The following is a 113,654-nucleotide window of genomic DNA, read 5'->3' as shown; positions in this document are numbered from 1 at the left end:
GATGATGAAAGAATATTATCATGATTTGTTATACCAACTCCTGCAAATGCGATCATATTATGCTGTGCATATGTTTATATATCATGACATGCATATTTTCAACTAAGTAATTTATTTCCCGTTTCAAATCACCGTCAACAGAAGCGAATGGTCAAAATGATATGTCCCTCGAATAAATACATGAAAGACCAATAAAGACTTTAAAAATATCCATCGCTGTATGAGCTGCATATTAAACAACGCAATATCGCCCGGGTACAATAAAGCCTTTGAAATCAAACAACAGGCCAATATAGCGCACAATTACCTGCGTCTCGCATATTTATCTTTTTCCCTGATATAAATGCTTTGTGGGGGAACAATGGGGAGGGAAGCTTTATAATTTTTTAATTAATGCCGCTGAAAATATCAAAGTCATCGGCCGTGCCACCTGCTAGTGGAGAATGCTGTTGATATTTGATATAGACTTTTTATAAAGCGTACCACTCTTTGAGGGACACGGTATATTTACTAGTACCTACAAATTATTTTCAGATGAATTCGAAAGTGCACTTTTGAATTGCATTCTTACTTTACCCTTGCGATCTTTGAACTAAAAACTACTTTGAAAAAAAAAACGCTGAAATGAAAAACTTAATAAAAAAACTGACGCACAATGTAGATGACAGTTTGTGTGTTTATATACCAGGAAGAATGGGGTCGACAACGTCGTCGACAACATCGACGTTGGTCTGTAAGCGCCCTTAATAAAATTGGTAAGTAATTAAAAAATATCTCACATAGTTTTACATATTTCCCGTTAAATCATTAAATTAAGTAAGTAATTTTAACAATATCGTTCCAGTAAGCATGCTTGACGAAAAATTTCAGCGATTTAATTCTCATTCAGATTCAGTGAATCCATTGACGTTTCCGTTTAATAATTCCATTTGCTATAAATATTTTCGATATACAAATTATCGCCTCTCTTTTGTAACGATCGGCACTTAGGGTTATTCTGTAAATTTATGTCAGTTCACAGGGGTGACTCGATGATCGGTGCGAAAGTCACTCATTAGGAAAACCCAAAGGAAAACGCGTAAAAGGATTTCTAACTAAACCTTGTTAATTGTTAAACACATTACACGATTGAGCAGCTTTTAAGGGATTGTTTGTTGTCGCTGTAATGATAATCTGACGTGACGTTTTAGATGATTTACTTTGTTCTGAGTTATTGTTCACTTTTCCTAATGAGGATCATCTTAAAGTAAAACGAACCTACTGCTTCACAGACTGCCTAGGTGCCTACTCTACTGTAACAAGAAAAATGATTTGTAATTTTGTAGACACAATTTTAAAAAAACAATCTTATGCCTCGTCAATGCCTTCGGTCAAGTCTGCGGCCGAGAGCAAACCCATCAGAAGTAAAGAAAAACCCTAGGTAAATAAGTAATTTAGGTAAATAAGTAAATAGGTAAATAAGCACGAGTATGTGCTGTAAAAACGTAAAATTCTTTAAAGAAATTCGGTTTTATGTGGTATTTTATTAAATGACTTACACTAAATCCATTAGCACTTACATTGTTTCCAAAAGGTAATACATACAGTAAGCAAAATAGAATATAATAAAAAAAAAACAAACCAAAATATGAGTATGATTAATGACTGTACTTAAAATTCGTTTACCACAATTCAAATTCCATTTTCATTGGTGAAACCCCTCGACGTCACGCCGAACAATCGAACCCACTCATTCAACATAAAAGAAGGGCATTAAATCAATTGCCTATAATGAATTTACACGAAGGTCTAATAACCCTAATTTCATCGACCATTGTCCATGTAATAAAATTTTATCAAACGATGTCCGCGGCCATTTCCCCTTCGGTTGTATAAGCTACGCAAATGAATCTGTTCGTCCGTTCATTGTCAATGGGGTTGAAGGTTCGTTTAAAGTTCAATAGTAAGTAATGCGACTATTTAATAGTTATATATGTTACGGCTAATACCCGAAGTGCGACTACATCTAGTTTTAGCCGGTTAGAACTAGATGTAGCCACTTACTCTTGGTTAAACCTTGTACTAGGTCTAACCTTCATCATAAAAAATAAAATAAAAAATAATCTTTATTTCACAAATTTTAGTTACATCGTGGCCGAGACCTCCCATTAAGTAATCCTAGGATACTTGTGGCGGGAATGTCTCGCAATTCCCAAGGGGTAGGTACAGTTTGTGAGTTAAGATAAGTAATAACAAATATGACTTCTATAAATCATGCCGGCTGTTGGATAAAACTAGGTCTATCCGATATCATTCCGGCTAGAACTAGGTCCAGACAATCCCTGTTGGATAAAACTTAGATGCGTGTCCCGCCAAGCCTTTCGCCTCGCGTCACACTCTTGATTCACAGCATCTGCAGCAACGGCTCGGGGTGGAGGGCATAGCAAGGCACGCGCCTCTGCAGGTTGTGAGCACCAAGTGCTGCTGATCTACTGCAGGTCTACTAGCGAGTGTGGCTCACAGCGTCTATAGGTAGTATATAGGCTGTTAGTGACATCGCAACGAAAACTTTAAGGGGTGATTCAGACCATAATTCTGAGTTGATATAAAGTGGAATTTTCCATCGCAAAAGTCTGGACCTGAAAATAAGATTAAAATACACTAAAATTTTCATGAATTATTATTTTCCTACAGAAGAATATAATTGAAAATCATTTAAAAAAACACAAGAAAATACTTGAATTTTGCGACAGAAAATTCCACGTGATATTAAGTCAGAATCGTGATCTGAATCGTCCAGTATTCTTTACGATATCACGAACACCTTGTATAGTGCCTAGTCACTATAATGAAATAGTGCTTATTGGTCACTATAATGAAATAGTGCTTATGGAACTCCGTGGATTTATTATCCATTTTGAGTTATTTTTTTAAAGTTTCGCATTTTGTGGAGCATTTTATGGGTGACCAATTTAACTCGTAGCTTATGTTTGAAACTCAAAACACCGATAGCAAAGATTTTTGCTCACCACCTATCACGTTAGTCTAACAGAAAACTCGGCGAAGCGTGTGTACTTAGCTCATCTTGCGATGGATGTGCCTCTGACTAGCCCAATTAGGAATACAGTCGTCAGCTTATGTTATATGTGCTCAGAATCTTGCTGTAATCCATACCTTTATAATTGTGTTATGCCTCGATCAACTGATAAGTGAAATTCAGTACCTACCTATTATTTTATATTTAAATTAATAGTTAAGGAAAACGCAAGAAATGTTGTTATAATTTGTATTAACTCTTTAAAACTGGCGACAGGGCAATCAGAAGCGTAATTTCCGGTCAGCTCATGAAATTCCCAGGGTTGCAAGTCACCGGGTAATTACCCACCTTGATAATTGCTGAACCGACACCGGTCGAGTTCGCCCACGAAAACTTAATAGTGCTTATAAAGGTACTACTACATAGCACATTTTAAGGTACTTCATACCACAAATTATGGTTACAAGGGGGGTTAAAATGCCCACACGTAGCAATTCATCTAAGAAAACAATATTACAGTTTGACATTTGCGCATATAAAAGTAAGTGCGCAATGCAAACAAATGTCAAATAGCAATACTTACTGCTTTCTTAGATGAATTGCTTCGATGTGGTCATTTTAACCCCCCCAGATTTCCACTCCTCGCGATCTTTTGCAGCCTCTGTAGCTTGCTCCCATGAAAAAAATAAGGTAAAAGGTAAGGTCTAAAAGGTACAATGATTAAAATTTCATTACAATTTGACGACCTCCGTAGGCCAGTGGTTGAGCGTTGGGCTCACGATCCGGAGGTCCCGGGGTCGATTCCCGGTGGGGACATATCACAAAAAAAATACTTTCGAGTCCCTAGTTTGGTTAAGACATTACAGGCTGATCATCTGATTGTCCGAAAGTAAGATGATCCGTGCTTCGGAAGACACGTTAAGCCGTTGGTCCCGGTTACTACTAACTGATGTAAGTAAGTAGTCGTTACATGAGCCATGTCAGGGGCCTTTGGCGGTAACCCTGACACCAGGGCTGGTGAGGTTGGTACTTCAACTCACAGCCCACATGATAGAAGAAGAATTCAAATTTCATAACATACTTTTATGTTTGTAAAATGCGGCGTCGATGATGTGAGCCTTATTCCGGCAAAATATACTTAATACCATGAGGATAGCCTTCGAGGAGAAAAGATAACATAAAAAAGAAAATTGTTGAAGGTAGGTATGTATGTCATTCCTCTGCTGCTCGCCGTTATTTGAATTAAGAATTGTACTACAAATACTGTGTGTTGTTACCTTAATGTAATTGTAAAATAACACGCAAGTTAAGCAGTAAAACCCTTCCGTTTTAAAGTTAAAACAACATTTAAGCAATTACATATTTCTGTTAGGACTTACTAGGAAGTATGTGAACGTTTCCACTAAGTATTTACTACTTAAGTATTGGCAAGTGTAGGAAATTGTATTTGAATTGTTTTTTCCTTCTTCTACCGTGTGGGTTGTGAAGTGGATTACTAACCTCAGCAACCCTGGTGTCAGGGTTATTAAAGACCCCTGACATAACTCATGTAACGACTACGTACTTACATCAGTAAGTAGTAACCGTGACCAACTGCTTAACGTGCCTTCGGAAGCACGGTTCATCTTACTTTTGAATAAGGTGATCAGTCTGTACCAAACTAGGGATCACAAAGTGATTTTTGTGATATGTCCCCACCAGGATTCGAACCCGGGGCCTCCGGATCGTGAGCACAACGCTCATCTACTGGACCGCGGAGGCCGTTTTTTTTTCCTTAAAAATATTAGACTTACCAACTCGTAATTACAATGTCTGTTGTGAAATATTGAACTTGAGAATTAAACTCATAAAATAAAACCCACTAATACTACAATAATCTTCACAGATGGCTCAAGATCCGCATTAATTATATCGAGGGATTTGACCACTTGACTCAGCGGGTGCTATCTACATGGATAAGCGTCTTGTACGACTATTGGTCGAACTCTCGATATAATTCGTGCCGCGGGCGCTGTGGGTTATATTACCAATTACCAGGTGATAGCAGAGAGCCATACAGTAGGCCATTCAGTAAGTACCATGGTACCTAATATGTCATAAATAAAATACATACTAAATGCATCATAACATGTTATACAGCCTATATACGACCCACTGCTTAGTCGTGCAGTGGGTCTGTGCGTGGTCAAATAGCTCCATACCCCCTCCAGTTGATTGGAGGGATACAGAATGCAGTCAAATTAAAAACCTTCCCTTTCCCTTCCTTGAAGTTGGTTAAAAACAGAATCACTTCTCTGCTTCATGTTATAAAGATATCTTGTATAATCTTAATCTCGTAAAACCGCAATAAGAAGCGAGTTTCCTCGGATATTCACAAAAGGAAGGCGTTACTCTTATCTGTACCCTTTAATTGTAGGCAGGAGTGCCATCGTCTGTGATTGCGACCATAAAATGTTATTGCTCTTTTGTTTCCACTCAGCGCGCGGTTGTGACGCCACTTTCTTGTTTATAATGCTCAACGGATTTACATGCTTGTGGCGAATTAGGTACATAATTTTGGAGGAATGGAGACTTGAGGAGTACGAACGGGAAAAGAAACGCTGAAGAACGTCGCAGATGAACCGATGACGTAGTCAAAGTTGCTGAAGAAACTAAACGCGGGATCCTTAAGAATTAAAAGTTACGTGTTAAATTGAAAAACAAAGGTGTGGTTCAAGCGTTTTACTCGTTTTGTCAGGTTTTATTTTATTAATGATAAATACCCAGATCCCCACAGGCCCCACATCGGTCGGTCGACGTCGAGGTAGACCACGACGACGGTGGAGGGACGAGCTGGACGCCTTCCGGCACACCTGGCGGAACGATGCCCGGGACAGGGAGGGTTGGAAAGAGAAGGGGGAGGCCTTTGCCCAGCAGTGGGACATTGATTAGGCTACAGAAAAAAAAAATACACAGATCAATAAAATAAACAGTTGAATAAATATGTTACGCTCTTTTACCTAATCAAGAAACAGTATGGTACCCACTCTAGGTACCTACAGTTTTTAAAATTGTATACTTACTTCTAACAAAACTATGTACTCTTCAACCCTCTTATTACGTACCTTCCCTGACAATTCAACGCGTATCTTCGAACAAATCGTATCATAAACACGTGCTGTGGCATTTGAATAATTTAGTTTGGTAGGAATTTTCACGCATTTCCTTATACGGGCCAAATCCCAGTACTGCGTGTAAACTTTGATATGTGATTGAAACGTGACTCTACCATTAAGTAGTCTTTTGTTGTAAAAAGTCCTTATGATGGAAAATAATATGATTATTATTTAGGTACTTACATAAACACACGCCTATTTCCGTCATACACACGCCTATTATAGTAAGCATAGACTATGGAATTCCGTTTGCGTCGTTCCTGACACACTTCTCTAGCTTCCTCCACATTCATCAATCGTTTCATACACGCACGCCAATTCAGAGTAGATCGTATTGAACCTTTTCTAAGGATATCTCCAATTTGGTCAATCAATATACGTCCTTCTAGGTCTTCCTCTGCCAGCCCTACCACCAACCTTCGCTCACTATTACTATTTACAAATAACTACTACTATTACTATTAGATACTTACTATTTACTAATAATGATAATCATACCAGCTTAGACGAATGCTCGAATGAAAATCCTGTAAAAAATATAAAAGATTGATGAACATGTTTGAATAATGTGTGTGGGACATTTTGAATTGCTTACCTACCTACTTAACTTACACGCCTGAAGTTCCTATCTTCCTACCAAAAGCGAAGTCATTTTAAATTACAAATTCGATATTAAAATTTTATTTAGAAATAATCTTTAGACTGTACCACCTAAACCTGGCCTAGGCGATACGGCTCACCACCTATCACGTCGATGTAACAGAAAGTTCAATGAGGCGTGGGTACTTAGTTCATCATGTGATGGAACCTAACCTAACCTAGCTACCCTAATTGGAATAGGTACAGTCGTGACTTTATGTTATGTATAGGTATCATTGTGAGGGCCCTAACGAATAAAAATCCAGCAGAGATTCCACCCTATACCATTTTTATTGCAGTTTACAACATAAAATGCATTTGAAAATAGATAGACGTGAAAAATCTCGTATGGGTGTCGATTTGATAGGGCTTTGTGAAAAAATCTCTCGCTCTATATGCGAAACGCACCGCGCGCATATCACGCGTGCCTCCCGGTGGCTGCGCGCTAGGGGTGAGACCTTATCGATAGTACCTATAATATTCAATATTAGACCATTACGTATAATTACGTATAATACAAATACAAGCTAAAACCACTTAAAATAAGCCTATTGGCGACATGTCCCTTTACGATGTCACGGTTAATTATGTATGCTGATATAAACAGTAGGTACCTACTTACTTATAATACATACATACTTACATACAAAAACAGCCTATATACGTCCCACTGCTGGGCACAGGCCTCCCCTCAATCAGCCGGAGGTGGTATGGAGCATACTCCACCACGCTGCTCCAATGCGGATTGGTGGAGGATGTTTTTACGGGGCCAACGGCTTAACGTGCCCTCCAAAGCACGGAATCGTCTTACTTTTTCGGACAATCAGGTGATTCAAGCCTGAAAAGTCCTTACCAAACGAAGGACAGTCTCACAAAGTGATTTCGACTTACTTATAATATTAATTAAAAATAAAATACGTGAATACGTAAATATGTGAATCCGTGATAGGCGGAAATATTCGGAAAACGCGTGACTTACATCGCAGGGTCACGGGTTCAAATCCCGGGTTGAGCTCGAAACTACTTTATGAGTTTGAAGTCATGTTTGTATTATAGATAATTGATATCACGTGGTTTCGATGAATTGTTCCCGGTTAATGGCAATAGGCTCGCTCCCTATCACATGGGACTTACAACATAACTGATGAGGAGGTGTTTATACTATACACCTGCCCCTCAGACCTGCCCCTTCGGGACTAGAGCGTGATGCTAGTTTTGTTAGTTTTAAAGCTCGCCATCATCGTCCTGCAGTATATATCCCGTTTTATACTAAATTCCAACTCGAAGCAAAAATCAGCTAGTTTAAAAGTCATCGACAATAATTCCCAACTCTGGCGCAGTATAAAATCCGACAATAGTGGTATTGGTATTTGTGGCAAACACGTCGCCTCTGTACGAGTAGGCCTGGCGCCGCGCCGGGGCCCCGTCAACGTCGTGCATTTCGCAGTTTTGTACAAAACTGATACCAGAGTCAACATTGTTAACAGGGGGGTTAAAATGGCCACATCGCAGCAATTCATCTAAGAAAGCAATAAGTATTTTAGGTTGCTCAAAATTATACAGCAATCGTACGGTACGATTGTACGTTAGGGCTAGAAAGCGGTTAAGGTACTTATGTATACCTTTATTACACTACCTATTTTTTTATCATAAGCTCACTTCTAAATGTAATACTATACCCCAATTGGAGTAGCCACAAGATGAACTAAGTACCCACAAGTTACCGAGGTTTTCGTACCAACGTGATGTTGAGTCGTAATTTCATTCCGGTATGATAACGGTCTATCCTCCGTGGTCTAGTGGTTAGAGCGTTAGGCTCACGATCTGGAGGTCCGGGTTCGATTCCCGATGGGGACATTGTCGAAATCACTTTGTGAGACTGTCGTTTCTTTGGTAAGGACATTAAATCGCCTGATTGTCCGAAAAAGTAAGATGATTCCGTACTTTGGAGGGCATGTTAAGCCGTTGGTCCCGGTTATTAGCCGTAAAAACACCTCCACCAACCCGCATTGGAGCAGCGTGGTGGAGTATGCTCCATACCCTCTTCCGGTTGATTGAGGGGGGGCCTGTGCCTGTGGGACGTAGGTATATCGACTGTTTATGTGTGTATGTATGTATGATAACGGTAGCGTAACCTTAACTGCCAGAATCGTACCTATGTTATAATATAGTCTTAAGATACCTATAAATACAATAGAAAATAGCATTCAAACATATCCAAGATACGGCAGAGGGGTAAATACAAGGAGTAGTTACCTATATAATCAGTTCCACCTGCTCTAAGTACGAGCAATTACATCGCACATTAGTCTCGGGCCACAAAAACATCCACATTTCAACAAAAACAAACGTGAGGATTGCCTCTGAGCGCTGATAATTTGTCAGGTGCTCGAGTACAAAGATTAAGCCGTCGCCGAAATAGATAGGCAGTTAGAAACTAGAAAACATAAGGGTTCTTACCATTTTGGCGCGAAACGTTAAAAAACATAAGCTCACGACTATACTCGTATTCTCAAGCTTGAATAGCCTGAGGTACATTCATCATGATGAACTAAGTAGGTAGGTAAGTACCCACATTTGACCGAGCTTTTTGTTAGACCGACGTGGTAGGTAGTCGTATGGTCGAGCCAACTGTATTAGTGATTGCACTAACACACAAAAACACATGTTTATTTATAAGACTGCATAAACTTCTAATAATACCAATAAACTATAAAGTATACTTAAATGTAAATAAGTAAGTTAAAAAATAAGAACAAACTGGGTGACATTTTAATACCACGTAAGAAACAAAACCGTAGGACACTGTGTTCTTGCTCTAGCTTAATAAAACCCAAAACGTAATTCAAAAGTGTGTTTTACTATCAAGTACGAGTACCGACATCGTACTAAACATTTCATGCGTCTGTTACGCCACCAAAACATGATAATAAGTTGAGCAAGCTCTATGTACGTAGCTGCTGCCTTCTGCTTGCTGTTTGGTAGAAAGTATTTGCACCCTAAGCTTTTTTTCTTTGGCAACTGGCGTGGGAACAACCCACATCGCCGTCGGTACCGTTACGCTCCCGCTAACGTCTTCTTCAGGGGGATGAAATATCTAAACGCAAGTCTCTTAATGACACTCATTTATTTCGCCCCCGAATCTCGCACTGAGCACCCCTAATTATTGCGTTTCCAGTTAGGTTATTAAGTTTTGCTTCGGTTAAAATGAGAAATGGACGCATTTATTCGATGTTCAACTTGATATCTCGGGAAGGGTTGGAAATTTAATTTCAGTTGACGGTATTATGATATCATTAATTTAATTATGGTGCTCAGTTACGTGTATTCTTTGAATTTTACCAATGGTTCATAAATACCTACGACGACAATAGAATTAAAGTTATTAAATTATCCATATATTAACGTCACATGGTTTCCAGGATTTGTACCCGAATAATCTCTGCAGGTGGGGATACCTGGTTGATGGTTGCGATGATTGCGAGTGTGGAGTATCACCACAAACTATGGCTCACCTTTTGTGCTGTCCTAAGTGCCCTAACACCTGCACTATTAAAGACCTGTACGAAGCCACTGACAATGCCGTAAGCGTGGCCAATTATTGGTCAGCAAAAATTTAGCTTCGATCGCCATCGACTCGCAAAGAAGAAGATGGCAAAAGCTCGCCGCCTATTGCGTGGGTCTTTAACATAGCTGGTGAGATGTTTATAAGAGTAGGTGAACTACACACCTCTGCCCTATCCCTAGGGGTACAGGAACCTATGTTATGTAGATTATCCATATTACATAACATAACAAAAAATGGCCTATATACGCCCCACTGCTGGGCACAGGCCTCTTCTCAATCAACCGGAGAGGGTATGGAGCATACTCCGCCACGCTGCTCCACTGCGGGTTGGTGGAGGTGTTTTTACGACTAATAGCCGGGACCAACGGCTTAATGTGCCCTCCGAAGCACGGAATCAACTTACTTTTTCGGACATTCAGGTGATTCAGTCCTGAAAAGTCCTTACCAAACAAAGGACAGTCTCACAAAGTGATTTCGACAATGTTCCCATCAGGAATCGAACCCGGATCTCCAGATCGTGAGCCTAACGCTCTTATCAGCCTCCGTGGTCTAGTGGATTTTATATTAAGCATGCTAAAAAGTTCAGAGGCGGAGGACAGGAGTGGCTATGTAATAGACTACTCTGGGCGCCATCCCACTTGCGTCGGACAGAGTACTGTGGGGCGGAAAGCAAAAGAAACCACTGCCCTATTTTTCCCTAAAAAAGTAGCATGGAAAATGCTGCACCGACAAGAGCGTGGCTCCTAAATTGATGATGATGAAAAAGTTATAAGAAGGTATTTTCATCATTCTTTGTGATTTACATAAAACTAAGTTAATTCGTCTTGCCAACACGATTATATCCTACTTGAGAAGGACAAACGCATCAAGATAAGCTACCCAATCAATTATTAGGCACAAAGTAGCCGAACAGATTAGATCAGACAAATGGCGCATCTAATTGCCCGCCTAATCCTTACCGATTGCGATCTGTCTATCAGTTCTCTTACTTTTACGTACCATCGATTTCCCTTCGAACAAACTTTGCTATTTGTTGTTAGTAAGGAGAGAATAATAAATGAGGGTATAATGCATTTACTTATCCCTCCTCTTTTATTAATAGGTACTATTGATTGATAAACTAAGTAAGAAAAGTATCTTTCTATTACTAGGCTCTGCCGTGAGTTTATGTAAGTAGTTTTAAAAATGAAATAAAAAATGGAATAAGTAGGTAAAAAAGTCTTTATCTACGAAAATAAAAGTAAACAGTAATGTTTACTTAATTTGCAATATATTATAAATACAGGGTGCTATTTATAATATATTGCAAATTAATCCCCGTGCCCCAGCAGTGGGGACGTTAATGGGCTGATGATGATGACAGGGTGCTATTGACATCGGTGGGGCGGAAGGCAAGAGGGAAACCACTTATTTCCCTAAAAAAGTAGCATGGAGACTGCTACACCGACAAGAGCGTGGCTCTTAAATTAGTGATGATGAGTGCCATCGTAACGAAAACTTTGAAGGATGACTTAACATCCCTGTCCATTCCACTGACTTTTATTCTTATTCTTTCACGCTGCGGGCTGTCCGGTTGTGGAACTCTCTGCCTGAGTCTGTCAGGAGGGCTCCTTCTCTGGACTGTTTCAGGGCGAGAGTGAAGGCGCTTTTCCTGCAGGCATAACTTGGAAGTGGTTTTCTTTTTCTCCTTATATGTATTATATTGTATAGGCTATTTGTATATATGTTTATGTATGCGTGTATATATGTGTGTATGTTTATATATATGTTTATATATATATTGTATTTTTTATATTATTTCTTTAGATAAGTATATATTATTTATATATTTTTTTTTTGTTATGTATCATTATGCCCACCCCATTAGGGATTACGGGCGTGAGTTTATGTATGTATGTATGTATGTATCATTATATGTTTATTGCACCAGCCCGTGCTCCAATGAATAATCTTCTTTCACCCTAAGGTTGCCTGGCAGAAATTGCTGTTTAGCAATAAGGCCGCCTATTGTGCTTATGTTTTATTCGTATGTTTATGTCCTTTATATATGTTGTTGTGCAATAAAGTATTATTGATTGATTGATTGATTGAAGGATGATCAACTCAGAATCATGGTCTGAATCATCCCCCTTAATATTCGTTACGGTGTCACTAACACCAATACCTACTTACGTGGCTGGCTACCGTATGTACTTTTACGGGGTATCAAATGGAACTTCCTGTCGGTTTTTTTTTATTATTTTCAGTTCCATACTTTTGCGACGGAAAATTCCACTTGATATCAACTCAGAATCATGGTTTGAATCATTCCCTGAGTATTCGTTACGATTCCACTAACACCCTGTATATTATAGAGCACTTGCCAAAATATTCCAACCTTGCGATAATCACGTCAGTATCTCATTGTCACGATACAGGCGTGAGAGGGGCTCATATTTTCCAAGCCGGAGGCGTTTGCAAATTCCGAACTTTGTTAAGATAACGCTCGGCTTAAGCCGGAGAGCTTCCGAGGTTGCATGTGTACAGTAAGAACGTCATTTGTTGTGGTGCTAAGAACTCCTTAAGCCAGATTTATCGTTTTAAGTTTGAATGTTGGGCGAGGACTGAAGAGTATTAGTATGTGTGTCGTTATTACAACTCTAGTAATACTTCTCTAGTGTGGGTTATGAGATGACGGACCTCATCAACCCTTGTGTCAGGGCTACTATTGAGCCGCTGTAGGCCCCTGACGTGGCTTATGTATCGACTACACATTTCTACTTAAGTACTTAGGTAAATAGTAGCAGGCACCGATTACTTATCGTGTCCTCCGAAGCTCGTAATTAGGGGTTCTTAGGGGTTCAGTTGGGATAAAAAGTAGATACCTTAATTATAACTCATACCTTAAAAACCTAGAAGGATGTACGAGTAGGTTGACCAAATTGGATATGTCCTTAGAAAAGGTTCAGTACGATCTACTCTGAACCTGCGTGCGTATATGAAACGATTGATGAATGTGGAGGAAGCAAGAGAAGTAGTAGTATGTCAGGATCGAAGCACATGGAATTCCATAGTCTCCGCATACCCCGGTGGCAAATAGGCGTGAGGTATAAGTATCTTAAAAAAAAAACATTTCATACAGAAACCGCTTTGGATGGAACACAGAAACGGACTTTTGTAAGGTCATGGTACTTTTGGGAATGTACCAAAAAGCAGGTACTTTTCTGTGACACACTTAGGGCTATTTCTTACTACGACACTAGGCATTGTCACGCCACTAACAAAATGTAGCGTTTTTAAAACTACATACTTACATTTTATATTTTGCAGCCACTGTTGCGCGATAGGGGTCTTAGAATACTTTCTGTGACGTAACCGAAGTCTGACTAACCATAATATACCTATCTAAATATAAACACAATATTATCAAGGTATGCGATGTGTATGCCAGGCAGCCGACACGTAGCGATGTCCGTTCACGTCTTCATAGCGTGAGGAAATCTGTTCCTGATTTTCTCTTGAATGTTGCTCTACTAACATTTTGATGTCCATGTACGTAGACGGCTTTTATTCTATGATTTTTTTCAATTAATAATAAACTCGCGATTGACTACAATTTCACCTGGTGAAAATGCGCGATGAATATTATCCTGGAATAATATTTATCACGCATTCCCAAGCTCTAAGACACTGTACTGTAAGTTTATAGACCTTTTTGTATAGAAATTTATTAGAAACATCTTAGAAGGGAAGCTATAAGGAAAGAAAGGGAGACGAAGACCAAGAACAGCTAACATGGAACAGATTAAAGAGAATATGAACATCGTGTCTTATAAGGAAGTGAAAGAATTGGCCTTTGATAGACAAGACTGGAGAATGCTTCACCGACAAGAGGATTCAATTCAAGAAACCTCTTAAATTAAACTTTGATAGGTACTAATCTAAATGAGGAGCTCGGTGGCGCAGCGGTTAACGCGCTCGGTCTGCGATTGTTGAAGTAAAGCAACTTTCGCAAAGGCCGGTCATAGGATGGGTAACCACAAAAAAAAAGTTTTCATCTCGAGCTCCTCCGTGCTTCGGAAGGCACGTTAAGCCGTTGGTTCCGGCTGCATTAGCAGTTGTTAATAACCATCAATCCGCACTGGGCCCGCGTGATGGTTTAAGGCCCGATCTCCCTATCCATCCATACGGAAGGCCCGTGCCCCAGCAGTGGGGACGTTAATGGGCTGATGGTAGTACTAATCTTATTTTGTTAGTGTTATTATTGAAGAATTCCATCTGCTTCGATCTTGACACACTTCTCTTCTCTTGATTCTATAGTCTCTGCTTACACCGGTGGGAAACAGGCGTGAGTTAATGTATGTATGTATGTTATTATTGACGGTTTTGTTCTTAGTTTTAGGTTTACTTTGTGTGTGCTCCTCGTCTTGTTTCTTAATTTTTTACTTATAACGTAATATTTACCCTGAATGCTTAAGGTCCTATTTGATGCCCTTGCATAAGCTGACGAATATATTCCAAATTGCGCTAGTTAGAGGTAGGTACATCTATAGCAAGATGAGTACATACGCTTCACCGAGTTTTTGTTTGGTCTAATAAGACCAACGCGATACTTATCGCCATTATTTTAAAGTGGAGCATATTTCAAGTCGCGCGTTGCGGTCTAAACTCCAAATGCCTCGAGACCGCCTCGGGGCACGAATGCCAAGACAAACCGAAATCTTATCAAACGTCCGCCATGTTGGTCTCGTTAATAAGCAAAACTGCACACAGGGGCCCCTAACTTACCTGAAGCCTGAAGGCTGTTTGTAGAACATATTGCGCCGCGCCATATGCAAACACGCTGTATACAAAGCTCCAATAACTTATGAGCGGTTTGGACGTTTACGGCTTTGAGTAGGTATGGATATGATAAACGTTCGCCCAACTGTTTGCTCAAGCCTGTATGGAACTGTAAATCAACGTCCGATTAACTAATATCCAAGAAACGCTATTGGTGTCAATAACAAGTAAGTCAATTAATATTTAGTCCATAAGCAAGCCCGTTTTATTTTACTTTATTGCACAGAACTTAATTTTAAAATCAGACATAACCCATGAACAGTCATGAGCAATATAATGTACCCACTTTAGGACTCTGTCGCACTAACATGTTTGACATTTAGTGAGACTTACAGTTCAATTTGTCAAAAAAGTTAATGTGACATGGTACCATGGTACCGAACACAGTACCACTTTATATTACTCAATACTCATGTTCAAAAAATATTTTTCACTCATTTTTATGCCAGTAATAACGGCGTAATATTATTTATTCTATGGATGTGTGGTAGGTAAGTATAAGTAGTATAAATAAACTAAATTTCAATTAATGAATACATACTAATCTTTACCATTCTTTCTAATTTTATAAATGCTAAAGGAACTCTGTATAGGGACGGATTTATAATGCGCGACCTAAGTAAATACCCTACTTACTTGAAACTTTCTTTTATAAAAAAAAATAACGTTTTTTTAAAAAGAAGTGAAGCCTCAAGAATGTCTTCTCACAATTAGGTAGGTACTGGCAGCTTTGTTTCCTCAGGGTGTGCTTTCAAAAGAGTTGAAATATTTCCTTAAGGAAGACCTTCAACATGTCGCCCCTTGACGACATTTTTCTTAAACAAAATTGAATTACTCATGTATAATTTCAATACAAATACACTTTATTGCACCAAAATAAAAAGAAATAATTACAAAAAGATTTTTAAAAGAAAAAAAAATACATCATTAAATCCACTACAGGCTCATGTATTAAGTAATTACTTTCTTTTAAAATGTTATATCTACTAGTTTCTAAACTGTTAATTATTTGCATTACGGTCTTGAATAAGTACCTAGAAGATATTTTAGATACTTACTGGTGTGCTATCAGAAATTAAATTCCGGATTCGAATTATCTATTAGGCAACCTGTTAATTATCTATTTGTTAAGCTATCAAGTCCAGCAGAGCGGAGTTGGGCGGAACGCAAGAGGAAAACCACTGCCCTATGTTCCCTAAAAGTAGCATGGAGAATCCTACACCGACAAGAGCGTAGCTCTTAAATTAGTGATGTGATCAAGTCCAGAATATTAGGGATGTCCAAAATCAATAAAGCGCAATGCCACCGGCAGTATTCCGGGGTTTTATTTGTAATTTTCCAACCAACTCAAGCTCGCAACGTTCACGGCGGCGCCACCTCTGTACTGACAAGCTTACAAGGCTGTTTTAAGATTGGGATACAAAATGTCGCATTTTAATTGGACAATTAGAATTGTGACAGTTCCGTCAGGAGACAATTTCGAAACAAAATCGGATAAATCCCGCAGGGGCGGTTAATTTCATAGCAATTAGTTGGTACAGGCCGATTCGTCACGACTCAACGAATACCCCTTTCGGAGATTGTTTGTTTCATGGAACGGGGACGATGCGATACTTAGACGTTGTATTATGTGCTTCTTACAAATGTAATTTTATTTAAATTGCAACTATTTTGTGAATTCCCATATTTTGGATCTGCTTCGAACGGCAATCATTAAGAATTTAGTCAAAGTTGAAGAAGTAATTCGCCGTGTAGACGTAAGTACTAGAGAAATATTACACTACTATTACAAACTTTGTTCATGTACCTAGGTATTGCATCAAGATTTAAAATTTCAAACTATACTTGCATTCTTCGAAACAAACGAAAATTTTGGCACGAGCAGTCCTAAAGAAAAATTTAAGCCTTGAAGCACAATATCGAAGCGACAAATTATGATACCATAATATCGCCTAGGTACTCCGCTTGCTCTTGACAAATTAATAAAACAATATCGTACGTTATAAAGCAACCTACAGTAACGACAAACTTGTTCATCTCCTATGAGTTGGGGAATCAGCAACAAACAGCCACCGAGCCAACTCTGACAATAACGGAGATAACAGTCGAGACTACATTGTGGAACAGGCGCTGCTTAGAAAACAAGCTTTCCATCATATGCCTCGATATATATTAGAATAGCTGGTATTGATAGGGGATTTAAGAAAGAGAGAGCTGATAACTTCTTGTTTCGGTCGTTTTTGGAACACACAACAAAAACAAATGGTATATATTTTGTTAGCTAACGGCCTCTGTGGTCTAGTGGTTGAGCGTTGGAGGCCCCGGGTTCGAATTCCGGTGGGGACATATCACAAAAATCTCTTGTGTGATCCCCAGTTTGGTTAGGACATTAAAGTAAGAAAGATGATCCGTGCTTCGGAATGCCCGTTAAGCCATTGGTCCCGGTTACTACTTACTGATGTAAGTACGTAGTCGTTACATGAGCCATGTCAGGGGCCTTTGACGGCTCAATAATAACCTGATACCAGGGTTGATGAGGTTAGTCATCCACCTCATAACCCACACGATAGAAGAAGAAGAACGATGGCTAAAGCCGAATACAAACATTACGAGGCATGTTCTCCGCATGGCATGCACCGCTTGCCTCGTAATGAGTTTACCTCCATATTCATGGCGAAGCATATGCTACGCACGTGTTTCACGTATCATGGCGTGCGGGGCACATGCCTCCCCATATAAGCCTTCATAGGCCTTAAGACACGTTCTCGTCTTAGGACTACCTAACAAAACTTTGCAAGTACAAATCCCATCAGATCAAACCAAATCCAACTAGAAAATTCCGAACCCCATCCGACACGGGCCATCGAAAGTTCGTTAAAGTAATGTCACTCTATCTTGCCCATCCCCTCTGGAGACACAAGAGACAGCACTACTTTTACCCCAAAGAGAAATAAAGACGGAAAACCTAAGATAATGCCGTATAATCACAGTTTTGTTTTCCAATCGCAGCTAACGATTATTGGCGTGTTATTCGGGTGCCATTTTGAAATTGCTTTAGTGCCCTAAGACAAGTCGTTAGTAAGTACAATAAAAGTAGACGGCGAGGTGATTAGCTCTCTAGGTGATTATCTGCTACCGAGAATTTTATTCTCCTCGTTCTCCCAACTTTTTTACTCTGATTGCCGTTCTAATGGCTAAAGCGAAACTTCGCTTGTAAACCTGGAAGCCACCATCAATTTTATTCTCTTTTTGATCAATTTATTCTTAAAAACAATACAACACAAGTAAGTAGATATAATTTAAATTTCATAACTCCGCACGTATCAAAGCACTTGTCTTGGAATATTTTATGTAAACTACTCCTCATTGATTGTTTGAACCCTTCATAACACGGTAGACTATTCATTGACCACAAAGGGAAGTAAACGCTGAGTATTTTTAAAATTGCAGATTGGCTGGTAATATGCATATCCTTCTCAAAACTTTTGTCTGACTTAACTCGTGCATATTCATGAACAGCAGTTACATTTTTGTGTACAAAAAAGTCTTCGACTTTTATTATACTAAGCTTTACAAAAACAGTAAGTGCTAACATTTTTATTTGAAATGAGAAAAACCCTCAAAACAACGGGTTTTTAAATGGACGTTAGCCTAATCCAATTTTAAAATGTTGCTCAGACCATACATATTATAAAACGAGACTGCGGGGAGCTTAACGTTTAAATTAGTTTATCCCCCTACGCGGAACCACAATGAAGGGGTTGCGAAATTTAAATTACAAATAAAAGTACTGAAAAATATCTACGAGTGGGTAGTGCCTAGTGCCTCAATAACGATGTCTTTTAATTAAAGCGGAGGGGGCAATAAAGCGAGTTAATTCAGAAACTTGGTTGGAATTATCGTCAAAGACACCCGAGTTTTGTGAATTTTGCAGGAGTTCACGCCGTGGTGAGCAAATTATGATGTCATCGGTGCGGCAAACTGGAGACTGATTTATTTAGGTATTAACACTGACATCTTATAAACAAATAGTCTCACATTCGCTAAGAAGCTTTTTAAAAGCGTCCGAACTGTGTTGTACAGTGATGAGCAATATGATGTACCCACTTTAGAACCTTGTCGCACTATCATATTTGACATTTAATGAGACTTACGGTTTAATTTGTCAAAAAACTTAATGTGACATGGTTTCAAAGTGTATACATATTAGTACTCATGACCGTACATACTTATACATTCATCACCTCCCTGGCATTATCCCGTTTTTCACAGGGTCCGCTTACCTAACCTAAGATTTGACAGTTTTTTTGGTAAATACGTATACAAATGAAATTATGTAAATAGTATAAATTCGTTCCCTCAAATTAAGTTGTTATAGCTATTCAAATAAAGTGCAATATCGGTTGTATAATGTCGTTACACGCCGTCCCTTGTGACAATATGTGCCGCGGACTTTTTTTACAGAGCTTGACTATTTGTTATACGAGCTCTACGGGTAAATAGAGTTTCAAATGTAACTTATTCTTTTTTTTACAGTTTTACATTCAGCCATTACTGTAAAAACCAATTCGACTGAAAGAAACATTATGTAAGACATAACAAATATTATTATTTAACTAGAACAATAGCGAAATGCCACATCTGTGAATTTGGCCACCGAACAGCTGTACAGATCAAGGTCCGGGTTGTCCTGGGCCAGGGCGTTAAGCATCCGCATCGCGCGAGTAACTGGCGAATAAATATATACTGGGGTTAATTTATTGTTGCCAAAAGCTTTCCATGTAAGCTTCCAACGCCGGACCAATGACACCGATTTTGTACGCTCCTAGCCCTTCACGGTCCAGAGCGCAAGTCGTTCGAGTGTGGCAGATGTACCATATTGAAACATGCCGCCCGACTGACCGTCACTCCGTCACGTAGCAACTCCTCGGGAATCTTCCCTTCAGAACACCTACCTACATTTATACACTGACTTGCAAAACTAAGTAGGTACTACTTACACTTATAAGATTTAATTTTTCTCTAAACTATAGAAGTTAGATATTTAAAAAAAACGTTATAATCATGTAATTTTATCAGATTGCTTTGTAACCACTAAACTACAGGACAGTAGCATTTTTAACTTAAAAAAAAAACAAACAACAAAAATATCCAGTTGTAGATTAGTGTCAAAAAAATCTCAATAGGGTATTTGACTGGATCAAGGATAAATTATAAAATGCTAATCTAGAAACAGAAGCCAGTCTAAGATGACAAAAAATCAATCTCATTTTACTTTATAACTGATTTAAGATTTTTATTCAGAATTAAGCAATAATGAGTACGACGTTTGATCGCTTTTATTGATGACGTCACAGGACAGTGTTTCCATACAATAACGAAAGAAAACTTTTGTTTAGACGTTTCATAAAAAGTATCTCATTTGATTAGGTTGTCAAGTAGCCTATTAACACACTGGTAAGTACGTTTTACAAGGTTATTTAATTTTTTTAAACTGATACGCCTTTTCGGTCTTCGGACCCCAGCAACAGTTTCTTCAAACCAGAACGAGCGAAGTACATTAGTTTATGAAGATAAAATTATCTATAAAATATCTCGGCACTTCCAGTTCGCACTAGATCCGTGTGCTTTGCTCGTTGAATGAGTAGTGCCTATAACGCTTCGCACAATAACACCTCATGCAAATTATTCGTCAACTACCTAAGTACCTCGTTTTATTTTTTATAGTAGAAAATAGAAATATTGTAATTCGTACGCTTGTCTCAAACATATATTACTTATATTAAAATATTTTTAAGTTTCTCATGTAAGTGAATTGTAAAATTCTTATGAGAATAAATTTTCTTAAACCTGATAAAATGCTATTTATTTTAAACCTCTAACTTTTATAGTTAAGAAAATAAGTATTTGTAAAGTGTAGTAATTAATTTTGCAGGTCAGTGTATTTGCCATCCTCACTTGACAGAATTTACGCAAATATGTAACATGGAACCCTCTACGAAAAGTCCACATAACTGGAATTTCATATGAAATATTAAACTGAGTATCGAATGATCGAAATAATATACAAAAAAATATTGTATGGGATATTATTTACAGTCACTTTCTGTAACACAAGTTTAGCATTACAATTAAACTATAATATCGTAGTAAACTTATTGTACCCGTCACCATTCCCAAAAGTCTTCGTTGATGACTTTTATAAAGCAGTTTTATACCAATGAGTATCTCTAGAAAGCATTGCTGATCCAACCGTTAATAAATATTTTACTATGCATCATTTATAAGTTTTTCACTGCCTTCGGTAATTGTACACTAACCTATTGATTTTGCTTGCTTCCATACCACTGGTTTCTCTAGTAGGAGCGTTGTAATAAGTATCGTCGTAGCTTGCATATCGATGACTGCTAGGTTTGTACTCCAATTCTAGATAGTCTCCTTCTTCCCTTCTCAATTTGCCTTTGTCTTTTCCGTCGTACCTCGGATCCTCATAGATGGTAATGGTTTGCTTTCTATGAGCTACTACCGGAGCGTTTTTCGGAATTTGCGCCACAGGAGCTGTCCTAGACTCACCCCAACCATATCCGTAGCCATGATTAGGACCATGTCCATAACCGCCGTCATGTCGCAATCCACGATCATCGTAGTAGCCTGGACCACCATAATCCCTGTCCCAGCCGCCATCCCTGTCCCATCCGGGTTGTTCCCAGCCTCGTCTACTATTTTCCCATTTCTGCCAATCCCATCCAGGGTTATGAACTGGCGGCGGCGGATTATGTACAGGAGGCGGTGGTGGCGGCGGAGCCGGTATGTGGTACTGATGCCGATCATGAACCTTGTTCCTGTCATAAATGTTGCGATCGTCATAATATTTATTATGGTGTAACTGGTCATCCAAATAGTAGTTCTTCCCATAATCTTGATGTCCCGCGTGCTTAACACCAGAATCGCCTTGTCGCTGGTAACCTCCACCTTGATAATTATCACGTTCGTACTCCTGGCCGTTTCTGTGGGCACCCTTGTAACTTCTTCCGCCTTGGTTGTCGTAGCTGTTCAGCCTGCTGTTGTACGCCGCCTGGTCCCCTTCATCATTGAAATCATCAAAGAATGTGCTTTTGTTGGATGACTCGTCTTTATGATAGGAATTCTGGAAGCCTTGTTTATGATGCCCCTTCTTATGTCCGCGCTTGTATCCGGTCGCCGCACTATCCTCAGCTTTATCTTGCTTTGCGTTGTGGCCCTCGTAGGCGTCGCTTTCTGAAGCTGATTTGAGGTCGTGGTCTTTTTTCACATATTTTCCTTCGTCAGAAGCTTTCGAGTATTGGGTTTTGTGGCTATCATTGATTTGGCTCTCGATCTGATGAACCTTTTCCCCCTTCGCCTTCTCCTGTTTAACTGACTCCGCTCCTTCGTTGTGTGCGGCATCCTTCAAGTGTTCTTCTAAGGCATCTTTCACAACCGACGCACCAACACCCGCGTTCAACAGAATCACACAGAACGTTAAACTAAAGTATACTTTATATCGAGGAATCATCTCATCACAATTGCTGCAACTAGTAGCACTAAGGTGTTGTTGCTGCGACGTTCTCACGGGTTGTAGGTGGGATTCTTATTGCATAAACAGTTTTATATCGTTGAGAATCGTGTTGGACTTCACGGCGATTAAAGGTACAATGACAGGAACAGCGGTTGTGGCGCGGACAATGCGCGGCCGAGGTGTCGGCTCGTCCATGACATGGCGTTATTGAAGTAGACGCGCGGACGTGCTGTAGGACAAACCGATCGAGGTCAATAAAACCACCCGGGGACGTTGACTAGGTACCCACTCGCTCGTTCCATGAATCGCTGAACTTTCTCGAAACTAATACCATTACTGGCGAAGACAATGAACACTCTTGGAGAGCTTTTAAAAAGTTAGTGTACTTACTCCACGGATTTTTGAAGGCGAAAAAGGTAGATTTCATTATAATGGAGTACCTACCTATCTAATGTATTGTAAATGTATCTAAAGATTGGAAACCAAGAGTGCATACATATTTATTTATCAGTTTACTGTACACAGAACAGGATAATATAAAGACAATTGGGTAGTTTCCTAGGTCAAAGTAAGTATGAAATTCTGATTACTGATTAAATAATAACAGATCTAAATGTGACAAAAATAATTAGCTAATTTTTTATTTAACTTATTTATGAATTGTAGGAAATGTGTTATAATAAGTGCGACATTTTTTCACGTTTTTCTGTGACATCACAGCCTGTGATTCATAGGTCGCTTTTTCATACAAATTCCTAGCAAATTCCATAGTAATTTCGTGTTTTGACATTTAGTAAAAAGTAACTGATTTGACTAGTTGGAAACTACCCTATTAGACTCCACACAAGACAGACAAACGATTCAGCTTATTTCTGACATAAATAGACATAGGTAAGTACCTTTATACCTCATGATTACCCTTTATCATAATTACTATGTTTCCTTAAATGGTGGTTTGTGGTATCCACGATTTGTACCGGGTTAATGGCAACAAATGTAATATGGGATATGAATATGTATTTCACGGGACTTAAACATAGCTGCTGTGTTGTGTATAAATGTGCCTAAAATACTTATAGAAATACTTCTTTCAAAATAGGTGGGTCCTTGCAGTGTAAAATAATACCCACTTTATACAGAGTGTTAGTGACATCGTAACGAAAACTTTGAGGAATGATTTACACCATGATTCTGAATTAATATCGCAAATGTATAGAATTCAAAATAAATAAAAAAAAAACACAATAGGAATCATTAATTTTGCAACGGAAAATTCCACTTGATATTAACTCAGAATCGTGCTCTGAATCATCACCCTCAGTATTCGTTACGATGTCACTAACACACTGTATATGACAACAAAAAAGATTACTTACTTACGAGTAAGTACTTATGATTATCTACGTCGTGTTTAACGGACTTATTCATTCGATCTTTGATAGGTACTCTTACTAGGTAAGTAATTGTTAAGGTGACAATAAACCATATACAGTTAGGCCTAATTCCGAAGTGGGACACTTCCTAACCGCCCTGTAAGGTCATGACATTGTCATTGTTTATTTTATGGAACACAAACTATCGGTAAATGGACATTATTGTGTTCAACACACTTCCTTCGTTTGTTTTGGATTGTTTGTTCTTCGATCAAGTCAAATATACTTACTTCTGTATTCCCGAATGCATATAAGCGAGCTCCATCTTAGGCCTCGTCTTTGCGCAAGTCTGGGGCCAAGAGAAATTATATTCCATACATAACATAAACAGCCTATATACGTCCCACAGCTGGGCACAGGCCTCCCCTCAATCAACCGGAGAGGGTTGAATTATATTCCATCAAAGGTAAAAAAAAACTTTATTGCACACAAACAAAACATACAAACATTTATTAACAGAACAAATGTTACAGTACATAATATTATTATTTACATATCGATCTGCTGAATTTGGAGATTAATTTAAGAATATAATCAAAGGTGTACGGTTGTCAACTGTGGTTGATACTTGATAGGGAAAAATCTTTAGATACCAATTTCTTTTTGTTCTATCCCCCTCGGCTGGATTGAAGAGAGACCTGTGCCATACCCCGGACACTCGCTACAAATGTACCGCCTAATGCGTAAGTGAGAGCGAGACACAGACCACGCTCTCACCCCCTTACTGTTTAGCGGCTTAGACAAGCTGTTTCAATCCAAGTAAAAAAAAAAATGCGGTCTCAATTTATACTGGGGGTGGTTTTTTTTAAGATTATGTGGTTTTCCGAGGACGAGGAAGATAATAAATGGTGCATTATCTGTATCCTATACAAACCTACCTACCTACCTTTACCCTTCATTTTTTTTCCTTTGTATCTTTGTGTTTGTTTGTTGTGTTACATGAGCCATGTCAGGGGCCTTTGGTGGCTCAATTATAACCCTGACACCAGGGTTGATGAGGTTGGTATTGTGAGGTAGAATACCAACCTCATCACCCACACGATAAGAAGAAGATTTGTATGCTATGCTAAGTGTCTAAGTCTTTGGAGCATAGTCTCTGGAGTTCATTCTCGAACATTATTATCACACTCACAATAATGTGCTGGATTCTTAATATTGTATTATAAAAGAGTAAAAAGACAATATTATGATGAAATTCGTTTATTTATAATGTCCACACATATACAGTTCAACCGTAAATAACGCTTCTGTGTTTATACTTTAAATAAAAATAAATTTACTGGATTTAGCAACTAAAAAAAGAAGTTTCGTAGGTCGTTCTAAAATAAATTACTACGCAAGAACAAAACTATAATTTAAAAACATTTCAAACGACCGTGAGCTAAACTTTTTTAACACTGAAAAGCAAAAAACGATATTTTGAAGTTGTATAAAGTAATTATTATAAAAAAGTTACAACGTAGCTTTAAAGTACGTTTTAACTTTTACATTCTTATCATAAATGCTTTGACATCGTAGGTATAATAATTAACACAGTTATCACAAAGATATTAAATACAAAATTAAATTAAAGTATCTAATACAGGTATTGTTATTTTATTATTTACCCACAAAAATGTATCAAATCATGGAAGTAGTGTCACAAATTTATTGATAGTACATAAGTAACAAAAGACAACTCATTCCTATAGTCTGCTAAGTATCGTACATCCTAGTGCGAAAAACACAAAACGGTTTCCGTGCCGCGACGCAAATCATATCGGTGCGTACGACCAATAACCGTACGCCGTTTATCTACCTAGATAAAATTCACTGCGTCTCTTGATCCAAATCCTCGACATAATTCCGAGGTAAGGGGGTTTAAAATGGCCACATCGAAGCAATTCATCTAAGAAAGCAATATTATCATTATTATTGCAATTTGACATTAGTATGAAGCGATTGATAAATGTGGAGGAAGCAAGAAAAGTGTGTCAGGATCGAAGTAAATGGAATTCTATAGTCTCTGCTTACCCCGGTGGGAAATAGGCGTGAGTTTATGTATGTACGTACATTTGCGCATATAAAAGCGCGCAATACAAACAAATGTCAAATAGTAATATTGCTTTCTTAGATGAATTGCTTCGATGCAGCCATTTTAACCCTCCTGGTCTGAAAGATGTATTCTCCTGACAGCAGTCAAATTATCATGGTGTTTATTGAACTATTCTAATATGAGATTAATTTTACTTATTATCATATACGTCACAAGCCAAAGTAAATTGAAAAAGAAAAACAATATTTTGTCTATGCCGCTTAACCCTTTCCTCACTTGTCAAACGTTATTTTGGCGACATTGCGATTTGTAGGTATTGGACATTTTGTGGAGTCATCATTATACTTAGGCCTTTACATCTTGATCAGATGATTTATACAGCGTTTCTGTGGCAAGGTCATGTATGACTGAAAAGTCCAATACGGGAGCGGCAATAGCGTCCGCACGACTGGCATTTGTTGGACATTTTGTGGAGTGGTAAATTAGATACTTTGTACATTGTGTGTCGGTAAAATACGCCACTAAGGAACTGCTATACAATACTGTAAATTTGATTGTTGTCGAAAACAAAATAGGATTGTTTATGGCTTTTACGAAACACTAACGGGATTCGGGAGTTCAGCCCTTCCAACATGCACAACGTGATAAAATGATCGATCTAGTCGATAAGTTTTGTCAAAATCGATAAGTTTGTCATTTTCCCTAACATGTGTGTCACCCTCGATAAAATTACCGTCACGGTAAACGTTTATCATGTCGAGAAAACAATGTAGCCATTTTGTAAAAAAAATATTTTGCATTTGGCAGCAAGCATACTTTTCGTTTTGAATTATTTACCTTTTTTCCCATTAAAACATAAAAAGTGACAGTATGGACATATTACGTAGACGTGGCAAAAGTCCACAGAATCTGATAAAAATATGGTGCCATGTTAGGCTTCGTCGACAATTTATCACGTTATCGTATTTTGACAGAACGACGTGACTTTTTCGGTTTGCCATGTTAGCACCTATCGACAAAACGACATATATCGTCAGAGTCAATAATGTGACCGTGACAAAATTTTATCACATTGCGCATGTGCGCTCTGCAGGAGACATAGTACCGGAGAGGTTAACACTTCCAACTCAAAATTATCGCCTTTCTAATCCCACAATCACATCCCTGTATAATCCTATTTGATCTTCAACATACCAAACTATTCACGAGCCGTTCATTTGGACGTGGATGGCGGCTATTCTGTTCCTTAGTTCCTCAACCAGCTTGTCCCTTGGTACCTCGTCCTCTTGTCTGGCGCTGATGTTCCTCACCTTGACGACTCCTCGTTTTAGTTCTGACTCGCCAAGGACCACGGCGAGGGGGATGCCGCTCTCTTCGCAGTGTTGAAGTTGTGTCAGCATTTTTGGATTCTTCTTGTAGGATTGCTCCGTCTGCAAATGGGCAGATGGAAGGTTATTGAGTGATACGAAACACACACCCTCTCTTCTCTCACACACATCACACAAACAAAAACCGAGGGGTTTTTGACACACAGAAAGACACCCACCTCACTCACACATTACACGTTAAACTTACTTTTATTTTTTTATTGTTAACTTAGAATATGATCCACCAACCCGCAGTTGAGCAGCGTGGAGTATGCTCCATACCCCCTCCAGTTGATTGAGGGGAGGCCTGTGCCCAGCCGTGGGACGTGTAAAGGCTGTTTATGTTTTTTTATATGTATAATATAATGTTGGCAGAAGGCAAGAAGGACACCACTGCTCTATTTTTCCCTAAAAAGTAGCATGGAGAATGCTACACCGACAAGAGCGTGGCTCTTAAATTAGTGATGATGATAATACATATGATGTGTACTCCAGACTATTTGTTACCACTAAGTACTTATGGATATGGAAGAGCGTTAGCTTTTGACACAGGTGTTTCAACTTACAAGGAGGTCAGCCCGAGGGGCGAGACGGACAGTCCTTGGACTACCTTTTACTCCTTAGTGGCTGACGATCATTTAAGAGAAAGTGAGACCCAGAGGGGGTGAGGTAGGTGCCCTATAAGAATTGGTGTGAGTCAGAGAGATACCATTCTTTCTACACATAGTTTTTTATTCTATGATTCGAACCTCGGGTATAAAAATCACTTTGTGAGACTGTCCTGGGTTTGCTGCTTATGACACTCACCTAATCGACAAAATAGCAATACCAACCTTAATCCCAGCGTCCCAGAGCTCAGCGCAGATCTTCATGCGCTCTTCGAGGAAGTTCTTCTGCGCGGACGCAACGTACACGTCGACGTCGGTAGTACGCACACGCAACTCTCCCACGGCCAATTTCGCTTCTAGAACGCTGAATATACGCTCTACACCCATGCTTACTCCTACACAGGGAACCTGGCAAAAATATATTTTTTAGTTTAGATATGAAATTAGAACTCGCGTTAAGGGGGTTGCACCAGCGAGGTATTTAGTTGATTCGCAATAGGTATACACTAGAATAAAGCCTGTCTAGAAATATAAAACACTATCAAGAAGAATAGGGTGTATTCTTTCTAGTTTGGTTAGGACATTGCGGGCTGATCACCCGATTGTCCGAAAGTAAAATGATCCATGCTTCGGAAGGCCGTTACGCCGTTGGTCCTTGTAATTACTTACTAATGTAGTAAGTAGCCATTACATGAGCCATGCAGCGGCCTTAGGCGTTGGGGTTTTTTTTAACACCGAAGCTAATCTGGGTAACTTTTAACCTTGACGACAATAATATCGATAAGCTTCTTGAGCCTCTTCTTTCTTATGGGTTGTAAAATAAGGTCAACGACCGATCGCGCCAGCCGGCCTTAACCAAGTTGCAAAGGATTAAGAAAACAACAGTGTAATTGAATAAAATGTATAGGATTGACATAAGCACACCCCGGAGACCTCATACAAAAAACCTTGTTTTATACAAACACTACACATTGACAGTATCGTACACGCACATCTGTGTGTGTGTGTGTGACGTCTGATGCCATACGATTGAAGACTAAATAAGACCGGGGGGGGGGAGGCTTCTGGTGGGAAGCAGAGAGTTGCCGTACTATCTATACTAATATTATAAAGCTGAAGAGTTTGTTTGTTTGTTTGTTTGTTTGAACGCGCTAATCTCCGAAACTACTGGTGCGATTTGAATAATTCTTTTTTTGTTGGATAGTCCATTTATCGAGGAAGGCTATAGGCTAAATAACATTACGCTATGACCAATAGGAGCAAAGACAGAGCGGTAAATGTGTTTTTACACAACGGGGAAAATTATTCATTTTTGAAGGCTTTCTTTGCGTGCGCTGCGAAAACGGTTCAAGATACACAAAAAATATGTATGAAAGAATTATTCCTCTATACATGATCTAAAAAAAAGTCCGCGACGGCATATGTCTATCTTTTAAGGTTTAGTCACAATGACCGTTTTTATGGTACCAAATTTGGTCGAAATAATTTGTTTAAGTTGTATCAACATAATAATATTAATCTTTATTCAAATATAAATATAAATATGTTGTTGGTTAAGAGTACTTCATCTATACTTATAATAAATCTGTAGAGAGGTCAATTCTGTACATTAAATATTTTTTCAAAATAACTATCAGGGGGTGATAAGTGGTCGATACTGATGCCAAAAATGCAATCAGTAAAATTTTTGTCTGTCTGTCTGTCTGTCTGTCTGTCTGTCTGTATGTTCCTTATAGAAACAAAAACTACTGGACGGATTTTAATGAAACTTGGTACAATTATTCTTCACACTCCTGGACAGGTCATAGTATACTTTTCATCACGCTACAATCAATAGGAGCAGAGTAGTGAAGGGAAATCCTTTTGTATGAAAAATCTAAACCACTCAAGTTAGACGTTTGAAATTTGGCATGCAGATACCTTAGGTACCGTAGAGGTGCACTAAGAAAGGACTTCCCGAAATTCCCACGAGAACGGGAATTAGCGGGAAAATCCTTTTGTATGAAAAATCTAAACCACTCAAGTTAGACGTTTGAAATTTGGCATGCAGGTACCTTAGATACCGTAGAGGTACACTAAGAAAGGAATTCCCGAAATTCCCACGGGACTGGAATTAGCGGGAAAATCCTTTTGTATGAAAAATCTAAACCACTCAAGTTAGACGTTTGAAATTTGGCATGCAGATACCTTAGGTACCGTAGAGGTGCACTAAGAAAGGAATTCCCGAAATTCCCACGAGAACGGGAATTAGCGGGAAAATCCTTTTGTATGAAAAATCTAAACCACTCAAGTTAGACGTTTGAAATTTGTCATGCAGGTACCTTAGGTACCGTAGAGGTGCATTAAGAAAGGAATTCCCGAAATTCCCACGAGAACGGGAATTAGCGGGAAAATCCTTTTGTATGAAAAATCTAAACCATTCAAATTAGATATTTGAAATTTGTTATGCAGGTACCTTAGATACTGTAGAGGCGTACTAAGAAAGGAATTTCCGAAATTCCCACGGGAACGGGAATTAGCGGGAAAATCCTTTTGTATGAAAAATCTAAACCACTCAAGTTAGACGTTTGAAATTTGTCATGCAGGTACCCTAGGTACCGTGGAGGTGCACTAAGAAAGGAATTCCCGAAATTCCCACGGGAACGGGAATTAACGGGAAAATCCTTTTGTATGAAAAATCTAAACCACTCAAGTTAGACGTTTGAAATTTGGCATGCAGGTACCCTAGGTACCGTGGAGGTGCACTAAGAAAGGAATTCCCGAAATTCCCACGGGAACGGGAATTAACGGGAAAATCCTTTTGTATGAAAAATCTAAACCACTCAAGTTAGACGTTTGAAATTTGGCATGCAGGATGCAGGTACTTTAGTAAACTTAAAGCTTAGTTGCAACAGGATATTACAAAATTCCCACGGGAATGGTAGTTAGCGGGAAAAAACATTTGTATGAAAAAATCAAATCTAAATAAAAGGAGAAACTGACTGACTCAGTGACTGACATATCAATGCATAGCCTGAACGGCTAAACGTAGGCATTTGAAATTTTGAAGGGACATAGCTTAGGTACCGTAGAGGTGCACTAAGAAAGGAATTCCCGGAATTCCCACGGGAACGGAAATTAGCGGGAAAATCCTTTTGTGTGAAAAATCTAAACCGCTTAAGTTAGACGCTTGAAATTTGGCATGCAGGTACCTTAGTTAACTGAAAGCTTAGTTGCAACAGAATATTGCAAAATTCCCACGGAAACGGCAGTTTGCGGGAAAAAAACATTTGTATGAAAAAATCGAAACCGCGTAAGATAGATGTTTTCAATTCAATTCAATTAAATTATTTATTGCATTCCATGTAGTACAATGGGGTGTTACATAGGCATAGGAACTAAAACATGGACCCTGTAGGGCACAGCAACGTTGAAGGGAAGAGAGGAAGTGTGTATTAAAATTAAAACTCAATGAACAATCAATTTAAAAAAAAATCAATTCAATCAATTGATTCAATCTAGCATGCATGCATACCTTAGTACATATAAAGTTTATTTTTGGCTGTATTTTGAAAAATGGGAGTTATTGGGAAAAAAATTGTATGAAAAAATCTAAACTGCATAAGTATGCACTCCCACACACACAAAGATCTCTCTCTTATATAAGACGCCACGCGGACGAAGTCGCGGGCAAAAGCTAGTATGTAATATTATTCCTTATTCTATGACATAGATGAGCGTATGCTCGCCTCAATGATAAAAACCTGGCGACAGTGTAATTAAAGAAAAGTATGTATAATCACAAGGCGCCAAAAGCCATATCTATCTAACTTCTAAAATCTTTGAAGAGTCATAAACATTTCAAATATTCATACGATGCATAATATTTATAAGTACACACCCCCCTTTCGGATGCTATCGATTATCATATTGGCGGTAGTTTAACAGCTACTGAATTCTTAATTCGACAATACGCCCACATATTGCGCCGGTTCTAAATTACATTTTCCTGACATACACTTATAATACCTGGCAAAGTACTTAGAAATAACCATTTGTACTTAGAAGTGTAAATAGGTACAAACATAAAATGACACCTATTTTCCACCGGTTTTCTCTTGCTTCACGCCAAACAAATAATAATAATAGAAATACTTAGTAATAATTTCGTGTAGGTACAATGGTTTTTTTTTTTTTTTGGACAGTTTTGTTTTAATGACAAAATTTTAGATCCATTACGGGAATTCAGACTTTAAAATATTTTAATAATGGGTCCATTATTGGACCACAGTCCGGTCCAATTATGAACCTAAACCATACAAGGACCACTGTCAAAATTTTTCATCAAAATAAGTTGAACCATTTTGAGTTTTTGCTAGACTAATAAGCGCGTATTTATTTTTTAATATTAATCGCTCTCCACACCCTTAGTCTTCTCTCGTGAGGGTTGAGAAGTGGATTACCAGCCTCATCAACCCTGGTGTCGGGGTTGCTAATGAGGCGCTAAAGGCCCCTGACATGACTCATGTAACAACTACTTACTTACATCAGTAAGTAGGAAAAAGTAGAGTAGAGAGAGAGTAGTAGTAGAGTGGTAGGGGTAATTGGGGAAGTAAAGTGTTTTATTATTATTATTAGGAACCGGGACGGCTTAACGTGCCAATAAAAAGTAAGTGTGAAAGTGTGTTAAGTGTGCGTGCATATTAAAAGATATATTTATAAATAATAGTATATTACAGTACCTGTTTATTCTTCGCGTCAAACATGCCAACAAGGTTATCGTATCGACCGCCGCCGGCAATGGAACCCACAGTTTGCAGTTCATTACCGATCTTAATGGGCTCTGGAAGGAAGCAACCATTCTCATATTACGCTAGAGGCAGGTATTAATTACTATACTATACACGCAACAGTCGCTACTACGAAGGTTAAAGAAACTTCTAGTTAACAGTACTTATACAGAGTAGCGACATCGTAACGAAAACTTTGAGGGATGACAGACCATGATTCTGAGTTGATATCAAGTGGAATTTCCCGTCGCAAAAGTATGGAACTGAAAACAATTTAAAAAATAAAAAAAAACATGAAGAAGGAATTTTATCAACTCAGAAACATGGTCTGAATCATCCCCCTCAGTATTCGGTACGGTGTCACTAACACCTACACTGTCACTCCATATAAAAATCTCCTCCTTAAAGTATGACCCAGAGGGGGTGAAGGCGTCGCCCGATACGAATTGGTACGGGGCGGAGTTACCGTTCTATACATAGTAATAGGATACGATATTGGATATCAAGACATTTCAGGAGCGGTCCGTCATTGGGTGACTGTTTAGTAGCTTACATTAGTTTTCCATGCTTTGGAAGACACGTAAAATCGTCGTTCCCGGCTAATGACACATGTGAATAGCCATCAAGCCAAGTCGCAGGCGGTTACATGGTTTGGAAACCTGTGAATAAGGTAGGCTACTTACTATAGCTAATTACAAGTAAACCAAATATATGCATACTTACGTGTTAAAACAGCTTCGTATATGACTCCGGTGTAGTAATCCAATCCTCTAGCTAAGCTCAAGTCAAAGAGAATTTTATCTTTAATACCAAAGAGTTCACAGTACTGGAGCAACAGTTTGATGCCGTCTAGGCCTTCGACGGCGGCTTTCGTCTTTGACAGCTTTTCGTCTTTCAATAATTTGTCTACCAGCTCCGTGCCTCCGTTCAGACGTACATATTCACCAATTCTATCCGCTGCGTCTGGGGTTATTCCTTTTTCATTGATCATCTCTGTCCTCACTTCGTCCCATGGTGACTGGGAATTACAAATAATAATAGAAAATTAATCTTCTTCTATCGTGTGGGTTGTGAGGTGGAGTACCAACCTCATCAACCCTGGTGTCAGGGTTACTATTAAGCCGCCAAAGGCCCCTGACATGGCTCATATAACGACTACTTACTTACATCAGTAAGAAGTAACCGGGACCAACGGCTTAACGTGCCTTCCGAAGCAAGGATCATCTTACTTTTTAGACGATCAGGTGATCAGCCTGTAATGTCCTAACCAAACTAGGGATCACAAAGTGATTTTTGTGATATGTCCCCACCGGGATTCGAACCCGGGACCTCCGGATCGTGAGCACAATGCTCTACCACTGGACCACGGAGGCCGTAATAGAAAGTTAATGATGCATACATACATAACAATTGTAGAGAATAATCATGTAAACGCCGTTTTGAAAAATCACATTCTGTTGTAATTTTCTTTAACCATTTTTTTTTTGTTGAAGTGAAACTAGCGTATCGGCTGCGTCGTTTTGTTAACAAAATTTCGAATATGATTTTTCAAAAAGTCTCTTCTGAGGTTTTCACTATAAGACGAGCTAGAAATTCTTAATGGAGCCACAAATAATCAGAAGACAAGTTACAGCTACTTTTGAAACGCAATCCTAAAGGCTCTTTAGGCCGCCGATTGTACTTCTCTTGTCACATTTGTAATTGTTTTTAGTGACGTGTTTATATGTGAAATAAAGCGTTTTTGTATTGTATTGCTATTTTACACGATCTCTCGGACCCGATGCGTCGCAAAGGTACCTATACTTCTTCTTAGTACATCCGGGGACGGGCCCGAGAAATCGTAATGTAATAGATCCTTCAGATGGATATGATAAACCCTATCGCACAGGTGATCAGCCATCACCCTAAAACCCTATCGTGTTAAAATGGACGCCCTCTGTCGGATTTCGCAACAAGTCCGGGAAGAAAACATCCGAACGCGTCCCTACTTTTATTCAATTCCAGTTTCATAGAAATAATTACGCAAAGGTTGAATATAGCTGGTTTTTAAATGACCGGTTTTAGATAGCAACCGAACAAAGAGACGAAGGTCAACCGCATAGCCGAGACAGAAAGTTGTTAAGAAATTCCATATTCAATTATGTAATAAACGGTCTGGTAGGTGTGTCTGTTACAAATCGAGATATTAAGGGGCGTGACACGTTCTTTTATTATGCTATGTTGTTGATAAACTGCTTGAAGCTAGGTAGCAACAAAAGTTATCTACGTAATCACTTCTTTAAGGTGATTCGTTTTCCATACAAAAGTTGATGCAGTGCTACAGGAAAACGGATAGAGGAATATTGTTATAAAACCGATAAATAGTAATATTTTGGTGTATTATTTTCGCAAACTAACAAAAATTTAGGGTCCGAATACGAGAAGTACCATATTTCAGACCCTCAATTTTGATCAATTCTACATTTGTAGTGGTGCAGATTACAGTGTATTTGCTGAGCGTGTAGAGGTGTCAATGTTAGTTTGTGTGCGTGATAGTTTTTTTTTTTTTTTTTCTAAAGGCTTTGACTACTTGACAAGTGTAATAGAATGTCAGTGACAATTTATAAAGAGATTTTGTATGAAGAGAATAAATATAAATAAAAAACTAAAAATACTACAATCTGAGAAAAGGAATATTGGAAAAATATTTTTGTAATAACGTATCTTATTTAAACATTTTTAAATAATGGGTAAATACCGTGTTTTAAAAGAGGACATATATTATAATAAAAAATCAATACATAAAATGAAATGGCTGTATGGGCATAGTCCCCTTTGCCTTACCCTTCGGGGAAAACCAAATCAAAAAAGAAGTTGTTGCATTTGTCGGCCTAAATAGTAGTCATTTATAATTAATTGTTTTTCCATCCAACATACAGATTTATTTATATTCTCTTTGCCGCGGACTTTTTGGTGGGACCGGGAACGGGAAGGTTGCTTTCTTCATTGAATAATCTAAATAATCAATACGAAGTGGTGTTTTGTGGTTAATGATCACATTAGTCGGAAAACATTCCCGATAGTATTATTAAATCGGAATATTCAATAAACAAAGTGTACCTATCTCTTTTCGCTTTGCGCCAACAAGCCGCTTACTTCGTTTGGGGTTCGAAGTAGGAGTCTGCTCCGAGGGTGGGGGCTTAGGTTTTATCATTTCATTAATCATCATCAAGAAAAAAAAAACACAAGACATGGCTGTATGTTCATAGTTCCCTTTGCCTTGCCCTTTGGGAAAAAAAATAAGATAAATTTTGAAATTCTTATGTATAATAAACAAACATCACAGAGAAAAGCGCGGGAAACTTCCGAAATTGGCGGTCGTGTTTTTTAGTGAAAATTTAATTTAATTGATTTCGTGTGGGTTCAGTGGAGTATTTCTGTATTATTTTATCTGTTAATTCATATTTATATATATTCTTCTAAAATACTTGCTGCTGTGTAGTGGTAAGTGAGTTTTTCTTTTTACTATGGGGGTTGATCCCCCCGACGACCCCGGTGGCGGCCGGGATCGTCATCGTGTCCCTCATGTAGGGATGGAAGTTATTGTTGACGATACTTCGTCAATGGATACGGAGGACGGGTGCTCCTCTCAAGTCAGAAAACGTGTAAGACCCTTGAGAAAGATTTGCAAACATTGCAACAAAAAGCGCAAAAGTAAAAATAGTAAAAACGTTTCGGGTGTAGACAAGTGCAATTGCAATTCTGACGAAGACAATTCTCTTTTATCAACAATACCTGATCCTCCACCTCCACCACCAACAGTCACAGTAACTAATCAGCAAACCCAGCAGCAACAGCAAGTTGGTAGGAAATATGTTTCTTCCGACCTAGCACCCTATGTGGTGCACATTCAAAAGGAGCAGTCTACTCCTGACGATCCTGTTTCACTGCATCCCATTCAGTTTGGCAGCGTTCTAAAGAAAAATATGATTAAAAACATAGTGAACGGTAGCTTGAAACGGATCGGCAGAAATAGACTATCCATGGCCTTTTCCACATATTCTGATGCTAACGCTTTTATTGAAAATCCTTGCCTTGCCAGCCATAGTTTGAGAGCTTTCATTCCAACCTTTATTATCACACGGATGGGTGTTGTCAGGGGTGTCCCTGCTGACTGGCCTGAGGATGAGATTTTGGATAATGTGAGTGTCCCCATTGGATGTGGGAAAGTTCTTAAAGCTAGGAGAATTAAAAGTAAAAAAATTATAAATGGGTCTCCAGAATTTACTAACACTGAAACAGTTGTTTTAACTTTCGATGGACAAGTACTACCAAAACGTGTGTTTATGTGCTATACTCCATTGACTGTCGACTTGTACATTTATCCAACCATTCAATGTTACAGCTGCTGCCGTTTTGGTCATACAAAGGCTCAATGCCGCTCCAAGCCTCGCTGTTATAAATGTGGGCAAGGTCACACTGCCGAATCTTGTTCAGTAGAACAAGAGGATGGATCATGCTGTCTTTGTTCTGGTTATCATTTTGCCACTAGTAAGGCTTGTCCTGAATTTTCCCGACAAAAAAATATCAAAGTGTCAATGGCTCAAAACTGCATCTCATATTTAGAGGCTTCCAAATTACACCCCGTTGTCTCCAAATCTTTTGCTGACGTTCTTAGAACTTCGCAACATAAACAATCTCAAGATGAGGCTGCTAACCCAGCAGCTCGATTGTCCCCATCTTCCAGCTCATATAAAAAAACAGTTTTCCTTAAGCCTCGTGCTCCTCCTACGCCTTCGGCTGGGTATGACCGGGCTGCACATGCATCTCTAATAAAAGATTATGATATACCTCTATCTTCACCAAATGGTTCTGCTCTGAAAAATGATAACTCAGAAAATGATAAATCAAACCAACCCATAGCGAAATTAATTTTGTCTCTTATTGAGCTTTTGTTTAAATCCAGTTTAATTCCCACCAATTCTATACCGTCCCACGTTGCCCAACTAATTGAAAACACTGTGTCTATCAATCCCAATAATGGATCAGGTACTCCTACAGTGGAATTGTAGAAGTGCTGCTGATAAAAAACCTGAAATAATATTTTTAATTAATAAATATAATCCTTCAATAGTCTGTCTCTCAGAGACATGGCTTTTGCCTGAATATTCTTTTAGAATATCAGGTTTTAATATTCTTAGGAAGGACAGAGCTAGTGATGCGCATGGTGGTGTTGCCATCCTTATCAATAGTTCTGTTCCTTACAAACAAATATCTCTTCCTCCTGTAAATAATGGTGTTGAAGCCATTGCTATCTCTGTAAATAATGTGTGTATAGTTTCTGTATATATTGCTCATCCTACTTTAGCTTTGTATAGTGATCTCACTAATATATTTAAATGTATACCAAGCCCTTTTTTAGTACTAGGTGATTTTAATGGCCAGCACCCGGCATGGGGAGGTTCATCTAGACATATTTTTTATGGAGAAGAAATGTTGCGAATTTTAAATTCTCTCAATCTCTGTATTTTAAATGATGGTACTCCTACTCGGCGTACTGGCCCTGACGAGGGCCCTAGTGCTCCAGATCTCTCTATATGCACGCCTAATCTTGCTTCTATTCTTTCGTGGTCAGTTCACCCTTCTACTTGTGGAAGTGACCATCATCCCATAACTATTAAGTTTCCTTCGTTACATCCAATGATAGCTCCGAAACCTACTCCCCGTATGAAATATAGATTACCTAGTGATTGGTCTGCATTTAGTCAGCAAGTTGACAGTAAAGTTTCAAACCTCCCTTCTGTCTGTATGGGTAATGAGATGGCTTGCTCTGAGGCTCTTGTCAAAGTCATGATTGAGGTTGCAGATGCTTTATTCCCAATTAAAGTGGGCGGCTCCAGAAAAATCCCCTGTCCACCTTGGTGGGACAACGAGTGCACAGAGGCTATAAAAAGAAGGAGGGAAGCAGAAAGGGTTTATTCCTGTTTAATGACATCTGTGAACTATGAGCTTTACTGTCAAGTGGCACGGGACACTCGTAAATTTTTGAAAAAGAAGAAGTTTGAGGGATGGAGAAGATTCTGTAATAATATTTGTCCAGATGTTAATGTTTCTGTTGTTTGGCAAAGCGTTAGGAGATTCAGGATGGGTGTTAATCCATCATCTAGAGGCTCTCTATCTTCAGAGCTAGCTGAACAATTCCTAGATAATCTAGCTCCTTCTTCAGTTCCCGAGTTACAAATTCAGTGCTTGCCAACTTCAATTTCTAATAATTTATCAGGATTAAATTCACCTTTTTCCATGTCTGAAATTAAAGGCATTTTAACAAGTTTAATTGACACGTCACCCGGTCAAGACGGTATACCCTATTCCTTTTTCTGTAACAGCAGTGATAAAACTTTAAATTACTTCTTAAATATTATAAATTCTATTATGTTGTCTGGCAACATTCCTCTCTCATGGAGGTCCCAGTTAGTAATACCTATCTTAAAACCAAAGAAACCTCCTTCTGACGCTTCTTCTTACCGACCTGTTGTTTTATCTTCTGTACTGGCCAAATTGGCAGAACATTTAGTCAAAAATAGGCTAGAATGGTATTTAGAAAGCAATAGATTGCTCTCTGAAAGTCAGTTCGGCTTCAGAAAGGGCAGAAGTACTTCTGATAGTTTGAGTCTGTTTATGACTGACATTAGACTGGCATTTTCAAAAAATGAATCCATCCTCTCTGCTTTTTTAGACATTAAAGGTGCCTATGATAATGTTGTTATTTCTATTCTTCATAAGAAATTAAAATCATTAAATGTTCCGGAAATGCTCACTTCATTTATTATTAGAATGCTGTCAGAGAGATCTATAAGTGTTACACTAGATGGGTCCCAGATATCTAGAGTTGTTTGGCAGGGCTTACCTCAAGGCTCAGTGCTGAGCCCTTTACTATATAATGTATATACTTATGATTTAGAGGATTCCTTAAGTAACTCAGTTAATATTTTACAGTATGCAGATGATCTTTTATTGTATTGTTCAGGTAAATCTGTTTCTAATTTATGTAACACACTTACAACATCTCTTGGTATATTGAAGGGTTGGCTGAATGATAATGGCTTAGAATTATCCGTTTCCAAAAGCAATGTAGTGCTTTTTTCTCGTATGAGATCTCCCCCTGAAATTAATGTTTTTTATGATAATATCCCCATGCCTGTAAGTTTACAATGTAAATTTTTAGGAGTTATACTGGATTCCAAACTTACTGGTATCCCACATTGCAATTATATTGAGGCTAAATGTGAACGGAATCTTAATATTATTAAATGCCTCAGAGGTGTATGGTGGGGCGCTCATCCTACTTCTCTGAGAATCATTTATAATGCACTAATCAGGAGTGTGATTGATTATGGATCTTTTTTGCTGGAACCATGTAGTGCTGCTGCTTTAAATAAACTAGATAAAATACAATCGGTAGCTTTAAGGATTGTTCTGGGCGCAATGAAGACTAGCCCTATTAATGCAATGCAAGTCGAGTGTGTTGAACCCCCTTTACAACTGAGGCGGCAGTTTCTTTCAGATAGTTATTTATACCGTTGTTTACAACTAGGTGACCACCCACTTTTAACCAAGCTAAAAATCCTCTCTGAAGAAGTCAACTCCTCAAGTTACTGGACTCATAAATGCACTCCTTGTTTAATTAATAGTTATCAAAAATTACTGTCAATTGATACGCCAATTCATAACTCAATATGTTTCCCTCTTTACACCTCAAACTATGAAGCCCTTGTTTATAAACCTGATGTTCGTTTAAACTTGGGTATAACTAAACAAACTTTTGAGGCATCCAATGTTTTCAATTTCGTTCTAGACACGGAATTTGACAATAGCACTGACAGTTGGCATCATGTTTTTAGTGATGCGTCCAAACGATCCACAGATAATAAAGTAGGTGTTGGCATATATCACTCACAATACGATATAGTTCAAAAGATTAAATTACCTCCTGAGAGTTCTGTTTTTACTGGTGAAGTTTTTGGTCTGTATAAAGCGGTTGAGTATGTACTTTTAGCAAAACTTAGGAAAACTATAATCTTTTCAGACTCAATGAGCGCTCTACAATCTCTATCTAAATTTTTATTTAAAACAAAACTTATTAGTCCATTGATAATAGAAACCAGAAACATGATTGTTCAGTGTGCTGCAAAGGGATTTTCGATTATTTTTGCCTGGATTCCGGGACATAGGGGTATCCGTGGAAACGAACAGGCTGATAGGCTTGCTAATGACGCCATTGATTGTGGAGATATGGCTTACTATAAAATCTACCCTCATGACCTTCTTGCTCTACCCAGAGTGTATCTACGTGATTCGTGGAGGGAAGTGTGGTCTGTCAGTTCTCAAACAAAAGGAAAATATTTCGCATCTATCCAACGTGAAATTCCTGCAAAACCCTGGTTCTCGCGGTTGCTGTTGGGCAAGACGGCATCGTGCATCCTGACTCGTATGAGATTAGGTCACGTTTGTACGTCTGCTCATCTAGCTAAATTTCATATAGTGGACAGTGCTTTATGTGAGTGTGGTGAGGTGGAGGATGTGGATCACATCTTCCTGAATTGTCCTAAATATGATAATGCTCAACTTTTTCAGGGACTTACACATTTACACATTCCTTTTCCTACTTCTATCCAGATCCTTTTATCTTCAAATAATCCTTCAGTCTATCGTTTATTAAGTATGTTTATTAATACTAATGATATTAAAATTTAACTTCCTCTTTTTATTATTATTTTATTATTATTCCTCTCCTGATCCTCACCTTTTCCAAATTCCGTTCCTATCCGGTATATTTTATTATTGAAAAGTTTCCTCGTTTTTAACGACTGCACAGTAACAACATGAAAAGATAATTATTATTGAAGACTAACTCACGATTTATCACTCAAGATTTGTCATTGGCGCATCGCTAGCCGCGGAAGCCAGAAGAAAAAAAAAAAAAAAAAAAACATCACAGACATCATGACAGATCTAAAACTAAATAAAATCTTTTTTCTATTTGACTTATTTATGAATTTTAATCAAGAAAACGTGATAATAAGTTCGACAGCAACCAGTTCAAGTCCCCGAAACAGCCCATTTCAGGCCGCGTATATATGGAAATACTACTTCAATACGTCCCAGCCTCGTCTTTTTTTAACGTCCTCGTTATAAAAAGACGTCCTAACCTGAACTAACTAACCTAACAATAAACACCACGCGTAAATATATGTCCAGAAATGCGCTGTGAGTCGTCTGGACTGGGCGCGAAAACAACATAGAATTCGATTAGGTGCTAAGTGTCCCGCATGCTATCACCAGCTGTCACTGACATACGTATGAAGTCCCGCGGATTTTATTGGAACTAAATGACAAGTCATAATAATTATATGCGGATACTGCGACATCAGCGCCGTGCTTGCGGGACGTCCTGAAGCGCTATTACATCTTTCAAACGCGATGCGACAAAGTTTGAACCTACGCAATTTAGGAAAAATCTACCTTATTATTACTGTACTGTGATCGTTATTTGTAAAATCATACAATACATATACACAATTCTTTATACACAATATAATTATTATGACATATTGTGGACTTTTCGGTATACCTACAAAAAAGGAACAATTCAACCATACGTTGTTTTGTTATATCTCAATGGGCTCAGGCAGCGTTTTCGCCGAAAGCTCCAAGTCGGCTATATTTGTAACGATAATTATGTTTGACATTCATCATCATTTTTGAACCATTTTATACAAAAAAAATACTTGTATAAATTATAAACCCTAAAGCACGCCCATGAATCACTCTACTCATTGGTGAAAACCGTATGAAAATCCGTTCAGTAGTTTTTTAGTTAGCCGCATGTTCACTGATGCGATTAATGCCTGTTAGAATTTTACAAAATAAAAAATACGGAAATTACGGAAGGTACTTAAGTGCAAAGTAAATTATTGTATACTTAATTATAATATTATTGGTAAAAGTGATACTTTTTGAAAATTCCGTAACAAATAGACGGGTTCGCCAAATTCAATTGTAAAAAAAAATACAAAAAGTAAAAACAATTAAAACATGCAGTTGGGTTTGAACCGTGAACCTTAAGAATGGCGGCGACTGCTTTACAAAATGCGCCATTTAGAAGTTAGAAGTAGACTTCAAATTATGCATCTCTTTTAATAGCTAACCTAGTTCGCATGTGTGTGTGACAGCTTCGTGTTTGTACACAAATTGAAATGACACCAACTTTTGATGCAATGTTTCAATATGATATCTTCAGTAAATACTTCAAAATTGTAGCTTAACTTAAAGATAATGTATGTAAGATTTCGCCACCTAACATTTCACTGGGTCAGAACTCAACACTAAACGAATAAATGGAAAAAAATACGAAAACTGCAGAAGTAACGCCATCTACTGACGCAGCGTTACCTAGCTGACTGAAACACATCACCTTAATACTTCGTAAACATTTCTTTCTAGGTCATATCATAAGTGTATATAAGGTCAAAAATATAATGAGCTCCTCTAGTCAGGTGAAAAAATTGCGAATGCGTAGTAATCTTTTCAGGGTTATAAAATCAATCCTCAAGGTTCAAGATCATTAAGATATTCAAAAATGTTTCTAATCAAGGTTATTCGCGAGACCAAAAACCGGTTCCAAAATTGTAAATTGTTTTTACATTGATTGAAAAGTGACCTTTACCCACGATGCAAAACGAGGGGTTTTTGGTTAACCACAAACACACGCTGCGTTGTTAGTTGTGTTGCGTTACACCCACACCGTTATGATCAACGAAAGATCGCGAACTGTCTCTCTTCATATTCACTCATTTCTATTTACATACCCCAAAGTAAATGAAAATTATGAGTCGCCAGGCCATCCGGCCTTGGGCCGTTAGTAGGCTAGATAACAATCTAGCCAAATGACATACTGTTTCGGAAACGTCGAACCAATTTATTTTAAGGAGTTTATATGAGAATACACAGTGACGTCAATAATAAACGCGGTCAAACGTCATACAATTCGTAAGTCAAAACGAAAAATGAGGTTGATATTTGATCATCTTAGACGAGCATTATGATTTCTGCATTAGCGTTGTATACTCCGGTCATTCCTGTTGAAGTTTATGGCGTAGAAGATCAAAAATGTTAAATAATCACCTTATCCAACTTGTCAACAGTAGAACACGTAGATCTGAACTTGTCTGCTGGCACGCCGCAAGCCTCAAACATGCCGTCGAGCAGTCTCCGGTGGTTGACCTTCAGCACATACGGGCCAATGTCGAGGGCGTCTAGTATCTCCGTAACGACTTTCAGACATTCCGCGTCTGGCACCATCGGGTCGTACTGGCCGGCGATGTCGAAATCCTGGAATTTTGAGATTGTTTCTTTTAGTCAGCGTAAAAGATATCAGAGTCAAAGACATAAAGAAAGATAAAGTATGTTTTCTTCTTCTCCTGTAACGTTAGACCACGTGTATGTTTGTATATTGTATGTGTTATTACTATTTGTTAGTGATTTACACGCCTATCTGCCCTCTCTTAGTTTATAAGTCTATCTCATTCCTGGTCTGCTGGAAGAGATCTCTACTATAAATAAGCTGAACTGTTTGTCTGTCTTGTGTTAGTCTAATTGTTTTATATCCTGTTATGTGTACAATAATAAACTATTAAATAAAAATAAGTAAAACCATGCTCTTGTCAGTGTTACTACACTGATAAGACGTATACCGGATGTAAGTAGTTACAAGAAAATATAGTCCGCAAACGACTGAATTCGATGTAACTTTTCGATAATAGGTATACTACAAGGAAACCAATAGTTACATGCCTGTAAACTTTAACAGCTAGCAGTACTTGAAGTACAAATGATTCAATTAAATAACAACATAATAGTTTGCTGTAATTTCTAATAGCTTTTCCATTTTATGTACCCTGTATTAAATACATCCAAGACAATTACAGTAAATAAATAGTTGGTTGGTTGGTTGGGTTGATGGGGTTGGTAATCCACCTCACAACCCACACAATAGAAGAATAAGAAGAGTAAATAAATATAAAAAAAAATACAATTTGTCAAATAATCAGAAACATATTATGTAACTTCGTCACATCCAATAAGACGCTTAAGTGCTCTGAGTCTGACCTGGTCCAAACGAATCTATTACACTAGCGGCATTGCCGTGTTGTACAGCCACTGATAGGCGTTGGACCAGGTAAGACCCAGACCTAGGGTCACCCCCTCTGATTTTGAGCCTCCGGCCGATCTCCCTGATCAATTCCCTCGCCTCACTACCCCAAGGACCTGCAGCCTCAAAAGCCCGAGCACAAACACGCATATATTCATAGGAATTAATTTTGCTCTACCACAAATCATTTCAATTGCATTGAATCTATGTTAAAACCAGTCAAAATCTATTATTAGTTATTCATAATAATATGAAAAACTTTACATAATTTCGGAAATTAATCATAACACTTACGCATTGATAAAACTCCCGATAGCGACCTCTCGTCATCGCAGGGTTATCTCTGCGGTACACTTTGGCAATATGGTACCGTTTCAGTGTGTTAATCTTGTTCATTGCCAAGTACCGTGCCAAGGGTACGGTCAGGTCATAACGAAGGGAGAGGATCTCACCACCCTGATCTTTCAAATCGTAAATCAACTTTGAGTCTTCACCATATTTACCAGTTAGGACTTCCTGCAATTTAGAAGAAATGATTTAAAGGGAATGTTTATAACCAACTGGATTCAATAATGCTTTTACAATATTTTGCATGACTTATTGTGTGCAATTTAATAATGGAAATAATGAATAAACATATTTTATAATTGTGTTATTAGCATTAAGTTATTCATGCTCATTGCTCAATCCGACAACTTCATAGTCAGTATTACGGAATGCTGAGTATGATTCCATTCCATACTGATTCCATGATTCCATGCTGAGTATGGATAACAAAAAAAAGTTAATGTTAATTAACAATTTTTTTTATTATTGATAAAATACTACTTGATATTCCCAAATATAGAAATATATTAAAAAGGTATATAAAGATTTTTTATAAATATCAAGTATAACCAGTTAAGTGTTGCATGAACTTAATATAAGTGATGTACCTTAAAAAGACCATACCTTCAGTTCAAAGACTGGTGTATCAATGCACTCAGCACCGTGTCTCTTGAAAACAGTGATGATCTTCTGTAGTACATTGTTTCTAATGGTCATCTGTTGTGGATTGTAGTCTCGGGTTCCTTTAGGGGTTTTGAGTGTGAACTTCTGTGGGGCGGCATCTTCTGGGCTCAGTTGTGCCTTCAATGCTAACAACTTTGCTACCTCTTCTTGAATCTAAAAGTTTATGAATAGAATAATGATCAGATTGCATAGTGTAGATTATTACATGTGCAAATTTACGTTTTGCAAGTTATAGATTGGACCAGATAGGCAAAATAGTGCTTATATTGTGTATACAATAAGTGTTGGTAATTTTCAGTTCAGATTATAATCTGTTATAGCATAAGATATTGAAGCTGAAGATTATTATTATTTATTGCCAACACCATGTATACTACAATATACATGCAGTACTCAAAACAAAAGATATACTACAGCATTCAGAAGAATGAGTGGTCATAGCTTAGCTAATTATGAGTAGCTGTTCTAGCTTGAGCATACACTCTACCTGACACTTTGCTCATAACAAATTTGCTCATAGTAAAAAGAAAAAGAAACAAAGACACAGATTGCAGATTAAGCCAGGAAAAATCTGACTTTCACATTAAATAAATAAAACTCAATACTTAAACCGCAAATTCTAATAAGTGGGTATTTAGCCAGTTAGTCTAAGTAAGTATATAATTCTCTATAATTATAAAGCATTTAGCAGCTTTCCAATACCTTGCAGCAAGATGTTGTTGAAATACTTTTTGTGAAACCGTTGAGAACCAGCTTGTGTAACCGTAGCATTTTAGCATGGTTTTTTATAAACCTCAGCGCTTGGTAAGACATGCTTGACTAATTTTCTAATTAAAGTATCTGACTAAATCTGTACCAATACAGTTCCTCGTCACCACTGCTTAAGATTTAAAAGTACCGGAAACAAAAAACAAAATCTATAAGAATATATAGGTATATTTTTTTAATTTAGAAATAAGAGGAACTTTAGAAGTTTATAAGAACATACAATAGAACATTTTATAAAACTTCTAAGATGTATGATGACGAGGTAACCATATGTGGAGGTTCATAACTTATTTCTTATTCCAAGGAGGGGTGTACCGAAGGAAGAAGTGCAACACAGTGTAAACCAACTCACTCTATCATGCCACATTATTTACATGAAGCTTTAGTCTACTAGAACATTCATTCACAAACCTGACCTGTTCACTGAGAGGTTTACTGTTGCTTTTGGATGTCCGTAATATATTGGGAGGAGGAGTTACCGGAAATAATGAAATTTCCCATTCACTGAAACTCCGCATATGGTACCACCACCTCTTGATGTGCTTATATTTTTGAAAATCTATATTGTCTAACTGTTTACTCAGTTCTATATCGGATTTGCTAGGCGTATAACCACAGATGTAGCTATATTGAGACAAATATCTATCAATTTCTCCAAGATCGTAATTTAATGACCCTTCCTACAAAACAAATAATGGTTAGTGGGATTATGATGCAATATCTAACACAATGGCCAAAGTTACAATAATGACATAAAGTTAACTAAGTTTATCTGATTTATATAAAAGTAATGGACGTACAAAATTGTGAATACGTGGTCTTTCGAAACGAAATAAAACCACAAAAACATGACTGACAGACATAATTATAACCTTATCGGCAACATGTCATCTCTATTTCCTAATGAATTATGCATTCTAAAACTAACCTTTTCAGGCGATTCCTTAGCAGATTTTAACTTCCGAACAAGATCACCCTGTTCCTTAATTTTTTGCAGTATAACATCTTGAGAATCAGCCATATTTCTAATAGAATCTAACTACACTTAGAACACTATAAAGCACAAAACGCGCGTCCGCTCAAGGCTGCAAATACTAGTAAAAGTAAAGTGCACGAAGTAAAATAATTGCGCTAGCCTTTCGATTCCATACTTTCATTTTCGCAACGAGAGCAAGACGTGAAGTAAAACGTTAGGGATGTGAAAAAATAATCGATTTTTATAATAATCGATTATTTCAAAAAAATAATCGATTTTTATTAATCGATTTATGGATCACTAATAATCGATTTTTGAAAAATCGATTTTTTTTTAGCAATTTCTTAACATACTTTCGATTTTTTAAGAGTACCTATTTAAGGTAACTGGTAACACAGTCTGAACTGAAGAATATCTGTGTGATGGCCGTTGGCGACGGCTGTGTGAAATAGCGCCATCTAGTATGTAGCGAGAAAATTATCAAGTCAGTCGGTGTGATGGCCACTGGCGACGGCTGCGTGAAATAGCGCCATCTAGTATCTAGCGAGAAAATTATCAAGTCGGTCGGTGCTTTGCTATCTATTCATCGCGGGGCCATGTCGCGGGGTACGTTGGGTCGGTAAAACAGCCTATCCAAAGCTTGCAAAGTTAGCTTGCAAGCACCTTCTGGTAAGTGCTTCTTCTGCTCCGGCAGAGCGCCTTTTTTCGAAGGCTGGAAATATTGTCCGAAAAACAAGAACCGCATCTTGGGGAAAAGATTGCCCAAACTATTATTCCTTCAGTGTTTGCCCACAGATTTGTGGCAGCAGTAGGTACTGAACTGAATTGTTATTCATTATTATTATTATTGTAAATTAAGTTGATTTTTCGTACTTTTAAGCTGTTTAATTTTATCCCTTAAAAAATCGATTTTTATGAAATAATCGATTATTTTTAGTAAAAACATCGATTTATTTTAAATCGATTATTTGCCAGCAATAAAAAAATCGATTATTTAAAAATCGATTTTTCAAGCACCAAGTCACATCCCTATAAAACGTCAAATTAAAGAGGTTAGAATAGAGGCGGGACGCTGGCATATAAAATTACCGGTATTTACCGAAAATTTGATTTCCTATAATGTATTGTCATATCGTAAAAACGAGGCATTTAGACAAGACATTATTATGAAGTCTTTGCCAAATATGAAATATAAAAAGTCAAAAAAAGTAATGATTTGATTGACTTAGAGTGAATGAATGCTAGACTGAATGAATGAAAGATCGTTTAAAATTAAAAGAAGAAATATTTTTGGGAGTCGATTATATATTATTGTTTATTTTTCTTAGGTTTTTCGTAAAATTATGCTTATTATGTCAACAGTTAGATGAGATTATATCTCCAAGTCAATTGTAAATATTAAAATAATTGTAGTAATAACTTGCTGTAGTTACTGTTGATTCTGAACCCCATCACTATCATGGATAGGTTTGAATATATTGAGGCTCGATTATTTGATGGTGAAAATTATCTAAAGCGGGATAAGAATGTGAAAATATATGACGGTGATGATAAGGTACGTAACAAATCAAAAGTTAAACTACTGAAAATAAGAATTACTTTCATATTAAAGTTTTATTTTTCCTTGTCTTTTAGACTCAGTTTATTGATGGTGAGGTAGTTCTGACGACTCACAGGATACTATGGGGCAAGCCAGGGGACATACCTAAAGGACTAGTATGCTTGTCTCTGCATTTGTACTATGTATTTTGTCTGGAAGAGGAGAGCGGAGGAGTTTTTGGTTTGGGTGGACCTAAGCGCATCATATTGCATTTGGGGCCAGCTTTACCTGGTAAGATTTTTTAAAATCATGCTAAAATAAGCCTTGAAAGATCCTTCATCTACCTGCATGCTTTATTTTCTTAAAATCCTGATGCAGAATTGCAACAACAACTAATGTGAACACAAATTCATAATTTTACAAGTTGATTATTAACATCTTTTATAAATTTCTTTATAGGTAAACGACCAGGTCCAGCTGTAGTCAGTCCTTATCACTTTGTAAAGTTTTCATTCAAAGATGGAATTGATACAGCATTTTACAAGGCTCTTAGTGATGCTGTAGCTGCTAAAGCCTGGGAGAGATCTACACCAACATCACCTGTCAGTTCCCTGAGCTCTGAGAACACAGCAAGACCCTCAGTTACTCCTAGAAACTCAAAGATCCGGTCAGGAATAGTTGGTATTGAAAGAAGCATAGAAGAACAACATAGAGCTACTGATGAAAGCATCAGTGTTGCTTTCCAGGATCTAACAAAACTGATGGAAAAAGCTAAAGAAATGGTTTCCATTTCAAAGAATATTTCTACTAAGATAAGGGTATGACTATATTGTTATTTGTATCTTAATTAATAATTGGAATTGTTTGTAGTGTATACACTTTATGAACTAAACTTCTTGAGATTTTTGGATACATTCAGAAATGAGTTATTACATCTCCTGTTTGACTGACTGTTTACATGTCTTTATTTCAGGAGAAACAAGGTGATATTTCAGAAGATGATACAGTAAGATTCAAATCTTACCTTATGAGTCTTGGTATTGATGATCCTGTCACAAGAGATGCATTTAGATCTGATTCTGATTATTATATGGGACTTGCTCAACAGATTTCTGATATGATGGTTGCTGTTTTGATGGTAAGATTACAAGTACATATTTACTAATGTTCTCCTAGGTTTACCCCTTTCTCTTTCCTTCAATTTTTCCTTCTATGATGTTCTTTATTAACAAAAGTGTTGTATCAGGTGGCCAATCATATTTCCTCTCTGATTCCCTAGTCTCAATTATGGTTCTGTTTCCTTCCACTTTTTCCAGCACTTTTTCATTTTTACATCATTTCAATATATCCTCCATGCTAATTAAAGAGAAAATGCAGGTCATGTTATATCAGCAGGTGAAGGATTTGTTTGAAAGAGAGGAATGGTGATTACTCCACCAACAAGAGCATAACTCTTAAATAATAAGAGAGAGATATTTACTAATACTACTGCTATACTTGCTTATCTGCCTGTGCAAGGTCATATTGTTAAATACAAATGAATTGTTCTTTCAGGATTGTGGTGGTATAATGTCCTTGGCTGATGTGTGGTGTAGAGTAAACAGAGCCAGAGGTTTAGAACTTGTTTCTCCAGAGGATTTACTTAATGCTTGCAAGTAAGTAAACTTGAACCTTTATTCTTTTAATCAGTTTTTGAAATAAAATTGCCACTATACATTGTCCTAATAACCAATGTCTCATGATTCTTGTTTCCAGACTGTTACAAACTATTGGTGCTCCTATGGCCTTGAGGAAGTTTCCAAGTGGTGCCTGTGTATTACAACTAAATAGCCACAGAGATGAGGAAGTGGCAAAAACTACTAGTGAAATGGTAATTCTTTCACATTCAGTAAACTATAAATACCTACTAAATATATTGATGGAGTGACCCACTGTAGCAAGTCCAAGTAACTAAGTGAAGATATTATTATACTAATATCTTGACTTAGTGACTTGGATTTCCTGACTAAAGTGTTATATTGTTTGCTCCTTCTGTTTCCTTTACTTTTACACTGGTTTAATTTTAGTTTCAAAATTCAATTTTATTTTCCAGCTTGAAGAAAATGGATTCCTAACACCTGTGACATTGTCTCAATTGGCAAATGTCTCCGTGTTATTGGCAAGAGAACGTCTTTTCACCACAGAAAGACTCGGCCTGGCTTGTCGTGACGAATCTATAGAAGGCCTAGCATTCTATCCCAACTTGTTTTTGACAAAAGCGTGATAGAAAGTTATTACATAGGATTGTTTTAAAACATTTTATTAATATATTTAGTTTCAAGACTGTGATTTATTTCGATTATGTCAACACAAGTTACTAACTTATATTTTTAACATTAACAAAATGGTAATTTGAAACATGTCTCAAATAAAAACATACTTTATTTTTTAAATTACTTTAACACACCACACCCAATCTAACATGTACATCTTTATTTGTTTTGTATATCAAAATATATCTTACATTACTAAAAGTAGCATTGTAATGGATATGTATTGGAAATTTGGTGTCATGTTTACTCTAAACTGGTAGTAGTAGGAGTTCAGGTAAATATGCCACTGAATTTCTGACCTATAGTAATGTATCATTCATTCTTTAACCAATCAACTAATGTCTACATAATATTCAAAATAATAAATAGTTCTTTTAATCCTAAAGTATTACTTATTCAACAAAAAATACAACGGCATTGCAAACTATCTTTTTTGGTGTGCGTCAAGCTAGCGGCCTCAAAAAAAAAATGGGCACGAAAAAATAATTTACCCATACCAAAAAATAGTACTCTTATTGAAAAAAATAGTACCTGTTGTAAAAAAATTAGTACCATCACGGTTCTGGATTTATAGCCATGTTTTATTGCACTTGCTAGCTTGACGGTGAGCGAAATTTGGCGAGAGTTAACGACAAGGTCTTTCGCTTTGATTTAAACGCCAAAAAATAGTACCGAAATAGTACTCACCCCCTGCAAAATACCGAAAGTAGTACTTCAACGGTTCCAAAGTTATAAAGGCAGTTCTTTGATCCCGCTAGCTTGACGTTTTGAAAATACCTATTATCTGGGGAATGCTTGCATACTTCAGTATGTAACTAATGTCAATAAACTCGTATGAAATAGTACTCCCTACCATCATAATTTGGACCTGATTCTCTTTGTAGAAATATGTCAAAAAGTCATTATAACCTATGTCATACATTTATCAAGACAGGTACAGTCGCAAACAAAATTATTACACATGCTCAAGAAGAATGTTGTCAGATTTTAGTATTTTTCCCCATTTTTGGGTAAAAATTGGTGAAGTGCCAGGGTTGTCAGATGAAAGTAATATCATTGTTGAAACTCTTTGAGTTATTCTACAAATACTGCAAATTGTTTATTAACAAACACTTCGATCCGTAACAAATTCAACATGAAGGTATAAATTATAAAATAAAACAGCAGATTAAAAATGTATTATGATGTATTAAAATCACAGATTGTTTTCGATAAGAACTAGACCCATGCAGCCATTTTCTATTAAAATTAGTGCATATGGGTGTATGCAATAGGAATTTTTTGTAATAGCAACACTCTGAAGTGCAAAGAAATGGTAGGGTAGACCTCCAAAATGGCAATACTTACGAATAAATTGTGAGGTTATGTAATTGTCTACGTGACTGTATCAACAACAAATGTATGGCATAGGTTATGATGATTTTTTAACATTTCTACAAAGAGAATCGGATCAAAATTATGATGGTAGGGAGTACTATTTCATACGAGTTTATTGACATTAGTTACATACTGAAGTATGCAAGCGTTCCCCAGATAATAGGTATTTTCAAAACGTCAAGCTAGCGGGATCAAAGAACTGCTTTTATAACTTTGGAACCGTTGAAGTACTACTTTCGGTATTTTGCAGGGGGTGAGTACTATTTCGGTACTATTTTTTGGCGTTTAAATCAAAGCGAAAGACCTTGTCGTTAACTCTCGCCAAATTTCGCTCACCGTCAAGCTAGCAAGTGCAAAAAAACATGGCTATAAATCCAGAACCGTGATGGTACTATTTTTTTTACAACAGGTACTATTTTTTTCAATAAGAGTACTATTTTTTGGTATGGTCAAATTATTTTTTCGTGCCCATTTTTTTTTTGAGGCCGCTAGCTTGACGCACACCTTTTTTGAAGGTGATTGCCATTAAATATAACAAAAAATGCTCTATGGAACATCCTCAAAAGAATATCTCCCATCACATAAATATGTCTTAGTCATTATTATAATAAATAGTTTCATACATTCTTACTACCTATACAATTTGTCATCTTTTCCTTTTGACATGCTGTTGGGGAAATTATTACTCACACTCAAGTTGCTGTGTAAGCTAACTTATAAATATTTATACGTAAACTTAAGTATTTTCAGTCCTTTTTCGTTGGCTTGGGGGCTTTTTCTGCTTCAGAATATGCCTTGTAGATGTAAGTTCCCAGAGCGACGTGTAGAACTAATATTGCTACTACGGCAGAGGACACGCTACTTGGTATTGGTTCTAGTCTTAAAATTCCGTCAAATACTATTACTTTAACTAGGAAAAACGACAGTACGGGTATACTGATGATCATTAAACAGTATTTCACTATTGCCGAAAGGACTTGAAAATCTGACATTTCCTGAAAGAAAAAGTATAAATTAATAACAATATAATATAAAAGATGACTAATGAATGTATTGTTATTTTCCTTACATTAGCTTTCCCTGCGATCATTTTTAAACCGAAAAATATATCAGCAGACAACTACAATTCTTATTAAACAGTGACCACGATAACAACGAGAAAGTAATCACATGACAAAATGACATTGACATGAATGAATGAATCAAATTTTATAATTCGGATACACCATTACAAATCTAAAAATATATATATAGATAAGCTCGCTTTATTATATTATTCTTAGAGAAATAATTCTGTATTTCGATCGGCCCTTTTTGGCTATCTCGCAAAAGACGTAGTTATTTCATACTTTAAATTTTTGTCGCAACAAACACTCGATTAATAGGAGTTCAATATAATGATACCTACCATTGGCATGAACGTAGGGTAGGTATGACAGGTTATTTACAGCCTGTAGATTAATTTACTAAAGACCTATTTTCACAGCTACATGGTTGCTGCACATGAAAGTAGGTACCTATGAGCTAAATTTACACGCCTTTGTGTGTTTTATTATAATGGTGTAATAATTGGAGCATCAACACAATACGATTATCACACCATCATTCACGTACTTATTATGAAATAGTTATTTGAACTTTTATCATTTTTGTACATCTCTCGTCAATCATGTATTTTATTACAATGTGTTAAGTCCTGTCTGCCATTCTAAAATGAAAAAGTTACATTACGGTCTTCTCTTTACTTTTATTGTAAGTGGTGTGTGTGTCTGTGTTTTGTTTAGGTTCGCAAAAGTTTACTAATATAAGATTATATTTTTAACAGATCGAGATTAATGGAACTTTAGATTTAAATGAAGTACAAAAATATATTTTGCAATGGAAGAGTCAAAACTTATTAAATTTTAGTGAGGTCAGAATATTAAATTTAAAGACATCTTAATGACTCTATTAAAGTTAAATGGTGTAAATAACTCAATTATAACATACGTTTTCAGATTGGCGCAATTTCCAGTGGAATTTTTGATTTTACCGATGTAAAAAATAAAATTCTACAGTGGAAAACTCAAAAACTTGCTGCGTTATGTCCGTCAAACGGGTAATTGCTACTTAATATACCTTTTTTAACTAATTGTGTTTAATAAGGGTTGAATTTGGAGTAATTTTATACAATCCGTCGACAATATAGCTCTGTATCTGGTTTTTTCCAAATATTTCGTTCTGCATCTATCTTAAAACTTTATACCAAATATATCTGCAAGTTGTCTCTTAAATACTTGTGGTTCTGCCACCCCATCTAATACGGATTAGGAGCGTGACTGTGTACTGTTGTGTACTTTCTGTTATGTATGTTTAATTCTACAGGGCACAATTGCAAAATCTACTGAATATTGCATGCAGTACTGCTCAACCAACTAATGTTACATTGAGGGATAGTTGCATTACTTGTTTTTCAAGAGTTACTTCGATGCCAGAGGTAGGTACATACGTTAAAAATCATGTTTGAAACAATTTAAATAAATAATAAAAATATACTAATAAAGGTAATAAGAAACGTTTTAATTTTTATTTCAGGGACCTCAAGAACTGAATGCCCTTAGTGTATGTGCTTTGCAATATTTTGTGAACACAACTTACGCTACATGCGCTACAGCTCTAATGGCATTATCCACATCGGCTTTAAACGTACAACCATCAGGTTGCTTTATGGGATATTGTGATTTCGTGCGTTGTTTAAGAAGAATTAATTCTAATAATTTGGTAAGAAAATAAAAAATATTATTATTTCGTTGGAAGATAAAATAACAGTTCCACTTCCGAATAATGTACCTATCATACTTATAACAGTTGGTAACCAAATGTTGTTAACTGCTCACAAGTACTCCCAACTCAAGCGGCTTTGGTTGCAATATGCCTCTGCCCCACTGAGTTCAGAATCCTTAATGGCAATATAGGTAACTTAAAGAAAATATTTATTTTTTTGTAGATCACACAATGTACCAGAGAAGCAAGGACCGGCATAAATATAACGTTAGACGCAGATAACGTGAGGTTTTACACAAACGTTACTTCTTGTATTCTAGCCAAATCGCGTTGTGGAACGTTTAATCCAATTACTGGTGATCCACAAACACCCGGCTACACGTCAGCTGGAATCAGAGTCAGCAACGCTTTGCAGTTTTCAGAAGCTGGAGAACTAAGAATTCTTGCCTTTCCAGCAGCAATACCAGTTTCAACTTCATTTTGCTCAACTTCAAGCAACTTAACAGAAACAAGTTGGTTGACGAATGTTTGCTGAAAAACGATAACCCAATTACCTAACTATTATTAAAAAATAAAATTATCTGTAGGACTTATTATTATTGCTTTCATTTTATATCTATTTACCTTGTTATGCAGTTTATTCACATGATGACTATTGACTGATGCCTTAACATGCCAAAAATTACACGTTGGGTTGAATAACTGTATAACTCCGTCTCTATAAAGTACTTTACGTCTGTCTCTGGAGTTCGATTAATCTATTTGCCAATTTTTATCAAATTCGGTTCAGTGGTTTACGTCAAAAGGTAACAGACAGATTTTACTTTGGCATTATTCATGGGTGGTTCTAATGCCTGTATCCGAATTTTATCAATGAACGAATGACCATTTTATCACGACACCGCGGCGCCGACTGCCCGGCAGGTCAAGGTCAATTCATGCAACTGTCAAACGATAAAGTTTGTGATTTTTTCTGTTCACATAATTTTATTTTTTGCAATGGTTTAATAATTCTGAATTGAAGATACGATATCCTCATCTTTAGGAGGTTTTGCTATATTGTTCAGCTGCATTTAAAAGAAAGTAAGTCAATAAATTACTGTTCTTTATTTGGCATTTAATGATTAATTTTTAACTCCTTCAGCAGGATTATGAAAAATAATTACTAAGTAGGTATAAGGCTTTTGATTCACTATATTACAGACAGTTTTGTCTACAAAATGAATTTCCGTAAGAATATTCGCGTTGTGTTCATAATATACCTAATGAACTAAGTACCTACACCTCACCATGCTTAGTTCATCGTGTGATGAATGTACCTCTGACTACCCCACTTGGCAATGTAGTCGTGAGCTTATGTTAGTTATGTTGTAATGTAATGCAGTCTTTATGTGCGTTTTTTTGACACTAGCTTGGGAATGTCAAATCTTCAGGTTAGGTAAGTGGTGAAAAATGTTAAGTGATGGTTAAATCTAGGGAGATGATGATGACTTTATTGTGTATGTAGTAGGTATTAAAAAAGGAGTGTTATTTAATTAAAAACAAAAACATAGATATGTTTGTATTGTTTCATATTTTTTTATTTTAGATATCTATTCTAAACTATTGGAACATTTTTACTCACTTTCTTGTATAACTTAGTCATTCTTATTAATATAAATGAGTTGGTTATACACAGATATTTTCTATTTTTGTTACAATTCAATAGATATGTAACACCACATATGTAAGAACACTTATCCGTAGTATGGTTAGATCAAAGCTATGAGGCTTATCTTGCAAAGTAAATTCAGTTCCTTCGTTATTACAACACAATTCATTACTCTAAGTAACATAATATAATAATCAACATTTACAATATTTTATCAATCTTAAAACAAATGTAATAAATAGATAAAGTGAGCAATTTTCAGCATATCAGTTCTTAAATTTACCTTCTAGATTTATCTTGTTTGATTTAGTTTTTAGAGTTTTACTTTTCTTTTTTACTTTTTTTGTAGATTGTATGGAGTCTTCAGAATCAGAATTGTCCGATATAAGAGTGTTGATGGTTTTTGTAACAGATTTTTTAGTTTGGATTGCTGTCATTACGAAAGCACTTTTTCTAAAGTTTGTCTTTGCCTGTCTACTAACTACAGGACTTGTTTTTTGTGAAGGCTGTGTGTTTCTGGGTATATCAGTAAAACTGGCATTGTTCACATATGGAGAATTCTCTGATTTGGTGTGTTTTAACCTGGAAAAAGAAGATTAATATATAAATATTTTTCATATATTTATTACCTGAGCCATTTACAAAGTAAATTACATAAGAGGGTTTGTTAAAGTAGGCTTAAATAACTTAAAAGGATAACAGTCATTGGAAAGCTAATAGAAAGAAAAGAAAGAAAGAAATGTTTATTATAAAGGAGAGAAGGGGAAGGGGAGGAGTTTATTATTAGATACACTTACTTCCCTTTCTTCTTCCAGGCCTTAGGTAATTTACTTATTGGTTCTAAAATATCATCCACTGAACTTGGCACTTTCAGAGAAAGCTTCTTATTTTTGGCTTTCTTCTTTTTCTTCTCGTCTTTACTTTTCTTGCGTTCTCCTTCCAATTCTTCTAATTTTTTGGAACATGACCTGTTGATAATTATTTTTTTATTAATCAACTCTTGGTGTTAATTTCTGGAAGAGGTTTTTTACAAGAAAGAAAAAAGTAATGGAAAAAAGAGTAAACAAGTTACTTACCTCAACAATGCTTCGCTGTCTGTAAAGTATGAATTCATTGCAAAAGTGGAGATGCCCCATGACAGTGGACCTCTTTCATCATTATGTACACCAGTCCACACATTCTTCTTCAAGGAATTCAGTTTCACTTGAAGTTCTGATGGCTGTGTAAATCGGTTCTTGTTGTCAGAAAGACATCTGTGTACAAAAATAAATTATGAATTGACAAGGTAGCACAGAACGTTGTAGTTGTTCATGTGTTATGTCTGATTGTTGAAATTTTAGTTCTGTGCAATAAAGTATATTTGATTTGATTTGATTTGATTAGAATACTATTATATTTTTTTTTAACAGTGCCAAAACAAATAGAAAATAGTTAAGGGCCAGTCTGTTTTCGCATAAATGTCTACCCAATCATGTCGATATTGTTTTGTTGTCTTTTTATGAAAATATATAAAACTTTTTTAGAGCTTACTTTGGCGGTGGCAACCGCCTGAACTGATGCCAAGATGCTGGCGTCAACCTTGGTTTCTCTATCGGTTCATTTATCATCGAGACGCTTCGCGGTCTTCCACATTTTGGCGATTTCTTTTCTCTGTCTGAATAGTAAGGAGAATCGCTCGTCTGAAATGGTTATTGAATTATCATTAATAAAATCAATGAGATTTCTCAACAGCCCTGACAGCACGGCAGCCGAGCCGCGCGGGGCGTGAATTATATCGAGGGCTTTGACCAATAGCCGTACGACGTCTATCCACGTAGATGGTATTTGCTACGCCGCGCGCGGCACTGTTGCCGTGCAGAGTTTGCTGGTCTTTGACGAATGCTTTTATTTTTTGCTTGATTACCATTACTCACCGGTGCGCGAATGATCTTGAGTTCTGGTGGCATTTTCTTTTTTCTCCTAGCCTTAGGTTTTGAAGAACTATGTAGAAGCTTATGAACTCGTTTGATGGGGCTAAGATTCTCTTCAAACATCTCATCGTCTGTCGTTGCGTCTGACATGCCGTCTGAAGTAAGATCTATCGTGGCTCTTGAAACCTGATCAAATATTGTCCAAATTAGAGTTAAGTTTATTATGTAACTACTTCACCACAATTTGGAAGCACATCTCTTTATAAACAACCTGCAAAGTTTCTCGTTTTGCCTTCTTCTTCTCAATACGTTTCGATTTCTCCAACCTTGGTCGTGGCTTCTTGGGTTTCTGTTGTAAAGACGAAAACAAATACTGTTTACTATTTTAAGTATCGCAGTTTCTAGTAGATATTTTACTTATTTTAAAGATTTGTAGAATTTTGCCAAACTTACGTCATTTATATTTCTATTGATATCTGGAAAAATTGGTGACGGCGGTGGCGCGGTTTGTTGCAAGTCACCTGGTTGTCTTACAGCATCCGAACTGCTACTCGAAGTGTCTCCTTCGTCACTGTAAATTAAATTAATGTAAATTATTCAATATTAGAATCAAGTTTGAAAACGGAAAGCAAATATCTACCTAGAATAGTCAGAAAGGTCAATGTTTGTCGGCTCATCAGCATTAGAACCTTCTTTAAGCAGTCTTGTCACGATTTTGTTTCTCAGTCTTTCTTTGCTAGGATCTTCATCATAGAAATCTAAGAGGGTCTCGCAGAATGTCTTTCCGAGGCTCTCGTAGTCTTGGACAGAGAAGTGTGTGGACATTCTACTGCCGAGTTCTGATCCCCCAAAGGATGCCTCCATCGTGTAGCTGTTTGCAACTCCTAGCATCCACACAACCACTCGTCCTGTGCCTTCTTTACTGCGTTGTATACGAAACTTGCAATTTTCGAATGAGAACTGAAAAGACATACAAATAAAAACATTAAAACAGTCTCTCGGAAGACTAATATTATACTCATAAGTGAATTGCAGCAGTACCTTGTCCGCGGCGTTTTTATGAAGCATCAACGGGAATACTTGCTCTTGTAATCTCTTGTCTGAATTTCTTCTACTTTCGCATCCATATATGAACACATTATGTTTCCGAGAATGTGCGTGTAAGTCTACGTATAAGGCCACACCGCACTCTTCCTGTAATCTGAATTCAATTCCTTTGGTGTGTTTTGAACATACATCAATCATCATTATCTCCCTAACATTGTCCCGTTTTTAAACAGGGTCCGCTTACCTAACCTGAAAATTTGATAGGTCCGGTTTTTTACGGAAGCGACTTCCCGTCTGACCTTCCAACCCGCGAAGGGAAAACCAGCCCAATATAGGTTAGGTCACATACCTCTGAAAATGCATTTCTCGGGAATGTGGGTTTCCTCACGATGTTTTCCTTCACTGCTGAGCACGTGATAATCATTTATGATCCAAACATGAATTAGAAAACAAATTCGACAATCATTGGTTTAGGCCTGTGCTATAATAAATGAATGATGATGTGAATAATTGTAATGAAGGTTAAGTTTTGATATACTAACCTGCGTATCATTACTTTGGTATGCCACACGGGTGGGTAGGTTTCCCTGATTACAGTCCGATATTGTCTATTTAGGTCTTTTCCGGTCAGCGAACATCGGTTGTTACCGACGATTACCTACAATCATGGTGAAATATAGTCGTAACAATGCAGTCTGCATGTGTCAATGAATGATGATGTGAATGGTATTTAGTTCATCAAATCATCACTCACGCCATCCGGATTCAGCATAGGAACTAGTTTGAAAATGAACTTTTCCCGCAACTCTCGGGCTTGGCTGGAGTCTCCTGTCAAATAGTCCAGGAAACCTTTCATCATCCACGATGAAGGCGTTTCGCCTGGATGCACTCTCGCTGTTATTACTACTGCTTTCTTTTTCTGTAATGCAGATATATTTGTTTATATGAATGATAATTTACGTAAGATCTGAAAATGTTTCTTCCTTCTATAAAAATCTTTTGGATTGTAAATAAGTTTTGATGTATGATCTATAATTTAACTTACATTATTAATAGTTATTAATTAATAGTTATGAGGAGCTCGGTGGCGCAGCGGTTAACGCGCTCGGTCTGCGATTGTTGAAGTTAAGCAACTTTCGCAAAGGCCGGTCATAGGTGACCACAAAAAAAAAGTTTTCATCTCGAGCTCCTCTGTGCTTCGGAAGGCACCTTAAGCCGTTGGTCCCGGCTGCATTAGTAGTCGTTAATAACCACCAATCCGCACTGGGCCCGCGTGTTGGTTTAAGACCCGATCTCCCTATCCATCCATAGGGAAGGCCCGTGTCCCAGCAGTGGGGACGTTAATAGGCTGGTGATGATGATGATGATGATGATTAATAATTATTAGTTATAAAGTGGTCATCTATTGCTTCAACAGTTTCTAAAATGTCACTATTACCTTTGGTTCCAATTCGTTAGGATTTGGTGGAGCAGTTATCGTCAAGTAGTACACGTTATTTCCTGCTAACGTTCGACAAAGAAGCCTTAGTTTCGAATAAGTGGATTTGATCGGATGAGATTGGAGTCTTGATAGGTATTCTTGTAGATCCGAATACGTGTAAGGATAACAATGTGCTATGTATACGGCGTCGTCGCTGTGTGGAAATTCTATGTTGAATGTTAACGTGTAGCTTGGAAATTGTTCCTCTTCCTCACATCTGAAATAAAATATTGATTACTCGTAGCCAAAGACTAGTCAATTAATGAGCGGCTGCAAAGTTGTGGATGCTGATTATTCTTAAGAGTCCTTAAGTGCGGTCAAAAACCTGAGCTGCAGAACTTATAAACCAAATATTTTTTCTAATTTTCACTGGATAAGGTCGTTTGTTCTTTAGTAAAATGTAAATAGGCTGTCATTTTAAAATTGTTTCTTTCCATTTACTTACGTGGAATCGTTTTTGTAATAGGCAATGTTATCGCCGCATCGTCTCCAACCGATCGAATGCAATTGTGCGTCCTTCGTCGAATATAGCAGAGGCCGCATGCCTTCATTATACAAGCTTTCAGCTTTTGACAAATTCACTATTGAAAACCTGAAACATTTCACGTACCTTGACTTTTGCTACGTTTGTGATTTCACGTAATTATGTGCCAATTTTTTTTACCTGTACATCGTTTGCTTTTTCGTGTTTGTGACCCTGAAGTAGAACCATTGCATGTGTCTGTTGGTGTAGAGGTCAGTTCGTAGATGGAGTTCGTAATATGCTGAGGTTATACGTATTGCTTTGGCTAAGTTCCCGCTTTCGAAGCGAGATTCGAAACGCAATTCGTCGTCAACTCCACCACCTCCAGCACTGGCACAAGCTGATAGATATAAACGAGATCCTCCTACTGTAGAGCGACTGAACTGAAAGTAAATATTAATAGAGTTGATATTGACATTTGCGTAAACAAGCAATTAGCGAATAGGCTGAATTTTTGAAAGTACCTCGTTTCGTTTGTAATATTTTTTTAAACGAATGTCTTACCTCCTCATATGTAGGCAACACTAAAAAGACATGAAAAACTATGGACCATCGAAATTACTTACTGAGACACTTTCGAAAAATCACCCACAACTTAATCTTGGATTTAGTAAAGAAAGAACATCAAATCTTAACTCACATAGTTGACGGCGCTCATAGGATAGTACTGAAATATTACAGTACCCGCCTCTTCGCCTACAGGCTGTGGTTTCAGTTCTTTTCCCGTGGAGATGTAATATGGTTCTGGATTTGTTGGAGTCCATGTTATATGTTGTATCTTTTCTTCTACAACCTTGGAAAACAAAGTGACGTTTAAGAACAGCTGTTCGCGGGCATTTAAAAGGTGTAATGTAAGTTACGAAGTGACAAATTACTTAAACTTAGGACAATGTCAACGATATATCAACAACTTAACTTACTTGACATTCTGAAGGCCACCGAGGTGCTTGTTGAGGACAATCAAGTTCTTTTGGGAGTGCAAAGAGATCCCGTGGTTCTTTTAATTTCGCTGTCGTTCGAAATGTTCTTATATCTGTGTTTATTTCTAACAGGTTAGTCTTTATGTTGTTTTGTAGGAAGTTTGAAATAAATGTGCCTGAAACAAACAACTTTTTTAACAATGAAACATCGAACAAACGATGTTTTTATTGGATCACGTGTGACATGACCTAGTTCCTCGTCCTATCTTGAAAAGTAAAGTTTCCGTGTTGAAAGGCATAACTTTTGTATAATTGTGCACATTTCATGTTTCACAATACGTTGATAGGCACGCGAAGCGATCGACTCAACAGCGCGATTATAATAGAAACCATAATCGGAGTATTACACTTACAATGCTTAATAACAATAATATACCGATAAGGAACGTTTATGGAAATAGAAAAACATTATCAATAAGCTGACATAAATTGTTCCAGAAGAGTTTGCTGATTTTAGCGCTCATTTTCCACGCTGCGTACATATTTATCACACATATGTAAAGCAGACAGTCGTCTCTATACCAAATATGAATGATACAAGGAAACTTTTACCTTTGTTACATATAGGAAACAGTGACGCCTGTAGCGACTTAACTTGCTCTATGTTAGCTATGAGTAGGTTGTCTTGCAACACAGGGTCGCGTGTCGGCAGCGAGAGCGTTAACGTTGCATTCTCATTGTACTGTCTATTCCTCTCTTCTTCCTTCTCGATCATCATCACGTTATATTGCACCCTCTCTATCTGTTTCCACCATAGCATCTTAGAAAACGAAGCCCGTACATGTGGCTTCACAAACGGGGATTGTTTCTCCGAGCGTTATGTCATTTGTCTATTAAATAAAACGAAGCCCTTTGTCACCATGGCTACGTAAATATGATTGTTCGTCATCAGATTGGTTGTTGGTACTTATAGCGTGAGAGCTGGCGGGCCGCGCGACGGTCGGAAACCAACTGACGATGTCGTGTAAGGGCCCGTATTTTCGGGCATTGGAACAAGATTGCCCTAGTAATACTTTCGATCGTAGCTTATCAGGTGATTGGTGACGTCAAGGGCGCTCATATGAATCAGAAATATGGAAATTCTTAAATCAAAACCAATATTAACTTTTATGACTTTGATAGAGTACCTACGCGAATCGTACAGGTTAATGTTAAGTTGGATTAAGGGGAACAAATAAAATAGAATGCACCCAGCTTTTGACCTAAAGTCAGCTAAACCATTAGGCATGCCCTTTTTAAAATTATGATCTATACTATAAGGGTATTAGGTTGGTAACCTACAACCATATGGCTCATCCATCATATTCATCTTAGGACAACTTATTCATTTACAAGTTGCCTGCAAGATGTGTTTTGGTAGTTTGTGACTGCCCCGATAAGTTTTGTGGTGGTACTTATGTCTATTTGTGAAAAAGTTTGACACTTTCAATCTCTTCTTCTATCGTGTGGGTTGTGAGGTGGATTACCAACCTCACCAATCCTGGTGTCAGGGTTAAGCCGTTGGTCCCGGTTACTACTTACTGATGTAAGTAAGTAATCGTTACATGGGCCATGTCAGGGGCCTTTGGCGGCTCAATAATAACCCTGACACTTTCAATTTTATAATATTTTGAAAAAGTACTTTAATAGCCCTTGACTTTACGGTAACACAAATAGGCCGATATGCAGTCAAAATATCTTATGAATTAATAAATATATGCTTTATCGTTGTGTTCTCGTTTACTCTAATACAATGAAGTAAATATGAGATTTAAAATTAGTTTATATTTTTCTAAAGCATCTCTAAAGGAAAACACATATCTCATCATAGTAGGGCGAAAACTTTTTCCTATTAATAAGGTATCTAATCTAATGTCATAATAATGATAGTATTATGATTACTAACCTTCATGTTCACCTCTATCTCCTGGCACTACTCGTTCTTTTTCATCCTCCATAACAGAAGATTCTGTTTCTTTATTGCTGTCGCTCATTTTGTTAACACTTCACTTTATATAGGTATATTATATATGGCAAAAACCGATAGAATATGTAAAGGCACTGTCTTTCAAGAAATATTTTTCCTCGTCTTTTTCGGTTTCATTTTTTTCGTTCGTCTGGCGCCGTCCTGTCTAGGGCCCAGACTAGACTGATTGTTTTGTTCGTAAGGTGTTTGGTGTCTCACATATTTCTTATAAACGTAGCGTAGAACCATAGAATAAAGAATAATTATATGTACTTAGTAAAAAATTTAAATGATATATTCAATGAAGATCTAGATGCAAGTAAGTTGGTGTAGTCTTGTAGTAATAGACCTCACTTAGAGAAAAAAGTTGTATTTAAAGTATTTTTCAGAAAAATCTACACTCTGCGAGGCTTAAAGTCCTTCACATTGTTCCGAGAAAGGCTGAAAGGTGACTGCACTTCCACGTAGCGAACCTTAGCGTGTGGGAACGCTGAAACTTCCCTAGCCTGAATAGGCTGTCAAACTTTAATCTGTTCGTAGAGCTATGAACAAAGATTCGCTATAAGCACGTCGATAAAAGTTCGTCACGTTTTACAAAGAAACGGTTGCATGAATTGGGTAATGCGAAAAAATGTGCAACCTTGATGTCAAGGTTTCTGCCCCCTAATAATGCCAATTTTCTCAATCGGTAAATACTTTCCTGGATTTTCTAGCGACTTTAAAGAATTTTTTAGCGTAATCATAATGTTTACGACTTTACGTCTGTCTATCCAATTATCTTATACTTTACATTTATACAGTTACGCTTATCTCGTTTTTCTATAAAAACATTTTACATGGGAATTCTATCCCGCTTTGATTCTACCGCACATCCATCAAGGGAATGAAAATTACACCTATACGTTTGCTATAAAGTGATTATTTAAATTGTTACCGTTCAGGGTAATGACTTGGCAGTTTGTCATAATGTATCGTGTTCCACATTGGCATCAACCAAAACAGTGAAAGCTTTACTAAATAATATAATAGGCGTTCTATTTTTGTCTTCGAAAGTTCAGATGTAAAGTTCTATTTTGTCATGCACATTTAGTTTTCATATTTTGATTAGGTCCATAAAAACATTGTTTTGGTATGAAATAGAAAACAGCTGTTAGGTGTACAATAATATAATCATTGCTAAACATGAAATACTTATTACAAATTACGACATAAATTCTACGAAAAATCTTAAATTATTCGGGCTACAATATACATATATCACAAGGCCTCGAGATGCGTTAAATGTACATATGAATTTGCCAATCGAAACTTAATTAATTGAATCTACAGAATGTACGCAATTCTACGTACAGTTGCCTAGGTAACAGAATCAGTAAAATCGATCAGTGCGATAGTAAGAAAATCATATTCCAGATACAAAGGTAAGATCTAGATAAGCATCCTTATGTATATATACATGTTGTGTGTTATAATATATTGCATTCCTTTACTTTTCCGAAATCGGTCAAACTTTATGTCGTAAACCTATTAAACTAAGGTAATAACCTAGTCAACTTTCTTCGACTGACTTTAATTGAACCTAGACCGCTTAATCTGAGGCAATTATCTAGCACAATACTATCATACTTTTGATGTTTGCTTAACTAGATATCCATTTTAATATTTTTCTGAATATTACGTTTAAAATTGTAAAGATTACACGAAAGCAAAATATTGCACCTTTTTGCATCGAAATATTCGAATTTTAATTTGAATCTTGGCTAATTCTTTGTTACCTGCATAGATAGAAAATATCGTCTGTATTCTGTAAGAGTAGTCATATAATGAGAAGTTAGCAGGAACGTTATTGGTGGTGTAATGCGTAAGCTGTTGTCCTATCTGGTGTTAAGAACGCTGACAAGGGTTGTTGGGGTGACTGGCCGGTCCTCGGCACCGCCTGGCACGGATCGATCCCATCACACTGTCAGTCTTTTTGTCTTGTGTCACTCTTCACTGGATGCCTCCAGATGCGAACTTGACTGTATTTTCAATTCCTTTCTAATTGTGTCAGCTTTATTGAAGTTGAACGTTTCCTTTCTATCGTCTTGTAACGTTTTGTTTGCTGTTATTAGTTGGTTAATGACTTTTGGATTTTTGAAAACTCTTCTTTTGTACTTTTTTTCAATCTCATTGACTTTCCAGGCTATGTTCCCCAGAAAAATAGAGATACCTATTTTGTTATTGCTCGGGTACATAGTTATTCTAAAATATAATATAATGGCAGAGGCATATATAAAAATAATTGTTGCTTGATATTTTGATCAGATATGTAAAGAATTATGTTGCTACCTATATTGCTTCTCTTTATTTTAATCAGAATAATAATGCGTGGAAGATGTGTTGAGCCTGGGTGTAATAACAAGGGTCAATTTATACGCAAGAACAAAAATTTATAGTATGTCTGTTATCCATGAAATTAGAAGGTTAAACAAAGGCAAATTTGTACAACTCCATCTTTATTTTTTTCGGAAACGTAGCCTGGAAAGTCCCTCATTAAATCCTTAAAAGTTGGTTTGAATGATGCTGTTAAACCACAGAGGTTTGTCTCGACACCCATTCTACTTTAACACTTTTCTATTTACAGCATTCAACACATGACCTTTAGCTAAATCCCATATTTATCAAATGCATCGCAGATATATCAGCAAATCTGAAAATGATAACCTGTTTATTTAGAATCTATAGGGAAACTCTTGGTATACCTACCTACTATATTTTTAGAGCTTATCAGAAGCACGTGTGTTAGGAAATCAATAACTTTGTGTAAAAAGGTCGAAATTTTATTAAAACGTTTAAAAGCCCGCCTTTATGGTTTGCTTTATTCCTATTTTGCGTTTCATGTTCCAATATTTACTCACGCACGAGGTAGAGGACCTCACTTCCAACTGTACTATTTTACTGCGAAGGAATAGTTCACCTGAATAGTAAACTTTGCAAGTTGGAGCAAAGTTCATTCACTTGTTTGCTAAGCGGTTTTTGCTTCTAATTTCTTTACAAACAAATGAAATGATTTATAGCTGAAATCATTAACGAAAACAAACGGAACGTTTCTGCCTGTAAATTTAGAATGGGTTGTCATCTGAAAACCAGGTTCTTAGTCGTAAAATTGCAATTCAAAATTATGGGAATATTTCTAAAAAAGAAACGCGGTATCGAGTTTTTTTATTATGTTACCAACTTACGTAAGTTATAATTGGATATTTGCAAAAAGACTCGGATATTTCGCGGTGACACTATTTACAGAATACATATTGGCTTCGGGTCCTCTGAAATCCATTTTTTTCTGGTGTTTAAGGTGATCTAATCACAATGGGACGGAAGGTGACAGTAGCGGTATGCACGCTCAATCAATGGGCGCTAGATTTCGAAGGGAATTTGAACAGGATCCTACAGTCCATACAAGAGGCTAAAGAGATGGGTGCTTTGTACCGAACAGGACCCGAACTTGAGATATGGTAAGGAAAACGATTTTTAAATTTCTACGCTGATGTAGATTATGATCACTTTCTTTCATTTCTAAGCTCTAAATATTCCTCTGTGGATACGTGATAGCGATCATTTATTTTTATAACACTGTGCGCCGGCATGACAATGGCTGTGGGTTCGAATCTCAAGACAGAAGATTTTCTTTTCCGAAAATGAAAACTGGTTTATCGTACTTTTTACCTTGTTAATTTGTGTTTCCATTAACATTATTGTGTACGTGTGTTTTTATAAGATTTGTTTCATAGTGGCTACAGCTGCGAAGACCATTTCTACGAGCCAGACACATGCCTCCACAGTTGGCAAGTTCTGGCTGAGCTTCTCAAGTCACCAACGTGTAAAGATATGCTGATCGACGTTGGTATGCCAGTACAACACAGGAATGTTCTATATAACTGCCGAGTGGCGTTCCTTAACAAAAAGATCCTGCTGATTAGACCAAAGATGTTTTTGTGTGAAGATGGAAACTACAGGGAAAGTAGATGGTTTTCTGGTTGGACCAAAGTGAGTAATTGTATTCATTTGACAAGTTATTATTATATGAATTAGAAAGATCTTGAGCTGATGCAGCACAAATAGCCACTGCCAGCTTGTGAGATCTATTGTGACCAAGTCCCTAATTTGAAAATCTTCCTCAACACTAATCCGCTTGATAAGATTTAATGTCTTCGGGAGGAAGCTCTATGACATCCTGGGGATCCATTATATAGCCTCCCAGTGTCCGGTTCCTACTGTGTATGAGAGCATCACAGCTGCACAGCAGATCTTCTTTTTCTATCGTGTGGATTGTGAGGTGAATTACCAACCCCATCAACCCTGGTGCACAGCAGATGTGATGGCGTCTCACCTTAATTTGATAACTTAACAGATAAATAAGTGCTACTAAAAAATAAAGAGCCTTTATGCCTGAAAATCCGCACCTTAGAAGGTTAAAGCGTTTTATTTAAGCAGATTTTTTTCTATCAGGTAACATAATATGGTTTGAACCAAATTTATTTATTCAAACAATTAAAAACAAAACAAACACATCTTATAAATAAAACACCTCCTCCAATGCGTCACATCGAGGCAAGGTGCCCAACAGGCTGGCAGCATTACCCCTCTGAATCGCCAGGCTAATTCTCTGACAGAAATAACTACCAGCCCTAGCATCTCCCGAAGCCCCAATAAGACGCATATATGGTTTTATTTATATTCTATTCAAGGAACGTCAAGTTGAAGACTATTATTTACCAAGGATGATATCTACTATAACAAACCAGACCACAGTGCCTTTTGGTGATGCAGTTATTGCAACTAAGGATACGTGCATAGGATTTGAAATTTGCGAAGAGCTGTGGAATCCTATGAGGTTTGTATTCAATACTTTAAAACCCTGTTGCTTTCGTATGTCTGATATGTTTTTTGTAAATATAACTGTCTAATGTATATGTCTGTCGTAAAACACATCCGCCAACTTTCAGAGGAGCAGCGTGGTGGAGTATGCTCTATACCCCCTCCAGTTGATTAAGGGAAGGCCTGTGCCTAGGACGTATATTGCTGTTTATGTTGTATATAACTGTCTAGAAATCGCTTTTAGTATTTTTTCTTTGCATGTCGTGATTGCCCAATGTAGTGCTTCAATGTGACGATAAAATTGACTCGAATGAAAATAAACTTCCAAGAAATAATCGCTATTCTCAGTATTTTGCTTGACATTGCATGAATGTGAGTCATGATTGAATTTGGTTGTCTATTTTTGATTATTTTTTGTCCTTTCCAAAATGATGGACTACCTTTTCGGGCGATAGGCTGATGCATCTCCCAAGATTTAGTTTGTTATAATCATCTTAGGATTTGTCCTAAGAACGTCAAAAACAAAAATGAGTGACCTGAGTGACTGCGAGTTGTCTTGCTTTGTTTATGCTCGTGCCCGTGGTTTTTATGCCCCTCAGCAACTATCGTATTTCCGAATAAAAACGAATGTGAATGTCCATGTTGATTAATTATTAGATTTATCGTGTATCATAATTTGAATTCAGAACGGAGTTTTTTATTATTGTTTTGTTCACCAAAACAAAGTAAATTCAAATTCTGATACACGTTAAACTTATACCTACTTAGTAATTGACGAACATATTATAAAATAGCATTCGTTTGTGTTTTGGAAATACGAAGATTTTTTTTTTAAATAATATACGCTCGCGGTTGCCCACAATCTCATCTCACAAGTGACACAAGTGTGTTCTAGGGAGGATCACTCTTACCTAGGAAATGCCTATTCAATCTAGCCTTGAAGACTCCCAGATTATAACGAGTTGGAAAAACAGGCGACGGCAGACAGTTCCAATCCTTCGCTGTTCGCATTAAAAAGGATTGGTGGTATACTGGTTATTTCTGAGGGACATTAAGATAAATGTATGTTTTATTCTTTCAGCCGCCACATCCCTCTCGGTCTGGACGGAGTGGAGATAATATCCAATGGATCTGGTAGCTACATGGAACTGAGAAAGGCCTATGTAACTGTGGATCTCGTTAAGAGTGCCACTTTCAAGAGTGGCGGGGCGTATTTATTCAGTAACCTTAGAGGTTGCGATGGACAGAGGATCTACTTCAATGGCTGTTCGTGTGTCTCTGTGAATGGTGACATAGTTAGTAGGGGGCTCCAGTTTGCATTGCATGACGTGGTAAGTAGAAGTACGGGGGATTTAAAAAGCAATAATGCAATTTGACATTTGTGAGTATATAAGTAAGTGCTCAAAATCAACAAACGTCAAATAGCAATATTGCTTTTTAGATGTATTGTTTCAGGGTGTTTTTTGACCTCGAGGTCGCGAAATGCCAGATTGGCATAAGTCGGTATACATCGGTATATTGTAGACAATAGCACCAATTATTTCGAGGAGTTCGAACAATAGCCGTACGATGTATATTTAGGTAAATAGCTAGTATTGTGTCTACAAAAAAGAAAGAAATATTCACAAAACTAGTCTTTTGGGTCAAAACCCTCTTGTTATTATTAGGCTGTGTAGTTTATTATTATACCTTTTAAATTGTCACTTCATCGTAATATGGTACATAGTACATACCTACATAAACTCAAGCCCGTAATATTTAAAGGGGTGGGCAGAACCACATTGTCATGGCATAATAGGGTTGAAAGCCAAGTAGTGAAACCTTGCACTCCGAAAGCCTTAATTTCGAATTTCGGGTAAGCTATGTGATATTGATTCTAGATTCACGAGAATCGATGCCCATAGATGCATACAAATGGATACTATGTATCTCGATACGTATAATACATATGCATGTGTGGACATATGTCCACACAGAAACGGTTTCCTAAAAACTCCTGTTCCACGGCCCGCAAACGTCACGGTACCGCCTATGGGCTGTAGTATAATGGTTATTGACGCGTTTTATGGATGAACAGTGGTAAAATGTGTATGGCGTAATGCGCTAAACGGAAGGAGTGAATCATAAAATGAGAATTGGCCTTAAATGTTACGAGACGGTTCATATTTCCTTATAGCTGTGGAGCATGATAAACATATTTGCATATTATGATTTTCCACCATTAAATGCTGTTCATGAACTTTCGAGTCTTAAACTAATTTTAAATTCAACTTTGTGGACTGCCTGGTTGCGATATCACGCGCGGCGCTACTAATATAGCGGCATTCGACAATAGCTGTACGGCGTTTAAACTGAACTCCATATCAAATGATTACACATCAAAGAAAACTTAAATAAAAATAAAAACATTAAGAAACGAAAAATACGAGAAGCGAGAAGCTCGCTCCATCTTAGGCCTCGGCAATGCCTTCGGGCAAGTCTGGGGTCAAGAGCAAACCCATCAAAAGAGAAAACACTTAAACTTTTACCCTGGTGACTTTTTTACGGAATCCCCAGGTTCCGTGGAACCCAATTTGGGAACCGCTGGATTAGGTAATGAAGTAACAAAATATAGAATTCATTTCCAGGAAGTGATAACAGCCACGATAGATTTGGAAGATATTCGGTCCTACAGGACGCAGATTCGATCTAGGTCACATTTGGCCGCGTCCAACCCTCCGTTCCCGAGGATCACAGTAGACTTCGCGTTGTCTGATGATGATGATGTGCATCTGACCACCAGCCCGCCTATCGACTGGAAATACTTGACGCCCGAAGAGGAGATTGAACTAGGTATGTCGAAGTTACCTTGTTTCGTTTTGATAGCGGATAGAAATCGTGTCGGATTAGCCTTTTTCTATCATGTCTGTTGTGAGGTGGATTTCTAACCTCATTAAACTTGGTGTCCGGGTTATTATTGAGTCGCCAAAAGCTCTTGAAATGGCTCATGTAACTAATGTAAATCAACGCACGAAGAACGAACGTTGACCAAACAAACCGTTTTCAACATGTATGTATATGCTCATTCACGCAAACCTATTTCAATCTGTGTTCTTATATTTGTTGGCCTACCAACCATATGTTGTATCACTTATTCTTATTCACTAATGGTCTACAAATACCTATTCAAGATATGCGTTGTCCCTAACATTTACCGAAACGGAAACATTAAGGAAAACATATTTTAGATAGTAATAATAATTATGTCCTTATTGTTGAAATATTATTTGAAGGCGAGGATTTAATTATAAGGCGTGGGACACAGATAAGCATCTTACAATTTACAATAGATAATGTGTTTTTTGGAACTACCGCGGCTATTAACTATGTTACTTTATTATACCTATATTGTTTTTTACCATTGAATTATTACTACATAATATAATGACACTACGTATTGCCGCAATACGACTGCTTCTGAGTGCGCCTTTCGCAAAGTGCTCCTTTCGAAAAGTGCCCCTTTCGCAAAGTGCCCCTTTCGCAAAGTGCCCCTTTCGTAAAGTGCCCCTTTCGCAAAGTGCCCCTTTCGGAAAGTGCCCCTTTCGCAAGGTGCCCTTTTCGCTAAAAGTCAGTTTTATTATAAAGGTCTTAGGACAGAAAAGGATCTCCGATATTTTTATAATTCAGTACAAGTATGACACTACACAGTATGAGGACTTCAAAATGTGCCCAACATATATTGTCATCCTTTGTCGTATTATTATTACAGGTCCAGCGTGTTGGTTATGGGACTACTTGCGGAGGTCAGGGCAAGGGGGTTTCTTTCTTCCTCTAAGCGGTGGCGTGGACTCGACAAGTACTGCGTGTATCGTGTTCTCTATGTGTACGCAGATTTGTGATGCTATACAGAAGGGAGGTCAGTTCAGGAGGGATACAAAGGCCTCATAGAAGCAATTCATCTAAAAAATACAATATTGCTTTGTCACATTTGTTGGCATTGCGCACTTAATTTTAGATGCGCAAATGTCAAATTGCGATAGTGCTTTTTAGATTAATTGCTTCGATGTGGCCCTTTAGCCCCTCAGTACCTATTAGAAGTGTTTTCTTTTTTGTTATTCTCTTCTTCCTTACCTTCAGAATCATGTTGATTTCGCTATAGCATTTTCCATTTATCGAATAATATATATTCTCTTAACATATCATATACAGCTTATGTACGTCCCACTGCTGAGCACAGGCATCTCCTCAGTCCGGAGGGGGTATGGAGAATACGCTCACTGCGTACTTACATTGTAGTATGACGGATTTGAATCACAGTTTCGAACACAGTTTGAAAAGATTTCAGATAATTGATGTCACGTGGTTTACAGGATTTGGGACTGGTTAGTGGCAGACAGAGATACACCTCTCTCGCATTCTCCTCGGTACTCTTTTCGTCTCTCTTTCTTCTGCCTGTCGGGGATAGAAACATGATGCTATATTATGTTTCCAGAAAGCCAAGTGTTGTACGACGTACGCAAGATCCTCTGCCAGTCCGACTACACGCCGTCAGATCCAATGGAACTCTGCAATCGACTGCTTGTCACCTGCTACATGGCTTCCGAAAACTCAAGCCAGGAAACTAAACAGAGGGCTTCACAGGTAGGCTCTTCAACCCACATGGGTTATAAAGCCATTGACTGACCTCACCAACACTGGTATTGGACCTTTAGGGATTTATAACCACTTTACCTATCTTTTTACTGCCAAATATCTTGTATTCATTTTCAATTATACTATGACCAATTTACAGAGAATGTTATGCTAGTACTTATAGTTCGATTTACAAAAAAAAGTAGTGTTGTTAATATTTAACATTGAACAATACGTTGTACTCGGGTAGTAAAAAAATAGACCCCTGTTTTCCGTATTTAGACAATGGGTGGCCCATTTTGCGTCTGAAATTCCCGGCCTTATAAAATGAACTCATCATCTCCCTAGCATTATCCCGTTTTTCACAGGTTCCGTTTACCTACTCTAACTTGATTTGACAGGTCCAGTTTTTTACAGAAGCGACTACCTCTCTGACTTTCCAACCCGCGAAGGTAAAACCAGCCCAATACAGGTTAGGTCACATACCTCCGAAAATGCATTTCTCGGGAATGTGGGTTTCCTCACGTTTCCTTCACCGCAGAGCACGTGATAATCATTTATAATCCAAACATGAATTCGAAAACAAATTCGACAATCATTGGTTTAGGCCTGTGCTGGTTTCAAACCTGCGACCTCAGTGAGAGGCAAGCGTTCTACCAACTGGGCTTCAATGTACGCTTAACTTCAGCTTCGGCCTTATGAAATGATCTGTTAACTAAATTATCTTTTGTTTCCAGCTAGCCAGTGAGATAGGAAGCTATCACTTCCCGATCGTGATAGACGCGGCAGTGAGCGCCGTTATCGGTATATTCACCACTGCTACGGGCCTCGTACCAAAGTTTAGGAGTAAGGGCGGCTGTCCACGGCAAAATCTAGCCTTGCAAAATATACAGGTGGGTCAAATGAAAGAGTAGCCTCTTCAATCCCTCTCCAATAATATCTTATTCTCATCATCATCCTGCCCTTATAGCACTCTAGGAAATGTTGTGCCGTACAACATTTATTCCTCTTCCATTCATTTCTGTCAGTCGTCACCTCAGTACTCACACCTTCCACTTCTTGGGTGGTCCCCTACTCCTATACAGCCCCATCCACATTCATACTCATAACTTTCCTCGTTATATGCCTTTCATCCCTCATTACGTGCCCATACTATTCTAACCTGTTGCTCCTCAATATCTCACTAACCGGACTTCAGACTTCCTCTTATAAAAACGTTTTTATTATATAAAAACGAAAGTAATAGCGTAGTTTCCAACTAGTCAAATCAGTTACTTTTTACTAAACGTCAAAACAAGAAATTACTACTTATGGAATTTGTATGAAAAAACAACCTCATTATTAAAAAAACAAAAACTAAATAAACAAACAAAAAACTTCAAAACAAACAAACTTCAAACAAACTTGTTAACAAAACAACAAACAAACTTTTTTGTCACCTTTAGATATGCGTTTATTTAGTAATCAGAATTTGTCTTTGACCTAGGAAAGTACCCAGTTGTTTTCTTTGCCAGCGCATTGATTAAACGCTTTCTCTTGTCCGCCAGGCGCGTCTACGAATGGTGCTATCATACCTATTCGCTCAGCTGATGCTATGGGTGCGAGGCAGGCCGGGCGGGCTGCTAGTTCTGGGGTCTTCTAACGTAGACGAAGCCCTTAGAGGCTACATGACCAAGTATGACTGCTCCAGCGCAGACGTCAACCCTATCGGGGGCATATCCAAGACTGACCTCAAATCTTTCCTCATGTATGCTAAGAGTCGGTAAGTTGGTCCTGCAAGTAGTTACGAGCAGCGAGAGCAAAATGGTTTACAATTGATACACACGATTATACTATCAATTGATAATTATACTATGACCAATTTACAGAGAATGTTATGCTAGTTAATTAAATAGTTCGATTTTAAAAAAAAGTAGTGTTGTTAATATATAACATTCAACAATACGTTGTACCTGGGTAGTGGGGTCTATTTTCCGTATTAAGACACATAGGTGGTCTATTTTTCGCGTCTGAAATTCCCGGTCTTATGAAATGAACTCATCATCTCCCTAGCATATACCCGTTTTTCACAGGGTCCGCTTACCTAACCTGAAGATTTGACAGGTCCGGTTTTTTACAGAAGCGACTGCCTGTCTGACCTTCCAACCAACAACAATTGATTTTTTGAAGTTTTGTTGAAGCTAAGGCGTCATTTTGTCGTTAGTTTTATCAATCAGCCACTCCATACAAAAATAACATTCTTATCGTATGCCCCCTATTGTAAGTATGAGCGAGACAGTCCGCACGCTCTCTCCCTTACTCCTTAGCGGCTTACGGCCACTAGTAAGACCATAAAATAAAAAATAATAATAATTATAGTATATAATAATAGTAAGATAGGCATTTGCTAGGTACGCGTGATCCATCCTAGACCAAATCGTCACTTACCATCAGGTGAGGTTGTGGTCAAACGCGAGCCAATATTATTTAAAAAAAAAGTAGACTCAGAGGGGATGAGACTGGCGCCAGATACGAATTGGTGCGGAGCGGAGAGTTACTGTTTAGTATTGTTCTTTATTTTATGGCAAATAGATCCAAGAGAAGAAATCCAAGGAAATAAATAAAATAAAGGAAGGAAATAAGGAAAGGAAGAAGATTAAAGGGAATTGATTAGTTATTTGTTACTGTGGTCGAATGCGAACTTAAAGAACGAAAAGAACCTATAAACGATGATGATTAGAGAAGGTCAAAATCTTTATGATTCATATTCACTTCACAAAAATAATTTCCAACAGGTTCTTCCTGCCATCATTGTCGGAGATCCTACAAGCCCCGCCGACGGCTGAACTGGAGCCGTTGACAGATGGTCAGATTACCCAGACAGACGAACAAGACATGGGCATGACGTACGCAGAGCTGTCAGAATTCGGACGGCTGAGGAAAACTCTCCATTGTGGGCCTTTTAGCATGTTCCACAAACTAGTACACGCTTGGAGCGATAAATGTACTCCGCAAGAGGTATGTTTTAATTTATTACCTTAAAAATGTTCCCGCTTCACTCCCAGACTGAGTCATCCACGCCTAACGCAAATCCTAGACCTAATATTTTACAAAGCTACACTAGATTAACGGCCTCTGTGGTCCAGTGGTTGAGCGAAGGCTTACGATTCGGAGGTCCCAGGTTTGAATCCCGGTGGGGATATAATTATCACAAAAACCACTTTGTGATCCCTAGTTTGGTTAGGAAATTACAGGCTGATCACTTGGTTGTCCGAAAGTAAGATGATTCGTTCTTCGGAAGGCACGTTAAGCCGTTGGTCCGGATACTGCTTACTGATAAGATAAGTGAGTAATCGTTACATGAGCCATGTCAGGGGCCTTTGGCGACTCAATAATAAACACCCCTGACATAACCCCTGACACTAGGATTGATCAGATTGGTAATCCACCTCACAAGTCCCACGATAGAAGACCCTTATGATGTATAAGGAGTTGGCTCGACCGTTATAGACGGCGGCTCACCACCATCACGTTGGTTTACCAGAAAGCACGGTGAGACGTGGGGACTTAGTTCATCTTGTGATGGATGTACTCTGACTACCCCAATTGGGATATAATCGTGAACTTACGTTATGTATTGTTATGTTATAGTTTTTCAAAATTCCCATACAAGATATGAAAATACGGAATACGGTTCTTAGCTCTGTAATTTTGTACAGTCAAGCAATATAGTGTATCCACTTTAGGACTCTGTTGCACTAACATATTTGACATTTAGTGAGACTTACAGTTCAATTTGTCAAAAAAGTTAATGTGACATGCTACCAAAGTGTATACATACCGTACATACATGACAATTTCCCACATGTGTCAGTAGATACTATGGACTTTTCGACGTTTCCAGAAATAAAAAATGTATGTAATTTTCAGGTAGCAGAGAAAGTGAAGCACTTCTTCCGCTGTTACGCTATCAACCGGCACAAGATGACGGTACTCACTCCGTCGTACCACGCGGAGACGTACAGTCCCGACGACAACCGGTTCGACCACCGCCCCTTCCTGTATCGCGTCCATTGGAACTGGCAGTTCAAGGCTATTGACGACGCGGTGAGTGCTAACTTTATTCAAGGATAGGTCAAATCGAAGCTTCCCTCGTTTATGCTAAGAGTCGGTAAGTTCACGGTATCAGTCTTCAATATACCTTATTGGGGTTGTGTGTGTGTTGTTGTTGTTTGCTGTTCTGGGATGGCGAATGATACACTTTTCACTCAATAGTAAACTGATTTATTGTTCACTGAAAACTTACTATTAAATGTTGTGAAAATGTTATGAATGCACGTCCGGTACGTAAGATACGGATAATTGCACTGAATATGAGTTAATCGGCGGAATTAGGCCGCACGTGTTATAAGGTGTTCGATTACATCGAACATACCTTGATGGATGCACAGTTATAACAGCGATGCGAATTCGTGGGTGAGGGGTGAGGTCAACGCCCGATATGAATTAGTGCTAGTCTATTCGTAGTAGGCTACCTGACAACCTAGTCAAATGAGAAACTTTTTACGAAACGTCAAAACGAAAGTTTTCTTTGGAGTTTGTATGGAAATACTGTCCTGTGACGTCATCAATAAAAGCGGTCAAACGTCGTACCCATTCTTACTTATTCATAAATAAAATTCGAAAGTAAGTTTAAAAGTAAAATGAGATTTATTTTTGATCATCTTAGACTGGCTTCTATTTCTAGATTAGCATTTTATTATTTATCTTTGACACAGTCCTATTATTCCTTATTTATAGGCCGGTACGGTAATCAGTTGAACGCGTCCTATGTTTTATTTTTCGCTTCCAGCCAGCATATGATGATTGTAATGTTACCTCTTTGCAGGTCGCCCAAATGAGCAAAGACAAGCGCGGATCGACCCGGGACAAGGACCGTCCACAAGTAAAGCAAGAGCTCGGTAAACTGAGTAGTGCTGCTAGTGCATCCAGTGTGAACGCACCCTTTAACATGCGCGGTGATAGGAAGGGAGTGCTTATTTAAACGAACACAATTTACATTTCCATATAACATAAATACATACGCCTATAGGTATATAGGCGATTATTATATGGGTGAATATCAAAATGTGCCAAGTTTGGTGGCGAACTGTCATATAATTTTTTCGTGAAAGGGTGGTGAAATTGGGAATTGAAAAATTCCTTTTTCATGTCGGAACCGAGGATCCTTTTGGATCTTTTTCATGTCGGAACCCAATTTTTCACGAAAAAGTAATATGAAATTTCGCCACCAAACTTGAAATTTTGAGATTCACCCATATACGTATCATGACTGGGTATAGTTAGTTCCCTCCGCTGTCAACTAAAAAATATTCCGCCATTCCTTTTTTGTGCCGAAATTCGAATTTTAATTCAAACTTACCGAAGGAATACAAAGCGCACGTCATGATAAATATAAGGGGCATAGGTATAGATGCAGATTCTGTCTCGCCAGCCATGATTTTAATTTAGTTTGATAGGTCTAAAAATACCGCCGTCCTTTACTTACTATAAGTAATATAAAGAGATGGAGCTACTCTTAGAACTGTCGACTCATAAACAGCCTATACACGTCCCACTGCTGGGCACAGACTTCCCCTCAATCAACCGGAGAACTGTCGAACTAAAATAAAAGGAATATTGCGGTTTTTGGAGTAGGCAACATTTACAATGTACGCTAATTTATATGTTATTGTGGTTGCTTTATTTTTCCTTTTGGAATTCAGTAATTTTTGACGACCAATTTTATTCAGGTAGCATTCGCGTCATAGACACAGTGATATAATCACTACATACATTCATTGCATTTATTATCTTTTTACATTGATTTTAGAAGTAAGATTAAAGTTTTAATTTAGCGAAAAGTTGCAATAACGTGAATGTCGGAGTTGAACAACGAGTCACTAGCAGGCAAGCATGGTCAATTTAAGAGCCACGCTCTTGTCGGTGTAGCGTTCTCCATTCTTGTCTACCAAGGGCCAATTCTTTGACTTCCTTATACACGACCCTCGCCTAATCTCTTTGTTTTTGGGTCTATTTATACCTGGAGATGATCTTTGTTTTACATCCAGGCACAACTCATCTTCCGCGCATTATTATCTGATCAAAATATAGTGAAGCAATATAGGTAGCAACATAATTCTATACGTACCTGATCCAAATATCAAGCAACAATGCCATTAAAATGTATTTTGAATAATTATGTACCTCGAGCAATGAGACAATAGGTAATTATCACGTTAAATCTGAACAGCGCCTTCTATATATTTTTTTAGGAATGTAGCCTGGAAAGTCCCTTATTCCAAATCTAACATTTTCTTTTACTTGTTTATCTCCTTGGGGAAAGGCAAAGGCAAAGCCGTGCAGCCATCAATTTTATTAACTGCATCTTAGGCATTGCACCTAGACTGCCAGTGTTATTTTGTTTTGCTAGTAAATATACACGCTCAAATAATCAACAAATTGTAAATAAAATCAACAAAACTCTATAAAACGTGACATGATTAGAGTGACATCGTTCTAAGCTGTGTACCTTTGTGTGAAACATATCTCTCGTCTCTTTCGCACTAGGCGATGGATTATATCTCTGTCCTGCTTTCATTCCCATCTTGTTACGTTTTACAACACTTATTGTTTCACACATATGCATGGTTTTTATATAACACCAATGTAATGTAATGTGTATGGTTTATGCATTGTTTTCACGTAGTACAGTCACGAGCATTAGTACCGTGTCACATTAACTCTTTGGGCAAATTGAATTGTAATCGTCTTATTACAAAAGAAAGACTAAAAGATAAAATAGGTTTAAAATATAGTCCGTGCCATGAAACAAGTCCCGCGACCACTGCGCTAGTGTCGCTGATTCTGTACAGAATTATTATGACTTGTCAATTAGTTCCATTAAAATCCGTGGACTTCTTTCGTGGCGCGGATTATTATTTTAAAATCTAGTTTATCTCTAGCGTTTTGTAGTAAGGCGGTAAGTCTCATTTAAATGTGAAATATCTTAACGCGACAGGGTCCTTAAGTGGTTATAATAATATTATATGTATTGTCCATGACTGTACATACATCTAATTTAAAACAATTGATATGAGGTTGTGTGCGTAGTGTAATATGACATGTTTTTTTTATTTATACTTGTTTTTTTTTTATTTTAGACAAGTAAGTATACAAGTTTCTTTAAAAGCAAATGTTTACAAACCCAGACAAATTATTTCAAAAGGCTTTTTCCGAAAACATATGTATCCCTTGACTCGGCGAATAAATCTATCAGTGTAAAATAAAAAGTTTTATTAAAAAAGTGTATATAAAAAATGAGAATATTGTATCTAGAGGTATAAAGTAATTAGTGTTTTTGATGTATATAAAATACATAAAAATCAATTGAATTTTCAGATACGTCCATTCGCAAGTGACGACTGCGCAGAGGTAAAAAGAACACGAAATAATTAGAATAACAAACTTTGACAACTATAGTATGTATTATTATCTATGATATATTTTTTTATTACTAGGTGATAATCTTAAAAAAACAAGTTCTAGGCATCTACCAAAGGCTTCTTCAAAGAACAAACCTTATCAGCAACAAGCTACGTCAACATTACTTAAAAAATATGCCAGGATATATAATATATATAAAATATACCGTATTCTAACGAGAGATGAAAGAAACCATGGCATACAATAAAAAAAATACTACGTATAGAACGGTACTTCTCCGCCCCGCACCAATTCGTATCGGGCGTCGACCTCACCCCCTCTGGGTCTTACTTTAGTCACACCCTGGACACTATACATCTATGGTCACAACCAGAGATTAGGGTATTTACTGGCGTGATGAAACATAGAATGATTTCTAAATCTAAAGCAGGGCTTGAAAGCGGTTAAGTTTACGCGCGCCGATGATTTGATTATCCAATAGGAAATCTTATACCTTATTAATCTTATTATACCTTAACCACTTTCAAGCCCTACTGTAAAGTGATATATTCTGTTTCTTGCATTTGTAGGGGATAAGTATTGTTCCAAAGTTTATTGTAATATAATTAAAAGGGCTTATCTTTCAAATGGGAAATTATTTACTATTAGCGTTCTATTTCGTAAACTGGTATTGAGAAACAAAGATTGAATTACGCCCGATTTGTTTTTTTCAATTAAATAGTAATATAATTCTGTTAGATAGTAAAGAAAATTCTGAATGCTTACCATCTGTTTTTGAATAAATAATACAAAAAATACAATGTTATATTTATTTATAAGTATATATTTGTTAGTATATTTATTTCATAAACTTAAGATTTGCTGTAGAGTTCATTTTTGTTGCTGGTGATCTGTTTCTCTTAAGCATTTTCCCCCTTTTGTCCTTTGATGCCATTGGTGAAACCATCCACTGTAATTTTACAAAATTTGTGTTACTATCATGAAATTTTATCTACCGTTATCTTAGAGCAACGCGGGGAAAGGAATAGTCACGCCAGCCTTCCTGTTCAATCTAACAATACCGTACGTAATAGGCTAGTTTCCAACTAGTCAAATCAGTTACTTTTTACTAAACGTAAAACACGAAATCACACACACACACACACACGAAACACACACGAAACACGAAACACGAAATCATTATGGAATTTGTATGAAAAAGTACACTGTGACGTCAGAAAAATATGATACAGTGGTGCTAATTCCTGTTAATACCATCTAATTTTATTTTAAGTTATATCTGTCATTTTCTTATCCGCCGAAAAGAAAAGGGACGGGTAATTGACAAGCATAAAATTTATGGAACACACGTCAATTTTAAACACAAATATAAACCAACCGTCTAAAAATTTTACATCCGTCAGTTAAGTAGACAGCATGTCAAACGGATTGCATACCAGCGACGTACCTTTTGATTCGCCCGGGTTATTCATTCATTTACTCATTCTTCCTAAAATTAAGAGCTGTGAATCCGTCCCTTTCCTTTTCGACGGATATGAAAATGACGGATATAACTTAAAATAAAATTAGGCAGTGTCTGTAGGAATCGGGGCCAGTGTCGCACTTATTATTGCGTTTTTTTTTTGGATAGAATTCAAAAATAAGTTAAATAGAAAAAAGAAAACGTTTTTTATCAGTTTAGATCTGACTTTATTTAGTAATCAGAATTTCGTAATTTATCCTTGACTTAGGAAACTACCCAATTACCTAGTATTTGCTTACGCGCCAGCTTACGTTGGGCCACGTGATGTTTATAGTCTTAATACATATGTAATGATTAGGTAGAGTACGTCAGCAACCGTCATACGAAGCACTACTCAATGAATGATTTGCCACATTATACTATCTTTTTGTAACTTTATAATAAGCTCAACTTCAACTGTTGGCTTACTTCGCACTCCAGTTTCAACTTAACTCAAGATCAACTACTTCACAACTGCTACGAGTGTAGAGCCAACTGGCCCGTACAGTTCCTCTTTACCTAAGTGTTTGGCGCTTTTACGCAATCTAGATTTTAAGTTTCCTAGTAACTAATCTTGTCCCCAAGCGGACTACCGCACTAGCTCAACGGTGTGGAGACCGTAAGGGTGGTAATAATAAACTAATCTCAGCTGAGACTGCTATCAAGACCATGCTCAAGGCCTGTTTTTATATAAGAATGTCATATTGACATGATCTAAGGGCAGTCTCAAAGCTGGATTAGTTTATTTATACCACCCTAAAATAGAGAGACAGATGGAAATCTGTTTACACATACAGCCATGGCTGTAAAAGTGTAAATCATTGTTGTAAAATATGTTACTTGAGTTTTAATATTAGTTATTTTTTTAACCATTTTTTAACACTAATTTCTCTAAATTATTTTCGAATAAATCGATAAATACTTCTTACGACGTGTCGCAGATTTCCCCCCGCGCAAAAACGCTTGTATCAAGCAAGAACGCTATGGATCCCTTCCCGATTAATGACAGTTTTACATTTTATCATGGATTCCAAAAAAGAAAAATAAATGTTTTATGTGTAACGAAAGTTAATGCCACTTACCGGTACTGGATTCTACAAAAGATTAGGAAAATTTTATTATTGAAAAATTGCGCTAATATTACTTATTAAAAGTAGCCTTTAATAAACTAAAATAAAAAAAAAGTAGGCAATAGACGGCATGGCTTTTACGGTTGACAACTCAGATAGATTACAAATAAAAAAATCTGTTGAACCTACCTACTGATTCTGCCAACTTCGCTCCGCCTGTAAATAAAAATAAATAAGAAATGTTTTACATTTTTTTTATATAATCACCAAGTTGGTAGTTTGGGAGTATCTGCTAAAATAAAGTTTGTCATTGTTACTGAAGTGCATAGTGGTAATGAATAGTAAACAACAAATTCAAAGAAGCTGCAAGTTTCACTGACTGGGCTGGGTAAGTACGTACAAAATTATTTTATTTTTATTTAATGGCATTAAGTTTCAGATCAAATACATAAACACCCTATTATGTCCTTCTGCGCTGAGTACAGGTCTCTCCTCTATCAACCGTAGGGGTATGGACCATATCCCACCTCGCTGCTCCGCTGCAGATTAGTGGTTTTACGGCTAGTAGTCGGGAGTCCGGGACTAATAGCTTAAAGTGTCTTCCGAAACATGGAATTATCATATTTTTAAACAATCAGGTGATTTAGCCCGCAATGTGAATTCGACATTGTCCCCATCGGGAATTGAACACGGATCTCCAGATCGTGAGCTCAACTCTCTAACCACTAGACAACGGATGCTTCGAAATAAACTACGTAAAAAAATCTAGGGTTTAGCTACATACAGTAAGTAATTGGTTTACCTCTCAATAAAGTAACTGGAAAAGCTACCATATCCCTCACGAGGTTGGGTTTTGGTGCTTCAGCTGTAAGAAAAGTAAAAATGTTTATAATTAATACATACATACATAAACTCACGCCCGTAATCCCTAATGGGGTGGGTAGAGCCACAAGTAATCAAAGACAACTTGCAGCCACTGTTGATACGAAGTCCAAAGATGGATATGATGAACCTTATGGTGGTGGTGGGTAATTAATAAGTATAAATATACATCAAAAGAGAATCAGGTCCAAATTATGATGGTAGGGAGTACTATTTCATACGAGTTTATTGACATTAGTTACAAACTGAAGTATGCAAGCGTTCCCTAGATAATAGGTATTTTCAAAACGTCAAGCCAGCGGGATCAAAGAACTGCCTTTATAACTTTGGAACCGTTGAAGTACTCATTTCAGTATTTTGCAGGGGGTGAGTACTATTTCGGTACTATTTTTTGGCGTTTAAATCAAAGCGAAATACCTTGTCGTTAACTCTCGCCAAATTTCGCTCACCGTCAAGCTAGCAAGTGTAATAAAACATGGCTATAAATCCAGAACCGTGATGGTACTATTTTTTTTACAACAGGTACTATTTTTTTCAATAAGAGTACTATTTTTTGGTGTGGTCAAATTATTTTTTCGTGCCCATTTTTTTTTGAGGCCGCTAGCTTGACGCACACCAACAAAGATAAAAGATGCATTATGTCTGTTATCCATGAAATTCGAAGGTTAAACGAAGGAAAATCTTTACAGCTCCATCTGTATTGTTTTTTAAGAACGTAGCCTGGAAAGTACCTCATTATTTAATTTTACCTATGATTCAACTTCTCTAAAACACTTCCTATGTAACTTTTACATAGTTTCTTTAATCTAAACCAATTTTATGATTTTATTCTAGCTATGCAGGTACCTACACAACCGCGCCGCGGCGCGAATTATGTTGAGCGCTTCGACCAATAAACGATACGAATGCTATCTACGTAGACGGACGTCAAACGGATATTGGTCGAATGCCTCGATACAATTCGCGCCACGCGCGGTGCGTTTACCGTGCGAGCCTACTGGTAAAATTAAGGTTATGTACTACCTTTATCATTTTTTTCCTCAGGTTTTTGCCCTGTAAACAAATAGCAGCCACATTGGTATCGTAATAAATGTTAAATACTTACTTATAATTTTATCCCCAAAAAAGCAAGTAGCAATGAGGATAAAAACTGCCAATTACGCCCATCAGGTGTCGCCAGTGTTGAGTGTTCTTTAATTGTGACAGTTCCTCATAATATATTTGTGTAAATAACCATAATTGTTTTGGTTATATTTTTAAAACTATAACCCTCTTTGCTAAAATGATACTTAGTCTCAAATTTATTCCCCAAAGATCGGAAAGAAGAAAATTTGAAAAACTTATTTTCAATCGTACATTCCACGTTGGTCCACATTTTATAGCATTTTATTACGAATTTTAGCTGGGTATGGAGAACTGACAAAATTTAGGAACACTCTGCTGTCGCCTACATTTGAGCTTCAAGTTTTTATCCTCATTAGTAGATAAGTCTCAGATAAGTATAATATTGTTACACAAACGTCACTTACCAGGAGATCAGCATGTGGCATCTATTTTAATAGCTAATTATTATTATTTTAGGTACTTATAAAATTTTGTTTCTACATCACATCGTACTTAGGGAAACTCACAAAGTGAAAATTAAACGGAAAAATTCGGAACTCGTACAGAATTTGATCGAAAAATTCGCATCGACATGATAAGGGTGCCATGTTTAATGCGCTCGATACCTACTTAAACCCACGCCTATTTCCCACTGGGGTAAGCAGAGATTATAGAATTCCATTTCCTTCCATCCTTATATGCTTACTTCTCTTTCTTCCTCAACCCGTCCCGTCTGAGTGAGAATTAGTCCGATTTAATTTTCTCTTGGTAATAATTGTTATTATTGCTTTAATAAAAGTTAATAAAGAAACTCACAGAATTTAGAGCCAAGCGAAAAGTACAAGCGTGCCCACTTTTTTGTATAAGTAGCAAGTATTTGCATGGATACTGGGGATTTGCGCAAATTGTGTTAAAGTATTATTAGTACAAATTATTTGCCTTTACGACAGGTTTGTTTTAATTTCCTTGTAGATCTACCTACACTTGTAATTTTATTAAGATCATGTAGGTACCTTTAGTCTCTTTATCCTCAGGTTTTCGCACTGTAATCAAATTACAGTAGCACTTTGGTATTGTCTTAATATAGAGGTAAATATTTATATTCTGAAGCTATTCTGCGTCTCTCTCGCACTGCATAGAGAGTCGGGAAAGCGGGACAAGCGGCGGACCGAACTGCAAACAAAATCCCGCGTTTCGGGACGCGCTTGGCTCGCTTACCTGGCCTTGTGTGCATTAAATTTCTGTCTTAAACGCTAGTATAGTAGGCTACTAGATAATCTTATTTGTTACACCATACCTACTTACCGGAAGATGAGCTTGTCACACTATGAATTATAATTAATATATATTTCTTAATATATATTTCAAGTTTACAACTAAGCACTTATACCACATTGAAAAGTACAAAGCTGAAACTATCCACAGTATAATCTAGGTAAGTACAAGTAAGTAGTTACCTACTTATACTTAGTAAAAAATAAGTAGGTAAGTGGTAGTTACGTAAAAGTTAATATTTACAAACGATTTCGATGATTTGATAAGATCTAAGTCTTTTTATAGGTATTTTACTTCTATTACGTTACCTTTGGCATCTTTGTCAGTTGCATCATTGGCTGCATTGGCAGGTTTATCCTCAACTTTTTTTTCAGTTTCCTTTGGTGCAGAATCGATTTTTTCTTCTGCTTCTGTTGAATATAATATCGTATTTAAAACAAAACAGTCAACCCATCTAAACTATATAAATCCCATTTACTTTTTTGTTTCATGTATGTGTGTGCAATAAAGTATATTTGATTTGATTTTGTTTAGGTAAACAACTAAAGGGACATTCGATTCTAAGTTAAAATTTACACAAATTAGATTCTAAGTTAAAAGTACAAACCCCAGGATCCTTTTATCGTATAAAAGGCTAGTTTCCAACTAGTTAAATCACGTACTTTTTATTAAACGCCAAAACACGAAATTAATGAAATTGTATGAAAACGCACACTGTGACGTCATAGGAAAAAAACGTGATAAAATGTCGGACTTATTATTACGTTTTTCTTGATTAAAACTCAAATAAGTTAAGAAAAAGAAAATGTTTTTTGAGAGTTCTAGATCTGACTTTATTTAGTAATCAAAATTTCATAATTTAGTGTAGGTAAGTAAAGTGTCACAAAAGTTACCAAGTTAATTAACTAGTAGGTAAACGGTGTGTTTAGAATTTAATCAACCCTTTAGTAATGGTAATAACTTTTTAGATAAGAGTTCACAAGTACGTTTTTTTAGCCTTTCCGCAATTTAATTTTTTCACTTACCTTCCGCGGGTTTCGCGAACTGAAAAATAGAAAAATAATTTCAAGCTTGCATTTAATAAAATAACAATTGAAAAAAGCTACATATTAATTAAAAAATATACTTACAACTAATCCAATCAGAGCAAGAAGCACTAACGCGTACAAAGTAAACTTCATGATTATCAATTTAACCACAATAACCACACTTCATGCAAATTTCAACGCGTTATATCGACTGTTCGCTAGATTACTCTTAAGCCTTTATATATATACGCATTTGACCAGAGTAGTAAACAACACTACAAAAATATCGAAGAGGCATTTTTTCCATGAAATGGCACTTAGAAATTATTGTTATGAGGCTGTCTAAGTTGAAAGCCATCACTCTTAACTTTTGTTCATTGGTTAACTTAGAATGAATATATTATCTAAGAAGTGTATCTGAATACTGAAACTAATGACTACTGAAAAATAAAAATTACTGGGCAATTGTTTACGCTGTCACGTTAACTCATGTTTTTTGTTTTGCGTCAAGAACCTGGCCTTCAGGGACTTGTTAACATGGTTACATTGAATCCTAATTTCAAACTCGACAATAGAATCTCGAGAAGGCGTACCGTGTATGGGTATTCTTGTTTGACTGACTACCTTAATTACTATCTAACCTGTAGGTATCTTCTGGGTACCTACGTATCATCATGTCAAAGACAAAGACAAATCAAAGTGATCAATCAAACATCATATTATTTTGGTATTTCAACACAGAACACTCGATGTACCTCTGACTAACCCAATTGGCACATAGTCGTCAGCTTATGTTATGTTACTCCAAAAATAGGCTAGATGACGGGGTCAAAGATAACCCTGTCTAAGATGATTAAAAATAATTCTCGTTTTCTTTTTAACTGATTTTGAATTCATGTTTGGATCATAGGTAATTGATAAGTATTATGTGGTTTCCAGGGTTTATGCCCGGTTAATGGCAATAGACTCTTGTTAAATGGGACTTAAAGATAGCTGACGAGGTGTGGGTGTATATACTATACATATCTGCCTACCCGCCAGGGAACAGGCATCATGCTATGTTATTTATTATAACTTTCAACTGCCCTGAAAATATTTTCGCTGTCAATTTATGTTTCTAGCTATAGGTTCCATTTTCTTAAGTTAACTGGTAAGTACTTACATAATAATGATTAGGTGTAAACAATTTTTCATAATTTATAGGTGCCATTACAGAAAAATAATTTCTACAGTTCATGCATGACTATCTATGCTTGAAATTATAGTCTAAGTTATCTAAGTCTAAGTTATATATATATATAAGTAATTTTATTATTTATAACTTCATGTGTATCTAATCGAGATCGTACATTTACAGCCGCAGCCTACCACTTGGAGGTCCCTAAGTATGTGTTGATTTTTTGGTACCTCGTAAGACTGCCCGCCTATGTCAGACTTTTTGTAGGACCAATAATCGGGCCAATTTTTCCTCCGATTCTTATAACCGATTTTCTGACCGACTCAACGCACACATCCGTCATTTTTGTCTGTGGCTATCAAGGGATCAGCACGTGTCGACTGTCGGCGAGCACTGTAGTACATACCTAATAATGTATGTCGGTAATGTAATGTACCTAACATTTCCGAACGTTCCATTTTGGTGGCGATAATCGGATCGGTCGGAATGCACCGATTTTGTTTCTGACCTACTTATTGTAGGACGTGTGCGTTGCGCTATTTCAATCAGTACGTTTTATTTGTCTCCAACAAAAAATCGTTTACCGATTATCGGACGTGGGCGGGCAGCCTCGCAGCCTAAGGGATTACAATACAATACAATACAAATACACTTTATTGCACCAAAATAAAAAGAAATAATTACAAAAAGTCTCTTAACTAAGTATATGGCAAATGGCGGCCTTATCGCTTAAATCGATTTCTTCCAGACAACCATAAGGTGAGGAAAAAGGTAAAAAAAAATCTTGAATCTTGTGACTGTATGGCGTTACCTACGAATAAATAAGATCGTTACAAAAAGTGTGATGTAAGGCAAGGGTCTGCTCAAAGCACACAGGGAGTTAGTAGCTTGATTGAGTTCAGTGGTTTAACATCGGTTTATAACGTTTTTTATATTATAAAATGATGATCGCGCCGGGATTTCTAAGAATAAAAATCAAACATTACAAAAAGTTTTGCTTTCTCGATACCGCTTCTGTGAAGGGGCGTGTAATGCGATAAATTACGGTCACATGTCATCACATTTATGAGATACTTTAATTACAATGCAATATTAGTAGTTGAATTATCTACAATAACTACATCAGAAGTTTTAGCAGTAGCCAACTGTAGCTGTATGGTTATGTAGACAAATATTGAGGATGTGAACCGAAGTAGCAAGCCTGTGTCGTAGTGGAATATCCCGTAGATGGACATGCGAGGGTCTCGAATCTCTAGAGTACGCATTATGTCTTCTGTCAACTTGTAGATTTCGTCTAGAAACAAACAATTATCCATATTAGGGCGAATCTTCTCTATCGTGTGAGTTGGGAGGTGGACGACCAACCTCAACAACCCTGGTTTCAGGATTATTTTTGTTGGGATTCTGCATACCTTATTTAATGCACTGTATCACTGCGACCTACGTGATCTATTGTGATCGCCGCATTTTGCTACAGTTCACCTCTAAGCCCTACATTGTCTTTTAGTGTAGTATTTGCTTAGGGGTGAAAAGTTTTAGCTCATCTGGAGTCATTAGCTATCCTCCAAATATGACATAGCCTTTGTTCAATAGAGGCTCACACTTTCTAATAAGTCAGAACGAATAGAAAGGAGTGTCCTGTGAGTTATCTTGTAAAGGGCTTGGCTGTACATTCCGATATTGGGTGAGAGCCTTCAGCGCTGCCCATTTGTCCGACCCTCGTAGTTAATGCGTCCGACATGGGTCGACTACAACATTTGTATGTATTTGTTTGTAATGTCGACCCGTGTCGAGTTGATGCCATTTGCGGCAAATACACAATAAGTAAGATACGTCAAAACACTACATTCCTATAGTGATATAAGCATGACTTTTGTATTTAGATATGGATACCTACGCATCTATTTTTTTAAACGCTGTGACGTGAGATCGAAAGCGGAAAAATATTTTAATCACGAAATAATCTTAACTTCAAAACCATTCTTTAATATAACCGTGGTTGAAATCCGTCAAGTTATTTCATTAAATTATTACCTAAGTGGCTGAATGATATAAAATTTGGTAAAGTCATACTTAATTATAATCAAACATTAACTTAAATATTGTATTTGTAGTTGCGCAAATATTGAATTATGCATATTATATACTTATTCAGCGTCTCAGAGGCTAGCGAATAGACCATTACATTCATTCATAGTTACGTGTAAAGTGTAAGTAACTGTTATTTTTCTTATAACGAGAACTTACCTACTTGTAGCATTATTTTACTAAATAACGAAATCGTTTTCGAAGTTTGAATACCTACGTATTTTACAGAATTTTTAATAGAGACTTTAGTAAGATAATGACGCATATATTTACCCAGGGATAACGAGTATGAGTTTATGTCTGTCTGTGAAAAAAAAAATAACCAAAAGTCTCAGTAAATGACAAATATGTTTATGCGGCTCATAAGATACACTGCATTTACACATAAGTACACTGTATTTGCCGTATTTTATGACGTGCTTATTGTTGATTTGCCGCATATGCCATTAACTACATGACCGGACAAATGAGGAGCGCTCAGGGCTTTTATTCGGTATACAATTCAAGATAACGGCGTGAAAGTGCTGAGAGAATTATATTTGAGAAGACGACCTGATCTTAGTGGGCCGATAGCGATAGCGGGATCGGTATCGGCCTTTATTTGTCTAATACAGGAACTGTATAGGATATAGTGCAACATACATATATAAAATCACCTATTTCCCACCGGTGGGGAAAGCAGAGGGCCATGTCAAGTTAGGTAAAAGGCTTTACCAGAATAAGTGGGCTTCAGCTGTATGTATGTGCAGATGAGATTGGTCTGGTTGATCTGTCGATGGAACATGTCAGTTTGTTGGGAGACTCCAACCTGGAACAGCCAGGATTGAATGCACCAGCCAGCCAAAGCCGCTACTCGTATTGCATCTATGTCCTGTGAATAACGAATGTTAGATAGTGCTTTTCTATTTAAATTTATGGTCACAAAATATCATGTTTGCCTAACAGAAAGCTCGGTCAGATGTGGGTATTTAGTTCATCTTGGGCTGTATGTACAATCAAAGAGCTAAAGTTCTGTCACTGAGCCCAGAGAATTATTTGTAAACAGTGGTGGAATTATGAACCATAAGTTGTCATAATTATAAAATTTATGTTTTTGTAGGTGTTTTTGGTCTATTACAGAAACGACATGTAAGCAGGAGGTCTTAATTGCAAGCAGTTAATTTATTACTTTGCATGAAACTGATTGGACTTTTGCAGCTTAACGTACCCATGACTACCCAAATTGGGATATAGTCGTAAGCTTATCTTAAAATATTACAGTACTTACATTATTATTCACTATATATAAGTATTGTGACCAAATAGATTGTTATTGTCTATTTTATATATATTTTATTTTAATTTATATTGTACGTATGTTTATTTTAATTCAATTTATGTATTATGTAATGTGTGTGAGTCCTATTGACTTTTAATAAAGAATTATTATTATTATAGAATGTGTATATTTTGACTGTAACTGTATTAGGACGAGTAATAATGTTGCACAATAAATAATTACTATATATATTTCATTATTATTTACTATAATTATTGATTCCTAACGTGCTGAGATGTGAAGGAAATCGTGAGGAAACCCACATTCCAGAGATATGCGTTTCGCCTGTGTTGGGCTGGTTTTCCTCCGCGGGTTAGGTAAGCAGACCCCGTGAAAAACGGAATAACTCTAGGTAGATGATGACGATTATTAATCACTGACTTATAATACGACACGATTTCAATGGACCGTATGTTAGGGTAGGGCTGTGTCATAATATAAGACATGGAATAAGGGTCCCGTCCGTCGTAGTGTAATAATAGGTGTTTACTTTTTCATACAAACTGTTTACACACCTTAGGGATATCTAAAAGAAGGAAATTAGCAAAGCAAATTTTTGAGATTGACGCATCATGAACAAATTATTCATTATAAGCGTAAGTACTTAGAAGTATACCTACCTTTGTTTATGCGTTTGAACATAATATTTTTTTTGACGTGAATTTTCGTAAATTCCGGACAAATGGGACCGAAGACAGCCTGAATATACTAGCTAGGTACTTATATGTTATACTAATTATAAAATATGCTGGGCAGCCTGTGTGAACCGTGGTACAACCCGTTGGTACAACTGGTTGTAGCAAATAAATCGGGTCACGCTACTTTGGAATGGATTAAGCAGAGGGCCATGTCAAGTTAGGTAAAAGGCAAGGCAAGCCCTCTAATACGATTTTCTAGAAAAGTGTAAAACTTACAACTATTAATTTTTTTTCTATAAATTGTGGGTAGCGGGTGGTCCGGTTTATGTCCAGCCCAGTGTAGTTTTACTTACTGCGTCTGTTTTGGTGAAGATGATCATATTTTGAACAACAACGAAAGTGCCTGCGGTTAAATAGCACAAGCAGGAAAATATCTGGAAACAGAATGAAGTAATACCATTTGCTAGTCACCGGGATAAACAGAGACTATGGAATTCCATTTTCTAAGATAGTTCTCTTGCTTCCTCCATATTCATCATCCGTTTCATACACGCACGTGGGTTCAGAGTAGGTCGTACTAAATCTTTTCTAGTGACATCCTAAGGGCATCCCCAATTTGGTCAACGTCCTTCTAGGTCTTCCTTTGCCATTCTTACCTTACCGTTCTCGTCAGAATCAGAATCAGAATCAGAATCAGAATCATTTATTCAACGTAATTATCATGGATAAACTTGTTGAAGGTCAATGTAACATTTTTGAATTTACGTCATTTCGCAAGGTGTTATGGCTGAGGAGAAGAAATGACAAGAAACTGCAACAGCAACACATCTTTTAAATCAATGAGGGTACATTACAAGTTATTTATTAATAACTAGAGGAACACATTCAATACCAGACATTTTTATCATTTAGGTAATCATTAATCTTATAATAGGCTTTTTTACATAAAGTAAGCTTCACGTGAGCTTTAAATTTGTTCTCTGACAAATTTAAAATATTATCTGGTATTTTATTGTAAAAACGTATACATAACCCCAAAAAAGATGAATTTAATTTACTTAATCTAGAATTTTGAACAACAATTTTATTTTTATTCCTTGTATTGTAAGTATGCCTTTCACAGTTTCTCGGAAGGAGAGATACATTTTTACGCACATACATAATGTTTTCATAAATATATTGACTTGCGACCGTCAGTATATTTATTTCTTTAAACAGCTCCCTTAAAGAGTCCCGACAACGCAGATTATAAATAGCGCGAACTGCCCTTTTTTGAATAATGAAAATAGTTTCTACATCAGCGGCTCGACCCCACAATAAAATACCGTAAGACATTATGCTGTGGAAGTAGCTGAAGTAGACAAGTCTAGCAGTGGGTACATCTGTGAGTTGTCGGATTCTTCTGACGGCATATGCTGCTGAACTTAGCTTGCCCGCTAGTGATACAATATGTGGGCCCCATTGAAGTTTTGAATCTACAGTAATTCCTAAGAAAACGGTGTGTTCAACAAAATCTAGTTTCTCGTCGTTAATTTTAATGTTATTATTTACTTTCTTTACGTTTGGTAGAACAAATTTAATACACTTCGTTTTCTTAGCATTTAGAACTAGGTTATTTACTGTAAACCAGCTTAGAACCTGCGACACAGCGCTGTTTGCTTCGTCAAGTTCCTCTAACTTTCTATCGATTTTAAATATAAGAGAAGTATCATCCGCGAACAGTACAATGTCAGCTTGGTTCTGTACTACATAAGGTAAATCATTAATGTACACTAAAAAAAGGAACGGCCCCAAAATGGATCCTTGAGGAACTCCCATTTGAACATGAGAGCCCGAAGAAGTCGTACTATTGATTTGTACCTTTTGTATCCTATCACCTAGATATGAATTTAACAAACTGAGAGCTCCATTATTTAATCCATAGTGCCTCAATTTCAAAAGCAAGGTCTCGTGATCCACGCAGTCGAATGCCTTAGACAAGTCACAGAATACCCCTACGGCATTCTGCGACTTCTCCCAAGCATCGAAAATGTGTCGAACAAATGTGACACTCGCGTCTGTTGTAGACCGACCCTTAGTAAAACCAAACTGCTGGCTGTGAAGTAAGTTATTTAAATTAAAATGACATAGCAGTTGGTCGAGAATAATTTTCTCGAAAATTTTACTAAGTACTGGTAGAATAGAAACCGGTCTATAATTCGTGGGGTCTGATTTTGTGCCCGATTTAAAAAGAGGTATAACTTTACTGATTTTCATTAAATTTGGAAAAGTGCTATTTTCAACACTCATATTAAAAATGTAAGCTAGATATGGTGCTAAGATATCAATAACAGAGCTCATCAATTTGACAGACAATCCCCATAAATCTTTCGAGGTTTTAAGTTTCAGCTGTTTGAATACTTTAACAATACTACTCGGATCAACGCGTTTAAAATCAAATAATTCAGTGCAAGCAGTAACATTACTTTTCAACAATATATCAGCTTGAACAGGAGAGGACCTGAGAGATTCTGTAGTTTTTACAGGGATGTTCGTAAAGAATTTATCAAAAACTTCAGCTACATCTTTATCTTGTTTAACTAACCCAGTGCTCGATTCTATATTATATTCTAATTCACGCGGTTTCGAAGCCTTTGTTTCGCTATTTATTACTTGCCAAACTGCCTTTATTTTATTATCCGCGGTCTTTATTTTACTACTAATATGCATCTGTTTGGCTGTATAACACACTCTTCGAAATATTTTAGAATAATTTTTGACGTAGCTTTTAAAACTATCAGTGTGTGTATACGTTTTTTCCTCATATAAAGAATAAAGAGTATTTCTACTTTTGCGAATGCCTACGGTAGCCCAGTCACTGAACTTGAATGATTGACTGTTGGTAACTACCTTTTGAGGAAAATTATTTTCAAATTCTTTATGGATAATAGTAAAGAAATCCCTGTAAAAATCGTCAGGATTGTCTGTATCAAAGTTTGGACAAGGTAAGTTACTTATAAGACTATTTCGATATTTCTCTATCCGAGTATCAGTGATGGGTCGTGTACGAAATTTAATTTTCTGAACATTTTTAAGTACTGGAAAACTGACCAGCTGCCCACTGTGATCTGACTTAAAACAGTTAAGGATACTGTTGTCTTGAAAGTCACAATTGCAAAAAACGTTATCTAAACATGAGGCAGTTGTTTCTGTAATTCTAGTTGGCTCCATAAATATATTAACAAGGTTAAAAGATGTAAACAAACTTAGAAATCTAGTTGTAATTGAATCTACTTCATATAAATCAACGTTAAAATCTCCACACACTATAATGGCTTTATTACTTTTAGATATGACCTTCAGTACATTTTCCATCACTGATTCAAAAACTGTGAAGTTAGCACTGTATGGGGGTCTGTATACGGCTACAACAATATGTTTCTCTGTTTCTATACATGAAATCTCCATAGTGCCCTCTATCGAAAGTCCAGTAATATCTTTGCGTTCTTTATATTTTAAACTATTTCTGATAAAAATAAGGGAGCCACCACGTAATTTGATCTTTCGACAGAAAGCGCTAGCGAAATGATAATTTTTAAAACCGAATAACAATTCATAATCCTTCAACCAATGCTCTGTAATACATAAAATGTCAATAAAAAATGTCTCTAAAAATAATTCTACGTCTAATTCTTTGCCAGAGAAGCCTTGAATATTTTGGTGAACTAGTTTTAATATTCCAAGCTTCTCTTTTGTCTTATTGTCTAGTTTAAAGATGAAGTACCATTCGTGGTACATGGCTGACTACCGTCAATAAAAAGTTTTGTACTGTAAAAGACAGTACAGTCAATAAGTTTACTGCCTGGTCTGGCAGAAGTGTCTGTAATATAAAAAACTAGTACTGAACATATAATTTTCGTAATCCTATTATCCTTCATCCGCTCTACGTTTCCAAACTAAATTAACATTCCCGTCTCAATCTTAGTCACTATACACTTTACACCACATATCTCTCTTACTTATCATACTGATTCCTACTCTATCACTCAACATAGATGCTACGCGACGATCTCATTTTACGATATTAGTCCAACTTTCATGCTTCTTCTGCAATGCCCAACACATACTGCACATACATAACATAACATAACAAATACTACTAACAATAATAATACTGACTGCACTTCATTCCAATCAGTCAATAATAAAAACCAATAATGATTAGATTTTCAGATATTAAAATTATTCCTACTTTAAAATACGTACCGTAAAACGGTAACAGATTTCCAAGTACCGTAGTTGATTGAAGAGCATCTCAAACGCTTGAGTAAAATCTTCCAATTTAGCTTTCTTGTGAAAATCTACCAAATCGTCGTATTTGTCGTTCCAAAATATGCTATTGAAAGGATGCTGATGGGGCAGATAATCTAGGTTTACGTTCGCCAATTTCATTATGGCGACATTCAGATATCGCACACGCAAAGTGATGGTCGTATATAGGGATATGAAGAAGGAAAGATCGTAATATATGAAGTACAATAGAGTGAAAAGGATTGCACCGGTTATGTAAATGTATAAGTCTCCCCTGAATGTGAAAAATAGGACAAGGAGCATTATAGCTTGTGTGAAGCCTGAGACTAAGCACAGAGAGTAATATACATTGAATGTGATTTCTCGCATGAACTGGGTTTCTTTCCCTCCAAAGAAATGATCTATTTCGACACAGTCGTTGAGAAACAAAGCGGCACTGCGCTTATTGACAGTTGACATGTTTAATATAACGACGTTATGGAATACGAGAAAGTTAATTAAAATCATTACTTCTGAGGCCATCAAGTAGTTCTTTATGATGGCTAGTTTGTAGATCAAGTATACTGTGCAGGAGTTTATCGTAGATAACACTAGGACACTTATTATAACCGACGATAATGATTTATTTTCTATTCGACCGTTTGAAATGTCAAAACGGCCCACTCCCATTAGTTTAAACGGCCAAAAAATTGACAGCTTCAATCTACCTATGTATTCTTCATATAATATTTTCTTTTCTGAGTCTTCCATTTTTTAAAAGTATCTCTGATCTGTAGTGAACACGTCTTTTCAGAAAATGATTAGTTATTATATTGAAAACGATATTGAATTCATCTATAAAATTAAAAATATTAGATTACATCCACTGGGAGACAATTATGTTATATCATGAAGAAAAATAATATACTACAATTTAATTTTGTCACATGGGGCTATCAAAAACATATTAACTAGCTATACTAAGTAATCAAATTGTCAGTGCGCCTGTAGAAGTAGTATACTACAAGGATGTCATGTTTCAATTTGCTTTTAGAAACCATCAGGCGTATTTTCATTAGACTCGTATGTAAGTTCGAAAGAAAACGATAAACTTGTTTCCGGTCTAAAAGTAGAATATGGCTTTGGTTGATATCATAATGAAAACGTAATAGACTAATTACTTATCCTTTTCTTTTATAGGTAGTATTAGATAGTATGTTATGGCCTAATAATAGACTGCGTCAGCTGAAATAGATGGTAAATATATATTTAAGCTTTGTAAGACTGAAGAGAACTGTTTGAATAAAAGACAAAAGTTAGGTTGGTAATATATCTATAGGTATACTATGGTGTATAGTAGATATATTAGGTAATCTGCAAGGAACTATTAAGTACAAGAGGGCTAAAATGGCCACATCGAAGCAATTCATCATTGCAATTTGACATTTACACATATAAAAGTAAGCGCAATGCAAACAAATGTCAAATAGCAATATTGCTTAGATGAATTGCTTTGATGTGGCCATTTTCACCCCCTAGTTCATAATATTTGTTGGTAGGATACCTAGATACTAATACATACAGTGGCTGCAATTACTTAAGTACTTAGTTATATTGCTGAAAATTGACGATGGTCTTACATACATACCTAGAAACATTTAAATATTTTGACAAGAATTTTGAAGAATCTTATTTATGAGTTCTTTAGGTTTTGGAGAAGAACATATTTTATTTTTTAAGAATTGTCAAATAAGGTTTTCTCCTGTTATCAATAATTATAAACACGGGAATAAAACAAGAAAGTAATCTTTTAATCATGATATATTGCTTATCAATACAGAGTAACAAAGATTTTGCTTCTTAAAATATGAAACTATTTGACAATGATATCAAAAATGCTAGTAAATGCAACAGACAAGTATAACCGAGGCATTGCGCTATCACAATATTGTGGACTGGACGAACCAATGATAAGCCAATATAAAAGATCCAATATATCAAAACTTATATAGTTGTTCAAATACTATAACAATTATCCTTTTTAAAATCTCATAAACGCTAATTAGGTACCTCTAAAGTTAAGTAGGTAATATTACTTTCTCAATTTTACTACATTTTCTAAATTTAGACGTATTTACAATGAATTTACTTTATAAACAAGCTCCGCCGTGAAAGCGCAAAGTATATCAATTGAGCATCGTAGTCTTGTAAAACTCCTCTCGGGAGCGCTGCAAGCCTTCCCGATGTACTTACACTAACTACACTAATAACAATCGACACATTAAATAATTCAATTACTCATAGGATTCTCACACACACTCACAGCACAGACTAAAACCGATCAATATTTTAATTTAAATAATATAAATATTCGTAGAAATGCAATTAAACTTGGTACGACATATCGTGATCCCGCTAAGGGTACTCACTATCAATTTTATAATTTTGATATCAAATAATAAGTACAAACAAAGAACAAACATAACATCATTATACACTTAAAACTTGTGACATAATTTGTGTTAATATTTTGAGAGACAATTAGAAGCTAGTATCACTAAAATGAGGAAAGAGATTCCTTACTGTGGATCTGCATCAAAGTTTTTGAATGTCTTTGATAGAGATTTTATTTTATGGATTGGACAAGAGATGTCATCCGATCCATAACTGTTTCATTTCAAGTCAGCGACCCTCACATTATGCGTTTAGCACCATCCAATAATCTCTTTTATTCTAACCATGGCTGGTTTGAAATGAAACTCTATAATCTGTTTTTCTAACAAGTCAAATCCATGGACTATTTCTAATGCTTAGTCTATCTTACTTATGGCTAAACTTATCGATTAATCCCGTACCATCACCAAAGATTGCACATAATACCCGATACTTTGATTTTTTAATTGCAGTCATGCCTAGTCCTAACGTAGGCGAGAATTTTCTTCGACTGTTAAAAAATTAAGGTATTTTTATGCGAACAAAATGTGTATTTTGTTCACAGTTTAACATAAACCACATAAAAGTACGCAATTTTTATAACGCGGAATGTCTACGTTTATTTTGGAAGACGATGTTAATACTTAGCTAAGAGGAATTACTTGTGCGTCTCAGTTCATTTGAAATTAGCACTGGGTGTTGGTTGATTATTATTTTAATGAGATTTATTTTACATACGGACGGAATAAATTCGTAACGTTAAGTACTTTTTCTACTTTCGAGATAGAGAACGCTAGATCAGTCGTTGGAGATACGTTGTGTTTAGTTGTGGACCGGCATGGGTAGTTGGCCTAGCAATTGGTTCGCGAACGTGGCGTTCGTGAACTTGAAGTGTCGCTTGTCGTAGAACTTGAGCAGCGCAGGGGAGTAGGGGTGCTGCTTCTTGAGGTGCATGTAGTGCTCCTCGGGCTCCGAGGTGGTGTGTCCGCATTCCTCGCACACGTACATCTGCAAATATTAACATAACATTAGCTTCCACTGATTTTTTTTATATGTTTCTTGTAACTTTGTAATTAAAAACATTTCAAATGACAAAAGTATCGTAATAATATTGCTTTAATTACCTTAGTCCTCCTTTCCTTGTAGGCGTACGTGTGCTGGACTCCGTGAACTTTCAAGCAATGAGATTCTAGTGAACATCTTTGGGTAAAGGATTTTTCGCAGAGATTGCATTTGTAGGGTCGGACCCCGGTGTGTGTTCGCGTGTGCCGTTTCAGATCGAACGTGTCGTTGAATCCTTTTCCGCAGAAGGTGCAGAGATATCGCTTCACGTCAGAGTGGCATTTCATATGTCGGTTCAAGAGCCTTTGCAGACTGAAGTTCTTAGAGCACACTCGGCACACAAACTTCGTGGGGTCGTCCTCGCTGACTAATACTTGTTTGTTCTTCTCCTCTTCTCGTTGTCTGGCATTCGCCTCAGTTGCCAAAGGATTCTTTACTCCGTGACCACCGTTGATGAATTCCAAAGGAAGCTCGGCTGGCAGTCCCAACTGCAATAGAAGATAAAAAAAAAACTTTATAACGTGTTTGGTTTTAAGGACAGCTATATAATGCGATATCAACAGCCTATGTATTTCCTACTATTCCTGGCTATATACTAAAGGAAAAAAAAATTACGTTTTACATAATTTGTAAGGCTGAGCGTAATCAATTACAGCTGTCCTTTTACAGAAAATGTATGAACGAAATAAGTACACAAGAATGCAGTAAGTTAAAGCATAAGTTGATTCAGGCTCAGCGCTACATCATGATTTTTCATTATCAATCTTCGATGTCGTCTTTTTTATTTCATTTTATATACTTCGGTCTGACGACATTGAAGTAGAAAAACGAATTAAAGCTTCGCCTTAAAATCAAGTAATGCTTACCCTTTGTTGCAAGATTTGTATTTTAGCATCGCCTTTCTTGAGACTTACAGCAGCGGCGGGGCTGAGGGCGGAGTTCTCGACGTGGCTGCTGCCGTCGAGCGAGCTGTTGCCGCCCGGCGAGGGCAGCGACACTCCCGTCGGGGAATCCAGCTCCAACGAGTGACTAGCGAAGGGGAACCCGGGCGACAGGATCTGCTGTCGCTGCTGAAGCTGCACGTGGATCTGCAACTGCTGCATCTGACCCTCATTGTGTTGCAGCAACGCCGGATTTAGTTGCATCAATAAATCAGGACGCTCCTTAGCGAAGTTGTACGACGAATTCTGCTCTTGGCTCGCAAATGCCAAATAGTTCGCCTTTTCATAATACTGTCTACTTAAATTCACTTGTTCAGCCAGTGACTCGATATCGACTGGGTTATGAACCGAGTCAGGGGTAATCGATGATGAGGACTCCCTTATGTCAGAGTCGGTCAGGGATTCGACGACATGGTTATTTAATAAATTAGCAAAGTCTTCCGCCGAGTCAGACAAGTTTCCTAAGATTCCTTCATTTGGTGCAAATGTTAGGGTGGTTGAAAAATCTTCTCCCATATCCACTACCATAGAATCCACAAAATTGCTTCCATAATTGCCAATTGAGCCCAAATTTTCTAATTTGCCATCGTAATCTATTTCTTCATCTTTTAGTGCGAGGCCGTAATGAGCATTTTGCATTAGTGAATATTGTTTGCTTTGTTCGGGGAAATTAGTAGAATTATCATTGTTTTCACAGTCCATATTGAATCCATTAATAATATTGAATTCATTGGAAAAGTTGCTATTGGCATTGAATGAATTTTGACCACCTTTTGTAGATGGCCCCAGTGTTTCATAAAAGGGTGGAAGGCTGCCAGTGGGTGGACTGTTAGGTCCATAGTTAGATCTACCATCACGGCCGTTACCGCCACTGCCTGATCCACCGCCAATGGCGCCGCCACCGCCGGAGGAAGGAGCAGTGCTACCACCACCAGAGCTGAAACTGCCAGAGCCTCCAGTGCTCTGGGAATTCGAGTTCGATCCGCTCCCACCAGTGGATCTTCCATGTCCGGCTGCGGCACTAAGGATACCTGGAACTTTATTAGCGGGACAATTTCTTAGAACTAAAACTGGCCTGGCTAAAATTCCATTAGCAATCTTGGAACTGCTTGTTCGCCTTTGCTCTCTTAATTTTTTCTCTGTTTCTTCATCTTCAGTTTCTCCTCTCTTTTTAGCTATAACGTAATCTATGGGTTGATCTTGTTCCGGTTCATTTGCAGGCAGTGTAGGTGGGATGCTTACATCTGCTAATTCTTTTTTGTTATTTTGGAACTGTGACTGAGAAGGTGTTCTCTGAATAACTGACACTTTTTGACAAGTAACACTATTGTCAATTCCAGGTGAAGGTGTTGATTCAGGTGATGGTGAGTTTCTAGATGGAAGTACAACGGGGTCAGTTTCTAATGGATCTTTTTCTTCTTTTATGAGAGGTCTGTCTTCTGTTTTCTTCTCTTCTACGGGCAGATACTGCTTACGCTCAGCTTGTGTGAGAACATGCCCTCTGTGGCTTCCATAAGGAATATCACCTCCAAGGATTGAAGATATGAATCTCCTGGGTTCCTTTGTGCGTCTTTCTAGAGTACCTTTTGCTCCATTGTGTTCATTAAAGACATCGCGATCTGTAACAAAGAAAAGTCGTGGTTAAAACTAAAGAATATCGATCAGTTATTTTAACGGAAAAATGCAAGAATTTGTTGAATCAAAACAAGTTAACGAGTAGTGACTATTCGTCCTCGACTTATTACTAACGTATTCGTGTGGCGTCGAGGCTTGAGACCTCGTTGACGTCACTGGTATGTGCCTCCATAACGGTAATACTCGCCTCCGCATACACGCCTACAATGTTTTTGTGTGCGTGTTTATGTGTATTTGTATCGCATTATTATAATTGGCGCGCCAGGACAAAGTGACATATTCAATCTCGACCCAAATCTGCTAACAATTGACGCTTTGGTTGTTAGCCATTCATTCAACTCCCAATGTTTCCTGTCTATCTCGATGGTTATTATTCTAGAGTCACACCATAAAATGATCCCCGATAATTAAATTGAAATGATAGTGCAATGAAGCAATGTTACAATGTTTGAAACGCTTTATAATTTAGGAAAGATAGAAACGAGAGTAGACTGTGTTTGGGTAAAAAAATGTGTGCCATAAAATTACGCTATTTGTATTGTATATAACAAAATGTGCGTAGGTAGTCAGTGAAAGTCCCAAGGTTGGTCCAAACGAGTTCCTTTGCCCTTTCTCAGCTTTTGTTAGGGATCCAAGGACGCAGCCTGCATTGTTGGGGCTATTTTTTGTACCGGGTCCGTAATTGTATGCGTCTGAGCAGGCAGGCATGACGGCGCGGACTTTAATTTGGAATCTCTCCATAGTTCACGATTTTGTTAAATTCTTTCAATGTTTTCAAGTCTGCATATTGAGGGAGCAATAGCGGCATATTGATGTACAAAATTTATTTTCTGAGATTTTATGTCTCTTCTTGCGCTTCCTGGAAAGGTGTACTATATTGTTGAATGGTAATATTGATATAAGTATCAACAGATGTGATTTTAGAGTTGGTTAGACTCATAATCAATTTCAAGTAACTATTTATTATAGTGTTTCAGTAATGAACAAAATTATAAATTAATTATTTCATTTAATATTCGTGCAAAATAAATTTGCGGATAGTATTTCCAACAAGCCTAGAGTTCGTTGGTAAACCTTGAACCAAAGCAATTGTAATTTAGATTATTTTATTTATTTATTACAAAACTATACCTAAAGGAATATTTTTAATTGAAATTACATAAAATATGTACATAAGAAAAGGAATGATTTAAAAACAATAGAAATAAAAAAATATACCTACTAATTAAATGTAATAGATTTTGTCATATACAAATCGTTAGATATTTTAGGTACATAAAACATACCTACATTACATTGTAATATACAATTATGGTACCTTAACTTTTTACCCTTGTACCACCCAGATTTAAGCATGTCAGTGATAAAAGAGCTTCCTTAAAAGATAAGCGGAACACTATTGTTTCAACTAAAGGTCAGGTAAAGCTTATGGGAGTAAATAAAAGATATATCTACATTATGCAGCGTTATATGGTGACTCAGGAAATTCGCATCCATACAATTAAATAAGTAATTCAAACCTTTGAAGTAACTGTTTTATGACGTCTGTGTTTAATGCCATTATGCAAATGGGTCACTTGTAGGTAAGTATATGAACGAACATGGATGTGGTGATGCAAAAAAGTTGGATAAATGATCCGACTTTGAAATAAGTCACGAATTTGGTATAAAATGCGCTGAAGAAGGGAAGGAATCTTATGCTATGTAGCCGGTTACTTTTATGGTCTGATGCAAATGCCAGAATTTACAGAGTAAGACGTATTTCTATGCAGTTTAATTTTGTTCTTGGGTTATGCTTAGGTGAAGCAGTTTGTAGACGTGTATTAGTAGTTCTTTGTATTGAGGATGGAGCTATGAAATTGGATTTCGTAGGAAACCGCCAACAAAATTGCGCGTCCCGGTCCGCTCTCTCTGCTCTAAGTGCTTATAAGGACTGAACGTTACAGATGAAAACTTAGTTGTTATGTAGATCTAGCTATTTATTTGGCAATAATTAAACCACACTTAAAAAATAAATACAGGTACGCGCCATAAAAGTAGTTCCGCTGATTTTATTGGAACTAATTGACAAGTTATAATAATTCTGTGCAGATATTGCAACGCTATAGCCGAAGCCGCGTGACTTCTTTCCACGCTTTTTTCTTCTTTTGTGGCGCAGACTACGACGCTATGATAGAGCTAGTCTGCGAGACATTCAAATATAATATTTTCTTATTAAAATCTATACGTGCTCATTAGGAGTAGCAGTGTGGATATTAATATAACGTATTTTATCCTATATGTATATAATATATTTATGTATATCTACTTTATTTATGTTAGTAGGTAGTTGTTAGCTTTTTGTAAGTATTTATTTTCTTGACATTGGTTGCCTGGAAGAAATTGCTGCTTAGCAATAAGGCCACCAGATTGTACTGTATCTTTCGTCCACGTGTGTAAATCTTGTTTTGTGTGTTGTGTGCAATAAACTATATTTGTATTGTGTCTTATTTATGTTCGAATATGTATTGAAAGATATTAATTTAAATATTGATAAAAAATACAACGGTCTGTATACCATACATAATGTTTTCCGTGACTACTATTGACAGTTAGTCCACAATTTAGTTTTACGCAGCTTAATAACGCCCTCTGGTAATAATTCGCCTTGCTCTATCAAAATTAAAAGAGCAGATGTAATTTATAGTCAAAGCCAAATGTTATTACTTTTAAAGTAAAAAAATGCTCTTGAGAAAAAAGATACATTTTAAAAGGCCAAATTGGTAATTTGCTTGTAAATAATTTAATGTTTCAGACTCAGTTAACATCTAGAATGCATCGTAAAAAAGAATTGTTTGATAATCTGTCACTTTACTCACTATGTATAGGTACTCAGTGAACATAGTTACAGAATCAAATACCAATAGTAATCGGTCACTACACTCCAGTATGCATAGGAATATAGTGAATTTAGTCACAGAATTAGATACTAATAGTAATCGGTCACGATACTCACTATTTAAAGTTACATAGTGAATATAGTGACAGAATCTAATACTAATAGTAACTGGTCACTATATTCAGTATGTATAGGTAGATAGTGCATATAGTGACAGAATCTGATATTAATCGTAATCTATTTTTATTTATTAGTATGCATGTATGTACAGATAAAATGTCATTGTTATATTTTTCTTTTTACTTTGCCGTGGCGAATGACATTTGGAACCAGACTAGAGCAGCCACAGAAATAATATGCACTGACATTAGTATTCAGTATGCTGCAGATGATTGTTGACCATACCGACGCGAATCCTAATAAGAGAATTCACTTAGGAAAAAACCCGTCAAAATGGTTATTATAATACCTAGTAAGTAGGTTTTTGCAACGTCCACTATTGAAGTTAGGCGGACCCGTCCACGTCCAAAACTTCTAAACTGGAACCAGGTCCCAGTTGTCCCTTTTAAAAATAGTAGTGGTCAACTGGGCCCACATCATGACTGTTTACAGGTACGTAGGTATTAGTAAAAATGCTAAGGTAACGCTGTGTGTCTGTTACTGCTGGACTGATTAGGATGAAAATTAGCATATATTTACCTAAGACAAAGAATAAGTTACAGCGATAAGCAAAGTCTATGCAGACAAAGTCACATGCAGCAATCTAGTAGTAAATATTCCAACAGTGACTGTTATTTAAGTGTTAGTTAACTAATTTGCAAGAACTGTATAAGTTATTCAGTAGACAGAACATTAGCGAAGTAGCAGCCATTTTTACCGGCTCTATTTAAATAGTGCGGATTTTATTCTAAAACGGTAAGTCAAGGTCTCGTAATTGCCATGTCCATATCTACTCTGTTACTTGCCGTTTCCTGTAGAGGAATAGTCAGGCCTTGAATGCGAACACTCATTATTTGGCCATTAAAGTCGACTCAGCCTTCTTCGCATCACTTTTTGGCAGTAATTAGTGATTCTCGAGAAGTGGGGATTTTAGCATACCTCGTTTCGTTTGTACGTAGGAACAACGCGTTACTAGTTATACAGACGTTTATTTGTAATGCACATTAAAATAGATTGCGGTTTATTTTCCAAGCAGGTTTGTCTGCTATTCAGCTTGGTCGTTAGGAATAAATTGTGGGATAATTACGCTTCATGAAGCAATATAGCTCGGACAATCACTTTGTCATTATTTGGCCAGCGTTAATAACCTTCACACATTTTGCGGCTTACCATAGCTTCAACGCAGTGTAAGGTGTTCGTATTCCTTATAATTATCATCACATTAATCACCGACCAAACGTTCTAATACGCCAAAATGATTAATTATATACTGCTTGTAGATTACATACAGAGCAACAAGCGGGCGCGCAACGCACAATTAAATATTATCCGATCATGACCAAAACCTTCAACAGCTGCACGTTTTCCATTACTCTAGAATGACCGTTTACATCCGCAAAAAAGTATATTTTGATTCAATCAAGCTTTTTGTAATCAGGCCCAGGCAGATTATAGAATTCCACGGAACCACGACCTTGGAATTCCACTTGCTAAGTTCTCGCTCCTGTTCCTGACAGGCTTTCGCGTCCTTTAGTTTTTATCAAAATTTTCATATCTACTTACCTAGATACTTTGAATTGCCTTTTAAAATTATTTTCATTAGAATAAACATAATTATCTTGAATTTGGCATTTCGTTGGGCGCCTCTCCTATTTATAATTTATTGATACGAAAACAAATTAAAATTTCTTTAAGGAAATCAAAAACGGACGTTAAATAATGACGTAGATATGCGTACATAGACGTAGCTACACAAAGAGCCGGCAGTAACTTGCCGGGGGCATTAATAAAAACTAGCGAGGCTCGGGGCGGGCGCGGCGCGGGCGCACGGCTGCGGCTAGCTTGTCCTTGTGTCGGGGTTATCGGACGCTCTTAACATTTAACGCGTTATAAGACAGCTATGAAGAACCGCTCTGGTCGGAGAGCACATAAAATTCCGTTGAAGCCTTTTTTCCATAAGCACATGTACCGATAACACACGGTACTCTACGCAAAGGATCGGTTAAAAGAACGTTTGAAGGACATGTTTTTTTTGTTTTGAATTATTTATCACAATCGCATACGTTGTGTAGGACGTGTAGAATTGCTTCACGTGAATATAAAATACCTTTTTCCTATTGTCGAGGTACCTAGCTACAATTTAAAATGCGTTACAGTTAGAGTTAAGCGGAAAATTCTATTCGTACGTTTCCTTTTGATGGTACTAATTTATTCGCAAACTTATGTTTGGCATTGGAAAAGGCTGTTAAATTCGCAACACGTGTAATTGTTTTTACTTAGTAATGATAAATTAATCCTTTGTAATGTATCTATTCTCACATTTATGTTTGTATCCGCTAATGGGGTTGTAAGTATATAGCAACCTACTTCCTTACCACACGTCCGCAACACCTACAAAATGTAATTACTGAACCTTCCGTATAGATATTTTCAACATTGCTCCTGTGCTACAAAAAACGGCAATTCTAAACATCAAGTCTCTAAACGAACGGTCGCAAAAACTGTTCAATGCTTTATTATTATTTTGTTCACGACGTGAATCACAACCAGATTTGGCTAGGGTTAATGACCCAAATATGTTTAGCGAAGTGTTCAAGGCTAGAACCAAACCGACTTAATTTGGCAGCTAGTTGAAAAAAATCCGGTATCTAAGATGGCAGGCGGCTGACTTGTTTTCGTTGCCTTGTTTCGTCTCAGGCGACTCAAGTTTTATTACAAGTTTATCCGTTAAAACCGTTATTCAAATTGTCGAAGGATGCCCGATAAACCTCGGTGCTTTATGGATCGAACTCATAAAAATATCTGAACGTTTAAAAGCTTTCCAAAATTGTAATTAATACATATTAAACATGTAAATGTATCGGAAACTGTACTTATACTGTTCATTTTATACAAATAATTAGCAACGGTGAAGTCCTCTAAGCGTGGGAATTACATAGGTGGGCGTTCTCGAAACTTAAATTGAAGCTGGAGCGATAAATAATCTCTTACTGTTTTTAAAAAGTGCTCTCTTATGTACGGTTAATTTGAATTGATATTTACCGATATATTTGAAAGGCATCTTTAATCTTCGTTAATGAGTTTGACAGTTTCCAGTCCTGTATTTTTACTTAATTTCGAGTGATTTTTCTGTCTGGTATGAGCTATGTCGAGATGTCCTCAAGGTAGTGTCTGTGGGCGGTCGCAGTAAATTGCTCCAAAATACACGAAATGATTATCTTTTATTGCGCATGACACAACAATGGAGGAGATGACCTTACGCTCCTGAGATGTAACCGTTGCTAACCACTCGCTAATTTATTTATTTTGTATTCTTCATGTCTACGCGACCGCTTTTGTGTCCTTAATCCAGCATCCTAGTTTATCAAGCATTATTTATGACACGAATATTGTCATTCCAAAAACCTTTTGATTGTTTATAAGATTAAACTGAAGAGTCTAGGTGGCCCTTTAAGTATACGATAAGAGTAGAGGAGTGCTTTTAAAACGTATATTAGTCTTTGTCATAGATATGTTTACTTCCATTATAGGTAGTTAATGGTTGTTCTTTGGTAGAATATAAACATTTGAATATTGAAACCGGCTGCGACGTTTTTAAAGGTACTTAAGAACAATTATGTCGTATGTATACAAAACATAAGCTTACGGTTATATCCCAATGGGGTAGACACAGCCCCCCACACCTCACCGAGTTTTATGTCAGACCAACGTGAGTGTATGTACATACAGGCTGGAATAAGCTGGCTGTTGAACGTTTGCGTACTTCATTAGTCAATTTACAGTAATGGCAACTACTTTATATAATCAAGCACCGAACCTGGTAGCCGCACACTTATTAAGTACGATAAATTTGTCACATCTGCTACGTACACGTGCCAGTTTTGCAATCGAAACAGTTATTCGCGACGAATTTAAATGTATAGGTCTAAATCGACATCGATGGAACAAATTAATTTCTCTTACACGTGTGTGAAATTTATTCGTGGATCCATAGTGACGGTTATAACTGCATGTTGCGCAATCATATGTTTATGACGTCACAGACATTTGCTACATTTCTGTGAGGTCACACAAAGCTGTTCTATGTCTTGTCTCGGCGTCATCAGAGTAGATTTGTGTACGTAAGCGCAATCTGTATTTGATTTCGCTAAGAGATTTGACTGTGTCAAAGATAAATTATAAAATGATAATCTAGAAATAGAATCCCGTCTAACACGATCAAAAATCAATCTTATTTTTCTTTTTGACCTATTTTCTAAATTTAAGTATGACTTTTGACCGTCTTTACTTATGACGTCGCGGGGCAGTATTTTCATACAAATTCCGTAGAAAATTTTCGTATTGACGTTTCGTATCTCATTTGACAAAGTTGTCAAATAGCCTATTGTTTTTAATATACGACGGTACCGTAAAGGCGTGTTGCACAATAGCGAATTTGTCCACGACGACGGGCGTAATGGAATCTATGACAGTGATCACGTGGGTTATAACGTTTCCACGTTTCCGCAACTTGGTCACTAGTGTCTGCCAGAACTGCTATCATAAACGCCGGTAATGACCTAATGACGGTTGCATTTAGAAAATGCTTTTGCGGTAATAATTGCGGCTAATGGCATCTTTTGTTCGTAACAGTACCATCAGTCGGTTGCTATACCTACTAAAATAGCTAGACTTGTATTTCAATAGGACAACACTGTTAGAGGCAAGTGTTAATTTTCAAGTTTAGAATTACGGGATTTCCGCAAAAGCGAATTCTTTTTTCTAAATTTGAATTCTTTCTATCTCTACTTTGAATCTATTCTCGAAATAGAAGCCTCGTAAATGTTTCCTAGAAAAAGAGATTGCCAAGCCTCGCAGGTATAAAGAATTAGGAGGGCACACTCATGGCCACTGTCTTAATTCCATGCAAACGTTTGCTGAGTTGAAAATATACGTATACGTGTGAAAATATAAGACATGTTTCGTGTATAATATAAAAATTATATAAGAAGAGTCATCTCCCTAGCGTTGTTCCGTTTTTAAGGGGTCCGTTTACCTAACCTGAAGATTTGACACGTCCGGTTTTTTTACAGAAGCGACTGCCTATCTGACCTTCCAACCCGAAAGGAATACCAGCCCAACACAGGTTAGGTCACATACCTCCGAAACGCATTTCTCGTGTGTACAAGACGGGTTTCTAGACTCGTTATGTTATTTACTCTTACATAAAGATGTGGTAATAAATAAATAAGCAGATGTATCGTTTTTTACTTAGGTGTGGTACTAATGCAATAGGTATAAGAGCCCGCATCTCATATGGCCGGTCAAACCGGTGCTTGCTACAAGTTGTAGGGTGCATTATACCATGTGTCCGGGCCGTTCCTAGAACAAACGCGGTGCGACCGCGCCTCATGTGTGGAACATCTTGACTGCTGCAAAAAATAAATGCCAAGCCATTACCTAACCGACACTCAAGTGTGGCCACGTGGGATGTTGACTCTTTAAAGCAAATTTCCTCTTAACACACAAAACTCAGTCCCAAGAATCAAGTATGTAACTGTCCGGGAAAGATAATATCAAACATTCACGCCATATATCGCGAATTAAAACTTAAAAGCTAAAACACCACGAATGGTGATAAAAAAATATATTAAACGGATTTATTCCTCGAACAGATTTGCAGTGCTTAGTCTCAATGTAATCCGATTTTTACAATCGCCAAACGTCAAAAAAACAAAAGCAGAAAAAGGTAGTAAAAGGTAAGGCAAGAGGTAAAAAGGCAGACGGAGTACAATGGAACGGGGCGACCACATGGCGAAGTGCATTTCTTCTTTTTGGCTATTCATAAAGATGCAGATTTACTG

At 37.0% G+C, this 113,654-nt stretch overlaps 9 protein-coding genes across 28 annotated transcripts in view; 3 read left to right on the top strand and 6 right to left on the bottom strand.

The window, feature by feature from the left end:
- Positions 1 to 25,353: 25,353 nt before the first annotated feature.
- On the bottom strand, positions 25,354 to 48,102 carry LOC126366046 (histidine--tRNA ligase, cytoplasmic). 4 transcript variants are annotated; one of them, XM_050008944.1, is made up of 9 exons: positions 47,846 to 48,102; positions 47,334 to 47,597; positions 46,090 to 46,302; positions 45,433 to 45,654; positions 44,112 to 44,318; positions 33,672 to 33,966; positions 32,901 to 33,001; positions 28,405 to 28,587; positions 25,354 to 27,634 (listed from the first exon to the last, which is right to left on the bottom strand). In XM_050008944.1, the coding sequence occupies exons 1-9, from the start codon at positions 47,936 to 47,938 to the stop codon at positions 27,407 to 27,409; spliced, it is 1,806 nt and encodes a 601-aa protein (XP_049864901.1). In that variant the 5' UTR covers positions 47,939 to 48,102; the 3' UTR covers positions 25,354 to 27,406. The 4 variants fall into 4 exon arrangements, with proteins under 4 accessions (XP_049864901.1, XP_049864903.1, XP_049864902.1 ...); XM_050008946.1 differs by lacking the exon at positions 47,334 to 47,597 and adding an exon at positions 46,852 to 47,029; XM_050008945.1 differs by lacking the exon at positions 47,334 to 47,597 and adding an exon at positions 46,852 to 47,026.
- Positions 36,253 to 41,916, bottom strand: LOC126366094 (uncharacterized). 7 transcript variants are annotated; one of them, XM_050009028.1, is made up of 5 exons: positions 40,178 to 41,916; positions 39,989 to 40,089; positions 39,220 to 39,231; positions 37,906 to 38,019; positions 36,253 to 37,804 (listed from the first exon to the last, which is right to left on the bottom strand). In XM_050009028.1, exons 1-5 carry the CDS (start codon positions 40,266 to 40,268, stop codon positions 37,787 to 37,789), a joined length of 336 nt encoding a protein of 111 aa, XP_049864985.1. In that variant the 5' UTR covers positions 40,269 to 41,916; the 3' UTR covers positions 36,253 to 37,786. The 7 variants fall into 7 exon arrangements, 2 of the variants coding, with proteins under 2 accessions (XP_049864985.1, XP_049864983.1); XR_007566306.1 differs by lacking the exon at positions 39,220 to 39,231; XM_050009026.1 differs by having other exon boundaries at positions 36,256 to 38,019; positions 40,178 to 41,912.
- Positions 48,103 to 49,156: 1,054 nt separating the features above from the next.
- LOC126366070 (vacuolar protein-sorting-associated protein 36) lies at positions 49,157 to 52,130 on the top strand. The gene is made up of 7 exons (XM_050008982.1): positions 49,157 to 49,448; positions 49,529 to 49,724; positions 49,893 to 50,251; positions 50,407 to 50,571; positions 50,988 to 51,088; positions 51,189 to 51,303; positions 51,526 to 52,130. Exons 1-7 carry the CDS (start codon positions 49,353 to 49,355, stop codon positions 51,694 to 51,696), a joined length of 1,203 nt encoding a protein of 400 aa, XP_049864939.1. The 5' UTR covers positions 49,157 to 49,352; the 3' UTR covers positions 51,697 to 52,130.
- Positions 52,131 to 52,814: 684 nt separating this feature from the next.
- LOC126366101 (vacuolar ATPase assembly integral membrane protein VMA21 homolog) lies at positions 52,815 to 54,305 on the bottom strand. The gene is made up of 2 exons (XM_050009039.1): positions 54,192 to 54,305; positions 52,815 to 54,117 (listed from the first exon to the last, which is right to left on the bottom strand). The coding sequence occupies exons 1-2, from the start codon at positions 54,210 to 54,212 to the stop codon at positions 53,869 to 53,871; spliced, it is 270 nt and encodes an 89-aa protein (XP_049864996.1). The 5' UTR covers positions 54,213 to 54,305; the 3' UTR covers positions 52,815 to 53,868.
- On the top strand, positions 54,294 to 56,541 carry LOC126366079 (uncharacterized). Of its 4 annotated transcripts, none has more exons than XM_050009002.1 (6): positions 54,294 to 54,631; positions 54,948 to 55,034; positions 55,120 to 55,220; positions 55,487 to 55,598; positions 55,697 to 55,882; positions 56,109 to 56,541. In XM_050009002.1, the coding sequence occupies exons 1-6, from the start codon at positions 54,626 to 54,628 to the stop codon at positions 56,418 to 56,420; spliced, it is 804 nt and encodes a 267-aa protein (XP_049864959.1). In that variant the 5' UTR covers positions 54,294 to 54,625; the 3' UTR covers positions 56,421 to 56,541. The 4 variants fall into 4 exon arrangements, with proteins under 4 accessions (XP_049864959.1, XP_049864958.1, XP_049864961.1 ...); XM_050009001.1 differs by having other exon boundaries at positions 54,294 to 54,874; XM_050009004.1 differs by lacking the exon at positions 54,948 to 55,034.
- A 274-nt stretch (positions 56,542 to 56,815) lies between these two features.
- LOC126366040 (glutamine-dependent NAD(+) synthetase) lies at positions 56,816 to 84,273 on the top strand. 2 transcript variants are annotated; one of them, XM_050008934.1, is made up of 14 exons: positions 56,816 to 56,968; positions 68,756 to 68,915; positions 69,192 to 69,447; positions 70,149 to 70,294; positions 71,360 to 71,609; positions 72,906 to 73,110; positions 74,027 to 74,173; positions 74,750 to 74,898; positions 75,627 to 75,782; positions 76,437 to 76,651; positions 77,664 to 77,886; positions 78,799 to 78,975; positions 79,757 to 79,829; positions 82,309 to 84,273. In XM_050008934.1, the coding sequence occupies exons 2-14, from the start codon at positions 68,770 to 68,772 to the stop codon at positions 82,326 to 82,328; spliced, it is 2,163 nt and encodes a 720-aa protein (XP_049864891.1). In that variant the 5' UTR covers positions 56,816 to 56,968; positions 68,756 to 68,769; the 3' UTR covers positions 82,329 to 84,273. The 2 variants fall into 2 exon arrangements, with proteins under 2 accessions (XP_049864891.1, XP_049864890.1); XM_050008933.1 differs by lacking the exon at positions 82,309 to 84,273 and having other exon boundaries at positions 79,757 to 80,406.
- LOC126366029 (cytosolic carboxypeptidase 2) lies at positions 57,440 to 64,995 on the bottom strand. Of its 2 annotated transcripts, none has more exons than XM_050008912.1 (17): positions 64,029 to 64,995; positions 63,417 to 63,592; positions 63,137 to 63,289; positions 62,638 to 62,879; positions 62,419 to 62,565; positions 61,932 to 62,190; positions 61,248 to 61,412; positions 61,036 to 61,151; positions 60,488 to 60,647; positions 60,087 to 60,406; positions 59,900 to 60,017; positions 59,718 to 59,819; positions 59,450 to 59,632; positions 59,067 to 59,215; positions 58,613 to 58,789; positions 58,334 to 58,504; positions 57,440 to 58,118 (listed from the first exon to the last, which is right to left on the bottom strand). In XM_050008912.1, exons 1-17 carry the CDS (start codon positions 64,234 to 64,236, stop codon positions 57,803 to 57,805), a joined length of 3,162 nt encoding a protein of 1,053 aa, XP_049864869.1. In that variant the 5' UTR covers positions 64,237 to 64,995; the 3' UTR covers positions 57,440 to 57,802. The 2 variants fall into 2 exon arrangements, with proteins under 2 accessions (XP_049864869.1, XP_049864870.1); XM_050008913.1 differs by having other exon boundaries at positions 59,718 to 59,795.
- On the bottom strand, positions 83,198 to 89,437 carry LOC126366098 (uncharacterized). 5 transcript variants are annotated; one of them, XM_050009032.1, is made up of 9 exons: positions 89,316 to 89,437; positions 89,211 to 89,229; positions 88,494 to 88,595; positions 87,924 to 87,953; positions 86,830 to 86,859; positions 85,727 to 85,789; positions 85,114 to 85,140; positions 84,937 to 84,948; positions 83,217 to 83,302 (listed from the first exon to the last, which is right to left on the bottom strand). In XM_050009032.1, exons 1-9 carry the CDS (start codon positions 89,364 to 89,366, stop codon positions 83,253 to 83,255), a joined length of 384 nt encoding a protein of 127 aa, XP_049864989.1. In that variant the 5' UTR covers positions 89,367 to 89,437; the 3' UTR covers positions 83,217 to 83,252. The 5 variants fall into 5 exon arrangements, with proteins under 5 accessions (XP_049864990.1, XP_049864993.1, XP_049864989.1 ...); XM_050009033.1 differs by lacking the exon at positions 84,937 to 84,948 and having other exon boundaries at positions 83,198 to 83,302; XM_050009034.1 differs by lacking the exon at positions 87,924 to 87,953.
- Positions 89,438 to 100,506: 11,069 nt separating this feature from the next.
- Positions 100,507 to 113,654, bottom strand: part of LOC126366037 (transcriptional regulator ovo-like) — an 18,336-nt gene continuing 5,188 nt past the window's right edge. The window contains exons 2-4 of one of the 2 annotated variants that reach the window (XM_050008922.1): positions 103,065 to 104,758; positions 102,261 to 102,686; positions 100,507 to 102,144 (exon numbers count right to left, since the gene is read on the bottom strand). In XM_050008922.1, the coding sequence (XP_049864879.1) occupies positions 101,959 to 102,144; positions 102,261 to 102,686; positions 103,065 to 104,758 (2,306 nt within the window). In that variant the 3' untranslated portion in view covers positions 100,507 to 101,958. The remainder of the gene's footprint in view (positions 102,145 to 102,260; positions 102,687 to 103,064; positions 104,759 to 113,654) is intronic. The other variant, XM_050008923.1, reaches the window with a different exon arrangement.

This window comes from Pectinophora gossypiella, chromosome 4, assembly GCF_024362695.1.
Source record: "Pectinophora gossypiella chromosome 4, ilPecGoss1.1, whole genome shotgun sequence".
Lineage (NCBI taxonomy): Eukaryota > Metazoa > Arthropoda > Insecta > Lepidoptera > Gelechiidae > Pectinophora > Pectinophora gossypiella.
Note: the sequence above shows the minus strand (reverse complement) of the source record. Positions and strands in the feature narration are given on the sequence as shown.

Excerpts from the sequence above, each read along its gene's own strand:
- LOC126366094 (XM_050009026.1), bottom strand. The coding sequence starts at position 40,268 with ATGAGCGCCCCACCATACACCTCTGAGGCATTTAATAATATTAAGATT. Across the intron at positions 40,090-40,177 it reads AATTGCAATGTGGGATACCA|GGGGAGATCTCATACGAGAA; the intron begins GTAAGTTTGGAA and ends CATTAATTTCAG.
- LOC126366046 (XM_050008944.1), bottom strand. The coding sequence starts at position 47,938 with ATGGCTGATTCTCAAGATGTTATACTGCAAAAAATTAAGGAACAGGGT. Across the intron at positions 45,655-46,089 it reads CACCAGTCTTTGAACTGAAG|GAAGTCCTAACTGGTAAATA; the intron begins GTATGGTCTTTT and ends TCTAAATTGCAG. Across the intron at positions 33,002-33,671 it reads ATACGAAGCTGTTTTAACAC|AGCCCATTAAGATCGGTAAT; the intron begins GTAAGTATGCAT and ends GCTTCCTTCCAG.
- LOC126366070 (XM_050008982.1), top strand. The coding sequence starts at position 49,353 with ATGGATAGGTTTGAATATATTGAGGCTCGATTATTTGATGGTGAAAAT. Across the intron at positions 51,089-51,188 it reads GATTTACTTAATGCTTGCAA|ACTGTTACAAACTATTGGTG; the intron begins GTAAGTAAACTT and ends TCTTGTTTCCAG. Across the intron at positions 51,304-51,525 it reads CAAAAACTACTAGTGAAATG|CTTGAAGAAAATGGATTCCT; the intron begins GTAATTCTTTCA and ends TTTATTTTCCAG.
- LOC126366101 (XM_050009039.1), bottom strand. The coding sequence starts at position 54,212 with ATGATCGCAGGGAAAGCTAAT. Across the intron at positions 54,118-54,191 it reads TGATCGCAGGGAAAGCTAAT|GAAATGTCAGATTTTCAAGT; the intron begins GTAAGGAAAATA and ends TTTTTCTTTCAG.
- LOC126366079 (XM_050009001.1), top strand. The coding sequence starts at position 54,836 with ATGAAAAAGTTACATTACGGTCTTCTCTTTACTTTTATT. Across the intron at positions 54,875-54,947 it reads GTCTTCTCTTTACTTTTATT|ATCGAGATTAATGGAACTTT; the intron begins GTAAGTGGTGTG and ends TATTTTTAACAG. Across the intron at positions 55,599-55,696 it reads GAGTTACTTCGATGCCAGAG|GGACCTCAAGAACTGAATGC; the intron begins GTAGGTACATAC and ends TTTTTATTTCAG.
- LOC126366029 (XM_050008912.1), bottom strand. The coding sequence starts at position 64,236 with ATGCTATGGTGGAAACAGATAGAGAGGGTGCAATATAACGTGATGATG. Across the intron at positions 61,152-61,247 it reads CTATGCTGAATCCGGATGGC|GTAATCGTCGGTAACAACCG; the intron begins GTGAGTGATGAT and ends CCATGATTGTAG. Across the intron at positions 58,119-58,333 it reads GCCTGGAAGAAGAAAGGGAA|GTTAAAACACACCAAATCAG; the intron begins GTAAGTGTATCT and ends TTCTTTTTCCAG.
- LOC126366040 (XM_050008933.1), top strand. The coding sequence starts at position 68,770 with ATGGGACGGAAGGTGACAGTAGCGGTATGCACGCTCAATCAATGGGCG. Across the intron at positions 73,111-74,026 it reads CGAAGAGGAGATTGAACTAG|GTCCAGCGTGTTGGTTATGG; the intron begins GTATGTCGAAGT and ends TTATTATTACAG. Across the intron at positions 77,887-78,798 it reads ATAAATGTACTCCGCAAGAG|GTAGCAGAGAAAGTGAAGCA; the intron begins GTATGTTTTAAT and ends TGTAATTTTCAG.
- LOC126366098 (XM_050009032.1), bottom strand. The coding sequence starts at position 89,366 with ATGAAGTTTACTTTGTACGCGTTAGTGCTTCTTGCTCTGATTGGATTA. Across the intron at positions 86,860-87,923 it reads TGAGGATAAAGAGACTAAAG|GGCAAAAACCTGAGGAAAAA; the intron begins GTACCTACATGA and ends ATTTGTTTACAG. Across the intron at positions 85,141-85,726 it reads TCCAGTTACTTTATTGAGAG|GCGGAGCGAAGTTGGCAGAA; the intron begins GTAAACCAATTA and ends TTTTATTTACAG.